The sequence below is a fragment of the Chionomys nivalis genome, chromosome 4 (assembly GCF_950005125.1).
Source record: "Chionomys nivalis chromosome 4, mChiNiv1.1, whole genome shotgun sequence".
In the NCBI taxonomy this organism is placed as follows: domain Eukaryota; kingdom Metazoa; phylum Chordata; class Mammalia; order Rodentia; family Cricetidae; genus Chionomys; species Chionomys nivalis.
Window position 1 is genome coordinate 115191811 of NC_080089.1, and position 121896 is coordinate 115313706.

Below are 121896 nucleotides of genomic sequence, written 5' to 3' on the forward strand. Positions count from 1 at the left end.
ATAAAATAATAAAACAACTTAAAAGCAAAGATACACCAAATGGATTGAGCTCATGATTTCAGCTCATTCCCTTTCAGTTCTGTGCCTTATGTGTGTAGTGTAGACTTGGAACCTGACAGTGAAGGGCCCAGCTGAAGGCTGGGGATAAAGGAACCTGAGAAATGGTACTAGGTGAAGGGTTTGTAGCAGACTCCTAGGTGCTTTAAGGCCATGAGGATTCAGGCTTGCTTCTGGGCTTTGGCTGAGTGAAATTACATAACAGTTCAGCACATGCAGTGGACAAGGCTTAGAGTAGATTCAGGGCAATCTGGAAGGTTCACTGGGCCTTAAAGATGCTGTTGTTTGCCAGGTGGGCAGAGCAGTTCTGTGCAATTATAAGTATTCTCCAAACTTCTGAGGGATAGTCAAGGTAAGAACCTGCTCTGAGGTGATGCCAGGGAGTCATGGAGAGGCCTGGAGTCTTCCAGGCCAGGCTGAGCTAGATCCAGTGGTTAGGAGTGTCCTTAAGGTAACCTAGTACCCCTGGGTAAGGGGGGGAGGGTGACAGAGTGAGGAGAATCCCAGAAAGGACAGACTCCCAGACATGGAAAGATTATAGTCCCATCTGAAAAAGTGAATGTTTCACTTTGGTTAAAACGCTGTCTCCAGAGGCTTCTAAAAAACGGATGTTTTTTTTTTCAAGTATGTGTGGGGCAGGGGAGTGAATGTTTAATCTGTGGGCTCAAGATCTAAAACCACAAACGTGATGAGAATGCAGAGATACCCTCACGAGCCTGCACCCTTGAGTTTCTAGACTCCCCACATGTGCTTCTTTGCTGGAAAAAAATTAAAAGACAGAGCTGGACACCGAGGACTCAGCATAGCAGCCTGGTTCCATGATCAGCTTCCTATACTTCCTGGGCTAAGTCATCGCCTCCAAAGATGCCTTAATCCCTCCATTCTGGAAATGAGAACAGCCTGACACAAGAGTACTTTCCAAGGGCCGGGGGATGCTGGAATAGCTGGAGAAGTTGGGTTTGTAAGAGAACAGAGATTATGAATCCTAGCAAACTTTCCGTCTTCTTTACTGTACCAGAGTTGGATTTGGCTCCCAGACATCATCTATTGCCTGTGACCAGTCTTCCTTTTGTTTTTCTTCTCTGATAAATATTTCCTCTTCTCTGTCAACAGTTTATAGGTACCTTGATGCCACCAGGCTCACAAAAGGACAGGAGAAAAATGAAACAGTGATAGACAACAAGTAAAGCAGGCAGAGAAAATCAGAGAGTGAGAGATGGGCCAACAGATAGAGGACAAACAGAAACACGGGCTGACGAGAAAAGGGGGGAACAGGCAACAGATGGCTACATACAAGCATAAAGGCAGAACCAGAGCAACAGAGGGCATCAAAGGCACAAGATCAGACAGAACGGACAGACCCCACACAAGACACACAGACAATAGGCAATCCTACCTCATTCTTTAGGGACTGAGGCCTGTTCTCAGGATACTCCCAGCCTGAGTCGCAGGCCTGTGTCTCATTGAAGCGATGGCTGAGGATGTCTTCCAGGCTGGCATTGTCAGGAGGTGGCCGGAACATGAGGCAGGACTCAGGTCTGCCCGCTGGGTCGTTGGGTATGCTTACTGCCAGCTGCTCTGCAGCACTTAGGTTGAGAGTGTGGTTCTTGACCCAGGGCACTGAGCAGTGGTGAGCCTCATCGAGGACCATGAAGACCTGACTAAACACGAAGAAGGCAGACAGAAAATTGGGGATGCCCATCAGGATGGTCACCTGTGCCTGGAAGCGACCAAAGTCGCCCACTTCAGCCATGACCTGCGCAAAGTGAGCCATGTCTGCAGCTCACTCCTTAGTCTAGGAGTACCAGACAGCTCTGTAACTTGGCTTTGGGACACCTGCTGCTCTGGGCTGTGGTGACAGCTGCATTAATATTTAATCCAGTCTTGCTGAGCTCTGCCTATTGTACCTCTTCTACTGGCTATAGCCTAAGATGCTATGGTGGTCTCATCTGTTGAGGGCTTGGTGTCCACCTGAGGGTACACTGAGAGGAAGTGCAACCTTTAGGGGGTGGGGCCTACTTGCTGGAAGAGAGTGATGTAAGGCATGCCTTTGGAGGAGATACTGCAGCCCCTGTATTTCCCCGTCCCTGTGCTTCCAGGATAGCACGAGGCTGGCAGCCTTGTCCCAGCACTCCCTTCTGTCATATTCTCTGGCTTCACTACAAAACCGTACAAAAACAGAGCCTGGTGACCAGGATGCCTCTGAAAACATGAACCAAAACAAACCTGTCGTCCTTTAAGTTACTGCTGTCAGGTATGTTGTCACAGACCAGAAAGCCGATGAGCACCAAAAGCCGACATTGAGAACCAGGAGAGTGGCTGCTACAGCATCTGATCAAGAGGCTTAGAAGTCTTTGCTGAGGATGGTGGGAAGGTTCAGGGATGCAAATGAGCAGTCTTTTTGTAAACATCTTTGTGGATCACTCTGGCAAGGGTACCAAAGACCAGTATGCCCATAGGAACAGAGAGGAAAGGCTGTGCTCATGGAGCTCCTGACGGGATAGAAGAATGAGGAACCAGACCAGAATCCATCCATGTCACATTCTGGAAAACAGGTACAAGCTTGTCCATATTTAATCTGTTCTGTGACTTTGTGATGTTGAATTAGCAGAGGAAATATGTCCTGTGAGCACATATTCGGGCAATAGCATTGGAATGTATTGCTGGCTGGCTGTTTTCAGGTGGGTTTATTGTGAGAATTAGGAATACAAGCTCAGGTATAAAGATTTGAAAAACTTTGACCAGTAAAAATCATTTAATGTTGGGCCACACTTTAAATGGTGTGGGTACTGAGAGATTAATGCCATTAAAGGAAGCCAAGTTCTTTTCATTGGGACGATGAGAAAAATGACTTGAGAGCTGCTTAAGAATTGGCCCCTCACACTCCAGGCTCAAGGGTATAAGTCTGTAAACTCATTTGAAAGGTTTTACTTCGAGAAGAGAGAGCTAGGATGCCCTCCGTATACAGAGCAACCTAAGGCAATACATTGGTGTGCTCGGACACTCAAGACCTGAAAGGTTACTTCGGCCATGGTCAGAGGAGGACCAATTACCTCTACAAGTGGTGGCAGACCTTGAAATAATCTATACGGCCCCGGCTTCGTAGTCATACAGAATTTGAAAGTTACCAGATCACGGGGGTCAAGGAAAGTCTGTGAGGCCAGGCTATGTGCATTAGTTAGGATTTCTATTGCTGTGAAGAGACACCATGACCACGGCAACTCTTATAAAGGAAAAGATTCAATAGGGGATGGTTTATAACTTCAGAGGTTTAGTCCATTATCATCATGGTAGGAAGCATAACAGCATGCAGGCAGACATGGTGCTAAAGAGGTAGCTGTGAATTCTACATCTTGCTCTGGAGGCAACTGGAAAGGAACTATCTCACACTGAGCGTGGCTTGAGCATATGAAGCCACAAAGCCTGCCCTCGCAGTGACACACCTACTCCAACAAGGCCACACCTATAGTGCCACTCCCAATGGGTCAAGCATTCAAACACATGACTCTTTGAGGACCATCCTCATTCAAACCTCCACACTCTACTCCCTGGCTCCCATGGGCTTGTAACCATAACATAATGCAAAATGCCTTTAGTTCATTATGTGTTTAATGGTTGAAGTCTGTACAGACAGCTGTTGGATAAGCAATAACTTAAGCCATGAGGATGATACCAAGGCTGTAATGGAGACCCCAGGAATTTAAAGATGGCTGGAGCATGAACTGTTAAGGAAAACCACATAGAGCAGTGGTCTGTTGGGACCAATTGAGTCCTGGCCTTCAGCTGCTCTTCCCTGTCTAGAGCCTTCTAATTGAAGTTACTAGAAGCTGTGCTTTGCCTAGAGGATCAGGGGATGGGGTTTTCACCTATTGGCCATTGACTGCAGGGTATTTAAGCCTCCATGGTGCTATTAAAGAGGGGCTTTTGTACCAGCGATTAGAGGTCCATGTGTTGGTCTGTCTCTGCGTGTGCTTTCTCAACCTGCAGCCCCTTGCCCGAAGCTTGCGAACTGGGTTCTTGCGCATAGAGCGCAGACGGGGGTCCGCGGTGCGCGGCAGTGGTCATGTGGGATGCAGACAGCAAGGCTGTTAAGGATGAAGCTGTCCAAATCCTTGGTGCTTACATCACACCATTGTGTGCCCAACACACTGAACACTGGCCCCTCCACATTGATCCCAGCAGTCGTGTGTAGAAAGGCTCCTTTTCCCACGTGACCACTAGCATTTGTTGTGGCTTGCTTTCTTGATGATAGTCATTCTAAGTGGATGAAGCATAAACCCAATATAGTTTTGATGGCTAAGGATATTGGATATTTCTTCATATATTTATATATTTTTTGAGAAATGTCTTTGAATTTATTTGTGCATCTAATGTTTGCCCTTTTGGAGAAAGGACGTGTCTTTACTTCTTTATATATTAGGAATAATCGTCCCCTGTCTGATATGCATACAGCACAAGGCTGTTTTCTTCCGGTTGATCATTTCCTTTGTTATGCAGGGGCTTTTAAAGGCCGAACAATCCCATTTGTCAACTCTTGTAATCTTTGCTTGTACTGGTGGAGTCCTTTTTGGAAATTCCTTGCCTATACTTCTCTCTTGAGGTGTTTGCTCTACATTTTCCTCTTGTCTTATCAGGCCTTCAGGACTTACAAGGTCTTTGAACCATTTTGAATTAATTTTCATACAGAGTGATGTAGGCAGAGTTTTGTAGCAAGAATAAAAACTCAGGGTCAGAAATTGGGGTTCAGCCTGAAGATCAGAAAAGCAAAGCAGCCAGCCACTGACTCTTACCTCAACCTCAGTCCGAAATGGCAAGCTGCCTCCAGGAATCTCAGGAGATTGCATCTGAGAGCTGTCTCACCCCATTTTATATTCCTCTCTAGGGCTGGGATTAAAGGCATGTACCACCCGATTGCTATGGCAACTAGTGTGGCTACTGAGATTACAGGTGTGTGTTACGGTAATCTGGTCTGTAAGGCTGACCTGTGGGACTGGTTTACTCTCAGCTCTTCAGGCAGTCTTTATTTATTAAAATACAATTGACATGCCACTAGAGTTTCTCTTGTGTCTCGGCAGCTGCTCCCAAATAACCACAAAGAGGTTTAATATTAATGAGAAATGCTTGGCTGGTAGCTCAAGCTTGTTACTAGCTAACTCTTATATTTTAAATTGACCCATATTTCTTATCTACCCTCTGCCATGTGGTGGTACCTTCTTTCGGCATGGCATGTTTATCACCTGCTTCCTGAGTCTCTCCTGCAACTCCTGACTCTGCCCTGAGAAGTTCTGCCTAGCTATCAGCCAATCAGCTTTTTATTAACAATGAGAGTGATACATTTTCACAATGTACCAAAGGGTTTTTCTGCAGCAGAGTGAGAAATAAGTACTTGGTTTATTAGTCTGCTTGTCAAACCCAGCTTTTCCAGCACTATCAGTTGAAGAGACTTTCTTTAATCTACATTTTCACACTGAAGTCAAGAACCATGTAGCTAAGGCTGCATGGTTACATCTGGGCTCTCTGCTCCATCACCTTAGTTTACACAATGACCCTTCCAACTTTGTTTTCTGCTCAGGGAGTATTAGCTAATCAGGGTCTTTTGTGCTTGCATATGAATGTTAGACTTTCAAAAATTCCGTGAAAAATGAAATAAACTATAAACTAAGTCCAGTGATATATCCATTTTCGAAATATCAATCCAGGAGCATTAGGCATCTTTCCATTTTCTGCTGTGTCCTTCCAGTTCTTCCTTCAATGCCTCAGACTTTTCATTACAGCAGTCCTGCAGTCTTTGCCAAGACTGTACATGTGTGCTTCCTTGATTTTCCTGTTCTCTCAGCATGTTTTATCCTGTAGAAAAGCTATGGAACTTTATTCTGCTGTAAGTATTCATCTTGAGAGAACTCAAGATCCACAGAACAGCAGGGCAGTGATCTTAATCTCTGGGTGGGAGGTTAGATTACTAGACCCTTTTGCTTTTAAACTTTAGTCAGGGCATCCAAGATCAGAACCCGAGAGGACATACAAAATCACCCATTACTGTGTGTTTGTATTGCTAGAAACAATGCCCAGGACCTTGTGCATGCTAGCTGTCTAAATCACTGTTCTATTATTATGAGGCGACATCATGGCCACCACTCTTACAAAAAAAAAAATTAATTGGGGGGCTGGCTTACAGTTCAGAAAATAAGTCCATTATCATCATGACAGGAAACATGGCAACAGACAGCCAGGCATAGGGATGAATGCTTACATCTTAATCTCCAGGTGTGTAGGGGGCGGGTAAGATACTGGGTCTGGCACGGGCTTTTGCAAACTCCAAGCCCACTCTAGTGACATACATCCTCCAACAAGGGCACACCTTCCTAATCCTTCTCAAACAATTCCATTCCCCCCACCCCACCCGTGACTAAGCACTCAAATATACGAGCCTATGGGAGTCACTCTTAGTCAAACCACTGCACTAGGTGAAATTGCCACTATAAAATAGTAAATCTGTCATCTGGATTGGGGAGACTCCTGCCCCTGTGTTTGAGTTCTGAATCCTGTACCAGCTTCAACAATGACAACCACAGCGGTCTTACTGCTACCATGTCTCGAATTTGGGACTATTTTCTCTTCAATGGCACCCTGCTGAGGACAGGTATGGCTTACCACATACCAGCCATGTCTTTCCCTATATAGCCCCTTCTGTTGTGCCAGTCAAGATACAGACAAGAACACACTATGGCATTACTTTCCTAGGGAGGGACAAGCAAACATCTGTTCACACTACAGACCACCACACCTAAAACAGAGAAAGAATCCACCCAAATCCACTTTGATAAACTAGTGAGTTATTTACTGAGCAGATTATGAATGAGGTGTTACAGGTGTGGATAACCTTCAACAGTTGCATACTGAAAAGTCCAATCCTAGATGAGCAATAAACAGAGTCCGCACTACATAAACTTTCATGAACCTTCACCCTTCTGCATACTCTAGCACTTCCCAAGGCCACATACACCAGGGACAGATTATGTAACACTAGTTGGAGGGAAGAGGCATGTGGCCACTGAAATCTCAGGTCCAGTAGGGCCTCTCTTGTCATGTCTCACACTGGGAATCCCAACTGCTTTGATGTGGCCATGTCATGCCTAGAGGACATGATCTACAACAAATTGGTATGACCCTCAATTAGCTACTGATAAAGACAGACCTTTACCCAGCAGCAGACCAAGACCAGGACACTTACAAGAACGCCCAATTGAGCTCCAGTGATGGCCTTGTGTGGCCCCACCCTCCACCCTGAACCTTCTCACTTGAGCTGCCTGTTCTCTCCTGTCTGATGCTTTCTTCACCCTCAGACATTTGTCGTGGTCCCTAAGAGCCTCCTTGGAGGGGATCCAAACATACTTGGCCTCAGAAGCTTTCTGGAACCTTTCTTAAAGCCTCCATGTCCCTTCACATCTGTATCTTCTGTGCTTACAGAACCTGTACCATGTATATGATGCTGCCAAGTCCTGCAGCCAGCTTAAGATGTAGCCTAGCCCCCTTGGATGAGAGGTATAATCTGCACTGACCTCTGCATGCTCACCCTTGGAGGAGCATTTATTTTGCAGTTTCTAAGCAGGAAACTCCTTCAGTGTCTTAGTGCAGGTTCTTCCTTTGAATGAACTTGTATTTTCACAAATCCCAGTCTTTCACAGGTGGGGGCTCAGCTCTAAGGTTACCTATCTTACTGTATCAGGGGAGAGATTGGGTTGCTCTTTAACAGTGCTAATTCTTCTAACATTTCATTGTGGTGCTTGGCCTACACTTTCCTTATCTGTGGCCTGAAATGGCTCACACCACGCTCCCAAAGGTCATGTTTCTTATCTTTCTGCTCACTCACACTGTAGATGTGAACATATGAGCAATAGCTACATTAAAGCCTGAGAGTGCACTGGCTGGAATCTCTGAAGAAAAAGAACGTGATTGCATTCAGTTTTGCTCAATCTCTTAGGGGAGAGAATGCAGCCAAATTCTTGGAGAGAATGTTATCATCACAGGCATCCAGCCAATTCACAGGGGAGTCTTTCTTTGCCTTTGAAACCTCTCTAGTTGAGAGAGGCTACCTGGTTTCTCTTGGCCTTTTTCTCTCACAAGCTCTGCTTATGGTATCTTAGGGTTCCTGTGGCACGAAGTCCCATACGCCTGTATTCCTCCTGTGAACTGTTTTCGAGGGCCTAAGAACTGCATGACCATTGCACTGAGAAACACTTCTCCTCAGACATGCAATCCCTAACAAATGGAAAAGATAATGTCTACAGAGACCCCAAAGGCAGGTCTGGGAATACAGCTCATACCACAAAACAACACAAACAAAAGCAACAGGAATACCCTTGTAATGTTGCTGTGTCAATAAAGGATCCCTTTAAGTCTTTTCCCAGGAATGAGAACCACTGCCAAGGGGGGAGCACATCACATCACATAGAGAAGCAAACAGCTTCAGCCTTAAACTGCACTCCTCCATTGTTGTAGGTTCTCTTTTTATTAAAGGGACATACAGCAGGAAACTCCGGATGGTGACGGTAGGAAGCTGAAGAACATGTTTGTCCACGATTACAAAAAAGGACAGTACGAACTATCCAGGACTGGCTGCACAGTGTACGGTACAGCCCTGCTCACGCCCACCTGACAAGAGACTGACCGAGCGTGAAGAGGGAGGTTTATCAACAATCTGAGACACGCTGGCAACAGTTTCGGAGTGTTCCCCAAGGGTTCTCATCCTGGACACTGGGTCCAGATGTGACAGTGTAAAAGCTGGTAGGACCAAGGGAGGGACGGCCACTGGCACTTCCCTGCGTCCTGTTTGTGCTGTGACATCTGACATCTGCATACACTTCTTCCTCTGTGACCCTACTCACCAAGACACGGCACAGACACCAAGAGGCAAAGACGAAGACACACAGTGACAAAGGACTGTAACTCAAACATGTAACTGGACCATAGAGCTAAGCAGGGAAGCTGGTATGATCAACAACAAGTTGGTCTTGTCCCTACCTCGAACAGACCCCAGGGATAGACAGACACTGTGTGATCTGTTGTTGTAAATAAACACACCCCTAACAACCATAATTAGAGGAAGAAGCACTGCCAAGGGTACTCATGGACACAGGATTTCTTCCTTCAGCTGCCATTTCTTTCTTAGGGGACTGTTTCACTGAGGATCTGCAAGGAGAAACAGCAATCAGTGGCAGTCTCGAGTGAACTCCTATGAGGAGTTCCCATCAACATCTGTAGGAGGACAGTGACCTACAATAAGAATATGTGGCATGAAGTGGGCACCATGTTGCACAGTAAGCAATTAGTAATCAATAAAGGGATAATGGTGATGGGGAAGCCTGGCCCTAATGAGGTCCAGGAAGTCAGTGCTCACCGCAGGGGGTGCCCCTTCTCCAGGTCCTGGATGGTGTCCTTCAGAGTCTGGCCCTTCGTCTCAGGCAGCAGAGCACACAGTAGGCCTGCCACGATGGGGAAGCTGCCAAAGACGACCATGGGGACAGCCCTGTGGTACTGTTCCAGAAGCATCACAAGCGGTGTGATGATGCCGGCAATCCTGGAGAAGATGCTCACCAGCCCCATGCCTGTTTGCCTGGGGAAAGCAGCACAAGCTGAGGCTCTGGTCGCTGGTCAGGCTACACCCACTCCAGAGATGCGAGGACCCAGGTCTCAGCCAATGTACCTACCTACTCTGCCTGTTTCCTGGACCAGCAAGCCCTCTCTGTTGCTCTCCTGTCAACTCTAGAGACCCAAATGCCTTTTCCACTTCTGAGTGCCCTCTCCTGGGCCACGCCTTCACTCTAACTTCTCTGCCACATTCTGGTCCAGAGACGACCAGGGCATGCCCATGTCTATCTGTCCTCCAGTGTCCTGCGGTGACTCGGTGAGTGGACCTACACTTCAGTGGCCTAGATCCATAGGCAGCTCACTGGCTGCCAGTGGCTGGTAGCAGAGCGTCAGAGGAATGGGTGGTATTAGATCCCCAGGGCAGTGCTTACCTGATGATGGTGGGGTACAGCTCAGCAGTGTACACATAGGATATGGTGAAGGCAGAAGATGACGCAAACTTCCCCACCACAGCCAACACAGTGACCACCGTGGGGAGATCTGGAGGAGAGCCAAGGTTAGCCACACAGGGGGAAGACACCATCACCTGAGGCCACGCACCTCCCTGTCACTCAAGTGTCTTACCCTCTATGCCCAAACTCTGGGGAACCCGTAGCGGTGTGGGAGCAATGGGGGTAGCCCTGATAGGGAGGAAGACAACCTGGTACCTGCTGGGATGAAGATGATAATGATGCACATAGTACCAGCCAGAGTCAGGGAACCTGACAGGCTCCACTTGCGACCCAGCTTCTCCATTATGGGGATGCTGGAAAAACGGGCGGGCACCTCCACTACTCCAAATATCAGCTGTGTCAGGTAGATGTTCAAGCCAAAGTCCCCCACTTGGAGACCAAGGCCATAGTACACCAGACTGTCCACAAACCTAAAAAGAACCCAAATATCCTTGTCACTGCTGGGTGTACATCAAGTCACACCCAAAGGAACAGCCTAACTTAATGAATTCACACCTGGGGAGAAACCACCATGTTCACAGAGCCTCTGTCCACCACTCCAGTGAAATACAGCAGAGCAAGAGAGGTCCTCTGACTCAGCCCTCACTGAGGGACAAGACCCTGGACACTTACCAGACAGCAATGAGAATCAGTGTCACCTTCCTGAGATAGGGGTGTCTGAACAGATCCAGCGCATTTCCCGAGGGACCTGTCTTCTCAGGGATCAGCTAGAAGAAGGGCACAGTGAGGGGCCGGGACACAGGCATAGAGATGCCTGAGGCAGGGGGGAGCCTGTGCCTGTTGACAGGTACCTGGCTCAGGAGTTCTGGAGAAAGGGACCGCCTGTTCACCGAGGCTGCCTTCTGGATCAGTTGTTTGGCCTCCTCTATCCTTCCTTTGGAGAGGAGCCACCGAGGAGATTCTGGCAAAACCCTGTCAACCACACATGGCTCTGATACTGGGGTCTTGAGCCCAGAGCAGCCACCCAGAATTCCAGTGCACGATGAGCCTCCCACCCAAGCCCCACGGGCTCCCTCTTCTGTGTCCTAAACCCCGCCACAGCACTCCCAACAAAGGGTGACCTATCACTGGCGAGGGCCTCCCTACCAGAAGTAGAAGACAAGCAGGAAGACTGGTGCGGTGCCTATGATCTGAAGCAGTCTCCAGTTGCGGACACCATAGGCCAGGCCTGCTAGCACCATCTGGCCAAGGGCAAAGTTGCTCTGGGACAGGACCATGGCTCGTGTTCTCCAGGACGGCCCCACCCATTCTGAAACTGAGAGCAAAGGCTGAGTCTGGGCTGGAATCTCCCCACTCATGCACTGCTGATGGCCAGATGGTATCTTGTCTAAGTGCTTTGCAGCTTCCCAGCAGAGGAAGCTCTGCCATGACCTCCTTAGGTACAGATGAGTGAAACTATCCCCACAGGCTGTTCAGGGGCTCTCAAGAGCTCAGAATTCAGACTGCACCTGAAGGCTGCGGGGCCCAGATACTCACTAAGGATCATGGTGCTCATCATGTATCCAGCGACAGCAGTAGCTGAGAGAAAGCAGAAAGTCATGTAGAGCTCAAAGCTGGGCACGAAGGCTGTGGCCACGCCTATGATGCCTGACATAAACAGCTGTACCAGAATGCAGGCTCTGCGGCCAATCCTGAGGTAACAGAGAGACAGGTTGTGAAGGGAGGAGGCCTGCCCAGGACTCAATCAAGGGAGACCCAGGCAGGCCTGTCCTCAGCTCTGTCAGAGGGGAGATGGGGTCTTCCATGGAGCCCCATTTGAAGGCAGGCATGAAGATTTATCTTGATGACTAACAAGTCTCCAGGGGGGTAACTGAGTCAGCACCAGGAGCTTAAAGCACCCTGTATCAGCTGCACTTACCAGTCACAGATGGGCCCAAAGACGAGGGCCCCAACGAGGAGGCCAGCCATGAACACCGACTGTGAAGTCCTCCTCAGGTTCCTCCGATCGCACACCAGGTCAAACTGAAATGGAAATAGGGTATGGGCATAGCAGCCAGGACCAACTTTATTGTCTAAACCCTGCGGTTTTCTCACTGTGTGCCAAGGCCAGCCTGGCACCATGGTGAATTCATTGAACACAGTATATTTAAAATTTTATGGAATATCATATGTTGACTTCTGACAGAGGCAAGCACGCATGTACAGAACTAAGTGCAAGTCTAAAAGCAGTAAAGCACCATGGGCATGCAGTTAGGTGGGTGAACAAACGTGAAGGGAGACAGCCTAAGTCAGGACAGACAGGAGGCCGTGGGGCAGATCTGATGAAATAAACAGAGAATAGCAGGTAGGGAAAAGAGTGTAGAAAATCCAGGCAGGCAGATGGACTGACAGAGAGACAAGAGAAAAGATACAGACAAGAGGACATGCAAAAAGAAAAAAAGGGGGGAGTGGGCAGCAGAGCATACAGAGAACCTGAGAATGGCGCATGCAATCAAGTGGCGTACAGAGCCCAAGGTTGGCACAAGGCTGTAGCCTGCCCTGTGATGCCCAGCAAGGACAATGGACCAAGATGACTGGCAAAGGAGAAAATTAGGTATACAACCCAAAAAGGTGCAAGGACAACAAGTATGGACCAAAGGCACAGGGTCAAAGGACTAGACAGACCTGTGAAAGACAGAGAACAGGCAATCCTACCTCATTCTTTAGGGACTGAGGCCTGTTCTCAGGATACTCCCAGCCTGAGTCGCAGGCCTGTGTCTCATTGAAGCGATGGCTGAGGATGTCTTCCAGGCTGGCATTGTCAGGAGGTGGCCGGAACATGAGGCAGGACTCAGGTCTGCCCGCTGGGTCGTTGGGTATGCTTACTGCCAGCTGCTCTGCAGCACTTAGGTTGAGAGTGTGGTTCTTGACCCAGGGCACTGAGCAGTGGTGAGCCTCATCGAGGACCATGAAGACCTGACTAAACACGAAGAAGGCAGACAGGAAATTGGGGATGCCCATCAGGATGGCCACCTTTACCTGGAAGCGGCCAAAGTCGCCCACTTCAGCCATGACCTGCGCAAAGTGAGCCATGTCTGCAGCTCACTCCTTAGTCTAGGAGCACCAGGCAGCTCTGAAACTTGGCTTTGGGACGCCTGCTGCTCTGGGCTGTGGTGATAGCTGCATTAATGTTTAACCCAGCTGTGAGCAGCTACAGCTGTCAGCTTATACCTTTACCTCCCTAGACTGTCAGGAAAGAATATGAGAAAGTGTAGCTGGATTCTTTTCTCTGTCCCACCCGGTCCCGCTGGACTAGTTTATCTCCCGCCCACTGGTCCCTACACCCTCTAATAAAGTAATCACTCAGAGGCTAATATTAATTATAATTGTTTGGCCAATGGCTCAGGCTTATTACTGGTTAGATCTTGCATATAAATTAACCCATTCCTATTAATCTGTGTAGTGCCACATGGCTGTGACGTTATCTTCGGTGTTCTGGCATCCTGTTCTATGGGTGGCTTGCTGGCATCTCTCCGAGTCTGCCTTTCTTTTCCTGTTTATCTGTTTGGATTTCCTGCCTAGATTTACTCTGTCTTGCCATAGGCCAAAGCAGCTTTATTTATCAACTAATGAAAACAACATATATTCACAGCATGCACATCCTACATAAGGAAAAAAACAAAACCACACTCACCTGAAAATATTTTATGGTTTTGACAGACATAGGCATCACAACAGTGAGGTAGAAACCTTTCTAGGCCAAAATCTTCAACAAGATGTAGCTGTCATCCTCATTGGCTCCAACCAGAACATCTTACACAGTTCACAGTCAACTCCAATACCTTCCCACCACTAAGAAGCCCATCTTTTCCAGGGACTGCACCTCCCCAGAAGTAGGGATACGACAGGTGCACAGTAAATCTCCCAGCACTCAACCACGCATGCTACAGTGCCAGGGAAAATGTGCCCGCTGTACAGTGTGGCGAGACTGTTGCAGGGTTAACCCAAACGTTCTCAGTGGAATTTGAGACCTGCCCCACGGAAGGACATTTATGCTTGGTGCTGTAAACATGATCAAATCACCTGGCTACTAAAGTCTTAGGCCCTAGGGAGAATTTATGAGTATTACTTTGTTAAAAAGACAAAATATGAAACTGCCTTCTAAATACTTGTGTTTTTGTATTCATGTATGTGTAATGGTCTCAGTCTTGGTCAAAGGAGCTTCTTGTAGAGGGCAGTAGTTAACTCTGAGACTTATTAGGTATTCATAAGTCTCTGTGAGTGTTCAGCCAGAGGGAACATCTACATCTACCTCCCAATGAGCTGTGGAACATACAGAAGAGAGCAGAAGGGGTGTAAAAGCTTCAGGCTGGTGTCGAGTGCATGTGGAATGCTGACTTCTAGACATGATATGGCTGTTATACACATCAACTCCCTGGAACTACAGTTAACTGCACATGGACCTATACAGTATGAAGTCACTTAAAAATGCCAGTTTTTAAGAAACAGAAACAGCCAAAGTGTCCATAAAAGAAATGTGTCATGTATATACAACAGACTATTATTCACCATAAAAAACAATGGAATGTAAAAACAGGACAGTTATTTTGAACAACAGTTGAGCAATTTACTTCAAAACTAAACATACTCTTAAGACCCAGCAATTATGCTCATTGGCCTTTTGTCAAATGGGCTGAAAGCACACATCCACACAGACCCCTGAGCAAAGATGATTTCAGCAGCTTGTTCTTAACTGTCCAAATTTGGAAGCACAAATGATGTCCTTCAGTGAGTGGGTGGTAAGCTGTGGTGGACACTCAATTAAGCGTAAAAAAAATTTAACTATAAAAAGACATGAAAGAACTTTAGATATTACTAAAGCAAAAGAAATCAATCTGAACACACTACATACTGTGTGATGCTAACTATACAAAGACCAATGGGTCATGTGGGGACGCAAATCAGTGGAAGACTGTCCAGCATGCATGAAGTGCTAGACTCAACCCCTTCATTAGTAGCAGGAAAGAAACAAAAAACAATCCACCACCAACAAAAACATTTGTTCCCAAGGGTCAGTGGGGAAAGAGATGGATAGGCAAGGCAGAACGTTTAGGGCCAGGAGACTATTCTATATAAAGCTGGTTCTACCACTATACATTTGTCAAAATCACAGACCACACAACACCAAGAATAAACCTTATTGTAAATTATGGGTTAAGGGTGATAACGCACGGATGTAGTTTATTAACTTTCTCAAAAGCATTATGCCAATGTGGAATGTAAGAGGCAGAGAAAGGTTGTTCAGGTGTGTAGGAAACACATTCTACTCAATTTTGCTGTGCAACTCCCACCACCCTAAAACTGAAAAATTGAAGTCTACTTTAAAACCCAGCATGGGACAGATGACCTGACCCAAAGGACAAAGCAGAACTAAAGGTCCAAGCTGGGACACGCACACCTGTTAGGACAGGTAAGCAGTTCACCTTAGCCTGGACCTGACCTAACCCCTTGCACGCAACATGGTTGTATTTGAGAACCTGGTCCATACTCCACGTACAACACTCACAGGTCACTTCTTTATGTTGCTGATCTCTTAAGTAAGCCTTCCTCAGCATCAAGCCCCACAGTTCTCTCACAGAAATGCCCGGACCTACAGCAGTCCTGTCACAGATTTCGGCGACTTCCATGGGGAAGGATAATGATCAGATAAGCATGCAAAGAACAGTTAGATGACAAGACATTGAGGAGCCTGGAACCTTCCACTAAGCCACACCATTTCAGGAGCTAAGCGCCACAGGAACAAGATCTGCACAGCTCTACATGTTCTGAAAGGAACCCCAATGGCTAGAATCTGGTGTCCTTCCCTGTCTAAAATCAAAGATTCAGAAAAGAAAAGAAGAAAAAAAAAAAAAAAGAAAAAGAAAAAAAAAAAAACAAGACATAAAAGAGATGGTTAAAAACCCATCATGTCCAGTTCCTTGGGCACTCTTCATTCTTTCTATTTGGGACATATGTTTCCCCAACTTCAGCACAACAGTTTTAAGCTGCTCTACTTTAAAAAAAAAAAAAATGTATGTTAGTATGCTCATCTTACTGTCTATATGCATCCTGGCTCCACGCCACTCCCATGAAAATGAAAAGTAGTGATTTCATGCCCTTGCTCCCCAGAGCTCATTGCCAGCAACCATTTAAAAAAAAAAAAAGTATTCACACATCACTAAAAACAATTTATTCTTTTATCTTTATTGATTAAAAATGAAGGAAACATGCAGTAAAATACAAAGTCAAGAGAAGAGGGGGAGGTAATATTTTACATCTTCCATCATGTAGCATATGTCATAAGGAGGAACTTACATTTACTGGTACATCATTATTCTATCCTCCAAATTATTTAACAGTCTCAGCTGGCTCTAAAATTTGGTTCGCAAAAAGAAAGAAAAAAGCAAACAACAACAAAAACAACAAAAAACTGATTCCTTTAATTATTTAGAAAGACCATACATTTCACAAACAGCATTGGCACATACTATCTTGTGCTACAGTTAGTCCCTGCTCCAGGGACAAGGGTATCTTGAGGACCTAGTGACAGAGGTCCCCTGAAGCACTGCTCCTGGGAAGGAGAGAGACGGCTCCTCGGTTCCACGCTGTCCCACCTCGGCAGTTTCCATTGACTGGTATCTCACATCACTGTAAGCCAGCAGAGGGATTCACCACACATCATGCAGAAGTAACACTGTCCTAGGTCTTGGTGCCTACTTTCTAATTTCCAGAAAAGCCAAGAATGAACTGAACGAGAAAGCCCAGGCCACTTTTACTGTCACGCCTGCCTCCCACAACAGGGCAACGGTGAAGATGGTCTGGGGGCGTGAACAGGAGAGGGCAGCTTCTTACTTCCAGTCTGGCACTGGATGGCCTCCAAGTCAAAAGCTACACAGAGTGAAGTTACACCTTCCTTCTGAGCTCTTAAGTGAATTAAGACAGGTTGCTGAAACCAAAACAGATTCTACAGAAAGCCATTAGTCTTGTGCCAAAGATGACACTGTTTGTTTCCTATACCTAAACCCCATCTCCCTGTCCTTGTTTCCTCATAAACCTACCTCTATTAAGGATTGGGAGGGAGGGAGAGAGGGGGAGGGAGGGAAAGGGGGAAGGAGAGAGAGAAAGAGGGAGAGGGAGAGAGGGGGAGAGGGAGAAGGAGAGAAGGAGGGACGGATGAAGGGAGGGACGGAGGGAGGGAGAAAAGGATTTTTCCAGCTAGCTGGTCATTTCTTGTTCCTACTTCCTGACTCAGCAGGTTCCTCCTTTTACCAATCACTCTACTGGGACCTTGGACTCTGGCATCTCATCTGTTCTCCTAACTTCCTTCTCAAACCCATCTTTTCCTCTCCAACATCCCTTTCCCAACATACCGTTGCACTCACTAACAGGTGAAAACGGTCCATGACTGAAACATAAGGTGACACGAGTCAGACACAGGGAAAGCTTTCCGCTGTGCTCCAAGGGACAACTCAGTAAGAGCTGTTTGCATGAGCAATGCTATGGTCTGACCCTCAGAACTAAGTGGGGCTGGGTGGGAACACATTAGGTACCTAATCTTGCTGATCAGAACAACAATGGCAGGTGCAGGGAATCCTACAAAAGGCAACTAACTACTCTCTTTCTAAGGCCCATGGCCCATCTCTGTGTGTCTCTTTAAGGCCAGGCTGACTATTCCATTCTTATACAAAATTTGATTAACTTGGTAGGCTTATAAGCAATTAGACAAATGCTATTAAACAGTAGGAAAAAAGAAAGACTAATCCCATTGATTATTCACATATTGCATTGAATGTTTTTTTAAAACTAAAGAATAATTTACATAATTTCTGTAGAAAATCAAATTAACACTGTGTACTCATAAAACCTAAAGGTCACGGCACGTGTGGTTTCATATTCCATCTTGGGAATGAAGACCCCCTCCAAGGAGTCAGTGCAGGAGAGGAGCAGAAGGCTCCTCTACCCCAGGCTGAGTCTCCTTTATTGCTGTGAAAATCTCAGCTGTATACACCCATTTCCTCATGACGTAGAGGCCAAGCAAATCCGTCTTCACAGGAGGATCAAGGATCAGTTTTTCTTCAGTTTAATTTTTTAAAAATTGAAAACACTTTCCCAGTGCTATAACTTATGAGTTCCTTTTCTTGTTCAAAAACTGCCTCTGGCAAGATAAGAGTTAAAAGCCATTGCTTGATGTTTTCTGTAAAAACAATCCACAGTTCCACTTTGAAGGAGCAGATGGCTGAAGTCTGACTGCTGTCAGATGTTTTGCACCAGCTGAAGTTAAGGCGAGCAACCCTTTCTGGAGGGAGCAATGAAGGGGGTGCCTGAGAACAGCTTCAGCAAAACACGCAGAGAGACACCATGAACACAACAGACAAGAGATTAGGCTGCCTCCATCTGAGGCTGTGCTTTTTCCTAACAAACGTTGCTAGAATTCTCATCAGGTAAAAAGAAAAAACACTAATTAAATTCTCTGGGCTCCAGCTGGAACAATCAACTTTTAATTGCTACTTCAGTGTTAAAGAGATATCCCAGATGCTCAAATCCCGGCAGGTATGGGAGAACAGGCAAGATGAGGATGCCCAATGCAGCTCTACTATCCACTTGGGCCATTGCTGTAGTAAGGCAAGAATGAGCTGAAAGATTTCCATCCTGGGCCCTGAGGCACGCTGGCTGCTTCTCAGATGGAGGAAGAGAGGGGACATGAGCATCGTATCTACTAACGGAACTCTCTGAGGAGATGCTGGCCACTGGTAATCCAACTTTCCTTTCCCAAGGGAAAAGAGGTGGGGAGGATGGCAAGAACATAAATAAAAAACTCTAAAGTTCCAAGCTGGGAAGTTTGTTGCTGGGTTCTTTGGCAGTTGTAGGTCCAGGCCAACAGAAGCAACAGATATGCATGTGTGGCACCTCCTTAGGCTGACTCTCCCAGGACTGTAGTTTAGCTGATGCTAAGCTGGGCAAATCCTATTAGTTTGCCATCATCAGGAATATCTGAACCTTCAACACCGGATGCCTGAGAATCAAACAAAATGACAAGGTGTGGCAATTTATAAATAAAATTTCAGATAGCAATAAAAATTGATAAGGATTACAGAAAGGAAGATAGTAGGTGAAAGGTCTCTGGGACATAAATAGAGGACTACTAAATAGAGAAATGATAGGGGCTGTTGGGACAACTAGAGTCAAACAGCTTTATAATTTTTCCTTAGAGAAGTTAAGAGGTCTGGGTTGTAGGCTTCTGAGAGGGAGAAAGTGAGGCCACTGAAATTCAGGCAGGGATCTTGGAAAGAGTAAAAGAGAGATCAGCATTTTCTAAGTCCTGGCATTCGGGGACCAGAAAGGCTAGTCTGCAGAGGGGTAAGGGGGGTGAGTACCAGTTTGAAAGTGACAGATCGATTTGACTGAGGCTAAGTCCTGGCATTCGGGGACCAGAAAGGCTAGTCCGCAGAGGGGTAAGGGGGATGAGTACCAGTTTGAAAGTGACAGATCGATTTGACTGAGGTTCTTCCACAATTTTCTGCAAATTAGCTGCCACTGTAATCATAAAAACAAAGAAAATGAATGAGCAGCTACATAAATACCTTTTAAATAATATTTTAAAATCTTAAAATGGTAGTTAAGAATCTTCAATGTGCAATCAAAATGGAAGAAAAAGGCCAGTCATTATCCAAATCAAAGCTATTATGGAACTCCAGACTAAATAAATAAATTCTGAATCATTGTTAAATTAACTGTCTTTAAATGTATTAGCTACCCCTTTTCAGACAGTTTATTAAAAGGTATGCCTTATGTTAACAGACCAGAAAGTCTATGACTAGGAACCAACCAAGTATAGCCTGCGACCTGTTTTTGTTCTATCTATAAATCAGAATAATTTTCAAATGACAGACTGTAAAACCCAACTGGGAAACGTACACCTGTCTGTCACTCTAGCACTGTGTTCCCTGTCTGCTCAAGTTACAGAGCAAGACCCTGTACCCCGGACAATGAAAAACCACACAGCTATACAAGGTTCACAAAGCCTAAACTACCCACTAGTTAGTGTTTCATAGCAAAAAGCTGGCAGCCGACTATCCTAGCAACTGTGACCTGTCTTCACTTTGTATTTCTAGGGTTCAATCTCGGTCCTCCCCACTTCTGTGTCCTACAAAGATTAGTTATGCCAACATATCAGAAATGAAGAACCATTAACTTACAAACTTGTGAGTTTCCTGTTGTTTCTACAAGTGTCCCAGAGACATCTACTGCTCTCAGGAGTCTGACGTAGGACAGGTTTTTGCTTTTTTGCTCTGGTATGGAACTGTTCTTGATATTGTAATTTTTAGTGAAGCCAAGACTATCTCAAGAAGCATCAGAGCAGCTCACTGGAAGCTGGGTTTCTAGGTACCATGTATACAAGATGACATGAGGCTAAGGGCAGAAAGTAATATGCTTACCTATTACTAAGTCCCTTCCATCGACAAGGCCAGCAGAAATGAGCTCTTGAGAGACACCCTCTGCTGTATCTGCAAGGACAAGGAACACGTGCTGTATTTCTCATGTACACATGTCACTGTAACTTTCTTTTTTGCTTTTGGTTTTTTGAGACAGGCTTTCTCTGTACCTTTGACTCTGTCCTAGAACTAGCTCTTGCAGACCAGGCTGGCCTCAAACTCACAGAGATCCTCCTGCCTTTACCTTCCAAGTGCTAGGATTAAAGGAGTGTGCCACCAGTGCCCAGCGTCACTGTAACTCTCACGGGTCAGCACTAGCTACTAAATCTGCAGAATAAAGAACGCAGGTGGGGGTTGTCCTTGATCCTTAAGTGAGAATTTACATAGGTTTGGCTAAGAAGCAGAATCCATATGAACTACATGGCAAATATCAACTCAAGGAAAAGATGAATTTCTAAACTGTATAATGTAGAGCTCACACCCATATCAGAAAAGCACCTACAGTGATGACCAAACATCCTATGCTGAATATAACTCTGGACTTGAGTTTCGGAGTTTTTAGACATAAAATTCGGTGCCAGCAATATGGAAATTTATTCTCAAAACTTAAAAAAATACTTTAGAATCTTTTCTGATAATCATAAAAGTTTATTAAAATTATTATCAGTATTCTGGCCATTTGTTTTCTTACCTACTCATGCAAGGTAATACAATGTAAGTGATAGGTATAACCAGAAACCAAGTAGATAAAGCAAAGTATCTCAATGTAATTTCATCGTTAGGCTGGGCATGCTGGCGTGAACCTTTAATCACATTGCCCTGGAGGCAGAGGGAGGCAGATCTCTATAAATTCAAGGATACACAAGACTACAACACTACACAATGAGGCCCTGTCTTAAATACGCAAACAAACCAACCAAATTCATCTTTAACTGATGAGATATTAAAATCTCGCTGAGGAACAAGAGAACCAATGCAGAGTCAGTGTGCACAAATTTATACAATGACTAACAATTACAATTTCTAGAACTATCCCTAAAACGTTAACACTCACCCTCTATGTATTTGCACTCATTCTCCTTAAAGGACCATTAACTGTGGAATCTAGCAACAGACATTTGCTGTCTGCTCCTAAACTCAGAAGCCTGAGTTAACAAGTCAAGAAAACAGAAGGCATGTTACAGAATGGAGTTCAGTTAGAAACAGTATTGTGACAAGGTTCAGCTTCTGCACGGGGAAAGAGAGCCTGGAAAATGTCTCTTGTTCACTATCAGAGAGAAGAAGCTTGAACAATGATAAGAGGAGGACTCTGGACTCTCAAAGAACTTAAACTAAATGAACTTCAACGCCTCTTTCTAGCGATAAACAAGTTATTCTGCCTTCTTTTAACCCTGGAGTTCATCCTCTGTTAAATGGGAATCATTTTTCCTTAGGTGGCTGTCTTAAGAACTGAAGGAAATAATGTTAAGGCCATGCATGACGAACAGTGATATTAACTCGTAGGTTTACGTTCCATTACTATACACCTTATTACACTCAGTTTCCACGTGAAAGAACTAGTAAACCCATGGAGTTTTTCTTCATGCATATTTCCCAAAACCTAAACCAGAAAATTTTACCATCATTTAAAAGCAAATCTAAATGACAAAAACTTTAGACTTAACTAAGTAGCAAATTATTAGTCATTGTGGTTCTTGACCATTTTTATTTAATAATACTCACCTCTCCCAGGAGTGAATTCAAATCGAATATCATTTAGTTCTTTTTTGGAATTTCTATGAAAGAAAAGAGAATAAAGAAAATAAGAATTTCTGGATTTATGCAAAATTTATTATAGTTTGCCAATATATATGTGTGTGTGTGCACACATGTATGCGTGTATATGTATGTACTGTGAGAGCCAAAGTTACATTTTAAGTTTTAATTAATATGCCTAAGAGATCCATGAAACAAAAAGCCTCTGATCTGTAGGCCTTTTCCCAAGGAGTAATAGTTCCTGAAATGCTGGAGGTACGTGGGCAGAAACTATGTCAGGATGTACCCCTGCCCTTGATTGGATTACAAGCAAGAGGTATGAAGGCAGGAAGTACGTTAGAATGTATGCTTGCATGTGATCGGAACTCACCTCATGGGAAATGCAGTGAATTATGGGTTTTGTCTTTTTAAGCCCCTGCAAAACGTGACTTGGGGCCATTTTCTGGGAAATCAGAAATGGACCTGGCCAGAGAGTCCCTCAACTTGGTCAGTATTTAATTAAAGCTTGTTTCAAATTTGACTCTAAACTGCGGTAGTGGCCTTATTCTCAACCAGTGGGATTAATGGTATGTGTCTTTATATGCATGCATGTATATGTATGGCTATATTCGTATTTGTATGTGAATGTATATGTATATACAGAAAGATTATTCTGTTCCCACAGATCATACACTTTGTCCTGATGTGCTCACTCTACAAGGCTCTGAGCTAACATTTAGCAGTATCATCAAATTACCTTCTATACCTTTGAGTTTATTAGCGGTCTACTGATGAACAGAAGAATCTCTTATCTGAGGCTACTCATGCCCATTCCTGCCCTTATTCCCAACTAAGATAATGCTATGATCTGAATTAGACCCATAAAGATATTGTGTTGGAACATTAATCCCTAATGCAGTATTGAGAGGCTATAGGCTAATTTAAGGATAGCTAGTTAGTTTTTTGTTTGTTTGGTTTGGTTTTTTTCAAGACAGGGTTTCTCTGTATAGCTTTGGAGTCTTTCTAGGAACTCCCACTCTGTAGACCAGGTTGGTCCCAAACTCACAGAGATCTGCCTGCCTCTGCCTCCTGAGTGCTGGGATTAAAGGCATAAGCCTTTGCTCGGCTCAAAGATAATTTTTAAACGGGACCTATATGGTCAGGATTTGAACAGGCAGAGAGGGCAGGGGAAGGAATTGGGGCCACCCTGGAAGCAGTTAATATGACTCAGAAACTCATGCGACTGGTGAAACACAGATGTTAACATTCAATGTGCTGAGAACTGAAACTATCCAGACTCCCTAGAAATCCTAGTTAAGGTAGAGAAATCAACACAATGTCTGTTGTGTACACATGACACTTCTCTGTTGGAAGCACAATCCTATGCAGTTACTCTTAGTCCCAACTATTATAGCATCTACAGAGTACTCAGAAAGCAGCAAGTGCCTACTGACCTTAATCTCAGCACAAGACTGATAGGGACCTTGGTGTCCTGGGAGCGGTCTCCTGAAGACTGAGCCTGAAATGCATTGACAATATAAAGTCGCATTCTATTGTCAGAGGAACATTAGCAAAGGGTCATCTATGACAGACACTAACTTTCTCTCTAGCCCAAATCCTTCTAGTCCCTAAGACATCCCCTGCTGTAGTAGGGCACCAACTCCAAATGAGCAATAAAAGGCAACTGTCAGCCATGTCAAACACAATCAGAAAGTTATTCCCAAGAAAAAGCCTAAACTAGATATCCCCCAAGACTCAATTTAACCCAAGTCCCAGGGTTTTTGTAAATAAAGTAAATCTTTCTGAAAACCTTATACTACCCTTTGCTTGCTGGAGGACATACACTCTATCTGTGTATGAAATTAACCCAGACTTTCTGTCAGTTTTCCTAAGACACCCATATTTTCCCCACATGACAGACAAAGGAAGGGCAGTTCTCAGAGCAGTGGTCTCCAGAGACTGCCCATGAGATGGTGATATACTCAAGCACAAAAGGGAACATCAGAACTCCCATGTCTTTTCTCACCTAGCATGGGGGGGGGGGGGCAATTCTAATAATTAATAAAGGAACTGACACTGAAACTCTTACTTCAGCCAAGTGGCAATAAGACTCCATGATACAGAGTATCAGAAGTTTCCAGAGAGGAGCCATAGTTACATAGCATACAGGGATTCCCAGTGAAGCCGCTATCACCCAAACACTTCTGCTATACTGCAATTTAAGGACAACTCTGTGTACTTAATTAACTTTTTACCAATTTTAACAAAATCAACTCACAAAATAGACAAATACCTTAAATAGAATAATTCTGAAAACAGAGTCTGAAAAAGAAGTATTAATGAGTGTAAGTGAACAAAAAGGAAAGATGGCTAACTCTCAAAGATCATCAATGAAGAACTGACAATATTAGCCAAATTTTTGTACTTTGTATGTTTTCATGATTAACTTATTTTGCTGCTTAAAAACCTGTGTAATTCTTATAGAACTCTTCTATCTGTACCTGTAAAACTATTAAGACAGAATTCTCCCTTGTTCTAAACCAAAATAACAACTTGAGAGTTCACAGGCTGCACTGATTTTTTTTTCATCTGCCCACAAAGTGACAGACCATGAACATATACCCCAGTATACCTGTGCTGCTTTTGCTGGCTCTGCAGGGGGCAGGAGAGAGACTTGATCAGGCTGTGTAGGCATCTGGTTAGCTGGCTGAGGTAGATGAGCAGAAATCTGTTCTGGAACTTGGAGCAAAGTACCCATGGGATCAGCTGCTGAGAAGAGCTGTGGCAAACACACGCAGGACTGTTAAGTAGCAAGAGGTGGTCTACAACATCTGGGTGGGCTCACAGACCCACACTCACACAGAGTCCTGTCTTCACACTGACTTATTACCATGTCTCTGCACCTTGTACTACATACAAGTCAGTATTGCTAAGCATTCTAAAATCTTTTTGGTTTGGGGTTTTTAGAAGAGGGTGCTTTGTTGCTTTATTAAACAGGCTGGTCTGGAACTTGCTAAGGTCAAGGCTTCCCAACGCTGGGATTATAGATGTGTGCCATCACACCTGGTCTAGCAATGGTCTGAAATATAACAGTAAAGCCTTTAGAAGATGAACCCCGTGGGAAGGGAGTGGGCTGTCTTAACGACAGTCTAGACTCTCTAGCTACGCCATCTCTTCTGCACGTTTCCACGTCATGCAACCTGTCATGTCATGGTACAGTCTGAGCCTCACAAGAGCCCAAGCAGAAGCAGCCACCACAACTATGAAATTTGGCTTCTAAAATTGTAACCCTAGAGAAGGAAAGAAAAAATGAGAGAAAAGACAACATCTTCCAGAGACAGTGCTGGGAAAGCTGGATCCCCATGTGCAGAAGAATGAAATGCGACCTGTATCTATCTCCCTGCACAAAAATTGGATGTAAGTGGATCAAAGACCTCGATTAAAAACCTGAAACACGGCTGGGCGGTGGTAGCATGTGCCTTCATGAAGCAGAGGCAGGTGGATCTCTGGGAGTTCGAGGCCAGCCTGGTCTACAAGAGCTAGTTCCAGGACAGGCTCCAAAGCTACAGAGAAACCCTGTCTTGAAAAACCAAAAACCAAAAAACAAAAAAACAAACAAACAAAAAAACTGAAACACTAAAATTTCAAGACAAAGAATCAAGGAAACAAATAACACAATTTAAAAAAGTAGTCTAAGGATCTAAATTGAGAATTTTCAACAGAAGAAATAAATAAAGATGGCCTAAAAACACCTCAAAATGTGTTCACCATCCTAAGCAATTAGAGAAACACAAATTAAAACACCCCAGCCAGAATGGCTTAGATCAACAAAACAACTGATAGGAAATATTGGCAAGGTCATGAAAAATGGTTGGTAGGAAACTAAAAGTAAATAAATCATGATTCAGCCATGCCACTCCTGAGATATGCCTGAAGGACTTGATAACCTATCCCACACACACTTGCTCAGCAGTGTTCATGGCTGCTCTGTTCACAATAGCCAGGAAATGAAAACAACTTACATGCACTGCGACAGATGAAAGGACAATGAAAATATGGATCACATACACCTCAGGGAACTTACTCAGTTGTAAAGAAAATGGAATCATGAACTTCGAAGGTAAAAGGAGAAACCTGAGAAAGATTATATTGAGGAAAGCCAGACCCAGAAAAACAAATGCTTCATGTTCTCTCATCTGAGGATCCTAGCTCCAAATCCTCAGATAAGTATACAACACTGAATAACCACAGAAGTGAAGAGAGGACCACAGATGTGGGCAGGGGAGAGGAACAGCAAGAAACAGGTGCTAGGAGGTAGGAAAGGTACTAGCAGGGAGGGGTTCCCACTGGGAGGGGAAAAGGAAGAGTAATACAGAAGAAGGAAGAACAAAAGAGAAAAAAGACCAGGGTTGTTTGACAAGGAATATTATTTTATATTTACCTAATATTGTACACATCACATATCAAAGGAAGGAGGGAAAGGCAATACGAAGCCAGACAGGCTACACAGTGAGATCTCATCTGAGGGGCAGAGGAGGATAGGAAGCTTTGTAACTAACAGATTTGCTTCAATCTGTATGCTTCAAATATTTAATACATTTTAAGTAGGTAATCTGGAAGGAAAACAAATCTTGATTATCAAGTAAGCTAAATATTTTAAATTAGCAATTGGGAAAAATATAAATGTAGCAGGCAATTTTAGTACTGAAAGAAAAGTCAACAGACAATGATAGAGGCCTATTTTTGACAGAAAATAATTGATAAATAGGTAGGCAAACAGACAGACAAGCAGGCAGACACATTCTCTCTCTCTCTCTCTCTCTGTCTCTGTCTCTGTCTCTCTCTCTCTCTCTCTCTCTCTCTCTCTCTCTCTCTCTCTCTCTCTCTCTAACATTGCATGTAAGTAAAATCAAGAAAATGGGCTGGAGAGATGACTCAGTGTTTGATAAGAAGGCTGCTGCTCTTACAGAGGACCAGAGTTCTTAGCACCCACATCAGACAGATAACAACTGCCTGTAACGTCAGTCCCAGGGATCTGATGCCATTCCCTGCCTTCGGTGAGCACCCACACACATGTGCTCCTACACACACAAAGATAGATAGATAGATAGATAGATAGATAGATAGATAGATAGATAGATAGATAGATAGATAGATAGATAGATGTAGGTAGGTAGGTAGGTAGGTAGACAGACAGACAGACAGACAGATACATACATACAAATTGAATGGTAAAAAGCTAGCATTGGTTTTAGATTTTGATAGAAAATTGGTGTAGGAGGTCCTTCTGTATTTGTGTTGCTTTCATTGGTTGAATAAAGAAACTGCCTTGGCCTTTTGATAGGGCAGAACTCAGGTAGGCAGGGAAGACAGAACAGAATTCTGGGAAGAAGAGCAGAGTCAGGCAGACGCCATGGTTCTCCTGCCAGAGACATATGTAGGTTAAAATCTTGCCAGTAAGCCACAATCATGTGGTGAAACACAGATTTAATAAAAATGGGTTAATCAAGATGTGAGAGTTAGCCAATAAGAGGCTAGAGATAATGGGCCAGGCAGTAATTTAATTAATACAATTTCTGTGTGATTAGTTTTGGGGTTAAGCTAGCCGGCCGTGACGGAACAAGGAGCCCGTGCTTCTTACAACAGAAAACAGAGTTTGAATTTTAGTTCTCAATAAGTTCATCTAACTATTAGTAGAATTCCAAAGTCAGCTTCCACATTATATGCAGATATGACTATTTAACTATAAAGACCAAAAGGACAGAGAAAAACAAAGAAGTAAAATAGGAAGGGATAGGATTGCAGCCCAACCTCGTATGCACAGAGCCCTAGGTTTGAATACTAACACTACATAAAACCAAACACGGTGGAACAAGCCTATATTGCTCTCCCTGAAGAGGTCAGCCACGGCTTCTAAGTGAGTTAGAAGCCACACTGGGCTATATGAGATCCTGTCATCAAAGCAAAGCAGGAATCATTAAAGTAATATGGAAAAAACCTGAAATCTCATTACACTATTGGTAGTAATTTTAAAAAAAAAAAAAAATGGTGGCATTACAGAAAAGAATACAGCTATTTGTCACAAACCTAAACAGCGCAGTGGCACAGACTTGTCATCCTAGGATGCTGAGGCAGTAGGACTGTGAGTCTGAAGCAGGCCTGGACTACAAGGTAATACCTTGCCTTAAACCAAACAAGTTGAAAATATAAACAGAATTACCAAAATTCAGCAATTCCACTTTTAGCTGTATGGTTCAGAGAACTGAGAACAGCTATTACACACGTTCGTTGCAGCATTTTCTCCAATTGCCAAAAGACAGCAGCACTTCAACTGTTGTTTGGCAGATGAACAAAGAAAACATACCACACCTACATATCATGTATGTAGGCTTAAAAATCAGGAAGACATTCTGAGATGCTACAACATGGACAAGCCTTAAAGACACTGTGAGAGAAAAGAACAAACAGTATGGCTCCACTAACAGGAAGTATCCGTAGAATAATCAAGTTCATAGAGAGAAAAAAATAGACATTGTCAGGAGCTAGAGGTGAGAGAAAATTCAACGAACAGAGATGTGGCAATGGTTGCACTGAAGAAAGAATGTACTCAATGTCACCAAACTGAAAATGACTGTAACTGTGAAATTTATATTAACTTTATCACAATTAAATTAAAAACAATGTAAACAGCATGAAAACACAGGTATAGAAGAACTCACATGGAGATGCTTTTAAGGAAAGAAAATGAGAAGACTAAACAGAAAAACTCGGGATAATCTGTTAATCTGTAAAAGATATTCTCATTTAATTTTTGAGAAGCTAATCAATGCAAGTTAAATCAGAAGCAAAAGCTCCAAACTTTCAGTAGCTGAAGGCAATTCAAGGTGTTTCTTCTATCCAGTTCAAGTCTACCTGAGCAGCACAAGCTATTAAGCGTGGTATCACTATTTACACAGAAATGCAGTTAATAGTGGCAGGGGTTAAAAATAAGGAGTTAAAAATAAGAGTGACCCCTCTTTCTGCTTTGTAAGAGGGTAAGTGCAGGACAGGTCTCATGTGTTCCAGGCTAGCTGTGGACACATAATGTGGCCAAGAATGACCTTGAACTTTTTTGTTGTGTTCAAGATAGGATTTCTCTGTGTAACAGTCCAATATGTCCCAGAACTTTCTCTGTAGACCAGGTTGGCCTTGAACTCACAGAGATCCACCTACTTCTGCCTCCTGAGTATTGGGGTTATAGGTATATGCTACCACCACCCGGTTGATCTTGAATTTCTCATTCTCCTACCTACTAAGAACTGGGATCCACACCAAGTTTTATGTTGCACCCTGATGGACCCCAAGGCTTCAGGTATGCTAGGGAAGCAATCTACCAACAAAGCCATAACCTCAGAGCCCTGCTAACTTTCCACTGGCCAAAAGAACTAACAGGGGCGCACATAATCTCAGGTCCAGGACGAAGAGCAATGAGGAATAGGAACAGGCAGCAGATACTAGTCTGCTGGTAATTAAGATACACACTATAGTTCTGTAAACCTAAGTCATGTACTCAGTAGTGCATGAAATCTGTATACTATGCAAACAAATTAAGAGCAAATGTATGTTTTTAAATCACATACTGTACCCAAAATTGAAGGCGCTACCAGGAGGAAGAGTATATACAACAGAACAGACCCATGAAATTACTTCTTTCAGATAGTAAGATAGAAAAGTCCACTTTACAGAATGCTGTTGGACTGAATTTCCTATCACACTGGTACAATTAAGTACAAAAAGCAAAAACAAAACAAAACAAAACACCCCAGGGTTTACTTGCTTTAAAAAAAAAAAAAAAGTCAAATGCAAGGACAACGATATGACAAGTTCCTAGACAGATCAAGGCAAAACAACTACCTTCCACTTCAAACAGTTCAAGTCTAAAAAAAACAGTTCAGCAAGCAAGAAACAGTCTGAGCTTTAAGCAACATCAGATCTGGCTGCTATTAATACCTCATTAGCCTGGTCTATAAGAGCTAGTTCCAGGACAGGAACCAAAAGCTACGGAGAAACCCTGTCTCGAAAAATCCAAGAAAACAAAAAGCAAAACAACAACAACAACAAAACAATTAAGCACAAAGCAATACACAGAGATAAAGACAGACGGAATGAACTGAACATTAAAACCAAAATTAAAAAGTCTATTTTAACAAGGATGTGACACCCCCATTACTTACCTCAGAGTTTGATGGTGAGTCCTTCACCCGGGGAGACTGAAAGACAAAGGAGAAGACTTGTTAACAAGCTCCAAACTGAGTTATCTGCAGTCAGGTTCAAGCAGCGAATTCCAGCGAACTGCAAAAAACACTAGTTACAGGTCGGCCATTCCATCTGACCCACAAACTGACTAAAGGCCAAATTTTTTTAAAGAAAGCAAGCTGTTTGATATTAGTTTTTGTTCAAGCAGCCCATAATGAACACATCAATATACTTGCTGCATTACAAGTTTACAGTTTATGGAAGGCATGGGGGACTCATGTATATAATCCCAGCACTCAGGAGGCAGAGGCAGGATCTCTGTGAGTTCCAGGCCAACCAGGGATACACAGTTGAGACATACCCCTACACACCCACTACAGCACTGGTCTCAAGCAAAATGGATGGAATACAACTGAGCCAAACAAAAAGAAAATTTAACAAAATCAGTTTTATAAGCAAACATCCATTCAGTGTATGTTCTCAGGTAGTAAAGGTCATACTCAAAAGCAAGTTTCTTTCCATTAATCATAAATATATAACTAATGTTTATGTTAATGATTACATGAACAAACATAATCATAAACATACTATATACCTATGATCATAGGCCAAATCTAACAATCCTTTAGGCTAGTTATTTGGCATATTTTCAAAGTCCTATTACAAATTTTCTTGAACATCCATATTCACAGCTATTATCCAGCTACATGTTTATTAACAGAAAACTGGACAAAATAAATGTGGTAAATATACAATGGAATTTTATTCAGTCACAAAAAATACAAAAGCATGGCATCTGTAGAAAGATGAGCGAAATCGGGAATCATTATGTAAGCAAACAAAGACAAACACATCAGGTGTGGTGCCTGGATTTAAACTTTCCTTTGTGTCAGCATGCTCAGTTAGTCTGGAGAGAGCTGCGAGAGCTGAAGATCTCATAAGGGGCATGGGGAGAAAACAATGGAATGAATGCACCTACAGGAGAACTGAACAGGGAGGTGAGAAGGGAGGAAAGAAACCAGCAAGGCAGGAGCTGGAAACAGGAAGGGGAATGGAGGGAGGACGAGAGTATTATCAAAACAATAAGAACAAAGCTGGGTATGGTGGCACACACGCCTGTAATCCCTGAGTTCGGGACCAGTTTGTCTACAGAGGAGTTCCAGGATAGCCAAAGGTACACAAGAAACCTGTCTTGAAAAACAAAACAAACAAAAAAGGGTTTAAGCCAGGTGGTGGTGGCACATGCCTTTAATCCCAGCACCTGGGAGGCAGAGGCAGGTGGATCTCTGTGAATTCAAGGCCAGCCTGCTCTGCAAGAGCTAGTTCCAGGACAGGCTCCAAAGCTACACAGAGAAACCCTGTCTCGAAAAACAAAAGAAACAGAAAGAAAAACAATAAGAACAAATAAACAGGAATGCCATAATGAAAGTCACTACTTTGGATATTAATTTTTAAATTACTTTTTAAAAATTCTCTAAATAAATAAACAAAAACAAAAAACTAAACCTAGAACTATGAACAGCCCAAACCTACCAGACCTGTGCATGTGCATGACAGAATTTAAGCCAGAGTCACAGAGATACATGTATGCTTCCAGGGTTAAAGCTGTGGTACTTACAATAGCCAAGACACAGAATGTTGGGGACTGCAGATCACCAGACCCTGAATTTCTTGTAAACAACTTATTTTCCTCTGCTCTGAGCAGCCTGCAGCTGCTCTGAACAGGAGACCCTGATAGCAGGGGTGTGGCCAGAGCCCTACATAAGCTGCCCCTGAGCACAATAAAGTGGGCATTCTTGGCATTCTTGCATGAAGGATGACTCGTGTCCCCGTGTCTCTGTCTGTCTGTCTGTCTGTGTGCATGTGTTTTTAAGGCTCCAGCTAAGTTCCTGGCTCGTATACTGTCCCATAGTGCAGGCGACATAGCAGAACCACTTCATTTTGAAGAAATGGATGAAACTACAGATACTGTTAATAAGCAAGACTCAGACAAATACATGACATTTATACATTTTCTGTTATGTGAAGACAAATACATATGACATGTATATGATCACACTTTCTGTTATATGAAGAATACTGGTTGGAAGGGAGGAGGTGGGGGGGGAGAACTAGAAGAGGGACACACACTACACAGCCCAATGAAGCAGATCAAGAGAAGTGGACGTGTGACATGAACACAGGAGAGACTTCTGGAAGAGGATGATGGAGGACGACAGCAGGGAAGATAAGAACAAAATTTACTGGTAGAAAGCACCGCTAGGAAACCTACTATAAGTTCACTCAAGTTTTCTAACTATAAAATCACAAAATGACTGCTGAGCAATAGGTAAAATTCACCTTGACTAGCACCTAATAAACGAGGCAGGAAAGCCCTCTTAATGCCAGTGTGAGCAGACACTGGAGCAGCCAGAACCACTGTGGACATCAGACTTACCAAAGAGACATTACAAATGGTGTCTTGTGCCTATATTAATTACACTGTAAAACTAAGCAGCAACATGAAAAAATAACTAAGAAACAACATATAAATGCCTGATATTAAACACACAGTTATGGGCAGACATGAAAACAAAGTAATAAACCACACCACTGCAATGCCTGACCCGAGACAGACTGCACAGAAAGACAGGATGTGCAGCAGATTTGAGAGAAATGGTTTCTACTGCTGTGGAGAGTCACCATGGCAACTCTTATAAAGGAAAACATTCCACTGGAGCTGTCTTATCATTTCAGATTTCAGGCATTTATCCACTGTTGTCATGGCAGGAAGTACAGTGGTGTGCAAGCAGACATGGTGTTGAAGAAGGAGCTGAGAGTTCTACATCTTGATCCACGGGCAACAGAAGCAACTGTTCCACTGGGCATGGCTTGAGCCCTCAAAGTCCACCACCACAGTGACACACTTCCTCCAGTAAAGCCACATCTAATAGTGCCACTTCCTATCACCAAGCATTCAAACACAAGAGTCTATGGGAAAAATAAATAAAAAGGAAAAAAAAAGGAAAAAAATTAAAAAAAAAAAAAAAGAGTCTATGGGAGTCATAGCTATTCAAACCACCACATTCCACTCCCTGGCTCCCACAGGCTTGTAATTAAATCCAACTTTTTTTTTGTTTGTTTTTTGTTTTGTTTTGTTTTTCGAGACAGGGTTTCTCTGTAGCTTTAGAGCCTGTCCTGGAACTAGCTCTTGTAGACCAGGCTGGCCTCGAACTCACAGAGATCCGCCTGCCTCTGCCTCCAGAGTGCTGGGATTAAAGGCATGTGCCACCCAGCCATTAAATCCAACTTTAAAAGTCCCCATAGTCTATTACAGTCTCAACAATGTTTAAAAGTTCAAAGTCTCTTCTGAGATTCATGCAATCTCTTAACTGTAATCCCCTATAAAAATCAAAAAGTAGATCACATACTTCCAACATATAATGGCACAGGATATACATTACTGTTGCAAAATATAGGGGAAGGAGCATAGTGAGGAAATACTGGACCAAAGCAAGACCCAAAACCAGCTGGGCAAACTTCAAACTCTGCATCTCCCAGTCTGCTATCAAACGCTCTTCAGATCTCCAACTCCTTCAGCTTTGTTGACTGCAACACACTTCTCTCTCTTGGGCTAGTTCCCCTCCCAGCTAGCAGCTTTCCTTAACACATAGACCTCTGCTCTGGCATCTCCAACATCCTGGGGTCTCTCCGGCAATCCAGCCTTCACTTTCACACCTTCACAAAATGACCTCTCTAGGCTTCATTCAGAGACACTCCTGCCATATGCCTGGCCTCAGTGGCTTTCTATAGTGGCGGAGGGAGCATCCATAACCCTTTTCTTCTATCCTCACCTCTGAAGCCAGAACCATGTGGCCAAAGCTACCAAGTTCTGCTGCTTTCAAGGCCGGGACATGGTTACTTCATTCAGTTACATCTTCATTAGCTGTTGCGGGAGGTCCTTCCGCTCCTCCAGCCAATAGTCGCTGAGATACTAGCCCATTGGGGCGTGGTCTCTCTCCCTTTAAAAAAGTGGCCACTTCCCTCCTCGCACTCTCCTACTTCCGGCACTGCTCTGCTTCCGGCAACTAGACTCCCTTCCTGATTGCGCAGAGGGCTGTTGTCAGTGACGTGATCTGTAAGTTTTTTCCCTCTTAAATAAATAACCATTTTATTAATCATAACTCCAAACTGGTGTTTGTGACTTACGCCTTCGCCTTCATCTGGCGCCCAATGTTTGGTTTTAGGACCCCATCTTTCCCGCTCGGCTGTCTGCCGCCAGGTCGGTCGCAACCTGTGCCTTGCGGCCTGTGCCTTGAGCGTGGAGCCAGCAGTTTAACAGAAATCATCATGCAGTGGCTTTTCTGGTGGTGCACACCTTTAATCCCAGCACTCGGGAGGCAGAGGCAGGCGAATCTCTGTGAGTCCAAGTCCAGCCTGGTCTACAAGAGCTAGTTCCAGGACAGGCTCCAAAACCACAGAGAAATCCTGTCTTGAAAAACCAAAAAAAAAAAAAAAAAAAAAAAGAAAGAAATCATCAGGCAGTGGCTTTTCTTGCTGCAGTTCTTTATATTTTCCCTTTAGACACCTCAGATTGACTTCAAGTCCCCACGCAGCATATCGTTTGCCTCCCCACGTGGATTTAAACTCCACAGGCCCACGTAGCCTCTGCCTGCGTGGTTTGCTCTTTTCTGAGTCAATTTTAAATCTCCCTTGCATGCACGGCGCTTGAGTGGCGGGAACCAGAGCACGCGGTTGCCGGTTGCCGAAAGCTGAAACCCCTCAGGACGACTCTGTCACGTGGAGGCAGACACAGCTTCCAGGTTACTCTTCTCTACCCCTGGATTCTGGATTTACAGTTCCGTGCACAGAATTGATTTAATTACATTTACTTTGTTGAGCAACTTGCATTTCCCAGTTTTTAACAAATACTAGGCGGACACTGAAACAGGACCCCGTTTTCGTCGCAACTTGGCAACAGCGCCACCTGCCGGATAATAGATAACATGGCAGTTTTCGTTTCCAACACGAATTTTACTGCTTTGGTTACCAACACAATGGGTTATATCATGCAAGGTTTATATGACTATGGGGATAACTTAATTTACTGGTTACTAGGTTTCAGTATTTGCTGGGAGCCGATTCGAGTGGCCGCCATTACAAGATGGCGCTTGGCCCCGGCCTCACTTGGTGAACAGCTCCATATTAGGCAATGCAGTGGAACCGTGCCTCTCGCATGTGCAGTGACGATGATGTGCTTAGGGCCAATCCCGTGGCCAGGAGCATCGGCAGGCGCGCATCAGCCAATCCAGGCACGACTCGTTCCCTTACCCCCTATATAAGCAGCCGCCGCTTGGCGCTCGGGGCCCCTCGCTTCCGCTCTCCCTTCAAACCAAGAGGCTCCAATAAAGCGTGATTTGGGAAGAATCCTCGTCTGGTGGTCGTCTTTTCCTGCTGGTCAGGGAGTTCGCCCCAAGTATTCTTTTGCATATTCTATCATTTAGGAAGAATATGGCACTCCTAAGAACCATACAATCTTTACTAGAAACTCATGCAGGTCAGGAGATTCAGGATTCAAAAGCTTTGGAATCACAGGTACAGAATGGGGACCGAAAAATTGATACCTCAGTGAAATCAGTAGAAACATATGCAGGTCAGGAGATTCAGGATTTAAGAGAAACAATAATAAAAAGACTTGAAATGATTGAAGAAATTATTGGAGCTGGTGAACAGCGTAAGAAGGCACAAGGACAGGATACAATGCCACCACCAGCTATTAGAACTGGCTTACCCAGGGTTTTAGCGACATACCCTATACTTAATTCTGACAAAGCGTCAACTTCTAAAGGCTCAAAGGGAGTCAAAGAAGCTAGATGGACGCCAATAGCAATGAATGATCTGAAAGAAATTAAGCAAGCTATTGTTGATTTTGGCTTGGACTCTGCAGATTTAAAGGAAATGGTAAGGACTTGGGCTTCTAATGCTAGAGCTACCCCCCACGATTTCTATCAGTTAGTGTCTGCAGTTTTAGATAATGGACATTCCTTGATGTTTGGAATTTATTTCAGAGAAGAATCCAAACATATGGAACAGCAAGGAAGAGCAAAAGGTGTGGAGGTTTCCTAAGATCAAATTCTTGGTGCAGGAAAATATGCTGATCCACAGGTCCAAGCTCTTTATGATGATGAAGTACTGTGTCTATGTCACCAAGAAGCTTTAAATGCTTGGAATAAGCTACAAGATCCAGCAAAAAGGGTTGAATCATATACCAGAATTAGGTGGGGACAGAGAGAACACTTTATTGACTTTTTGCAAAGATTAATTAAGGCTCTGGACATAGGGGTAACAGACCCAGAAGCTAGACGAATACTTCTTGAATCTCTAGCTTTTGAGAATGCAAACATAGAATGCAAAAAGATAATTGGGCCTTTAAAGTTTAGGTCAGCACCTATGGATGAATGGATTCAGCATACAATGAATGTTGAGACGTTGAGCTATAATGATGAATCTTTGGTAGGAGAAGCGATTTCCAAAGCAATGAGGAGACATCAACTGCCAGGTGTTTTAATTGTGGTAAATTAGGACATCTGAAAAGGGATTGCAGGCAAAGAATTTCTAGGAATAATATCGCTTCTGGGAATGACAAAAATAGGAGACCTCGGCCTTCAGGTATATGTAGGAGATGCGGTAAAGGCCGGCATTGGTCCAACGAATGCAAGTCAACAACAGACAGACAGGGCAACCCAATATCATCGGGAAACTCCTTGAGGGGCCTGTCGCAGGCCTCCAAGCCAACAGTGGCCCAGTCATTCCCAGTCACAGTGGAGAAAGTGCCTCACCAAGAAAATTAAAAGCTCTAATTTCTGCTATAAAAAGTAATACTGGTCTAAATGATGAATTACGTGTGGAGGATGAGTCAAAAAACCCAGTAGGACAGAGTAAACGTATATTTTGGCAAACTTCTATTAACGATCAAAGACCAAAGCTAAGAGTCTGTATAAATGGCACTTTTATTGAAGGCTTATTAGACACAGGTGCGGATGTAAGTATCATTACTCCAGAATCTTGGCATCCGAATTGGCCTCTTCAAGAAGTAGATGTTCAGTTCCTGGGAACTGGAACCCTATCTTGTGTAAAACAAAGCACAAGATGAGTTGAATGCATAGGGCCTGAAGGGCAAATAGGAAGACTAAGGCCATATATTGCCAATATTGCAATAAATTTATGGGGCCGTGACCTGCTACAGCAATGGAATACCCAGATTAACATTCCTGTAGTTCCAGGAACTCATAATTCTGGGAAGGATATGATGAGGTATTATGAAAAAAGGTCACCAGCCATTCAGGCTGTACAGGAACATACAGCAAATACCAAACCTTTAGAGGTACCAACAGCCCTACCTTTAAAATGGCTAACTGAGAAGCCAATATGGATCAAACAGTGGCCTCTAGCTGAAGATAAATTACAGGCATTGGAACAGCTGGTGCAAGAGCAACTAGATGCTCACCATATTGAAGAATCAACCAGCCCTTGGAATTCTCCTGTGTTTGTTGTAAAAAAGAAATCCGGTAAATGGAGAATGGTGACAGATTTAAGAGCTGTCAACAAGGTAATTCAACCTATGGGCCCACTACAATCTGGAATTCCTTTGCCTTCTCTATTACCAAAAGGATGGCCTCTTATAGTTATTGATTTGAAAGATTGCTTTTTCACTATACCGTTACAAGAAAAGGATAGAGAAAAATTTGCCTTCACAGTGCCTACTTATAATAATTCTCAGCCTAATAGGAGATATCAATGGACTATCCTCCCACAGGTTATGCTCAATAGTCCTACATTGTGCCAATATTTTGTAAGTAAGCCATTGGAAATAATTCGTAAACAATTCCCCAAGTACATAATTTATCATTACATGGATGACATCTTGTTATCTGATTCAAATAAAGATACTTTAGAAAGGATGTTTGAAGAAGAAAGTCTTGCCTAGGTGGGGATTACAAATTGCCCCTGAAAAGATTCAAAGAGGAAATTCTATTAATTACCTAGGTTACAGAATAGGGTTAGAGAAAATTAAAACGCAAAAGGCACAAATTAGGAGAGACCGGTTAAAGACTCTTAATGACTTCCAAAGATTGTTAGGAGACATTTCCAGTCTACGACCAGCTGTTGGGATAACACCTGATCTAATAGTTCATTTAAACAAAACCTTAGATGGTGATAAAGATTTGAATAGTCCAAGAAAACTGACAGCTGAAGCAGAAAAGGAACTGACAATGATTGAGGAAAAATTACAGGAGGCACATGTGGATAGGGTGAACCCAAATCTTACATGCATCGTAGTCATATTGCCTTCCAGAATTTCTCCTACAGGGATTCTAATGCAGAGGGAAGATATTATTTTAGAGTGGATATTCATACCTAATAAACCAAGTAAAAAATTAAAAACTTATGTGGAAAAAGTTTCTGAATTAATTATAAAAGGTAAGCTGAGACTTCGTCAACTAGCAAGTATAGACCCAGCAGAAATTATAGTGCCTTTTACTACTGAAGAAATAAAAAAGTTATGGGAAGACAATGAACCATGGCAAAGAGCTTGTGCTAATTTTTTGGGAGAAATTAATAGCAACTATCCCAAAAGTGGTAGACTTAACCTCATAAAGAGAACTTCTTGGATTCTTCCTAGAATTGTACATGATGCTCCAATAACTGGAGCCCGTATGTTCTATACTGATGCAAATAAATCAGGAAAAGCAGGTTATAAGTCAGATGAATTGAGTAAGGTGGAACAAAGCCCTTATAATTCTGTCCAGAAGGCAGAATTATATGCCATTCTTATGGTGCTAAGGGATTTTAAAGAACCTCTTAATATAGTTACAGATTCACAATATGCAGAAAGAGTTATCTTGCATATTGAAACTGCTAAATTTATACCAGATGACACAGAGTTGACTTCATTGTTTATCCAGGTACAAGACATAATCAGGAACAGACTTTGTCTGATGTACATAACACACATCCGGTCCCATACAGGTCTGCCTGGTCCTCTAGCACAAGGCAACGCTGAGATTGATCAATTATTGATTGGAAGCGTGTTGCAGGCCTCAGAATTTCATAAGAAGCATCATGTCAATAGTAAAGTTTGTCATTTATAACTAGACTAATCAGGTTCTTTAGATACATAGAGATTATACTCAGTATAGACAGATAATCTTCAACCTCTTCAAAGAGCTGTAGAAAATGGCCTTTAATCTAACTCAGAGTTTTGTGGTAGTGAGACACAATTGCTCCTGGCAACACCGCTCTATTCCCGAGAGAATGTTGAGCACCAAAGACACTCCACCTGGAGCCTTTCTTCTTGGCTGAACTGGCCTTTGGGCAAAGAAATGTCCATATCTCAACCACTGACAGAAATACAGAGTATCCGTGAATGGAAAAAACAGGACTGTCATATCCTGCCAAGGCAGGGTAAGATAGTTTTGACAAGTTTCTTGCCTTTAAAAATGGTATGTCAGTTATGTTAGGCCTTAGCCAAAGTTGGCTGCTTCAATGCTGCAAACGTGACCTTGGGTGATTGCCCAGGTAGAGCTAGTTGTCTCTGTGATTTGTTGCATGTTTTGGAAGTTGTTTGATTGCACTTCCTAATTACTCAGGTAACATTATTTCCCTTCTCAGATCTTCGATGGGGTTGAAGACTATATAAATGCAGTTACTTTCCACTCATGACTTGGCCAAGCTATTTATTATACAAGACTTAAGCTAGTTAGAATAGGATATTTGTACTTATTGTATATAATTTCATAGTAGATTTAGAACTCTCTTACTTAAACAAAAGAGGGAGGTGTTGCGGGAGGTCCTTCCACTCCTCCAGCCAATAGCCGCTGAGATACCAACCCATTGGGGCGTGGTCTCTCTCCCTTTAAAAAAGTGGCCACTTCCGTCCTCGCACTCTCTTACTTCCTGTTCCGCTTCCGGCGACTAGACTCCCTTCCTGACTGCACAGAGGGCTGTTGTCTGGGACGGTGATCTGTAAGTTTTTTCCCTTTTAAATAAATAAGCATTTTATTAATCATAATTCCAAACTGGTGTTTTGACTTAAGCCTTCGCCTTCAATTAGCTTTCTGTTTTCCACCTTAACTACCTAAGCTTAGCTGTTCTGAAACAGGTCCGAAGACCAGGCTAGCCTCAAACTCAGGGATGTGCTAGCCTCTGCCCTCTGAGTGCCTATATTAAAGGCATGCACCACCATACCCAGCTCTAAGTTTTTCTTTAATTCCTTCTCACAAATTGGAAATTAAGCTGGTGAGATCTTGCCCTGAGGTAGCCATTCCCATTAGTTCATTTCTTAATCTGTTTATCTCCTTGAACACAGGATTTCACTCCATTCCAATTCCCGAAGCTCCTTTTATCCGCAAATTGTATATTTTGTATTATTTGCTTGGCTTCTCCTTTTCATTATAAATCCTCATTAGAGTTTACGCTAATAACCACATGACAGAGTTTATTCTAGGTTAAGATTTCCTCTGCCAATGGAATTAATCCAATTCTCTTCACCTTAACCTCTGGCAGACTCTTTGAACAAGGGCAAAAAGCAGTCACATTATTCACCAAAAATAGCACAAGAATCTCTAGGCTACATACCAAAAATTTTCTCCTCTGAATCCATTTGTGTCAGGCCCCCATAGTTCAAAATCACCCTCAGCAGCATTTTAAGCATCCCAATAATACCCTACTCCCGGCACCAATTTCTTAGAATTTCTATTGCTATGAAGAGACACATGACCATAGCAACTTTTATAAAAGAAAATATTTAAGTGGGATTCCCTTACAGTTTCAAAGGTTTAGTCCATTATCTTCATAGCAGCATGCAGGCAGACATGGTACTGAGAGAAGGAGCTGAGAGCTCTACATCTTGATCCGCAGGCAGCAGAAGCAACTGTCTCACTGGGCATGTTGAGACCTCAAAGCCTGCCTCCATAGTGACACACTTCCTCCAACAAGGCCACCAAGTAGCACTTCCAACAGTGCTACTCTTTATAGTGAAGCATTCAAACACCTGAGTGTATGGGGGTCATACTTATTCAAACCACCATAGTAATCTTGAAGGACAGCACAGAAGCTATCCAAAATTAAAAGAAATAAATGTTTACCATTTGTATCTTTTGTAGGACTTTTCTAAGCTTGATGTTTAATAAATATTTGCCAATTTTCACTGGCAAGACCTTAAAAAACTTAGCTATACAAAAAATATATACTTAGAAAATCTATCAGGTAAGTAAAAACTCAATGATGATAAATTAAGAGTCCTACTGATAATGGGCATAGTGGTATAGAACTCTAAAATAACTCTAAAGCCATTTTCTGACAACTCTGAGGTCAATTTTGAGGCCTCTCAGCAGTAGTGTTCCCCCCACTCCCCGCCCGGGAACCAAGGACCTAACAGCTACACATGCACGTACTGAGATATAAAGAACTTTGCATCTCCTGAATAGGGGCAAGATAACCCCCTCTTGACTCAATTACTGATGTTTTGACTAAGTCCCTGGAAAGGGGGCAAAGTGACCCTCAGATGTTCTCCCTTACTTCATCTGATCTGACAACCGCTCTCCAGCCAATTATTGGTAATAGCCTTTTTGAATAAGCCAATCATAATAGTTAAAGAACAACCCCCAGCCACCCCCCTTGCTTCTGTGGCTTTTTCCTTTAAAAGTAGCCTATACCAGTCATTCGGAGTCTTTCTGGCTTTTCGAATACTGAAAGACCCTGTCACGACAGAATTAATAAAATCCTCATGCTTTCACATCAGCTGTGATGTGAGAGATGGTCTCTTGGGGCGATTCCTCCTTGGTGATTAGACTCTAGGGTCCAACAGTGGCACACATCTTTAATCCCAGCATTCGGGAGGCAGAGGCAGGAGGATCTCTATAAGTTCAAGGCCTGCTCTTTATAGAGATTGCCAGAACAACCAATCTACAGAGAAACCTCATCTCAAAATAAAATAAAATCAACAACTACAAAAATAGCCTTAAGAACTCCTGTGAGAGTAGACCCCACTAGGCAAAGATATAAACAAGCCCATTATTACCCCCCCCAAAGTACAAAGCAGGCAAGGATATAAAGCCCTTAAATACTTGGCATCCATCAAGACATATGTCTTTGCATAATTTGGGGTAAGAATGAAGAAGCAAAGGAAAAGGAAGGCCCTAAGACACACACACACAAACACAGCAGCAAACACGGGAAGAGATCCAGTGCACACCAACTAGAACAGTGCACTGCTCCTCTCCACAGAAAGGGAACAGGCTTCAGGGACTTGGTCTGATGCTGCAAGGTCTTCCAGTTCACAGTTCTTCTGCAGTGTCTAGCCATGAGTACCATCCAGGGACTTCCCACAGCAAGAAAGTTTTCACCTCTAGACATGGCCATTTTCATATATCCTACATGTCTTCAGATTGAGACATGCCTGTCAATTTGTTACATAGAACTACCTGGAAAACTTGTCAGTAGCATTTGTCTTCTTTGCATTAGCTCATCAGCTGTAACAAGAAGCACAGACAACTCCAGCTAAAGAATCTATCCAGTCCAATAAAACTCACCCTGAGTTGGGAAATTGCTGCTCTCCCTTCCTCACTTTCCTCATCAAATTCGTCATCACTCCACTCCCAGCCTCCATCTTCTGTCTTATGCAGACGGCCGCTGGAGCCAGGTACTCTCCGAACCTGAGCAAAAGGAAGGCATGGGAATTATGGTACTGTTTTGGATACATTGAACAGGAACCTCCATTCTATTTCCCATTCCTCTGTCACCTAAATAAAACAGTGACTAGATAATTATTATCCTGGTAAGTCAGCCCATAGGAATCCACACCCTCTAATCCTCAATCTGCTCTCTCCAGTACTTTAACCGCAACCGTCTTAACCAGTCTGTCTCAGTGATGCTAAGAGGACTCTGCTCTCTGGAAGGTAGACGTTTCCTTTTCTGTCAAGGCACACTGGCCTGGAACACTACGGGGTTCAAGGTGGCCTCCATCACTTTCCTCTTCAGCTGGTGGGTGTGAGAGTCATGGTGTTTATCAGCACAGCAGGCTTCCCCAATCTTTTTGCCTTGTTTATCCTGGGCTCCACAGTAATGTGCAGTAGTCTATGAGCTGGGTACTCTAGCTCCTCCCATCTGGAAGCTTCTGACCATCACTTAAGGACACTTTATTTGAATTACTTCAGCGATGCTCTCTCCTGGGATTCTCCATTTCTGAAACCCTTCAGTGCTGACCTTTCTGAACAGTTCTCTGCTTTCACCTTTTGTATGTCTTTCTAGTTGACCCTCCTTCCTGAAACACTTCCCTACCTTTATCCTACAAAGTTTGTGCCCATTTTTTAAAATTAATGTGTTTTCAATTTACCCCAATGGATAATCTCTTTTTAAAATAACTTCACTGAGATATAATTCACAAACCATACAATCTTTCCAATGAGAAAAGTTCTACTGACTAGTTTTTGGTTTATTTAGAATTTACTTTAAAGTATTACTACACTCAAATTGAGAACATTTTGATCGCCATCCTTCATACACATCATAGCCACCAAATGTCACTGCCCATTTCTCTCCACCTCCCCCCCAGTCCTGGGAAATTAGCCTACTTCATGTCTCTGTGCACTCTTGAACATTTCACATAGAATCATATACTATGTACTACTGAGTAACTGCTTTCTTTAACTTACACGTCTTAAAGGTTTATTTTATGTTACAGCATGAATTATAAATGCTCCTAAACTTCCAACTGGGATACATACTATATATATATATAATATAGACATATACACACACACACACACACACACACACACGTACACATGTGTGTGAAGTTGAAAATACATTTAATCCACCTACCCTAGCAAGCAGCACAGCTTACCAACAGTAAGCTCCAAGGAACGTAGCTGCCAGCCTCTCTAGAGAGCATGGACTGCATATTGCTGGCCCAGGAAATGTTTGTAGGGTGGTGGGTGTTCATCTCCTTCCCTCCCTATTCTACCCTTCTTTCCTTCTAGTTTTTTAGATGAGGTATCACTACATTGTCCAGTCTAGTCTCAAACCTCCTGATCTCAAGTGACCACATTGCCTCAAGCTCCAGGTTAGAAGCATGCTACTAACCCTGGCATCAAAGCAAGACTGCTACCAAACGTCTGCTGTTTTCTCACAAAATCATGAACTGATCCACTATCAGTAGAGCAGCATCTGTGCTTCATTCTTTATCAGCAAATAATGTTTCATTGCTGTGGATACAACATATGTTACACAACTGTTCATTGGCTATGGACACTTTTTACTTTGGGATTATTATGAATGCTGTACGTTTCTTGAACACTCTTCCAACATCCCTGAGTGTGCACAGGAGGTCACAGGGTGCCCTGTTCAGCCACTTCAGGAAGTATCAAGCAGTTTTCAAAGCAGCTGCATCATTTACATTCTAATCAGTAAGGTCAAAGGCTACAATTTCTACAGATCCTTACCAACAATTACTGTCTTGTTTATGATGAACATATTACTGGGTGTGAAAGATTAACTCCTTGTTACTTTAATTTGTATTTCTCTGGCTACAAATTAGAGTGGGCATCTTTTTTGCAAACTTACTGGTCATTTGTGCATATTCTTTGGAATATTTTATAGTCCACCTTTTACTCATAATAAAAATTGGGTTTGTTTGTTACTTACTGAGTTGTAGGAATTCTCAATCTTTTTATTAGCATTTATTTGGAGAAAGAGTGTGCATGTTCACAGAGGTCAGTTCCCTCTCTCTTTCTTCTGGAAGAGTTGGTTCTCTCCTACAATGTGGTTTCTGGAGGTCTTCTTTACCTGCTGAGCCATCTTACCAGACCTGTCCTTTGGTTAGATGGCATTCTTGCTCTTTCTGCAAAATAAACTTCTCATCTTCCAGTGTACAACATGGAATAAAAGGTAGGTAGAATCTAATTTTCAACTAACCCTCCTGCTTTTAGCCCAGCTTTCACTCTTATGGGTTTTGTTTTGTTTTTGAAGTACTGTGGATTGAATTCAAGACCTCAGACTTACTAGAAAAGTATTCTGCCATCAAATTATAGCTGTGACAGTGCATGTGTACATGCTTATGGAAGGTACATGTGAAGTTATGAATATATGTATGTGTTCATGAACAAGTAAGAACCCAAGATCATCATAACGGGTTATCTTTCCTCAATTGTCCTTCCATTTACATTTTTAAGTTTATTTATTCTACTTTATGTATGTTTTTCTTGGATGCATGTGTACCATGTGCATACTATGGTGCCCATGGAGACCAAAAGAGAGCATCAAAGTCCCCTATGAAGTGGAATTGCAGATGGTTGTGAGTGACCATGTGAGTGCTGAGAATAGGATCCAAGACCTCTGCAAGAGCAACAAGTGCTCTTACCCATGGTCCTCTCTCTCCAGCACCTCCCCTTTACTTTTTAAGATAGGATCCCTGAAAGAACTGGAAGTTCGTCAATTTGCCCAGGCTGCTGGGTAACTAGTGAGCTTCAGGGATCCATCTGTCTCCATGCTCTCAGTCCTCAGGCAGAGTTACAGGCTGCTCTCTCTCCCATGCCTGTCTTTTTCTGCAAGTTCTAGAGATGTGAACTCGTTTTCATGCATATGCAGCAGGTACTTTACCCAGTGAACCATCCCCCCATTCCCAACTCCAGAATTATGATGTGGGAGTCTTCTGTTTTGTGTTGATTTCATTGGTTAAATAAAGAAACTACCTTGGCCTTTTAATAGGACAGAAAATTAGGTAGGCGGAGTAAACAGAACAGAATGCTGGGAAAAAGAAGCCGAGTCAAGCAGTCGCCATGATTCTCCCACCCAACACAGACGCAGCTTAAGATCTTTCCTGGTAAGCCACACCTTGTGGTGCTACACAGATTATTAGAAATGGGTTAAAGCAAGATGTGAGAATTAGCCAATAAGAGGCTAGAATTAATGGGCCAGGCAGTGTTTAAAAGAATACAGTTTCCGTGTAATTATTTCGGGTAAAGCTAGCCGTGCAGGAGCTGGGTGGCAACGCAGCCCACTGCTCCTACTACAAATTTTGAGACAGCTTCTCACAACACTGCCCAGGTTAGCTTCACACTTACAATCCTTTTATTTCATCCTCCAAAATACTACAAGTGTTTTGTTACAGGGATATGCTTTGAAACTTGTCCTGTGCGGTCCTTTGAGGCCCACCGATCTTAAAGAAATTGCACCACAGACATTCAACAATTTCAGTGATTTACTGCAATTATAAACACAGAGATTTTAAACTGCATTCAAATTATTATTTCTGAATGTTACAGTGTACAAAGAACTGACCAAGGCCTACTAAAACAAAGCAATGAACATAAGCTTTTGTTCTAGTGGTGGAGAAAGGCTGTCATCACATGTTAGATAATGATGAGCTCTTCAAAAGCAGAACAGGAAGGAACAGAAAACTATGGGGCGGTCAGGAAGTGTGGTTGACAAAGTGCTACACTAATGCCTAAAGTGAGCAGGACAATGAACAGTGCTCCCCCATGTGGCCAGTCATGCAAAGGACCTTCCTGCTTCCTAGACATTCAACTTCAGTCATCTGTGATTAACTGTGCTCTAAAACCTCTGTGATTCTGATAAGTGACAGCAATTGATAAATACAAGGGGAAAATATATATCAGGAAAATGAATAGCAAGTGAAAATAGAAGGGAACCTTCCTAGAAGGGAAACAGTGTGATTTTAATATTGGAGAAGAAAAGGCTAGCTTCTTAGGAACAAAGTTTTCCAAGAAGAAAATGGAGACCTTTAGGCTAGTTTCCCTGCCTGCACTCACCTACCCCCCCCCCCCCAAACACACACAGGGCTTTCTCTGTGTAGCCCTGGCTGTCCTGGAACTCATACATTCACCTGCCTCTGCCGCCTAAGTGCTTGGATTAAAGGCATGCACCACCACTGCCTGGCTGATAACCTTTTTTCTTTAAAGCAAAACCTTCTGAATAATGGCAGACATCTCAAGTAGTAAATTGTAAGTTTCTACCAGAATGGTCCTAACCTCCCAGACAGGCCTTCTACTACCCCCCATCTACCAGAACGACCCTCATTTCCAGAGAGGCCTTCTACTATACCACATGGAACAGATAACCCTATTCTTCTCCCTTTTGCCCATCATCAACCAAAATCCATGGGGCAGCATTTCTTCACATGTGCTAAGTCTCTTTTTAAGGGGAGAGGAGTAAGGAAATGGGGGATTTTCTTCGTGGTGAGATGGCAAACATCAGTTTTTGCCCAAACTGGGACTTTACTAAGTTCTTTATGTTCAAATTATGACCAAAGTTCTTAGAAACAACACACACACACACACACACACAGTGCTTTGCTATAACATGTCTAAAGCTAGGAGATAATATGACTTACACCCCAAGCTTGAAGTGCTATGCAAGGTCCCCACCTCACTCAGGAAAGCTGGATACAGTCATCAACAGGGGTTAGAAATGACTCACAATGCCATCCAGCCCCTTGTTTTCTAAGAGACAGTGAAGTGACACCTAACCATGTAGTTGACAGGTATGTGCTGACTGAGCACATAAAATGCTTTTAAAGGGCTAAAAATGAAGACTCCTCATCCCTATGAACAGAATAGCACCCATGCTAAAAATGCAAAACAAACAACAAAAAAGCCCTGCAAATCTATTCTAAGAAACCTGAGAAAACTGAATTAAACCCACTCACCTTTTTAGATCTTTCAGAAATGGTAGGTGCTCTCTGTAATATTTTTTCTTGAAGAAACTCTTTATTCTAGAAAATAAAAGTCAGTCTCAGAAACTCAATTATCAGAACTTTTTATTGAACCACACACTGACACAGAAATGTCAATCACAATATATGATAAAGAACGTTTAGTGAAGAGATGAGGAGGGCTTTCATCTTTTCACTCTGAAGGCTTTTATACTGGATGTCCTTTGTTGACCCTGTATTTCCAAACGCACTAAGGCATTATGGTTGGGATATGGGGCATTTATCAGTTCAGGCACTAAGCCTTAAAAAGAGAGTTCAATTGTTCATGGATTGTTTTTACAACAGGAAAGAACTGTTCATGTGTATGCAGATGTATGTACATACATACGTCCACCTTGTTTGGTGGTGTATGCCTTTAATTCCAGTACTTAGGAGGCAGAGGCAGGCTGATCTCTGTGAGTTCAAGGCCAACCTGGTCTACAGAGCTAGTTCCAGAATAGTCGGAGATGCTAGAAATTCTGTCTTGAAAACCAAAAAAGGAAAGATAGGATCTCTCATTGAGACTTGAGGCTTACCAAATAGCCTAGTCTTACTAGCCAAAGAGCTCTGCCTGTTGTTGTGGCATGAATTGTATACTATGAATATGCATTACTCTCACTGGTTACTAAAACGCCTACAGGCCAGTAGCTGGGCAGAAAGTTAGGCAGGAAAGCCAACTGAGAATGACAAGAAGAAAGTGGGCAGTCAGGAGATACCAGAGTGTAGCTGAGCAAGCAGGAGATGTAGAAAAATGAGCTAGAATGCAGATTATTAGAAATGGGTTGATTTAAATGTAAGAGCTAATAAGTAATAAGCCTGAGCTATCAACCAAACATTTATAAGTGATATAAGCTTTTGTATGGTAATTTGAGACAAGACCACTCTGTCTGCACTCTGTCTCCACTTCCCCAATTCTGGAGGAATTATAAGCCAAGTCTCTACAACTAGCTTCTATTATGGGTCTGGGAATTATGGGCCCATATTTCGATTTGGCACAGAAGCCATTAGCCCGGTCTGAGCTGGTCACATAGCTCTGCAGACAAGCTGTCTCTGCCTTAACAAAAGCCAGGATGTGTTGGTCCTAGTTTCTTTTGTTAAAATGTAGAGTACCTAAAAAGAGATGTTGACCGAAGCTGATGACTTAATAGTTTAGAGGTTTGGTGCTTCCCTTCCTTTGTAATTTGGAGGATGTCTTATAGAGATGCTAATTCATGGCCTACTTGACTGCTAGATGTGGACTTGACCTAAGCCCAGGCACCTGGTTGCCTAGGAGATAGCCTAATGTGTTTCCCCCCCCCCCCCACTCAATTCAGGGGTTTATAAGATGTTTGGAGAATAAAGAGTGATTCTGGCTTTTTCCAGGATGATGGCGTAAGCTGTGTCAGTTTTATTCCTCGCAACTCTGTTCCAGCCAGGTTAGGGAATCTGTGTTGGACCTACATGGGCTCCGACAGGGGATCTAGTATGCTTCTTCATGCTTATGTGGAAAGCATTTCACTCCAGCTTCCCAAAGCAAGTTATCTTACTAACCAAAGACTGTATACATGATACCTTTAGTCATTATTTTGTCTATTTTACCTAATCTACTTATCTGTTATTTCTCCAAATATAATCATCTTAAAAAACGCAACTTATAAACAGTGGACAGACGATTATCATGTGAATGCATATATACTCAAAAGCTGGACTGCCTACCTTTGCTTTCTGGAAAAACTTGTGCCTCAATAGTTCTGCCGCTGTTGGCCTAAAGGAGAAAGGAGAGCTTTTAGTTTTCAAGCACAGTGTGAATTTCTATCTTCAAAATGAGAAACTTTTTCCTGAGCAGCAAACTAAAAGTTCCTTAGTAGAGTTCACTTTCCTCACCTGCTGAAAAACAAAAAGTAGGATAACCCTGGTACAGGATACTGAGTAGAACAAAAACTCAAATAGAAGTGTGCTAATGACAACTGCAGAATCTTTGGAAAGTCATCAGTAAAATACTGTTTCTAGAAGACAATTCTTAGGAACGTCCAATGTTTCCTACTTGGCACAATCATTTTCGGGGAGTTAGACAAGAACTACAAGTTTTAGCAAAGCATAAAAATGCATTTAAACTGGAAAAAGAAAAAACAAACATTTTGGTTCTTACTACATAGCAGCCCAATAGGTTTCAATTTAAGGCAACAACAGATTTTTAGACATTGCTCAATTTCCCTTTTAAAAAAATAGAAAAAGTATTAAGTATATTTTTAAAATTTAACCCAAAATCAGTTGAGTTCAGTTATAGATAATCTTGCTTGAAATAAATTCATTATCAACTTTACAAGCTTTTAAAAGAAGATCACTAAGAATAAAGAATTTACTCTTCAAAGACCACACCTAACATTACCACATACTTACCATGTAATGCTATACAATGCTTTTTTCAGAGGTATCTATCCAAATGCTAAGAGCAGCTTTTGTTCTGTCTTATTTTACCCCACTGCTGAGGATGGAAGCTTGAACAAGATGTTGTACAACTCCGGCAAGCATTTACCTCTGAATACCTCAGTCTTACCCAATGCTAGATACCAGAACATTGGGGAGGTGTTTTCAAATCCCCACACCAGGCTTTCTCTCACGAAATAAAGCATATCTGGGAGTGAGACCAAGGTAGGAGTAGTTCTTAAACCTTCCTAGGTAGTTCCAAAGTAAATTTTAATCTTGAAAACCAAAGCCTCAGATTAATGCAGACTGAGAACAAATGACAGATGCTATGTAAACTAAAATTACAGTGCCACTCTTCATTTGGGAAAGATTTCAATGTTTCAATGCCTCCTTTGTCACGGACTGACGGCATCTTAGTATTCATTTCTTTCTTGTAGGTCCATTTCCTTTTTCCTTAAGGACAACTTGTGGAAGAGTAAAATCAAAGGATGTGACTACAAGACTCAATTATTACCAAAAAAACAAAATAAAAACCCCTTAATTTCATGCTCAGTCTTGAATAAGAGAACCTGATTACCTGGGGAGCTGGTAGCTATTCTCCCTTGGTATTACTTCTCTATGTTTTGGCCACACTCACAAGACTGGAGGAGGGGGCCTGCAGTTCCTCAGTAGGGAATTACTGAAATTGCATACATAGATACACAGTGGGGAGAAGACATACGGTTTGGAATTTGGAGCAGGTGGTTCTTTAGCATGAGTATTCAAGGTTTCAGAACTAGAAAGTCTGCAGTCTTGTCTTTCCATTTTTTCTTAAGTCTCATGTAACCAAGGCTGCCCTCAAACTTGGCTGAACAGCAACAGATGACTGCTATATAACTTCTGCTCCTCCTAGTCCTACTCAAGTGCTAGGATGGTAAGTCTGTGCTGAAACAGGCTTATTTCAGTTGTTATTTAAATATTACTTCTCCTCCATTCTCACCAGTCTCTCCTTGATAAGTCCACAAAGTGCATACAAGTATTTGTGTAAATACAGACTGAACATCCCATTTATTACAGGTATGACTTTGCACAAAGCTAGTCAACCTCTGGTTTTTGTTTCTTCATTTGTAAAATAGAGAAATAAAAAGTACTGTCCTGGTAAAATTAATGTAAAAATTAAATGAGATGGAACTGGTGATTTAAATGCCTGGTACTTAATCAATCAATAGTTGTTTATTGTTTTCTTTCATTTCTTATGTTTAATGGATTTATAAAGGGTTACGTTTTATGTTATTTGATCTTAAACAACATTTAATTCTAATTTTCAAACTGGAATACATTTTCTATACTTCCCAGAGATTTTGATAAGATAGACAGACAGACAGACAGACAGACAGGGGGCCCTTTTGTGTCAAAGCACCTGTGGCATAGCCTGTCACATCTATTCTCCATGTCTAAGCAATGAGTTCTAATCAGTCATGCTTTTCAGTTTCTTCTTTGCTTAATAGTTTTGACAAATAAGGTCAGAGATTCTATGGCATATTTCTCAATTTGGAGCTCTCTGCTGCTTTCTCATTATAAACGGCAATTATGAACTGGGTGAAGAAGGCGTCACAGGCAGCGTGCCTTTCTCAATGGGTCACTTCTGGAGGTTCGTTATGCTGTTGCTGTTACCTTGATTGCTTGGTGGATCTTTCTTCACACTTTATTCGATCAGGAGCAAATTACAGTCCAGCCCATACAAGAGGAATCTACTGTTTTACATTTTTAATTGAATCTTTCCATTCTGAAGTTCTAAAGAGTCATAGACTTTTCCTATGATTTTGATTTAAGATTTTAATAAATTTAAAGATTTATAATCTTTTCAGCTACCACTGCATGATCCAAACTTCCTGAAGAGCCAATGCTACCGTGTCTGCCATGGTATAGTGTCACCTGATGTGTGCTTCGTTTGAATTCCATTGAGGGGAGTGTTGCTCCCAGGAGTCATGAGACTGGATTTGCAGATTTTCTGAGTGCACTTCTAAGACCCCTCAGCACAAGTGACTGCCTGACAACAGTGCTCCAAGGCTAAGCCCTACGAGGAGTGGAGTCTGCACTCAATGTGAGAGGACAAATTCAGACTCTAACCCTGCAGAAAGAAAAGTCCAACAATGAGGAGACACACTGCTGCCTCTTGGTAATGACAGTTTTTATTCTGCTTATCATCTCATTAAGAAGGGAAGGAGGGGGCTGGAGAGATGGCTCAGAGGTTAAGAGCATTGCCTGCTCTTCCAAAGGTCCTGAGTTCAATTCCCAGCAACCACATGGTGGCTCACAACCATCTGTAATGGGGTCTGGTGCGCTCTTCTGGCCTGCGGGCATACACACAGGCAGAATATTGTATATATAATAAATAAATATTAAAAAAAAAAGAAGGGAAGGAGGCTTCTTGTGTGTATATGGTGTACATACATAAATAGAGGCAAGCACGTGCACATGCACACACACAAATTAGAAATAAATAATTTATAAAAAAGGAGGAGGAAAATGTTTTCTGATGGTCCTGTCTCTAAATAGGAACTCAGCCGAAGATCTCCATCAGGTGGAATCAAAGTCCCAATTCCGAAAGTCAGCACCAGATTAAGAAATCCAACCTAGTAGGATCCTAGATCGAGTAGTGTTCCCCAGGTGGTGGCCACCAGATTAGTTCAGGATTCTTTGTAATTTATGGATTCTTCACTATTTCTGACACCTAAGAATCTTTAAGTTTGATGGATTTTTATCTGTTGCTTCTACATATTTGTAACAAAGGAATTTGTTCTTTTTGTCAGATAACTTGGTGGAAACAAAGGTATTCCCTATCAATTTTAGCCACTGCTGAGAAACAGAAACTTTGCTGCCTGTTTTTCTTACCCTTTCCAATATTTCCAACAGTAAATTCTGAACCCCCATTACATATACTAGACACATTATCAAGGATGTCAAAGTCGACCTTTAGAGAAAATGAAATTAAACAACTTTTAGTACTAAGAAACATAGTGGAATATACAGTAGTCTCGCGTATCCCAGGAGAACTGGTTCCAGAAAATTGTTTCCCTTTGCCAAAACTCTGATGCTCAATCCCTCTTATTTAAATGGAATAATACTTGCGTAGAACCCACAAAATCCTCCCACATTTTATACCACCCCTAGCTTAACTACAGTAGCTGCTATCATGCCAATGTTGCTCAGGGAATGAGGGCCAAGGAAAGGCTGATGATGCTGAGTACTGACATAATCTGATCAGAGTACTTGGATCCATGGGAGGATGTGAGAAGCTGATGTATACACACAAAACAGAAACTAAGACACAGTGGAGATGCGGCCCCAAATTACAAATGATGAGCTCAGACTCAAGTTCTACCTCTAAGATTAGCGATCTGAGTGACCCTAAAAATAGAAGGCTCCACTCAGTGATCTTGCCTACAAACGCTGTTGAAGAGCAACACACATACTAAATACTCTTATTTAGGAACCTGCTGCTTACCACTGACTATGTCTACAGCTGACAAGGAAACTATTTGAAATTTTGTTTACTGATAAAGTCTTTCCAACATGGAAAGTACAAATATTGAACTATAAATATAAATGTCATGAAATATAAATGTGTTATGTTGTAGTTCTTTTGTTATCAATTGTAAAATGGCAGTTATATTTTAAATGCAAGCTGAGAAAAGAAAAGAGAAGAGACCTGGGCAGTCGCCCTCATCAACTAAGACCATCCAACCCAATACAGACATGCCTATGCATGCTTCAGTAATGCCTAGGCATAAATTATATTTTTTTTTTTGAAAAAAGAAAAGCTTTTTCATTAACATGGCATTTTACTAATACAGAATTCATAATATATAATTTCATAGTTTTAAGACATATCTAGACAACTTAGATATACCATATAATTAAAAGAACACAGAAATCAACTCGGGCCCTTCCAATTTTGTATAAATGGCCTTAATAAATGTTTCCAAAGTTTGTATTTCATTCATTTTAAGAATACACACATAATCCCGTGTATATGCATGTAAAATTTAGGACTTCCCACAGTGTTTATGTATCAAACAAACATATCACATTTATCTAATATTTTACCTTTTTTCTGGATCCTTTTGAAGGCACAGTGAAATCATTTTTCTAAATGATTTTCCGTATTTTTTCAGCATTTCTTTATCTTGAACACCGGTTTCCAAAGAGGGAGGATCATTCTGGAGTGTCAGCATCAAAACCTAAAAATTTTCAATACAGTAAAAACATCTAAAGAATTTTCAATGTGGATAAAATTTCCCAACAGACAAGCATATTTTACTTGACATCTAGGGGCTGGAGATGGCTCATCTGGTAGAGCACTTACTGTTCATAAGAACATAAACTCAACCCTGCAGTGCTCACATAAAAAAGCTGGGTGCTGCTCACGCCTACAGTCCCAGTTAGGGGAGGGGAGGTCCCCTGGGGCTTGCTGGCCAACCAGTCCAGCCATACTGCCAAGATTCAGGTCCAGGGAGAAACAGAATACAAGGTGAAGAGTGGCTGAGGAGCAAACCTGACAATAACCTCTTGTCTCTCAAAGTGCATACACAGGTACAGACACACACAAGGAAATTAACATCTAGGAGGGATTTTAAGGGTTAGGGACATAGCTCGAGGAATTATATTAATTATATATGTATTATATGTACTTGCTGAGCAGGTGTGAGACCCTGAGCTCAACACCAAGTAGAACAAGAAATAGACTGGCTGTTTAGAACACAAGGTTTTCAAGTGTATTGGACATTAGTTAAGAGCTATAGATGATGGATTCCCAGCCAACCTGCCCACAAGTACCCACTATCAGCATTGCCATTATATCCTTTAGTTAAAATCCTTTATTTCTTCATGTCTCCAGCCCTGATTCTTCTACTGCCAACTTACTGTAAAAATAAAAACCTAACAGCAAATACATGTGTGGACTTGTTAGCACATCCATTACTTGGCCTGTTCTTCCTTGACTACATAGTGTGACCCCTTTTCTTCCAGAAATTTCTATTACAGAAATCACCAACTGTGCTTCAGTAACAAAGCTATAGACAATTAGTTCACATTCTTCCTGCCTCCCCTGCAGTCACTGACAGTCTTAGTTATTCTGTACCACAGACTATGAAAGGCAGATGAGCAGAGAAATCAACAGACACAAAAATGCAGTTCTTGTGTTCACAGTACAGCAAGACGATTGTAATTCACCAGCTCAGTATATATTTTATGAAGAACAAAATAAAAAGAGTTCAAAGGCTCTGAACTCAAAGAAAAAGGAGTTTGGAGAGACAGCTTGGCAGTTAGAAGGCAACACATCATGAACATGTCTGTAACTTAACTGCACATCCAAAAAGGTTTATGCTGGATCTGATCCCTACACAACACAGAGTAAAAATGGCTATGTTGGTATTTTATTGGAAAGATTATATTTTGCTACAACACACATATGAAAATAAATAACTATGGGTATGACTGGCAAACATAAAAGGCTCAGAAAAAGGGTTTGGAGAGACAGCTTGGCAGTTAGGAGCACTGACTGCTCTTTCAGAGGGCCAGGGTTCAATTCCCAGAACCGACATGGTGCCTCTAACTGTCTGTAACTTCAGTTCTAGGGAACCCAATGCCTTCACACAGACACACATGCAGGCAAAATACCAAAGCACATTTAACAGGGGAAAAAAAAGGCTCTGAAAAATGTTGGTGTACAAAAGAGTCCACACTAGCCCAGAATGGAGTATAGCAAAGGTTTATTTATCTAGAGGTAAATACACAGAAATAGTAGCGATCCGCAGTTCTCTGTGTGCACCGGGAACTGGAACAGAATCCAGCAGCCAAGAGCCCCACCCCCACGCTTTATGTCTGCATTTATAATACATGAGACCATGTCCAAAGTGGGGCAGTATCTTAAAGGCTATTGGCTGAAGGAGTTCCCACAGCACCTCCCCATTTTGTCTAAATAAAAGAGATCTAAGCCTAATACAAAACTATGCACAATAAGAAAAAAATATCAAGTATTGTCCAGGGAAAAGAAGAGGCAAAAACATATATAAAAATTAGAATTACAACCAGCATGAACAACACCAAGCAAGAAACATATGCTAAATATTTTAATAGTTATCCTACCCTAAGGAGTCTTATATGAAAAATGGCTTGGCTAAGTCATGAGAGGAAAAGTAACTATGAAAGTAACTATAGTCTTCAGAAAAGTAATTGAAAGTTGAGCCTCACCTTCATTGGTGGATATTTATGATAAGGAGCTGCACCTGTGGCAAGTTCAATCGCTGTGATTCCAAAACTCCAGATATCAGCTTTAAAATCATAGCCTCGAACCTGAAGGGGGGAGCAGAGAGAGAGGGAGAGAAATGTGCACTATTACTTTAACCAGACTGAAACACTTTTCCAAAGTTTCTAGTATGCCATGAAAAATTAAAGTAGTTTATACGTTTTGGCACTTTTTTTTTTGGGGGGGGGGGGGTTGAGAAGTCTCCCCGTGCAGCCCAGGTTAGCCTTGATTTCTGACTCTCCTGCCCCAGCCTAAGTCCCAGGATTATAGAGGTGCACTACCACAGCATGCCCATAGACTTGAAACCAGAAAACATTAACTACAGTAATACTTAAAAGGGTGTTATAGTTAATTATGAGCAGATATGGAAAATATTCATGATAAAACACAAAAATATGAAACTAACATTAAGTATGATATAATCAGAATGCATACTTGATTTATAAAACAAAAACTAAACAAAAAAGAAAAAACTGGAACCAAGATTTTACATAATCCTGTCTTTTATTTTCCAAGTGTTCTATAACATTATTTTATCTTCTTTTCCCCTCCTTGCCTTTCATTCCCTTTCTTTCCTATCTCTCTCCTTCTGGGGTTTTTCTTTTGTTTTGTTTTAAGACAAGATCTCATTAGGCAGGCCATCAATCTCCAGAGTGATGGGACTGGAGTAATGTGCTACAATGCCCAGGTATTTTTATCATTATTACTGCAATGAGAAAAAAAATTTGTAAGGAGATTGTGTATTTTTTTTATATCGTTAGTATGAACAGGCTGCCAAATTTCTCATTTATATTGCCACCATCAAAACTTAAATTCAGTGGTCAATATGTGTGCGGTCTAATGATGCAAAGAAAGGCAAGCTCTCTCCATGGACAATATTCCCTATTTCAACATGCTTCTCTACCAAACAGATCAAGGGAAGCCCCTGCCTAACTGAGAAGTAGGTTTAGCCCCTGCCATAGCCTACTCCTGTCCCCAGTCTTTCTCCACAGCCTGTGTTTGTTCATTCTGTTCCTGCGTACAGTCTCTTACAACCCTGTGTGCCTGCAGTGCCCTTCTACAGGCTGGGTAGTAATACATCTATGACATTCATGAAAAGCTTCCATACAGTGTTAAAGTTACCTGTAGTTTTAAGAAGCCTGGTTTGCATATAATTTAGGAATCTTTTATAGGTGCTAGTACTGGTAAGAACATCAAGTGAATAAATACACACACTCAAGAAGAGAAGAACCCAGAAAATGACCCTAGCAAACAATGCCATATTTTCTTTCAGACGTGTCCAGGAATAAAGCCCAGGCTAGCCACAACCTCATGATCCTCCAGTTTCGGCCTGCACTTGGATAACATGTATACTCTAGATCCTACTGGGAGACTCAGGAGGACAGAGAGCCAGGCCTGGCGGTGAACGCCTTTAGAGCAAGAAGATCTCTGAGTTTGAGGTCAGCCTGATCCACAAATCAAGTTCCAGGCCAGCCAGGGCTACACAGAGAAACTCTGACTTACACAAACAAAGGAATAGATGGCCTAGAGGCCAGAGGAACAGCCTGACAAGCAGAAGAAAAATGGAAAAGTAAATAGTTACAGCAGAAAGAAAAGAGGCATACTGAGAAATGAGCACTGGGTTTAGAGAGTCTGCTGTAATATGCTGAGACAGATGACAAGAGACTGCGGTGGGCTGTCTGATGTACAAATGGGAATTGGAGAAGAGCCCTAGCAAGGAAACTATAAGCTAAACAACTAGCTCATTTGGTCTGTACTAAGATACATTTTTAAAAATTATTTTATTCCTTTATTACTTGAATTATCTTTGGTATTGTCTTGAGTTTCTTGTGTCCTATGTAAAAATCTTTATTTTTTGCTTTGTACTGAGATACTACTATCTTTCCTTAGAGCTAGTCCTTAACCAATCAACAGAAACACACATTTCATGTAGCCAACCTTGTATATTGAATAAATATAAACACTATTGAGGCTTCCTAATAAAATCCTGAACCATTTCAAAAAGACGGAACTCATAGTACCTGCTCCATAACTTCAGGTGCCATCCAGCAAGGGGTGCCAACAAATGTTTTCCTCACTTTATTTCTGGTAATATCACCGCCAGTAGCTAAAAAAGCACTCACACCAAAATCTGGAACAGAACAAAAAGCATTTGTTATAGTTTAAAGAGGAAGTAGTTCCCACAGGCTCCGGAATTTAGGCTAGTTGTCAACTGATGGGCTTTGATAAGTGGTAACTCCTGAGAATTCTGTATAATCAATGGGTTGATTCCTGCAGAGTCAGAATATGACATCACTTGTGGAGATGGTGTGGATGATCCTTGAAGAGTCAGAACCCGACAGCACTTGGGGAGGGGGTGTAGGGTTGGGCCTACTGGGAGCACAGGGGGCCCTGCTCCAGAGAGATGGCTGTGGCAGGACCCTTCTTGCTGCTCTGGCTTCCTGATAGTCAAAAATAGCTTCCTCCTCTCACATCCTCTCACCATGCTGCTATTCTGCCTTGCCTCAGGGTTAGGGTTAGGAATTCAATCAATAGGTCTAGTCAGCCCTGGACTGAAACCCAGGAAACCACCAAATTCAAATAAAACCCACAGATTCAAAGAAAATATTTAAAACCAAAACTGCCAAAGTATTAATATCCAGAATATACACAGAATACCTACATCCCAGAACTAAGGAGTCAGAAGCCAATACAGGCTACAGTGAGATTTACAAAAATCGTATTAAAAAACAGGCAAAGGACTTCACCTAAGAAAAGCAAATGGACAATATGAACATGAAAAGACAATCAACATAGCTAATGATAGGCAAGTATAATCAAAACCAGGAGACAGACATTAGATGGTTAATAGAAAAATTAAAAAGATAAAAAAGAAAAACCTAGGCATGGTTTTAATCTCATCAGGGAAAGCTGATCTCTGTGGTAGAAGAATTCTAGGCCAACCTGGTCTACATAGTGAGTTCCAGGCTAGCCAGGGCTAGCTACATAGTAAAAATACCTGTCAACAAAAATAAAAATAGAATATTAGTATTGTTATGGCTATCAAGAAACTGAAATCTGTATGAAATGCAGACAGGAATAAAAAAAAGGGGACAATTATTATGTAAAACAGGACAATTGGTTTTTCTGAAAAGCTAATGTAAAATCACTGTATGCTCCACGTTTAGCTGGGGGCTTCACCCCAGCCCCCTGGCATCCATATATACAAGGAGTCTAAAATGTTTGGTGGAAGGTCAAGACCACTCCACAGGCTATTTACACTGCCCTCCCCACCCCAAGAATGAATACGTGGCCTCCCCTTTTTTCCTCTCCGTGTTTTCCTGGGGGCTGCCTGGGAGCACTGGCATTCATTAAACCTGGGCATCTTTTAATTTGGTCTGATTTGGCCTGATTGGGATTACTGCATCGGCAGAGAGGTTTGTCAGTATGAAAATACTTAACACCACCAATTCTTCTTATGGACATATACCCAAAAGAAATAGGCCAGACACGGTAACACGTGGCTACAGCGCAGCACAGAAGATGGGGGGAATCAGGAATTCAAGCTAGCCTGAGCTACATGAAACAAGAAGGGGGGGGGTGTAAACAGGAGTTGAGATATTTATCTACAGTTTATAGCAACATTATTCAAAATAAGCAATAAGACACAATTTGAATGTTCACTGACGAAACAATGCAAAAGCAAAATGTGATATATACGAATCTGTGGGCTATTATTTTTTTTAAATATTTATTTATTTACTGTGTATACAATATTCTGTCTGTATGCCTGAAGGCCAGAAGAGGGCGCCAGACCTCTTTACAGATGGTTATGAGCCACCATGTGGTTGCTGGGAATTGAACTCAGGACCTTTGGAAGAGCAGGCAATGCTCTTAACCACTGAGCCATCTCTCCAGCCCCTGGGCTATTATTTTTAGGTACAAAACATTTCTTACAGCCACAGAACTGTACACTTAAGAATGGTTAGTAATGGTAAATTTTCTATTTCACAAAACAATAAAAAACTAAAACAAAGCTGTTTTAAGTTATCTAGGGATACATCGTTGGTAAAGTTTGGAGACGGGATGGTATGGGAAAGGGGAGAAGGCAGCACAACTCTTCTCACTGGACAACAAGCAGGCAAAGGCACTCGTGTGCAGTCTATCACCCATTTTATAATTTCATGCTTCTGCATGATTCTGTAGGTGGCCATGGCTGAATCAACTTTCATCATGCTGGTGTATAAATGAACCACAATTTATTTATACCATCTGCTAGTGAAGGGCATCAGGAACACCTAAAACTTGTAATGACTAAGATCACCGTCACCCATAAAAGGGCCAGTTTCTTTAGTCTACACAACAGAAGATATTGCTTAAGGTCTGCCTACACATCCTCTACTGTACTAAAATCACCATCCCGGTTCACACTCCTCCCACCACAGTGTAAGGGTTTCTGTTCCTGCTTCACACCCAACAACTGGTTTTGTCAGATGTTTTGGTCAAGTCAATCACTTGGAACTTAATAACCAATTTGTGTTTGGACACTCATTATGACTTTGCTATGCATTCCTCCATATTCACGTATTTTGTGTGTTTGTGTGTGCGCACACACGTTTGTATAGAGACAGAAGGCAAATGTTAGGTATAGTCCTCAACTGCTATCTTAATTTTGTGTGTGTGTGTGTCCATCTTAATTTTTGAGACAATCTCTTGCTGAGCCTGAAGCTCATGGTTTAGAATAGATGAACTAGGTAGTGAGCCCTGAAAGTCTCTCAGGTTCCAGACACATGCCACTTCATGTAGCTTTCCCTTACCACTTCAGTATACATTCTAAGATTATTCATGCTGTGATTATCCTACTCTATGTATTGTCTTTAGTGAAAAGGTGCTTGTTACTCTTTTGACAAAAAGAAAGTTTACTAATGTTAATCAATAAAAGAATCAATTGTATGTTGGAGTTTTACTTGGCTTGGTTAAAACTGTCCCTTATTTAGGATATAAAGTTACTCGCCTAGATTATCTTTTAAAAATTGAAGATAATGTCTTAATTCATTTGACTATCATAGCAGTGTGAGACCAAACAAAAGAAAACTACTTGATCAGGACAGCCAAGTCTGGGAGGACATCAACTCCAACTTTACCCACCTGCTCTAAAACTGCCTAAACTATGCTCCCGCTTCACACACGCTGCTTCCTAAACGGCAGTGACTAAATGTCATCCTTGTGTCACCCTTCCTATTGCTGTGATTTGAAAGAAAGAAAAGTCACTCAAGAGGAAAGGGTTAATCGGCTTACAATTCTAGGTTACAGTTCACTGATACTTCAGAGAAGTCGAGGTGGCAGGCAATGAAGCAGCTATCATACTACATCAGTCAAGACCAGGAAGACATCATTCACAGAGGCATGCCGATGCTCAGCAGGCTCCCCCTCCATTCAGCCCAGCAGCTAGCACATGGGCCCATCCACCCACACTCAAAATGAGTCACACTACTTCAATTAATCTAGTTAAGACAATCCTTCACACATATTCATAGACCAATCTAATATACACAATTACTCACTGAAACCTCTTCCAAAGCTCTAGGTTGAGTCAAGTTGACAATTCAAACCAACCACCACAACCCTAGATAAAGGCAGCTTTCTATCACCTCTCAACAGAGGAGTTGTTCCTGAACGCAGACCATCTAACTGCTTCTCTTTTCAATGAAAGCACAGAATGCTGTGAGAATCTATCCCTGTCCGAAGATCCTAATGAAGGTGAGGAGTGGGAAAACCAAAAGGAAAACATCTGAATAGTGGTCGCCACCTTGAGAGGATAAAGAAAGATGTCCTTGGAACAGAATCAAACAAGAAAACATAGAAGACAACCAAGGTGGTTCTGCTGGCTATTATTTGAAATTAAAAAGAAATTCTGTGGATCTGGAAGGTGGTCCAATGGGTAAAATCCTCTGTACACAAGCATGAAGACCTGAGTCTGGACCCCCAGCACCCACACAAATGCTAGGCAGGCATGGTAAACACTTATAGAAGTACTCAGGATGCAGGGACAAAGGTCTCTGAGGCAAAGTAGTAACCAATGGGAAAACACACACATGCATGCATGCTTGGCACACACTGCACAAAAGGACAGTGAGTCTGGTGAGGTTTACCTGCGATCTGCACCGAGCCGTCCTCTCCTAGAAGAATGTTTCCAGCTTTCACATCTCTTCAAGGAAAAAGACACCATCAGAATTTGCTTTTTAAATAGCACAATTTAAGCAACTGCTTATTTTATTTACAAGACATTAACAATATTCAAATATTTTGTTTTATATTAAAGATTATTAAAGCCAAAAGTGATTTTTTAAAGTTTTAGCCATTTATACTTTAACACAAACATTAAAAAGAAAACATTAAAACATTAAACATTAAAAAGGAACATAACTTTTTATGGTATCTAGAAAACCCTAGCTCATTAGATATTCTTGACTGGGACCCTCATCTACGCTCACCCAATTCTTACTGCTGAAATGTAACTTCTGACTATACAGACTGCATGCTAAAGAATAAGAGCTCCTTCTCTTCCTCAGCCTCCATTCTCACTTTCTGCCTGATCACATAATGAGTATATGGCTGGAAACAGACACTATTGTGCACTTACACAACACAGCACAACTACTCAGAACTGGGTCTACTCTCACTGTTACCTAACACTAACTAGTAAATCAGGAACACGTGCTCATTATCTAAAAAACTAAGCAACGCCAAGTGTATATGGACATAGCTTAAATTCCAGCACTTCAGATCCAGAGGCACAAGGATTTGAGACTAGTCTGGTCTACATAGAGCATTCCAGACCAGTTAGACCCCATCTCAAAGAAAAATCAAAGCAAAATATTGATGTTGCACAAAGGAACAGACAGAGAAAGCAACTCAGCAAGGCAATTCTTTTTGTAAAAAGCAGTGCACCAAAACCCAAAACAGGCTAGCAAGTACATTCAGTCAAGATGCCTTCCATCTTTTATCCCTGACATAAGCAATGTGTATGGGGTTTTGTCTAAATGTATGCATGTGAACCAAATGTTTGCCCAGTACACAGGAAGGCTGAAAGAGAGCGATAGAACTCATAGAACTAAAGTCAAAGATGGTTGTAACTCTCCATACAGGTGTTGGAAGCTGAACCTGTGTCCTCTACAAGTATAGCCAGTGCTCTTGACCACTAAGCTGATTCTCCAGCCCTTCTTGTTTTTGTTTGGGTTTGAAGAGTTTTGCTCTTGTTTTTGTTTGGGTTTGAAGAGTTTTGCTACATAACCCAGGCTGGTCTTTACTTCATCATCCTGCTGCCTCAGCAACACAAGTATGTGGAATTAGAGATGTGCTTTAAATAGATTTTGAAGAGGGAAGAAAAAAGGCTTCATATAATGTAACTCTTTTGCTTAAAAAACAGAATAGGTACTAGGCGTTGGTGGCACATGCCTTTAATCCAGACCACCCTGGTCTACAAAGTGAATTCTAGGACAGTCAGGGCTACACAGAGAAAGCCTGTCTTGGAAAAACCAAGGGAGAGAAAAACAGAATAGGCGATATTATATAGCTATACACACACACACACACACACACACGCATGTATATTGGCATAAAATACTTCTCAAAGGAATCATAAGAAAATGGCAACAAGTTATATTCTTTGAACCAGACTACACTAACTAATCCCAGAGCATTGGGATTTTAAATGCTTTACATAAAAATTGAAAAGAAAATACAGGAGTTTCCACACATTCATTATTAACATTTTATATCAGTGTGATATTTTTGTTAAAATTAATGAACCCAGATTAAGACAACATCAGCTAAAGCTCACAGTGCTAGGTCTCAGGCGGTGTGTATGATCAGAAATAAACTAAAGCTGGACTACTGAAGAATTTCTGGTGGCTAGACAAAAGCCAGCATTCCTGAGGAACTTGTGAAATGGGTTCAGATCCACCAAAATGAGTCATTTTGCTTACCTCTGGCAGAAGGGCTATATAAGGCTTTCCGCTGACATACACCTGTAGTTGCACATCAAAGCCCATGCTGGCCTGCAGACTCCCTCAGTCCCTTTTCGCACAAAGTTTACACACATCTCAAAGCCCCCACGCTAGACTCTGGCCCTTCTCGCCTCCCTGATTCCTTCTGCACTAAGCCAGTCCAGACCCCTGCTCTCACAAGTGTCACTCTTGCTATTCTCCTTCCCTTGAGGAGACTCCTGGCCGCTCTCTGTCTCTCTGTTGTTCTCTGTTACCAACAGTAACCAGCCCCCAGCCATGGAGTGGACATGAAGATTTCTTTACTGTACCCTTCATGTGCACACCATCTATTCAGAGTCCCTTAGGTTTTATCCGACGTTCCTTTCTACCCCAAGATCCCACTCTGTGCTGATATTTTGTTTCTGCTCTAACGAATAAAGCTTGTTTGGAGATCAGAGTGCAAACTAAGCCACTAGTTAGCCATAGAGAACAGGCAGTGGTGGCACACACCTTTAGTCCCAGCACCTGGGAAGAGGAAACAGGAAATTATATGGCTGAGCAGAGAGAGGAGCCTGGCTCCTTTTTGGCTGAGAGGTTGGCAAGGTCTGAGGTGACTGTGACTTGCTCCTTCGTCACTCTGATCTTTCAGCATTTACTCCGATATCTGACTCTGGGTTTTTATCATTAAGACCAATTAGAATTCGTGCTATGCCACCCAGAAGAGCAAATTATGTTTAGCTGCCAGGTCTCCTTAGGCTCTTGACAGTGACAGTTTCTGACTATCCTTGCTTTTAGTGACCTTGGCAGTTTGAAGGGTAACAGCCAAGTGTTCTCTATGATACACTTCTAATGGAATGGCATTTCTCACATCATAGAAAAGCCACTCTCATCTTACCATATCAAAGGGAAATACACAGTGTCAACAGTCTGCTGTAATTGAAAAGATTATAGTTTTATTTCTCTCTACCATTTTAAGCTGTTTGAATGCAAAAGTCATACATAGGTATTACCCATTTAAATAATACTGCTTTTGTATTTCGTAAGGCACTTTTACAACTAAATAGTTTCAGTTCTCTGAAAGGAGCAAACAGGTATTTCTCCCAACAGAGGACCATTTTCAACAAATTACATTCAGGAAGGAGGGAAAGATACACAAACAAGGCCTGAGCCGGCCCCAGAATGTCTCAAGGACAGTTACTGCAACCCTCTTGAAACTTACCCAAGTATGTTCAAAAATAAAAGCCAATTAAAATTATACTAATATAATTGAGGCTTGCTTAACCAATTATGTTTGAGATGACCTAACTGTTCTGGGGGAAGCTCCACTTCAGTCCCTAGCATCCATACACCCAAAGAGTCTGGGATGTTCTGGTGGAAACTCGACCTCAATTCCCCTTCCCCACCTCTCTCTCCCCAAACCCTGTCTCAGTCCACCAAACATGGCTCCTCTCCCGGAGATGCTCAAGATCACTCCCACAGAGTATTTAAACTGCCTCCCAGAAAAGAGTTTGTTTTTTAGCCTCTCTTCCCTTCTCGGGGGAGTGAGGGGGAATAATCTGGGAGTGTTTTACCCATTGAACTGGGCTTTTTCTAATTCGGTTTGATTTGGATTGCTGCACTGACAGAGAGGCTTATGGGGTGCAGAAACTTCTCACTAACGGTCCCTGAAATTTACCCAGCTATGCTTAAGAAGAGCCTGCACGATCCTCTGGCGGGCGTTGCCATTCTGTACAGTGAACAGCCCCGCATACGCTGGCTGTTTCTGCAGAAATGTTCTTCGCTCTTGCATACTGCTTGAGTCTGGGTCATCTTTGAGCATTTTCTCAGACCTCACAAATCCATCTTCCAGCAGAGTCTTATGTTAAGTGACTATTTTTCTTGATTAACTTGCCAGATAGTCAATCTCTGTTTCTCTTTCAAACTATAAGCATACTCTGTAGAACAAGCTTCAGGTTTAAAAGCAAAGGAATAAAGTAATGCCATGGCTCCCTGAGTACTCTGAAACACTAGGCTGTCTTCATGCAACAAGGGATCTTTCAAGGAAGAAATCAGCAGCCAGATATCCATCCAGATACCAATATAGTTCTCAGGTTGAAAAAACAAGGGGGGAGGGGGGCTAGAGAGATGGCTCAGCAGTTAAGAGCACTGGCTGCTCTTCCAGAGGTCCTGAGTTCAATTCCCAGCAACCACATGGTGGCTCACAGCCATCTATAATGAGATCAGGTGCCCTCTTCTGGCCTGCAGGCACACATGGAAGGAATGTTGTATACATAATAAATAAATAAATCTTTAAAAAAAAGAAAGGAAGGAAGGAAGGAAGGAAGGAAGGAAGGAAGGAAGGAAGGAAGGAAGGAAGGAAGGAAGGAAGGAAAACTTCTTTGTTTTTCAAGACAAGGTTTCTTTGTGTAGCCCTGGCTGTCCTAGAACTTGCTCTGTAGACTAAGCTGGCCTGGAACTCAAAGATCTGCCTGCCTCTGCCTCCTGAATGTTGGTAATAAAGATGTGAGCCACCACTGGGCTTACTCTGTCCCAAACTATCCCAAGCAATCCCGCAGCCCTGGGGGCTGCACGGCAGGCACACTGAATTGTTTTCACAGAATACTGCCATTCCTCATATGCCACTGTTATCCAAAGTTACAAGTTCCTACTAAAACTTAAAGGAAATCAAAAGACATACTTGGCTTTTTCCATAGCAAAGAACACAAGTCTATGGGAAACTTGAAAAGGGATTAATAGAAGCAATGAATCACAACCAAAGCTAGAAATATCCTACATTAGGCATCTTAAAGACATCCAAAACTTCTGTTAAGCTAACCTCTTTGCAGGGAAAACTACTGGGGCATATTGAGAAAAAAGATAAAATCAGCAACATGTCCGTCCGAATCAGAATCTCTGAAGTCAACTCTAGTCAACTGCGGTGGTTTGAACAGGAATGGCCCCATAGACTCATGCATGTGAATGCTTGACCCATGGGGAGTGGATTATTCGGAGGTGTGGTCTTATTGGAGGGAAGTGTCACTGTGGGATAGGCTTTGAGGTCTCAGATGATAAAACTACACAGAGAATCAACTTCACTTCTGCTGCCCATGGATCAAGATGCAGAACTCTATTTCTTCTCCATCACCATGTCTGCCTGCATGCCCCCATGGGTTCCACCTGGCAATAACTGACTAAACCTCTGAAACTGTAAGTTAGCACCAATTAACTGTCTCCCTTTATTAGAGCTGCCATGATCATGGTGTCTCTTCACAGCATTAGAAATCCTAGCCGGGCGGTGGTGGCGCACGCCTTCAATCCCAGCACTTGGGAAGCAGAGGTAGGCGGATCTCTGTGAGTTTGAGACCAGCCTGGTCTACAAGAGCTAGTTCCAGGACAGGCTCCAAAGCCACAGAGAAACCCTGTCTCGAAAAACCAAAAAAAAAAAAAAAAAGAAATCCTGCCACATTCCAGAACCAGTGACTCAGTTACAACTAATGACCAATGTCATGCGTTTCCACTGCAGCCACTGTATTTTCCCCATAAGCATGCTCATATCCCCTGGAAAGCCCACCATCAGGACCTGGTTTGCCTCTGCTCTCCAGCCCCACTCAGAGGCAGCCATTTTGTGCCCACTCCTTCCCCAATAAATGTCTTGCCTGACATCTCTTGCACGGTATGATTTTTGTGGCATTCCTTTGACCTGATCACCAAAATGTTCTTTAGCCACAAAACCCTTTCGTCAGCCTGAACATGGGGGTACAAATCTTTGATCCAAGTCATCAGGAAGTAAAGGCAGGTAGATCTCTATGAGTTCAAAAGCTAGCCTGCTCTATATAACAAGCTCGAGGCCAGTCAGGGCTGCATACTGGCACCCTGTCTCAATGCAAAAAAAAAAAAAAAAATTCCTCAAATGTAACACAAGGGGTCTGCTTGTTGGGGTTTCTGTCCCACCCGGTACCCTACAGCCGGCAAGTCCCAAAGAAAATCACACAGAGATCTCTATAAGTTATAAAGCTGATTGGCCCATTAGCTCAGGCTACTTATATTAGCTCTTGGAGCTTATTTTTGCCATATGGCTCAGTACGTTTTTCAGCTGGCAGGTCACATCCTGCTGTGATCACCTACCTGATATTTCCAGTGTCTTGATTTATGACCTCCTTTGTTTCTATGAAATTGCTGCCTCACTGGAACATGGAATTTGAAGTGACCTATTTCTGTGTTCCCGGGCCATGGACACTTACATTTAGCTCCAGTAAAATAAACAGTTTCTTAGCCTCTTTGGAGCAAGAACCACTTTGTGTGGTCTACATCACATTGAGCAACACACCTCCAGCCAGAGATATTCAGCCCCATCTGATTAGAAGTGATGGGCAGCTCCTACACACAGTGACACTATTAACAGAAGCCACCTTCTGAGAGGGCTGGCCATCAGGAAAGGATAAGCACTGACTCTACCACCTGTGGTTGCAGTCCAACTTTAAAAAATAGACACTGAAGACACACACTTGCTCAATGGACACAAAGTCTAGACCTTGGCTGTGCTACACTCCTGCCAACTGGGCAAAGGAGGCTTGGTCAGAAAGTGCTGGCCTGCGCCACAGGCTCTGAAAAGATGCATTCTAGCATCCACAGGAAGCAGAGAAGCCCCAGAGGCTACTGCCACTTGAGTATGACCTCCAGCCATTCATCAGACTTCAAATAAAAAGAATGTAAGCACACCTGAAGAAAGGTAAGGAGAGAAGGAAGGGAGGTAAGTATAAGAGGGCAGGCAAGTGAAGGGGGAAACGAGGGAGAAAAGAAGGAAGGATTACTGAATATTCTACCAGAAGGCTTCATTTTACTAGAAGCAGATTTATGATGCCAGATCATAAATTTCAAGACAGAACTATCAGTCTAAAGGAAAGATAAGAAAAATCAGTAGTGCCTTCAGAAATCTGAGAAAAAAGCATTTCAACAAACATGAAATGACAGCCAATAGAAGGAAATAGAAAAGGAAAAAAGTTAATCTACATATTCAAAACAGAAGGAAGAAATCACACATAGAAAATGATGTGTATCTCCAACAGCAATACAGTAAAACTGTTAAAACTCAAACCCAAAGGAGGAGAATATGCTGAAAGCAGCAAGAAAAAAATAACTCATGCAGGGGCATAGGAGTTACACAGCTAACATTGCCTTAACACTGGCACAACGGTGGCCTCAGGTTAATGAGACACACTGAAAGTACTAAATTAAAAAAGCAAAAAACGAACAAAAAATTGTAATCCAAGAATTCTATAGTATGCAGAACAGTTTTCAACAATGAAGACAAAGGCCTGGAGAGATGACTCAATGGGTAAGAGTCATCTTCCTGCTCTTGGCAGAAGGCCCAAGTGTGATCACTAACACCCACAATCAAGTACTTATAACTCAGTTCCAGGGAATATGACACTCTCTTCATATACCAGGCAGGCGCACAGTGTACAAACATAGTGCAGACGCTCATACATACACGTAAAATAAAAATAAATCTTTTAAACACCCTACTGTTGAAGACGTTACACACTTTGATTGCAGGACATAGAGTAACCAAGCTGGACCAGAGGGGAAGCCACAGAACTGCAGGCTGCTGAGAATGGCACGGTTGGCTTCAGGAGTCAACCTGACACAAACTAAAGTCAACTGAAAAAGGACCTCAACCCCAGAATGGCCTGGCCATGTCTGTGAGGAATTTATTTTATGACTTGCTAACTGATATAGTATAGGAGGGCCCATCGGTAGGCATGTGGCTGAGCTGTATAGAAATGCCAGTAAGTAGTGTTCTCCCACTATTTAAAATTTCTGCATTGACCTGTAAGTCAAATAAACCCCACCACGCTCTGAGCTGCTTTTGGTCACAGTATTTATCATTGTAACAGAAAGCAAACTAAAACACAGAAAAAATAAATAAAAAACAACAGCATTACTAAGCTATGAACTCTTTCAGCTCCAATACCAACCTGCCAGGCAAAGATACGTCAACTGGTCAATAATGGCATACCTGCAGTGAGAGTAACCAGACACTATCTGACTGGAATTGATATCCTCTCCACGGCAGGAATTCATGCCTGGTACCATAAACCTGGTCAAAAGCTCATGGTTCAGTCATAGTCCCTAAATAGGAATCTTACTTTCTTATATGGGCACACTATCAAACTGCCTTCTAAATGTTTCTATTTATACCCACAGATTGGTGCTGGTCAGAGCAGCTTCTGGCTACAGTGGATTACTGTTATAATACAGAGACTCCTAAGTGGTCAGAAGGCTGAGAATCAATGGCGAAGTTCAGCCCTAAAGGGGATGTCCATATCATCATCTCCAAGACTCAGGGAAGAGTCAAGAAGAGGAGGCAGAAAGGGTAAGAGCCAGAGTGCTGTCAGACAAAGTCCCCCATCAACAACATTCCATCAAGGTAGCAGAGGGGCTGATAAGGCCTCACTCCTCCCAGAAGGGCTATAAGCAATTAATGATTCCAGGGAGAGGAGCATTCCTGAGTGGTATAGCCACTGGTAACTGCCCTCCCAGAAGTAAATAACCCTGTAACTGCTCAAGCAAGCAAGACTAATTAAATGTGCACACTCAAAACAGACATGGAAGCAGGAGGGGGGCTTGTGGGGGGAAAAGCAGTCAAGTGGAAGGGAGGGAGAGGATAATGGAGCAGGAATAGTATCAAAGCAGTATCACATACATGGATAAAACTATAATAAACTAAACAAAAACAAAAGACTGATTTTTCCAAATGATCTCAACTGTTCCAAAATGGTAAAATATCTTGTTTTTTACTATTTCTGATGCTTTTCTCTGATATCTGAATTCAAGATGGCTGGATATTCCCTGATACAAATTAGGAAACACATAGCATTTATGATTACAAAGTTATTTACTTAAACACACACATATATTCCAATAAAATTATGACTTTATCTATTAATTTACTCTGAGGAAGATAAAAATTATACAAAAACAGGAGGAAACTTCAAAAAGCATCTTTTTTTTTGGGGGGGGGGGGTGTTCAAGACAGGATTTCTCTGTAGTTTTTGGTGCCTGTCCTGAAATTAGCTCTTGTAGACCAGGCTGGCCTCGAACTCACAGAGATCCGCCTGCCTCTGCCTCTAGAGTGGTGGGATTAAAGACATGCACCACCACCACCCGGCAAGAAGCATCTTTTATACAAATCCTCAATGTGCTACCTCAAAATTCCAATCCTCCACAGGACCCAAAGGAGTCAACTCCCTATACAGCTGCAAAAGATAGCTTAAGGAAAAAGCATTTCCTGTGGCAATAGCAACTCCACTGGACCAGATGGCAGCCCCTACAAGGAGTCTGGAAAGGGGGCTTACACAAATATATGTCTACATACAGTGTCTATCACTCAGTTCTCAGGTGGCAGTACTAGGTCCAGACTGCTGATTATGGAAAAAGGAAAAGCTTAAAGCTCTAATTAAAAAGTAGTATTTAACAAAGAACTTTGCTGGGGTTGGTGAGATGGCTCAGCAGTTAGGAGCATTGCCTGCTCTTCCAAACATCCTGAGTTCAATTCCTAGCAACCACATGGTGGCTCACAACCATCTGCATAATAAATAAATAAATAAATAAATAAATAAATAAATAAATAAATAAATAAATAAATAAATATTAAAGAAAAGAACTTTGCAGTAATTTAGAAAACCAATTAAGATATAAAATAAAATAAAAGCAATAGACAGTGTGGACATAGTGGCATATACCAATAATCCCAGGGCTTGGAAGGGTGAGGCAAGAGGATTAGGAATTAAAGGCAGCCTAGGCTTTTATTTGGTTGTTGTTGTTGTTTTAATTTATTTTTTTTTAACTTTATTTAATGTACATGGGTGTGAAGGTATCAGAACCCTGGAACTGGAGTCACAGACAATTGTGAGTTGCCATGTGTGTACTGGGAACTGAACCCAGGTCCTCTGGAAGAGCAGCCAGTGCTCTTAACTGCTAAGCCATCTCTCCAGCCCCCATGTTAGCAAGACTTTTAAAAGCTGATGTTTTGTTGTTATTTTGATTTTTAAAGGTTAGGAATATATAGCTGTGTGGTAGAACATTGTCTAGCATGCACAAGAGCCTCAATTCAATCCCTAGCACCCCAAAAATGAGAGACAAAATTATATAAGTACCATTACCTTAAGTACTTTAGGAAACAGAAAAGAAAATGGAAGGAAATATTCCAAATATTACCAGTGATTATCTTCTCGGAAAAAATAAAACTGATCTGTGTTTTTATTTACCAATTTTACTAAAACACTTTCCACATTTGTTTGCTTACCATGCAACCCTGGTTGCCCCCAAGTCTGCTATGGAGCATCAAGCCTGCCTCTGCTTCCTGAGAGCGGGTATTAAAGGCATGCACCACCATGCAGGGGTTACATTTTGTTTTTCGTTTTATTAAATTTATTACTTTTTTATTACTTATGTGTTGTATAATTCAAACTATAATCAGCAAAACAAACTGAAACTATTAATACATAAAGCACAGGGCTCAGAAATAAAACAAATTCATAAAGTAAAGATACTGTCTCTCAAAGAGGCACAAGTACAGTCAACACACCCTGGGAAGGAGACAGGTGTAGCCCTGCACAAACCTGTGAATCTGCCCATTCTTATGCAGGTATTCCAATCCCTCCAGGACTTCTCGAAGGATTGTAGCAATGGTTGGCTCATCTAGGACTCCACTTTTATGCTCCCCTTTTGCCACAATATGCTTAATAATATCCAGAACAGAACCTGAAAACAGGAAACATAATCCAGTAAAAATTTTAACTCATCCCATTATTCAGATCTAGTTTAGAATCAAAGCACATTAGAACATTTACATAAGTTATGTGAAAAAGGATAAAGCAGCAAATACGAGGAAATACAGATGCTTCAAATTCTAAATTGCAACCTAAAACAGAAAGTAATTAATACCCAAGTGGTGTGTTACACCAGTGTGTCCTTAAGCTCTCTCAGACACTTAGAAGGGTTAATGCAGGATTCTGATCAACTCTGAAGAAGGCCTGGGGAAACCAAATCAATCAATAACACTCTAATATAAGATACCACAAACCAAAACAGTTGTCAACCCAGACTAGACTGTGCAGTATTTTACAACTAAAAATGTAAAAATACAACTGAACTATGGGTCTAATCAATAAAGACATATGTGGAAAGTAAAAATCACATTTGTCACTGTGATGTTAGTCTTGGTTGTCAACTTGACTATATCTAGAATTAACTAAAATCAAAAAATGCAGGGGTACACTTGTAAGGGATTTTGCTTAATTTGAAGTAGGAAGAACTACTTCTAATCCAGCTCTTTGAGTTCGGAAGACACATTCTAACCTGGGCCACACCTTCTGCTGGAAACCTATTAAGGACATGGAAGAAGGAAGTTTCACTTTGTCTGCTTGTACTTGCCACTGTTAGCAAACCCATTTCTTCACTAGCATCAAAGCCTACTTTGGAACTCTGGCATATACTGAGGACCAGCTGAGACATCCAGTTTTGTGGACTGAACAACTACTACTGTATTCTAGGATCTTCTGTTCATAGGCAGCCATTGTTGGATTACCTAGACCACAGTCTGTTGCAGAGAGAGGACCCGCTTGTTCATCCCGGCTGCCCGGCTAGCTTAACCCCAAAATAACCATACAGAAATTGTATTAATTAAAACACTGCTTGGCCCATTATCTCTAGCCTCTTATCAGCTAACTCTCACATCTTGATTTAACCCATTTCTATTAATCTGTATATCACCACAAGTTCATGGCCTACCAGGAAAGATTTGGCATGTCTGTCTCTGGTGGCTCCATGACGTCCCTCGCCTCCTCTGCCTCTCTTCCTCCCAGCATTCAGTTCTGTCTTCCCCACATACCTAAGTTCTGCCCTATCAACTAGGCCAAGGCAGTTTCTTTATTCATTAACCAATGAAAGCAACACACAAACAGAAGGACCTCCTACACCAACAGCCTGTAACTTATTCTAATAAATCCCCTTTTTATAGAGAGATTCATTCTCTTAAGAGTCTGTTGCTCTAGATAACCCAGACTAATACAGTAATCAAGTTAACTTAAAGGCTTAATTCTAGGATAACAAATACATAAATAAAACAGATAAGGCAAAGATAAACATGGTAATAACGCAGTATCAGTTTTCCCTTAGCCCAAATGTCTCATCAATCCAGTTCCTCTCAGCATGCAAGATGCTGCACCTACCAAACAAGGGGGCAAGAGGAATGAACTCTTACACATCAGTTAAAACCACAGAACACTGAAAATCAAAACTACTCATACCCAAAAACTTTTGACAGAGACTCACAAAAATGCATGGAGCTGACTCTGCCGCCCTCTCTACATGCACTGTTTACCACTTACACTCTCTTTTTTCAAGAAAATAAAACCACTCAGTCCACTGAAAATACTGCAGACTCTTAATTGACTTACTTGAGAAAGTTAATTCCAAAATCATAAGAAATGGTAGTCTAGGAGGCTGGAGGTACACCTCAGAGGCAGAGTACCCTAGCCTCAATTCCCTCTCCCCCCCCCAAAAAAAACAGCACTGATGTGGGATTCCCCTTCTGCATGCTGTGAATATCACTGATTAATAAAGAAACTGCTTTGGACCTATAGCAGAGCAGAACTTAGCTAGGCAGGGAACACTAAACTGAATGCTGGGAGAAAGGAGGCAAAAGAGGGAGAAGCCATGTAGCCATGTAGCCTTGCCAGAGACACTGAAACTTTAGCCAGTAAACCACTGCCACATGGTGATAAGCAGATTAATACAAGTGGGTTAAATTAATATGTAAGAGTTAGGCAATAAGAAGCTAGAGCTAATGGGCCAAGCAGTGATTTAATTAATACAGTTTCTGTGTGATTATTTCAGGGCTAAGCAGCCAAGAACTAGCTAGCAGCCTCCTTACAACGCAATTCAACACAAGCTTCTTTTAGCTCCCATTTAAGAGCCAATGACTTAAATCAGGTGAGGTATATATTTATATAAATACTAGCACTTGCAAAATGAAAGCAGAAGGATTGGGAGTTGAAGGTCATTCTCAATTACACAGAACACTCAAGGCCAGCCTGGACTGCCATTAAACACAACCTCAAACCCTCCAAAATAATTCAATGACTCAATAAGCTTGATCTAATAGTAATAATAACAATAACAACAATAATAGAGCCCAAGTGCCTAAGGAAAGAACTGACAGCCATATCCTGTGTTACAGAACTGCTGGAAGGCTTTAAAGCCTCAAGAATAGCCCACAGACGCCATTGTGATAGAACAGCTTGTGCAGAATCAAGTCTGGCCCAGCAGTGGCAACTGACTAAGAAAGACACCTTAAGCCTAAATAAGGAAAAACATAAGAGAGAACAGAAGATGGTAATGATATTCTCAAAAGAAAGCACACTACAAAAATCTGAACTTCACTGCCTACAGAAGAGATACAGAAGTTATTCCCCAACTGTCTTCAGAGGCAGAGACAGGTGAATCACTGAGTTTGAGGTCTACACAGTGAGTTCCAGGTCAGAGCAACAAAGTGTGAGCCAGCCTTGAAAGAAAAAATAAAATCCCTACTTGGAGTTCCAGCACCAATACCATACAAGGAGAAGAGAAGGGAGAGAGAAGAAAGGGATGAAGACAAGAGAACTGCCTGCAAGGACGAGTCTCTTAACTCTCCCCCTGGAAGCCAGTCCACCACCACTCAGGAGACAGGCATTTTATTCTCTTGAGCTAAGGAGCTAGAAAGGTTCCTAACTCACGCAATACTCACACACATTACAGGATTTTGCCTTCCTTGATATTGGGATTTACAAACTTGTAATCGAGATGGCCTAGGGAGAAGTTCAGTTCTGACGAGTTTATCAGTCATATATAAAGCTCTGAAGAAAAGTGACTGAATCAATGAGACCACATGTTCACTCTTAGGAAAAAGGCCACAAGAACTATTTAGTGAGAAAATAAAATGCCATGTTTAAAGCTTTAAGAATTTTAAAAATTTTAAAGACTGGAAATGGGGGAGAGGGATCTAATAGAACTTTAAATCAACAGAATTTGTTCATTTAACAAATATGCCCAAGCTGCATTTCTATCACTCAAGGGCTCAGGTAGGACTGTCCTAAGGTCAAGGCCAGACTGAACTATACACTGAGTTCCAGCTCAACCCAGCCAATGAGATTCTTTCTCAAAACATCAAACAACAAAAGAAAAATTAAATGAAACTAAAATTAAATCCTATTACATTGACATCTAGAAATTATTACAAAATAAGATATAAGCCAGGAATGATGGCACATGTCTTTAATACCAGCACTTGGGAGGCAGAGGAAGACAGATCTTTGTGAGTTCAAGCAGGCCAGCCTGGTCTACAAGAGCTCCAAGACAGCCAGAGCTACATACAACGCACGCACACACACACACACACAGAGAGAGAGAGAGAGAGACAGAGACAGAGACAGACAGAGAGAGAGACAGAGAAAGAGAAAGAGAGAGAGAGAGACAGAGAGAGAGACAGAGAGAGAGAGAGAGAGAGAGAGAGAGAGAGAGAGAGAGAGAGAGAGAGAGAGAGAGAGAGAGAGAGAGAGAACATGTTTGCTGAAGGAACTACTTCTGGGTTAGGGTTTCTACTGCTGTGCTAAACACTGACAACTTGGGCAGGAAAGGGTATTTCAGCTTACAACTTCCAAGTCACAGCCACAGCTGTGGAAGTCAGGGCAGATCTCAAACGGGAGAAAGCTGGAGGCAGGAGCTGATACAGAGGCCGTGGAGGGTGCCTTCTCATAGTACCCACAGAAGCAGCACCACCCACATGAGCTGGACCCTATCACAGCAATCATTAATCAGGGAAATGCAGCACAGACTTGCCGGCAGGGCAGTCCTATGGAAGCATTTTCTGGATTAAGATTCCTTTCTACCAGATGATGCTATCTTGTATCCGGCTGACATGAAAACTCACAAGCACATACACAACAGAGAGCTCAGCCACTTGATTTACTCAACACTGTAGCGTTTAATTCAGTGGTAATGCTTAGAATCTTCTCAAACATTGAAGTTACATAGAAATTTTCATGTCAACTAAAAGAAAGGTGAAGGTAAAACATTCTAAGCAGAAAGAGACTAATGATTATCACTGGACAGCCCAATTAACCCAGTTTACTAAAGAAAAATACGGATTTTGGAGACAGTTGCAGGAGTGTATACTGTATTATGTCCTTAACCACAGTCTGCAAGAAATACTGTACAGGGAAAACTCAGTTTTTGAATTTTAAAATGTGAGCTAGCAAAGAAAGGGAGGGAGGAAGGAAGGGAGGGAGGGAGGGAAAAGTGGACACCCCCAGAACCTATAAACTATCATTACATAACTATGAGCCCAAGAAGCTGTATTTTAGACATTTACCAATCTACTACTTCGAGGACAGGTGCTATCAAATCCCAGGCACTACAGGCTGGGGCGCAGCTCAGCTGACAAAGTGCTCATCTAGCAGGCGAGGCTGGCTTTGATTCCCAGCACTGCATAAACCAATATGGTGATCCCTGCAACCCTAGTATTCAGGAGGTACAGACTAAACGAATAGGGTTCAAGGTCATCCTCAATACACAGCAAGTTTTGAAGAGGCCAGCCTTATACTATATGAAAACCTGTCTCCAAAAGAAATTTTAAAAGAAAAAAAATAAATAAAATTCAAGCATTTTCTAGAATAAAGTAAATAAAATACTGAAAAATGAGATTATAGTACAAATTTTATAACAAAGCAAAAAGTTAAAAACATAGTTCTTCTATTCCCCCAAAATAATCTCTGTACCATCAGTCTGGACACAGAATGATATATACCAAACAGCGGTGTGTTATGGAATAGTAGTCTAAAACGTGTTAGATTCGTTTATGCTGCATTTATTTAACTCTGTAAACCTGTGTTACTTTGCCTGCCTCTAATAAAGAGCAGAATGGCCAATAGCTACTAGGCAGGAGAAAGGAGAGGCCCGGCTGGCATTATGAGAGAAAAGAAGAAATCTAGAAGAGGAGGAGGAAGAGCGAGAAAAAGAAGAAGAGGACGCCAGGGGCCGGCCACACAGCCAGCCATGGAATAAGGAGGAAAGAAAGATACATAGAAAGGTAAAAGCCCACAGGCAAAAGGTACACGGGATAACCGAAGAAAAGCTGGCTAGAAATATGCCAAGCTAAGGTCAGGCATTCATAAATAAGAATAAGTCTCCCTGTATTTATTTGGAGCTGGGTGGTGGGCCCCCAAAGAGTAAAAAATAAATTAAAAAAAAAAACCCTACAGCAATGCAAAACCCTAATCATCTAAGAAAATCACTGCTAGTTATGAAAACGATGTTGACAAGAGATGGCTCAGTAGCCAAGAAGCCCTGTTGCTCTGGCAAAGAACCTCACTTCAGTTCCCAGCACCCACATGCTGGTTCACAGCTGTCCTTAACTCTAGTGCCAGGGGCTCTCATGCCCTCTTCTGACTTCTGTGGGCACCGCATACTCATAGTATACAACATACACATAAATACATCTAATAAAAATAAAAAATTTTAAAGATATGTAAAAAAATAATTATATGGGCAAAGTAAAGCAACTGCTAATTTAAGAGTCCTGTTAATTAATCAAATGAATTGATTTATGTTACTTTCCTAACTTTGCTTTTATGAAAAGATTCTTTTAAAAAACAAGAATAAGTTTACATAAAAATTTAGCTATTATTCATTCTCTTTTTCTTACAGGGTTGAGGACTGAGTCAGGGCCTTACCCATGCTAGAGAAGCATTCCAACACTGAACTGTGTCCCCAAGCCTTAATGACTACTGCCACTAATAACATTTTTCTGAGCCATTGAGGTTTCAGAGGGCCCAAATTTTGTTTAGTTCATTATTCCATTATAAGCTAATAGATGCCAAAAAAAAAAAAAAAAAAAAAAAAAAAAAAAACCTAAAAATTCACTACTACTGATTAAACTTGCAAAGCTCATCACTACTAAATAGATATTCTGCTGGGTCCTGCTTAGCTCAAGGGATTATCCATATTTTTCTCTCTTAGAATATGACAAAGATGAGAATGGTTCTAAAATACATCTTGAAAGGTGGTTGGTGTTAGTGACTATCACAAGAAGCGGGCCTTTAACAAAGCAATCCGTGTCTCCAGTGTGTCACGGTGGATTAACACAAAGGGGTGACTCTGGCTACACTGGAAGCCCCAGGTAGCAAGGGAAGACTCCTACACAACTGAGCTCGCTCTGTGCACCTCCTACATGAGAGACGGAGGCAGGTGCTTCTCTTGTGTGATCTGTGTCACCTCATCAACACCCTGGAACGCAGAAAGGCATTCTCATCTCATTCAGCAAGCAGGTACAGTTCAGAGTGGACACTCTTTCCTAGTGACATGCAACGACTACAGAGAAAGGTGCATTTTATTCTACAGTCTGTCTCTCTGAGGAAGCATTACTGCACACTAAATAAATGTGCATTGTTCCTTCTCTAACTGTACACTATAAAATGGGCAATCACACTTCCTTACAAAAAGCAAATGCACACAGAAACCAAGCAACATAGAACAGAAAGGCTGAGTGGCTCCATCACTCACAAGTCCTATCAATCTTGCTACACATTCAAACCGAAGCCTTACCAAAAAGGGAAGAGGAGATGTATTACTATATATATCATGTGTCTTCAGATAACCATAAAAATGTTCAATCAGCCAGGCAGTTGTAATCCCAGGACTCAGGAAACAGAGGTAGGTGGATCTGAGTTCAAAGAGAGCCTGGTCTACAGAGCGAGTTTCAGGACAACCAGGGCCTCACAGAGAAACCCTGTCTCGAAAAGAAAAAAAAAATAAATCCACACATGCCAAATGTCCATGTATTTGTGTATATTATATATAGGTTACAAGAAAAATATATAATTATTCTAATATTAAAATTAAAATATTCTGTGCAAGAGAAAACAGATTCAAGTATATAATACTTTAATAGTTTTATAGGGGTGGGAGTCGATAAAAAAAGCTTTATAAATTTATATTATGTTCAAACAAGAAATACTGATGTGAAATTAAGATTTACTTGTAACATATAATATTGCAAGTTGTAAAAGCACTGAGGCCACAGCAATGGACAAGCCACATATCTAAGTTATGCTTTATAATGCCAGTCTTCACTCATTAGAAGACTGGCTGACTCTAGATATGGGAAGAAAAGAATACAGCTGGGGAGACAGCTCAGTCGGTAAAAATCAAGCAGTAAGACCTAAGTTCAGTTCCCAGAAACCATCTGGGGGGCAAAAAGCTGTATGTGGTGACTTGGTCTTGTGACCCCAGCACTGGATAGATGGATATAAACAGAACCCTGGGGTGTGCTGACCAGCCATCTTAGATCACTTGGCAAAGACCAGGGCACTGAAAGACCCTGTCTCAAACCAAGGAAAGTGGAGAACATCTAAGGAATAAAAATTAAAATTGTCTTCTTGCCTACACATGCACTCAACTGCACACATATGAACAAAACACACAAAAACAAACATGCCTGTGTGTATCGGCGTAAATGAAGGCAGACAGGAATTATAAGAATATTTTTAGCTTTAATTAGGGAAATACTCACAGAACGCGTGGTTTCAGCGGAGAACAGGAAAGCAGAAGGGCCGGGGGAGAGCACACCAGCAATATTTATTAGTAAAAAATATCCTCAGGCAACCCCGCCCTTTAAGCAAGGTGATTGGCTGGGGCTACCCCTACATCTCCCCCTTTTGTCTAAATAAGATACAGCCAAACCAAATACAACTATATACAATAGGAACAAATAATAAATACACTAAACATTTTATTTTAAGGAGTCTAAATAATGTAGAGAGTAACTACAATTATCTAATCTTTAACTCTGTTAAAGATCTGAGAAGGGAATTAATATTATTTAACAAACGAGAGATATCCAAAATGTGCAACAAATGACAGAGACAACTGACTACCTGGGCAATCACCCAAAGTCTCGTTTGTAATGTTGAGTCAACCAACTTTGGCTAAGGCCTAACATAACTGACATACCATTTTTAAAGGCAAGAAACTTTTTTAGAACTATCCTACCCTGTCTTGGCAAGATAAGACCATCCTGTTTTATCCACTTAAGGATACTTTGTATCTTTGTCAGTAGTTGAGGTATGGGCTTTTTTTACTCAAAGGCCAGTTTTGCCAAGAAGATAAACTCCCAGTGTAGTGTCTTTGGTGTTTAACGTTTTTTGGGGAGTAGAGTGGTGTTGTCAGGAGTGATTGTGTCTTGTTGGCACGGAATTTTAGGTTAGATTAAAGGCCATTTTTTTACAGCTCTTTGAAGAGGCTGAAGATTATACTATCTATACTAAATATAATCTCTATGTATCTAAAAAACCTGATTAACCTAAAAATAAATATGACAAACATATAATTTTTAATACCTATCTAACTTGAAGACTGAGAGAATAAACAACTGTGCAATATAAAAAGATAAGGCGACCCCACCCTTTAAGCAAGGTGATTGGCTAGGGCTACCCCTACACCTGTGCGTATACAAATACACATTCGAACACACATGCATGAATGCACACACATAGGAAAAAAATCTAGAATCAAACAGCAAGGAACCAGCTATATACAGTCTAAACTGGCCCCCAAACTTGCAATCTTCCTGCCTTAGCCTCCTATGTGCTGGGATTATAGGCCTGATATAGGATTATATTCAGCTCAACAATAAATTTTTTAAAATTAATTCAGATTTATTTTATGTGTATGAGTACTTTGAGCGCATATATTTATATATGCGTGCCATGTATGTGCCCAGTACCCCCAGAGATCAGAAAGCATCAGATTCTGGGGAACTGGAGTTACAGATGATTATAAGCCATTCTGTGGGTACAGGAAATGGAAATCAGTCCTTTGCAAGAACAACAATTTTCTTAACTACTAACTAATCTTTCTCCAGGCCAACAATCAATTTTGTTGTTTTTTGCTTGTTTGTTTGTTTTGTTTTGGAGTGGGTTTTTTGGTTTTTGTTTTTCAAGACGATTTCTCTGTGTAGCCCGAGATATCTTAAAACTAGCTCTGTAGACCAGGCTGGCCTCAAATTCACAAAGATCCATCTGCTTCTGCCTCCAGAGTGCTGGGATTAAAGGTGTGCGCCACCCTCACCCAGCTCAATCCTTTATATGTATTTCAATGTGCATTTGTTACTGGGGCAAGCACGAGTTCTCCAGCGCACATGTGCTCAGAGGACGGCCGTGGGGAGCAGTCCTCCTGTCCTACTGTCACATGGGTCCCAGAGTCGAGCAGGCACGAGGCTTGCCCTTTACAGAAAGTGGTTCTTTTTGTTTTGTTTTTTGTTTTTTGGTCAGATGGGCCATCTCACCTGCCCTCAGACTTTTTAATGGAAACTACAATACAGATTAAAGAGCCCCAGTTAATAGGGCAAGATTCCTCTTATTTTATATTTAACAAAAGAAATGATGTCAGCCAGGGATATACAGAGAAATCCTGTCTCTAAGAATAAAACAAAAAAAGAAACAATGCAATAATAATAATAATAAAACTTTCTAATGAATTAACTCATTTAAACATGGACTGATTGCTAAATATATAAAATATATGACCTATGGGGACCTCGATAATAGTGGCAAAGTTTCATCTCACAGATTCCCTGCTAGCTACAAGGGAAAATCCTTCTCATATAGAGAACTGGGCTGTAACAACCTTAGGCAAACAAAACAAACATTACTATTAAAGATACATTCACACGGATGTGATACAATATGGAATGTACAATGTCACAGACATAAAAATCTTAGCCTAAATTCCATCCAGTTGAATTTCAATCTAATACTCAGGATGCTAGAAAATAGATATACAGATTAGGCATGACACCAAAAAGAAAGAATCAAATAAATCTAGATAAACAGACAAAATTAGATGATGCCCTGGGAGGAAGGGAGGAAACTATACTAAGATAACAGAGATGCTGGAACAGCCAAACAGAAGGTGTGAAGCCTACCGCAACTACACACTAGCATCTGTTTAGTTGAACTACAGTCTCAGTACCCTCAAATGTAAAATGTCAACAAAACCCTATCAGAGTAAGAAGAATTTTATTTATTTTTAGACAAGATCTCACTAAGTAACTCTGGCTGGCCTTGATCTCAGAGATCCGCCTGCCTCTGCTCCTGAGTGCTGGGAAATTTGCATTAAATTTTTAACCCATGGACTTAGCATTCCACTACAGTATACTCACCTCCACTTAGCAGCTTCATGACTAGCCACAGCTCATCTTTTACCACAAAAGACGTGTAGTAAGACACAATATTAGGATGATGGCACTGACTCATAGCTTGAATTTCTTTCTACAAAGAAGAAAATACAAGGTTACTAATTAAATTCCAGCTTAAAGAAACCCTATAAATTAGCCAATCCATATTTGGTTATACCAGGACTATAGTACAATCTTCTCTGGGGTTTCAAAGTACTAAATTCTTCATAAAGACCTTCAGGCCAGGCTGGGACACCTCTAATCCTGGCACTTGAGAGGAATGAAGGCTGAGAGTTAGAGGGCAGTCTGACCAGGATACACAGGGGAGATCCCCATCTAAAAAGGCTGAACAAGGAAATGATGGAGTGCCCCCTCAGTCAGCTTTGACTCTCCTCCTTCTAGACTCTGTATTAGGAATTTCTGAAAGAGAAAATATGCACTGTTTATCACAGCCTGGTCTCGTACCTCAGAAACCTCCAATGGGACACATACTTTTACTCCAAAGACTATCTTGGGAAGTCTGGCCCACAGAGAATAATTTACTAATGATACAGAACGTAAGATCTTTTGTCTGTCTGTCTTGGGAGGGGGGATATTTAGTCTTAGTAAAGTATCAGTTCACTTAATTTTTCTGAAATGATTAACCATTTTCACACCAAAGAGAAGTAAGCTGAAATGTACAAAGTTATCAACTAAATCCAGAGTAGTGAGACCTGTGCCAAAGCCTAACTCTATCTCAGTTTATAAAATTGAAATTAACAAAGAAGGAAAAATGTTTTGAGGAATCCTGAGTGACACCAGGGACCCTCTGGTCTTATTCTTCCCTCCTGACCCCACCCCTGCGGTGCAGTCTCACAAAACAACTCGCTGCTTCTATCTCTGCACCACACGTGTCCCCATAGAACCCTAACTTAGCAATCTGACGGCAGTGGAGGTAGTGGATGTTTTCCCAAAGCATCCAGGTTCCCCAAGGCTGCTGCTCCTCCTTTTTTTTCCCCTCTTTCTTTCTTCCTTCCTTCCTTCCTTCCTTCCTTCCTTCCTTTCTTTCTTTCTTTCTTTCTTTCTTTCTCTCATAAAAAGGCAAAATAACAACTTTATTTTTCCAGATATGAGAGGCCTTAGGCTGGAAGTCCAAGAACCCCTTAACTTCTAAGCACCTGTGCACCTTCTCCCATTATGGCATGTAAATACTACACAGGACATATGAGCTTACTTGTCTGGCTCTGCTAGACTGAGGGCTACATGAAGGCCAGGACTTAGAACCGGGTTCCCACATGTGATGGCACATGCACGCAGTCCTAGCACCTGGGAGGGGAAGGCAAGAGGAATAAAGGTCTAAGGACAGATTCAGCTATACAGAGGGTTTTCAAATCTTATTTATTTATTTGCTTTCTGTGTCTGAGTATTTTTCCTGCATGTATGTCTGTACACCATATGTGTGCCTGGTGCTTATGGAGGTCAGGAGAGGTGTCAGACCCTGGAGCAGGACTATGGATGGTTGCACACCATGTGAGTTGAGGGAACTGAACCAGGGCCCTCTGCAAGAGCAGCCAGAGCTCTTAAACACTGAGCCATTCCTTTCACTCCCTAGTTTTTAAGGCCACCCTGGGCTACATAAACACCCTATCTCATAAAATAACAATTATTAAATTCTGTTTTCCCAGCCATAATGGAGCAGTAAACTTAGTAGTGGAGTTTTTGACTAGCAAGTATGAGGGCCTTAGTTCAATCTTGTGTGCGCACGCACACACATGCTTAAAACAGAACTCACGCTATTTTCTTCATTATTCTTATTTGAGGCATGTGTGCATCCGTACATCCATGAAGGTCAGAAGAGGGCACTAGATAACTTGGAGCTGTTAAAGTTACAGGCAGTTGTGAGTCACCTAAGTTGGCTCCTAAGAACTTAACTCAGGTCCTCTGCAAGGGCAACAAAAGCTCAGAACCACTAAGCCACCTCTTTAGCTCCTAAACTTATTGCCTCATTATTTCCTGCACCCCCCAACACACACACACACATACATACACACACACACACACACATACATACACACACACACACACATGTACTAATATGAGCGGCAGGGCTGCGTCCCCGGCACCCGGCCGCCTGCATGGCTTATGCCCCAAAATAATTACACGGAAACTGTATTCTTTTGAACACTGCCTAGCCCATTAGTTTCAGCCTCTTATTGGCTAGCTCTTACATATTGATCTAACCCATTTCTAATATTCTGTGTAGCACCATAAGCTGGCTTACCAGGAAAGATCTTAACCTGCGTCTGTCTGGAGTGGGAGAATCATGGCGACTCCCCGACTCAGCTTCTTTCTCCCAGCATTCTGTTCTGTCTATTCCACCCACCTAAGGGTTGGCCTATCAAATGGGCCTAGGCAGTTTCTTTATTAATTAACCAATGAAAGCAACAGATTAATACAAAACGCACACACACACACACACACACACACACACACACACCTGTAAGCTCAATGGAAACTAAGAGTATTCTTTGCATCTAACAGTGTGGCTGGCACACGCACCCCTCTAGTAAGTATTTGTTGGATGAAGAGCTCCTAGTGTTTTACACAGCTTTTCATTTATTCATGCACATGCTTTATATCCTTGGTATAGAAAGTTTTTTAATTCCTTACAAATGATAAATGAAGTACTTGATAAATGCTATTTTTTCATCTTTTCTACTTAAATGCAAATTTATTTACAGCAAAGACCTTGTTGTCCATTTTTTGCAAGCCCTAAAGTCACCAGCAGGGGCCTTTTCAAGGCTTCTTAACTTCTAAAACAAACTCAGGAAAAAGGAAAGAAAAGGAAGAAAAAACTAAGTAAGCAGCTGCCTATTAGCAGCTACCCTGGACTGGAATAGAGAAGATATGAGCATAAAAGGAGCAGGTGCATCAGCACGTACAGGGCAAAGTAGCAAGGATGTTAAATGTTACAAGAGTCAACAGGAAAAAATAGCTAAGACAGCAAGTGTGATCAAAGAAGTCTTTTTAGAGAAGATGTACTTCGTTTTAGCACTAGAGCCTGTGAGGAAATAGAAGCAGTATGAAAGGAAGGCCAAGTGGCCTCCCACCTCAGTATTATGAAATTAAACCAGATCTCTGAGCCACATTCCAAGTCCCATAGGAATATTTAAATATGATAAAATATGTGAGATATATTTAAGGCATAATTGTTACACTGCCCCAATGGCCTCACTGAATTCCTACACTGCCAAAAACTCTTTATTTCTGAGGACTAGACACTGGTAAGTGAAAAGGTATTCTTCAGGTGGTTTTATCAAAGCTGGTTAAAACTCAGGTGGTTAACAGAAAGGCCACAAGATAACCTCTTACATAACATATATATATATATAAAATATATAAATATATAATATATATAATATATATAAAATTACATTTACATATATTATATTACATATAATCCCATCTGAGTGTTAAATGGCAACCCACAGCCCAGCTCAGTGACAACCACTGGGAAAGAAAAGGAAGGGGGAAAAAAAAGACCCATCTCTCCCTTTTCTTAGATAACTTTCTTCTATGTATTCTACAACCAGCTACAAGCTCCCAGTCCCCAACAACTGGAGCAGTTGATTTGCAAGTCTATCTCCTATTAAGGGGTCTTCTTAAGGTAACACATCCTCAAGAGGAAAATGGAGCCAGTTTGGGATAACAAATTGGTAGCAAAGGGATTGGAAAGAGTGCTCATCAGGTAAGAATGTATACTGACTGCTCTCGCAGAAGACCTGCGTCTGTTCCCAGTATCTACACTGGGCAGCTCACAACGGCCTTAACTCCAGTTCTAGGGGAACTGATGCCTCTCCTCTGCAGGGACCCACATGCAACATATACCTACTCACACAGGAACACAAATACACACATAACTTAAAAATATTAACTCAGGGGCTGGAGAGATGGCTCAGCGGTTAAGAGCATTGCCTGGTCTTCCAAAGGTCCTGAGTTCAATTCCAAGCAACCACATGGTGGCTCACCAACCATCTGCAATGAGGTCTGGTGCCCTCTCCTGGCCCGCAGGCATACATACAGACAGAACATTGTATACATAATAAATAAATAAATATTTAAAAAAATATATATTAACTCTTGTTGAGCAAAGGTAGTGGTGCAGGCCTTTAATCCCAGCACTCAGGTACCAGAGACAGGTGGATCTCTGAGTTCGAGGCCAGTCTGGTCTACAGAGCGAATTCCAGGACTGGCTCCTTAGCTACCGAGAAACCCTGTCTCAAAAATAAATAAATAAAATCTTTTTTAGAAATTGGTATCTGGCCTAGTATGATGGCACGTGCCTTTAACCACAGCATCAGAAGGTAGGCACAGGGAGAGCTGTTGAGTTCAAGGCCAGCTTGGTCTACATAGAAAGAGGTCCAGGCCAGCCAGGGCTACATGAATCCCTTGGCTGAAAAGTAAATAAGCAAATGGCAACACAGTGAATAAAGCTGTTTGGTTGAGTAGGTCACACCAAACACGGGTATTTAATAAGTGTCTATTATACCAACTATGTCAGACCCAACTGCTGACCATGATAAACCCTCTTAAAACTGACAGTCTGGTAAAGAAGTTAAACAAATACCCTGACAAAACAATAATAAATCAGGAAAAGTTATTGATGGAGGAAGGTTATTGGTTAATTAAAAAAAAACTGCTTGGCCTCATAGGTTAGAACATAGGTGGGTGGAGTAAACAGAACAGAATGCTGGGAGGAAGAGGAAGTGAGCTCAGATGCAGGGCAGCTCCTCTCAGAAGCAGACGCGATGAAGCTCCGACTCAGGATGGATGTAGGCTAGAATCTTCCCGGTAAGTGCACCTTGGGGTGCTACACACATTAATAGAAATGGGCCAAGCAGTGTTTAAAAGAATAGTTTGTGTGTTGTTATTTTGGGGCATAAGCTAGCCAGGCAGCCGGGAGCCAGGCGGGTATGCTGCCCGCAGCTCCCTACAACAAGTTATTAGACATCAAAGGCGTCCACCAGAGACACAAAAATTAGAAGTGACAGTCAAAAAGGTTTTGAAGATCAGTAAAATAAGTTCAACTGTTTAATCACCTGGAACCATATCATAAATAAAGGACTTTTTGAGTATATTAAAAGTTTAGCCTTTATCCCAACAGCTAGGGAAAGACACAGGTTTAACTGTGATCATTTTCACAAAGACTGGCTGCAGAATAAATGAAGACCAGAGGCAACTCTTCTAGACGACTACTACCATCTGAATAAAAGACAATGGAGAAATGACAAATGTTCATTCTTAGGTGTGGCAATTATACTATGGTTACATTCCTATTAGAGGAAGCTGAGAGAGCAGCAGGTCTCCTGCAATCTGAAAGTTTACATATGCAGGCGAGCAGCAGCGGAGCAGCAGCACTTGCTCAGCATGTGTCAGGCCAAAGTTCCACTACCAGTTTAGAGATGAAAAGTGAGGAGCCAAAAGATCGGGAGGAACTGCAACTACAGGACTTGGTAACGGCACGAGAAAACAAACTGCATAGCAGAGTGACAGCTGGGGTGAAGGCCTGGGACCAACTGTAGGCCTTACACGCTAGGCTCAAAGTTTTAGCCTGAGAAACTATTATTTCTAAGTGTTCTAGCGGGAAACTAAAAGAACAATAAGGAGTGAGTCTCCAGAAACAACCGTCCTCCCCTAAAGGGTGAGAATCTCCCCTGCGTAACACCTGCTCAGTTATGCGTCCCTCTTCCTGATACACACAAATGCTATACAAGAGTGGTGCATCCATTCTGACTCAAATGTCCCGGCATAAAGTCACACTTAGTAATGAAGCTGCTTCTTCAAAGTTCTTTACAATCAGTTAATGCCTTTTACCTTTTTCTTTCTTTTAGATGGGGTCTTGTTATGTAGATCACGCTGGCCTGGAACTTAGCCAGATCCACCTGCCTTTAACCTCCTGCGTACTGAGATCAAAGGCATGTACCACTACCCTGGCACAATTTTCTTATTATTTCTTATTTATTTCCTGGCTAGGATTGAACTTAAGAGTCTCACATGCTAGACAGACACTGTGACACTGTGTTGTGTCTCTAGCTCTTAAAATTGTTTCCTTTCCTTTGTGTGTGTGTGTGTGTGTGTGTGTGTGTGTGTGTATAACCTTGGCTGTCCTGGAACTCAACACTCTGTGGACCAGGCTGGCCTCAAACTCAAGAGATCTGCCTGGCTCTGCCTCCCAAGTGCTGGGACAAAGGCATGTACCACCACTGCCTGGTTAAATTTCTTTTTCAATGATGACTTTTCTTTGCTTATGAATCTCACCTTGATTTCTACCATTTACTTGACAGTTTTTAATTCAAACATATGCGTGTTTCTTCCATTCATACAGTTCAATTAGTTCTTCATCCACACAGAATAAACCATGCCCTCATGGAGGCCTTATTCCAGTACTAAAATATTTTCCACTTACGATGTGGGATGTCCTTTTGTATATGTGTTGCTTTTATTGGTTGATTAAAAAAAAAAAGCTGTTTCGGCTAGTAGCTAAGTGGAGTAAAGCCAGATGGGAAATCTGAACAGAGAGAGAGAGAGACAGAGACAGAGAGAGACAGAGACAGAGAGAGACAGAGAGAGACAGACAGAGAGAGAAAGAACGGGGAGTCAAAAAGACACCATCTAGATGCTGAAGAAGAAAGATGCCAGAACATTACTGGTAAGCCACAGCCTTGTGGCGATACATAGATTAATAAAAATGTGTTAATTTAAGATATAAGAGCTAGCTAGGAATATGCCTGAGCCATTGGCCAAACAGTGTTGTAATAGTTTATTTGGGTCTGGGCAGCAGGGAAATGAAAGCAATCTCCATTTATACACTTATGAAATCTTGAGACTTTTATTCTGCTGTCACCATCACCTTCTAAATGTAGGGATCTAATACATACTTAAGTATAGAGTCTAATGAACATCACACTGTGAGCTGTAAATTATTTATAGGTCCCCCTCAAAAAATACAAAGGTTGCACTTAAAAAAAAGTAGCCAGGCAAGGTGGCACACACCTTTAATCCCAGTACTTGTGAGGCAGAAGCAGGTGGATTTCTGTGAGTTTGAGGCCAGCTTGGCCAGGTCTATACATTGAAACCCTGTTGCTGTGGGAGCTCCTTCCACTCCTTCAGTCAAGAGTCTTTAAGATGCCAGCACACTTAGGCATGGTCTCTTATACTGTAAATTGGTACAGGAGAATTGTCTGTATTCTGTCAATTATATTTTAAATAAACGCTGATTGGCCAGGCAGGAAATATAGCCGGAAAACCCAGACTGGAAGTACAAATGATGTAATGAGAACAGGAGAATTCTGGGAAGGAGGAAGTTGATTCCTCCCACTCCTGCCCAGACCACCAAAGCAGCAGGATGTGATCTGCCCCACTGAAAAAAGGTACTGAGCCACATGGCTAACATAGATCAGAAAAATGGGTTAATCAAGATGTGAGAGTTAGCCAGTGAGAGGCTAGAGCTAATGGGTCAATCAGCTTATAATTTATGGAGACCTATGTGTGATTTTCTTTGGGGCTAAACAGTTGTGGGGGACCTGGTGGGAGGACAAAAACCCCAACAACAAACAAGCCAGGCCCGTCCATGTTACAGTAAATGCAGCTGTAAAGCTTGTGCTCGCTCTCTTGCTTCCAGCTCTTGCTTCTGGCTGCTAGACTGTTCCTGTTCCCCATTTGTGCAGAGACTGTTATCTAGGACAGTGATCAGTAAGTTTCCCCTAAATAACCCTTTATTATTCATAATTCTGAACTGATAGGCTTCCGCCTCCACCCTGCCTTCAAAAAAACTGAAAAAATAAAATAAAAAAATAAAAGCAGACCTAAGTTGACTCCTAGAACTTAGCTAAGGCTTGGTGACACGAACCCGTAACCGAGTGCTGAGAAGAGACAGTGGATCTCTAAAGCCCACATCCAATTAGCCTCCCCACAACGGCAAGCCCTATGTCAGTGACAGATTCTGCCTCAACAGCAATGTTTAGAGCACAAGTTGCTCTTCCAGAGGACCTGGGTTTGAGTCCCAGCACCTCTAGCCCCAGGGGATCCAATAACCTCTTCTAGGCTCTGTACACAAGCACATATGCAGAACAGACATACACACAAATGAAAAACTTGATCTTAATTTTAAAAGACTGGGATCTCTAATTCAAAAACAAAAGCCACTGCTGACAACTCCCAAGGAATGATGCCTGAGAATGACTTCTGACTTTCCCATACATAAAGAAAATGTGAGGATCCATACATCTATGCCCCGCTTAAACCTTTTTTGTTTTGTCTTTGCTTTTGTTTTTCGAGACAGGGTTTCTCTGTAGCTTTGGAGCCTGTCCTGGAACTAGCTCTTGCAGACCAGGCTGGCCTCGAACTCACAGAGATCCACCTGCCTCTGCCTCCCAAGTGCTGAGATTAAAGGCATGCGCCACCACCACCTGGCTTAAACCTTTTTTTGTTTGTTTTTCAAGACAGGTTTCTTGTGTAGCTTTGGCTGTCCTGGAACTCACTCTGTAGACCAGGCTGGCCTTGAACTCACAGAGATCCATCTCTTTTTGCCTCCTGAGTGCTGGGACTAAAGGAGTGCACCCACCGCCAGGCTCTTGCTTAAGTCTTTCTACTCCCATATTTTCCTTCTCTACTGTTACCTGTGTTCTGTTCTCCCTCCCAGTCTCCTGGTTTCTACAGGCACTCCAACTCGAACACAAAATTAGAGATGTGAAGCTGGGATTCACACATGAAGTAAGACATAAAGCATTTGCTTTTCTGTACCTGGTTTGCCTCATTTGATGTAATTATTTTAGTTCCATCCATTTACATGCAAATTTCACACCAAGATCAAACCCAGACCTTTATGCATTCCATACTAACTTAGAATGGTAAACATTTTACCAATCGAGTGCAGGCGTAGACAGGAGGGGAAGCTGCTGGTGTATGGGACATGGGAGATACACGGGTGTCGTGAGGAGTTGATTAAAACAAAAAAGTTTGAACAAGTCATATGGAAACTTACCCTCTCGTAACCAAGATCTAAAAACATTTTTAAAAGAGAAACTACTTGTTTTCAATGGAACCCATCACATCAAATAAAAACCGATCTAAAATTTTGAAAATAAAACTAATAAATATGTTTTGGGAGTGTGATGGTTTGAATAATGGTCACAGCAGCCAGGCGGTGGGTGGCGCATGCCTTTAATGCCAGCACAGGCGGATCTCTGTGAGTTCGAGGCCAGTCTGGTCTACAGAGAGAGTTCAAGGACAGTCAGAGTTACACAGAGAACCCCTGTCTCTAAAATACAACCAAACAACAACAACAACAAAGAATGGCTCCCACAGACTCAATGGATTTGAATGCTTGGTCCCAAGGGAGTGGCACTGATGTGGGAGGGTCTTCTGTTTTGTGTTGATTTCATTGGTTAATAAAGAAACTGCCTTGGCTACACAGATTATTAAAAAATGGGTTAGTCAAGATGTGAAAATTAGCCATTAAGAGGCTGGAACTATTGGGCCAGGCAGTGTTTAAAAGAATACAATTTGTGTGTTGTTATTTCCGGGCATAAGCTAGTCAGGTAGCAGGGAGCTGGGAGGTGGAAGCAGCCCGCAGCTCCTTCTACAAATGGCGCCCAGACGTGGATAACTGAATCCACAGAAAGCCTGAGAAGGCTTGGGAAAGAATAAAGCATGTTTTCTTGGTAGCAGCAATTTCTTGGGTCTGCTCTGCTTGCTAGAGGCAAGCAAGTGTTCTCATCTAAGAGAGGCTTCCTGACTCAGCTTTAGCTGCAAAACCCTGCAGCTCTTTTAAGAGGTCCTGCCACGAAACACTTAAACGGTGTTGATGAAAAGCTGAACGCATGCTTTTCGGTTTTAGGCCACAGCAGGAAAAAAGCTGCACTGTGTTGATGTGCCGGCTTTCTGGGCAGTCCTGCTAGGGCAAACTCTGACTCTTTCAGGCAGGCAGTCTGACTGAGTGTGGTCTGTGAGCAGAATGCTGCAGCTTGCTTGCTGGCAAGGACCTTGAAATGCCATAGAGTTGTGGCAATAAAAATGGCTACAGCTGGTTCCTCAGCCAAGAGGTTGGAAATCTAAGGAATGGGCTGGATCCAGTCTTCAAAGCCACAGCTTTAATCCTCTCTTTAAAGACTCATGTAGTCAGAAAAAGAGAGATATACAGTAAAGAGAGATTAAAAAAAAACTCTAAATATGCAACCTAAAAGCTAAAGTTCTTAAAGTAAAAAAAAAAAAAAAAAAAAAAAAGAGAGTAGTTGGGTGTGGTAGTACATACCTTTAATCCCAACACTTGAGAGGCAGAGGTAGATTGACCTCTGTGACTTCAAGGTGTGGTAGCACATGCCTTTAATCCCAATGCCTGGGAGGCAGAGACCAGCGGTTCTCTGTGAGTTCAAGGACAGCCTGGTCTACAGAGTTATTCCAGGATAAAGATATACAAAGAACCTGTCTCAAAAAGTAAAAATAAACAAAATAGAGGTTAAAATAAAGCCACACAAAGATGGAAAATACACAGAGAATCTTGATACTGTATGCTATTATGCTCTCTTTGAATTGTTTAAATGCTGAGGAAGGAGCAACAGCTGTTAAAAGATATCTGTTTATAAATGCTGCTGAACTAATCCAACATAGATATTTTGAAAATACCTTGACTTCAAAATTTGGATCTAAGGATATGATGCTTTGGAAAAGTCCTTCTGTCTTCACACAGGATGAGACCCTGTGGATTGCTTCTATCCCAAAATGGTATGATGGACCATGCCCTCCTAAAAGGTTGCTGTGAACACCTTCAAAAAATACTTTACTCAACTGCTGACTGAGATGAATCTAGCACATAGGTTAAACCAGGAAAGACCTGAATAGCAGCGCCCCCATTCAGCATGAAGCAGTTTGGAGAGAAATAACTGCGCCCATATTCCCAAATATTGTTTATAAATGTTCTTTTATATTTAAAGGGGGATATGATATAGATATGAATAATTTGCATTGGTATGGATTTGACTTTATTGATATAAATTTAAGGTCAATTTTGTTATATGTATACATATTTCTAATCTTGATTAAGGTATTGTGATTGTGTAGTTCATTTAAAAATGTAATGTATATAGGTTGTTAATGGATAATCATCAATGATAATCAAGTTTGTAGTCATGTTAGTTTTCTAGATATATAGAGATATATTTCAGTTAGATAGGCATTCTTCATATCTTTCAAAGACTACAGAATATGGCATTTTTAATGTTTTAATAACTTAGGACTTTTCATGACAATGAGACACATCTGCTCCTGGCAGCACCAATCTACTTCAAGAGGAAGATGGGCATCAAAGAGGCTCCTTATGGAGTTTGATAGCCATTTGGGCAAGAAACTGCTCGACTGAACTGTTGCATAAACTCGACGGAGAACCCGCAGAAAGAGGACTGCTGAACTTGCCTAAAGGTGAGATGGTCTTTCGGGGTTCCTGATTCACGAAAGAGTCTGCAAGACATTCTGCAGTAATGCAGGACACAGCAGAAAGTTACTGAACTGTCTTTGAAATTTCCTGCTTCATGGAAATGTCTGCTGGATACTATGGGCCTGTAGGCTGAAGATGGATGCCCCAATGGTACAAAAGAACTTTGGGTGACTGTCCAGGTAGCGAGATGTCTCTGTCATTTCTAGAGTTTGGAAGTTGCTTATTTCTTGTTTAATTAGGTAATATTATATCCTTCTGGAATCTTTGATGGAGTTGAAGAATAGATAGATGGTTATAGTTTTCCATTGTTATGATAAAGATAAAATAGATATAAATATTGTAACTGTAATTCTTGCTTGATAACTGTTTTGTTATATGTAATTTTACTATGTTAAAGTGAAAGCCTTTTTTGTTTAAACAAAAAAAGGAGGGTCTTCTGTTTTGTGTTGATTTCACTGGTTAATAAAGAAATTGCCTTGGCCATTTGATAGGCCAGCCCTTAGGTGGGTGGAGTAGACAACAGAATGCTGGGAGGAAGAGGAAGTGAGCTCAGACTCCATAGCTCTCCTCTCTGGGGCAGATGCCATGGAGCCAGCCACCAGGTCAGACATCCTGAATCTTTCCCAGTAAGACACCACTTCGTGGTGCGACACAGATTATTAAAAATGGGTTAATCAAGATGTGAGAATTAGCCATTAAGAGGCTGGAACTATTGGGCCATGCAGTGTTTAAAAGAATACAGTTTGTGTGTTGTTATTTCGGGTGTAAAGCTAACCATGCAGGAGCTGAGACGAAAAGCAGGCCTGCTTGCCTTCTCACTACATGGCACTATTAAGAAGTGTGGCCTTGTAGTAGGTGTGGCTCTTTCAGAGGAAGTGTGTTGCTAAGGATGGACTTTTTTAGATTTCAGAAGCTCAAGCCAGGTTCAAGGACTCACTCTCTTCTTTCTGCCTGCAGATCCAGATGAGGAACTGTCAGCTCTCTCTATAGCACCATGTCTGCCTGCATGTCGCCGTGATTCCCACCATACTTTACAACATAACAATAATAAACTAGCCAGACCCAAAAAGAGGAACAGGGGATGTACTCACTCATATTTGGTTTCTAGCCATAAGTAAAGGACATTGAGCCTATAATACGCGATCCTGGAGAGGCCGAATAGGAAGGTGAACCCAAAGAAAAACATATAGGCATCCTCCTGAATATTAACCTTCATCAGGCGATGAAAGGAGACAGAGACAGAGACCCACACTGGAGCACCGGACTGAAATCTCAAGGTCCAAGTCAGGAGCAGAAGGAGAGAGAGCACGAGCAAGGAACTCAGGACCGCGAGGGGTGCACCCACACACTGAGACAATGGGGATGTTCTATCGGGAACTCACCAAGGCCAGCTGGCCTGGGTCTGAAAAAGCATGGGATAAAACCAGACTCGCTGAACATAAAGGACAATGAGGACTACTGAGAACTCAAGAACAATGGCAATGGGTTTTTGATCCTACTGCAGGTACTGGCTTTGTGGGAGCCTAGGCAGTTTGGATGCTCACCTTACTAGACCTGGATGGAGGTGGGTGGTCCTTGGACTTCCCACAGGGCAGGGAACCCTGATTGCTCTTAGGGATGACGAGGCAGGGAGACTTGATCGGGGGAGAGGGAGGGAAATAGGAGGCGGTGGTGGGGAGAAGGTAGAAATCTTTAATAAAGAAAGAAAGAAAAAAAACAATAATAAACTAAACCTCTGAACCTGTAAACCAGCCCCAATTAAATGTTTTCCTTTGTAAGAGTTGCTGTGGTCATGGTGTCTCTTCAAAGCAATGAAAACCATACTTAAGATGGGACCAGCAGCTCATGTATCCACAGTAGCCTTAGCTTACAAAGTAGCTGAGTATGACCTTGAATTCCTAATCCTCAGCTCCTACCTCCCAAGCACTGAGAGTACAAACTGTACCCAGTCCTGCCACATACGCCAAAAGAGCAAATGTAGATAGACGGTGGTATTCTTGTTTTTCATGTATATATCAGTGCACCACATGTGAGCCTGGTGCCCTCAGAGGCCAAGAGAGCATAAGCTCCCCTGGAGCTGCAGTTCAGAGTTACAGAGGGTTGTGTGCTACTATGTTAGTTACTAAGAACTGAACCCAGGTCCTCTGGAACAGCAGTCAATGCTCCTAACTGCTAAGCCAGCTCTCCCACAACCCAGCCCCCATTGGAATTCTTAAAATCCAGTTTTACTATGGGGGTTTGTTTTTATTTTAACAGAATTAACTCAAAATACACAAACTGCTCTTATCATCATTGCTGTCCCAAAGCTGGAATGGTGCTCTAAGGTACTAGTAGCAACATACCCCAAGATCTTGAAGTAGGAAAGCCTCTATTCCAAGTCTATGTTCTCACACCAGAGACTTCAGATCACGTCCATGTATATGTTGTCAACTCCAGTTGACATGTACTTGTCTCATCTGCCTCTGGTTCAATACAAAATTCCACTATTATATTTTCTTTCATTTCAATTAGTCCCCAATATTCAGTATGGCTAACACCAGTAACGCAATTCACCCTGTCTGGCAGGCGAGACCTGGGTTTACTCCCTGGTACCATAAATAAAATCGGTGAGGGTAGAATAACTTATAGATAGGCAGGAAATCTCATCAGTCCTAATCCCTGCCTTGTCTTATCATTGCTTGATTACATTTATTGAGAGAGAGAAAGAGAGAGAATATGAGTGCATGCATGCATATATCTATGGATGCTGCCATGGTGTGTATGCAGACATACCCCAGAGGACAATTTTTGGGAATTGGTTCTTTACTTTCACCTGTGGGTTCTAAGAATTAAACTCAGGTCATCAAGTTTAGCAGTAAATGCCTTTAAAGTCCATTTCTGACTTTTCTATCACTAGCTGTATATACCTTTTTAAAAAAAATATTCTTTTAGATTTATTTTATTCATGCCTATCTGTATGTATGAGCACCGCGTGCACGCTTAGTGTTGGTGAAGTCAGAAGAAGACGTGACCCTACCTACTGCTGGAGTTACCTATGGCTGTAAGTCGCCATGCGGGCTGGGCAGGTTCTATGGGAGAGCAACAAGTGACCTTAATTACTGAGCCAACTCTCCAGCTCCACTGTAGATAATCTTAGAAAAAAATTATAAAAATATCAAGACATCGAGTATGGTAGCTTACAGCTTTAAAAAACTGTATTATTTAGGAAGGCCCCTAAAGAGGCTATTATATTTCCTATAAGCAAAATAAACAAACAAAATATAAAAACTCACTACGATTTAAAACATGAACTGGAAATATAACTCAGTAGAGTAGCATTTACCTAGCACATATACAACCTTAGATTTGATTGCTAACTCTGCAAAAATGAAAAAAAAAAAGTATTAAATGAGCCAGGCATGAAGGCACATGCCTTTTAATCCCAGTATTCAGGAGGTATAGGCAGGAGGATTTCCTATAAATTCAAGGTCAGGCCAGTCTACATACAGGACAGCCAGAGTTATATAAAGAGACACCCTGTCTCAAAAACCAAAAAATAAATAAATGTAGGAGAACACGAATAAAGTAATCCCATACTAGATCAGAACTAAGCATAATAAGGGGTTCTTTATTTAGGGGAGACTCACAGATCACAGTCCTCTGCAGGAATGGGGAACAGGAACCAAATCCAGAAGCCAGGCAAGAAAGGAGAGGGCAGGTGAGGTGCACAAGCAGGCACTTTTTGGTACCCAAGGCCACGCCCAACCTGGTCTAGCCTCTCAAAGTCCATTGGCTGAATGAGGTTCCTCTGCACCTCCCCTTTTTGCCTAAATAAGAGTTTCAAACCCAATAGAACACTATATACAATAAGAACAGATATCAAGTATAAAAAAGTAGAATTACAACCACCATAAACAATATTAAGCAAGAAACGTATGTTAAATGTTTCAGTAATTTTTTTTTTTTTTTTATCCAAAGGAGTCTAAGTCTTATATTAGAAATGGCTTGGCTAAGTCATATGAGGAAGGTACCTAACTATGTCTATCTAGTCTTCAACTCCATCGAAGACTTGAGAAGGGAGATAATATTACCTGAGTAGGCAGGAAGTGCAATTAAGTAGCTTCCAAAATGTGCAGTAAATGACAGCAAAAAAAATCACAAAACTGCTAATAAATTTAAATATTCAGTCTAAAAAAGTATGTATCAAATGCTACCTGAGAGTAGTATGATTGTAATTTTTTAACTTACTTTGATTTTATAATTTTTATAATAATCATTTACTAATGAAAATTAGTCATTTTTTCAAAAGAAACTAAAACATCCTTTAACATAAACTACAAAGAGCATGTCTCTCCAATCAAGAAATATGAGCTATGGGGCAGAAGAGATGGCCCAGCAGTTAAAATACTGGCTGCTCTTCCAGAGGACGCAAGTTCAAATGTTGGCACCCACATGGCAGCTCACAACTGTCTTTAACTCTGGTTCCAGAGAATCCAACACCCTCATACAGACATACATGTTGGCCAAATACCAATGCACATAAAAATAAATAATTCTTAAAGAGAAAGACAGAAATATGAGCTGTGCATACCAGGAGTTCATCCATGCTAGTCTGACACTTCTCGAGGTTTATCCGTTTGATGGCCACTCTCTCCTTTTTGGGGGCACAGTAAGCAGCTTGAACCACGGCAGTTGCTCCACTCCCTGAAAACAAACACACGAACAATAACCACACATGTAAAGCATGACCTTTCAAATCCCAAACACATAAATAAATACACATTTAAGCATGACATTTCAAATCCTCACTTTAAACAGTGAAGACTAAGCCTATCTTACCCCACAGTGGACAACAGAAGAGGAGAAACGCCATAGAGAGCTGGTGAATACAACCTTAAGAACCTCAGGGCCGGCAAGGTGGCTCAGTGGGTAAAGGTTTCACCTGCCACCAAGCCTGACAGCCTGAGTTCAAATCCAAGGCCCACAAATGACTCCAAAAAGATGCCCTCTGACCTCCACACTCATACCACAGCATCTGTGCACCACCACACACACATACTAGATAAATGAAAATGTATCTTAGAATTAAAAAAAAAAAACAAAAAAAAACACCCTCGGCTATTTCATGTCTGTAGCCAAAAAATAACAGTGAAAAAAAAAAAAATCAAAAATCGTTATGATTTAGTTCCAAAGTACGATAGCATAGGCCCCATACTCTGTTCTCCAAATATAACTATATACCATAAAAACTGAAAAATAATCACCAACAGGCTTTGGAAGATATAAAAAGGAGGTAGAGCACCTAGAGACCTGGGGGCCAGGAAAGCCTATGGTGAGCTCACAGCATTTCCCTTTTCTCGCCCTGTTGGGAATATTATTTTAAGATGTGTTACTTTTGTTTATGTTGCATTTGTTTAACTCTGTGAAGCTGTGATACTTTGCCTGTATCAAATACCTGACCGGCTAATAAAGATCTGAATGGCCAATAGCGCAGCAGGAGAAAGGAAGGCGGGGCTAGCAGATGGAGAGACTATATTGAAGGAGAAAACTGGGAGAAGGGGTTCAGAAAAGTTGCCCGAGAAAGACATCAGGGGCCAGCCACCCAGCTACACAGCAATCCATGGAATAAGAGTAAGATTTAAAGAAGAAAACAAGAAAAATCAGAGGCCAAAGGGTAGAGAGGACAATATAAGTTAAGAAAAGCAGGCAGCCGGGCGGTGGTGGCGCACGCCTTTAATCCCAGCACTTGGGAGGCAGAGGCAGGCGGATCTCTGTGAGTTCGAGACCAGCCTGGTCTACAAGAGCTAGTTCCAGGACAGGCTCCAAAACCACAGAGAAACCCTGTCTCGAAAAACCAAAAAGAAAAGCAGGCAAGAAACAAGACAAGCTAAAGATGTTTATAAAAAAGATTCTGTGGGATTCATTTGGGAGCTGGCTGGCGGGCCCCCAAAAGAGTCCAAAGAACATAACACCATAATACTACATCTGTTTCAGGCTACACAACAGAGAGGTCTGCACTTCAGAGCCATCAAGATAGACAGATGCATGGACAAGTCAACAAACTAGAAAAGACTGCCCTCTGGCTAAAGATCTGTGAAAAAGGCAGCTCAGCACAGACAGACCTAGAAGGTCAAAATATTCCCCAGTCCTCACCCAGGACAGGACTGGCCCAAAGGACCCCAGCACCAGCATGACCATAGTCCTCTACACATTACAAGAGCCCTGAAAACTGAACTGTCAAGGGTATTACAACTCCCAAAAGTAGGATAAAGTTATACACCAAACCAAAGTAGAACAACTGCTTGCCAAAATATAAGAGTAAAATAGAATTAAGAGTCGGCCAACATAATAACCCAAATGTCCAAGATGACATCAAAATGCGTAACACTGGATGTGGTAGTATCCCACCCCTGTAAGTCCAGTCCCAAGTCGCCTTTGACTACACGACAAGTTGGGGGTCAGCCTGAGAATGTCAAAAAGCTAACAAAAAATTTATATTGTCAATGAAGAAACTACTGGGGGGAGGGAGGAGTGCTGAGCCTGTAAAGACACTTGCTACCAAGCCTGACCTGAGTTCCAGCCACAGGACCCACATAAAAGAGGGAAGTGAATCCCAGAAACTGTCCTCTGACCTCTACATAGGTACAGCGTGGGTATACACATACACACATGCTCACACGCACGCACGTACGCTCCTGTAACTTAGGAATATGTATAAGGGGCTGTGCTAGAGGCTGCTGAGCACTACTAGCTCCACCGACACAGCCTGTCCTCAGCCCCAGATTCTTGCTTCTTTCAGTCTTGGCACTTGTCTGAAGGAGACGAACAGCAGTGGCTGTCACACTGTGGATTTATCTACAAAGGTTTGTTCAGCACACCAAAAACATCTTTTCTCTTGATGTGAAGAAAAAACAATAAAATGTGCACCCAGAAGTTATTTTTCAAGGACCGAATGGAACTGTACAAATAAGATATATACTGACTGAGAAAAGGCATTTGCTAGGAGCTCAGTGGTGTATAGATCACACAGACAAAATCTGTGAACTCAGAGACAAGATAAAGAGTTTATCCAAACAACAAAGAAAACACTCTGAGGACTAAGCCTTAGGAGCAGCAGGGTCAACAGTGAGCGATCTGTACTCCATGCAGTACCTGAAATAATGCTCCCACCCCCAAGATGTAAGTGTTCTATCTCAAAAAACTTAAAGACATATTACCCTATATGGCAAAATAATAATAATAAATGTTAGAGTTGGAGAGATGGCTCATGTTAAAGAACTTGCATCTCTTGTATCTTCCAACATACACTTGGTAGTTGGTACACAGCCACCTCTAACTCCAGTTCCAAGGGATCCAATGCCCTCTTCTGGCCTCCACAGGTACCAACCATGAATAGACATACATGTAGGAAAAACATCCACACATCAAATAAAAATACTTTTTTAGAAATACTTGTTAAATATTGCCAACCTAAAGATCTGAAGCTAAGCAAGGTGGCTCATAACCATAACCCCAGCATTCAAGGAGCAGAAGCAAAAGGTTCAGAGTCTAAGGACAGATTGGGCTGTAGAGTCAGTTCCAGGTCTCACTACATGAGACCCAGTCCCAAAAAATAAAAAAGAAGGAAAGTGCAAATCTTAGGATGGGAAGGTGATGTTGAATTATCTGGACGGGCTCGATGTAACTAAAAGGATCCATGTTAGTCAAAGAGGGAGGCAGCAGTTCCTCAGGAAGGATAATGGAAGCCAAGGCCAGAAGTGCTGTAGCCATGAGCCAAGAAATGAATACTGACACACACTACAGCATGGGTAAACCTAAAAAAAGAAAAAGAATAGGCTAAGAGAGGGAAGTCAAGCATCTAAGACACATATTACCAGATTTCCTCTATGTAAAATGTTCGGAATACGCAAATCCAGAGACAAAATAGTGGCTGCGAGGAGTTGAGAATGAGGAGTGGAAGTGACTACATCATAAAGTAGGTTCACTCTTTCCCTGAGTGACAGTTACAAAATATCCTACATGCAAAAATTTTAATCAAGCAGACATCCTAAAACAGTAACTTCTAGCCAAGTATAGTGGCACACACCTTTAATCCCAGATCACAGGAGGCAGAGGCAGTAAAATCTGTTAGGCCAGCCTGGTCTCAAGAGACCGTTCAGCTCCGCCAGGACTACAAAGAGAAACTGTCTCGAAAAACTGAATAAAACAAACAAGGAACACTATAACCGTTACCTCCTAATCCAAGAATTTTGAAAAGAGCATGGAGCAATGCTTCAAAAGCAGCCAAAACCCAGCCCCAGTGCAGAAGTGAATGGGTAATCTAAAATGCTTTTGTTGGTTGATGTCCCCTTCTGCCCTGCCCCTATTCCCAAAAACAAGGTTCAGGGGATTATCAAGCCCTTTAAGGTTGTGGAAGTTGTCTCACTCACATTCTCTTCAGCCATCCAGTCTCCCTCCCTCTCCTCTCTGGCCCAGCACGGGCCTTCCTGACTGCACTATTCTTAAACCGCATCTAGGTGGAACCCTCCCTCCACCAAGACTGAAGTGTGCACCTGTAAGTCACTCCTCAGACCTCCAGATTACAAGGCCTACTGCACACTGCATTAAGTGTCCATTTTTCATGGACCTAATGCAATTTAGCACCTTCATGCAAGTAAGGTGTCTTTCTATATATTAACCCGCACAATGTTCTCCTTTCAATGCCTGACTCAAAATTCACCTATTTCCAAGAACTTCTATTGAAAGGACTGAAATTTACACCACAGTTCCACCAATGATAGAATAAATTTCCATTTCCCAACCATATGCCTGACAGAGAAATACTCAATTAATGATTGCTATTACTCACTTATTTACTCATTATGCAATTTTCAGTTATTTAACTATTCAAACACATGTGTTTATCAAGTATTATTTGGTCTAGGGTGAGCTTATTAAGATTCAAAAGTACTTTCCTAAAACACAGAAGGGCAAATTACCCCTACCAGCTCTCCATCCTTCATACATTTTACCGAAATTGCATGGGATCCACACCCCCAACGTCTTAATCACTTGTATGACTGTACACTAAACGTTCTCTTGTACAGTAAGACCCAGATGGAAAAACATTAAACACTACAGGGAAAGTGCTCATTAATTCTCTTCCTCCTTCTCTAGACTCTCATCTTCCTCGCAAACATAAAAGCAATCTCAAGAAAATGTTGGCAAGTGAGGGGGAAAATGGTTTGTGCATTGCACAGTCTAACTGCACTAATCAACACAGTCCTCGGCAGACTGCTGGGCTCAAAACCCAGATGTCTGCACTACTCTGAGGCAAAGATACCCACTCCCTTATAACAAGCATTTACTTTCAGTAACTTCGACTTTAATAAGATTGCCAATCAACCTGTAAAATGGTTTGGGGAGACAGCTCCATTCATAAAGTGCTTGCCACACAAGCATGAGACCCTGAGATCAGAGACCCAGAACCCAGGTAAAAGCTTGGCATGGCAGCACATGCCTGTGGTCACAGTGCTGAGGAAACAGGAGGCAGGAGGGTCCCTTGGAACCCACTGGACAGCTAGTCTCATTGGAACAGTGAGCCCCAGGTCCAGTAAGTGACAGGGTCTCAAATAGAAGAACTTCAGAAGTGACCCTACACAGACAACTGCCATCCTGTTCTGACGTCAGTCCTCAGCCCCCTACACTCTACCCCAACAGTCACATCTGCCTTGGCAATACATCTGCAAGTTCCATTGCCTTGACCATGGTCCAGATGAATTAGCCAAAATAATTAAAGTAAACTAATAACTAATAAAAATAAGTAAAAAAAAATTGTTTTTTTAATTTATTTATTTATTATGTGTACAACATTCTGCTTCTCACACACCAGAAGAGGGCGCCAGATCTCATTACAGATGTTGCGAGCCATCATGTGGTTGCTGGGAATTGAACTCAGGACCTCTGGAAGAGTAGTCAGTGCTTTTAACCTCTGAGCCATCTCTCCAACCCCCCAAAAAAATAATTGTTATGTGTGAGTTCAAGGCCAGCCTGGTGTACAAGGCTAGTTCGAGGACAGCCAGGACTACAGAGAAACCTTGTCTTGAAAAACTTTTAAAAAAAAATGTGATATTATAACTGAAGTATTACTATGCTCTGCCAGAAATAAACATTTAAAGGCCAATTTTACCCCACATTAACTTAAATGTATATTATAGTCTTTGTGGGCTTTGTCTTTTAAAATACTGCACCCTGACCTTGGTCTCCAGAGGCTTTTCAGAGGCACAAGCTTTGTCTGCCCATTAATGGAAAAAAGTGTTAAGTGATTTAATCAGTATGGTTGTCAGTAATTGTTCCAGTGATCATTTCATTACAGGTCTACAATCAGAATGTGCATCAGGATAAAACAGGAGCATCACTGAGTTCCAGACCAACCCAGGCTCAGGGAGTTCAAGGTTAACAAAGGTTATAGTGTAAAACCCCATCTGAGAAACAAAACAAAACCCTAAATATCTAAAGTGGGGAGGGGTATCAGGAAAAAAGCATTGAGCAAAACGCTAAATAAAAGGATACATATTTTCTACAAGTACAAGAAACAAGTAGTTAACACAGCACCTGATGTGATGGCCTGGTGTGCAAACATGGGACTAACCAAATCCACTTAAAAGCCTGAGAGAGCTTGGAAAGTTATTCTAGATAGAAAAGAATAGAGTTAAGCACGGCTTCTTGATAGCAGCACTTTCTCGGGCGGGCTCTGCTTGCTAGAGGCAAGTGCTCTCATTTAAGAGAGGCTTCCTGACTCAGCTTTAGCTGCAAAACATTGCAGCTCTTTTGAGTGGTCCTGCCACGAAAAATTTAAATAGTGTTGATGAAAAGCTGACTGCAAGCTTTTTGATGGTGGCAGGGACCTTGAAATGCCATAGAAGTTGTGGCAATAAATATGGCTCTGGCCAGTACCTCTGCCATGAGGCTAGACTCTCAGAAAAAAGCTAAGGAATGGGCTGGATCCAGCCATCAAAGCCACGGCTTTAATCCTGGCCATATCGCTTAGCAAATTAAGGACTCATGTGGTCAGGAAAAGAGAGATATACAGTAAAGATAGATGCAAAAACAAAGAAAACCTCTAAATGGTTTACTGTGTGTTTAAAAATATATGTAGGTAAAAATAAATAAAAATAAAAATATATGTAGGCTTAGAAGAAAAAAGAGGATAAAATCCCTTTTTTTAAAAAAAAAAAAAGAAAAAGATAAAAGAGAGTAGTTGGGTGTGGTGGCACACACCTTTAATCCCAGCACTTGGGAGGCAGAGGCAGGTAGATCTCTGTGAATTCAAGGACAGCCTGGTCTACAGAGTGAATTCCAGGACAGCCAAAGATACACAGAGAAACCCTGTCTCAAAAAGCCAAAACTTAAAAATAAAAGAAATAGAGGTTAAAATAAAGCCATGTAAAGATGAAAAATACAAGGGAAACTGGATACTGTATGTTATTGTGTTGTCTTTAAACTGTTTGATAACTGAGGAAGGAGCAAAAGCTGCTAAAAGACATTTGATTATAAATACTCCTGAATTAATCATATATATATATATATATATATTGAAAATGTATTGACTTCAAAATTGAAGTCAAAAGATATGTTACTTTGGAGAAGAGGTTTTGCTTTTGTTTCCATAGGAAATGAGGGACTGTGGATTCATTCTACGTTGAGAAAAATCAGGTTTGACCAAAGAAGACCCTGAGAAATCTCCAATAGGAAGAATGGCCCAGATGTCTGAGTTCTACATCCAGAACAGTTCAAAGACTGCTATCTGAGATGATCAAGCCTCACAAGATAGTCCAGTCAGGACTTGATCATAATTCTAAATTTTCTTTAGGTCCCCATAAGATTATCAGGGCCCCCAATCAGCAAGAAGTAGCCTGGAAAAACAATGTCCACATTCCCAAAAAATGGATTATGGATGTTTGCCTTTGTTTAGAATGTTCATTATAAGTTGCTATGGATAATGGTCAGTAGAAAGCTAAACAAAGGAGATTTGATTCAGAGTTCTTGTTTAAAAACTGGGGGGGGGTTACTTTGGGACAATGGTCTGTACCCTGTCACTTGTATTTTAAATAAACACTGATTGGCCAGTAGCCAGGCAGGAAGTATGAATGGAGCGACCAGGCAGGAAATAGAGGCAGGTCAAAGAGAATTTTGGAAAGAGGGAAGTTTCAGTCTGCAGTCGTCACCCAGACAGAGAGGAAGCCAGACACAAAGCAAGCAAGTTGTGACTGCCTAGCCAAAAAAGGTACCACATAGCAAACACAGACAAGAATTATGAGCTAATAAAAATTCTAAGAGTTAATAATAAGCCTGAGATACTATGAGATACTAGGCCAATCAATTTATAATTAACATAGACCTCTGTGTGATTTCTTTGGGACTTAATGACTGCGGGAACCAGGCAGGACAAAAACGTCAGTCAACAGTGGCCCACACCTTTAATCCCAGCACTTAGAAGGTAGAAGCAGGGAGATCTCTGAGTTCCAGGCCAGCTTGGTATACATAAGGAACTCCAGGCTAGCCAAGGCTACATAATGAGTGCCTGCCTTTAAAAAAAAAAAAAAAAAAAAAACAGCTGGGCATAGTGGTGTACGCCTTTGATCCCAGCACTCAGGAGGCAGAGGCAGGCAGATCTCTGTGAGTTCCATTTCGGCCGGGTCTACAGAGCTAGTTCTAGGACAGCCAGGGCTACACAGAGAAACCCTGTCAAATACAGATAGATTAGATAGATGGACGGACGGATGATAGAGACGGATGGATGGATGATGGATGGATGGTGGATAGATAGCAGAAAAACAAACAAAAAAGGTCCTCGTTTGTAATGTACAAACTGACTCGCTCTATAGACCTATAGACCAGGCTGGTCTTGAACTCAGAAATTCGCCTGCCTTTGTCTCTTGAGTGTTGTTGTCTATAGGTTTTAATGAGGACGTATGACATTATTTCTCTCAACTTACATGATGTATGTTTTATTCATAAGAAGAAAAGATTTCTATTATATTGGAATGAAATAATCAATTCTAGAGTGCTGGGTTGTCTCAGCTTGGGTTTCTATTGCTAAGAAAGACTCCATGGCCAGGGCAACTCTGATAAAGAAAACATTTAATTGGAGTGGATCATTTACAGTTTCAGAGGTTCATCCATTATCATCATGCTGGCATGCAGACAGATAAGGTGCTAGAGTTGAGAGTGCTACATCCTGCAGACAACAGGAAGTCAACTATCTGAATCTGGCCCCACAGTGACACACTTTCTCCAACAAGGCCACACCTTGTAACAGTGCAAGTCCAAGGCCCTGGCTTGGGGGAGCGGAGATCTGAGGACATACATGGAGGTAGAATGCTTGTCTAGGATAAATATGGCACTAGGTTCAATTCCCAGGACAGCACAGACAACATCTAAGAGTAGTTGCTAGGAGGGCTGAGATGGAAAAATGAGTTCAAAGCCAGGCTGGGAAACATCAAATGATCCTACCTCAGAAAATAAAGTGTCAATAGGAAAATATATATAAAATATTGGAATATTCCTGCATTGTTAGTAGGATTACAAAATGGCACAGCCACTTCAGAAAATCTGGAGATCTCAAAATGTTAGGTTCCATATGCCCTACCATCCCAACAAAAAAGATTTACTCTACAATTCAGAAGACTAAGCTGTCATCTTCAGTTATCTGAAGTCAACAGGACACACCTGATTTCCATACCTTCCTCAGCGGAAACAATTATCAGATGTACTTGTGTTGCCTTCTCTTTAGTGGTTTGTCTTTATCTGCCCATTTGTCTAATAAAATACAAAATGAAATAAAACTATCCCAACAGACTACCACTGAAGTACTCAGCAATTAGCTTTTTAAAAGGCTGAGCATCTTTTATGAGGCCCTTGAGTACAGAGTTAAGCAAAGTGACAGTGACTTAGACTCGCTTCTACGTACAAAACCATCAGAAGACTCAACCCTCTGCGCTCTCAGTGAGAAGCCAATACGTGAGTCCTGGAAACAGATAATTGAAGGAAGCTAACTGTGGGGAGAAGAATTTTCAAATCACAAAGACACAATGAGTCTCCTACATAGTCACTGTGTCTAATTAAACAATCTCACATCTGTATCATGTGCTACTAGTGATCAAGTTAATTTTCCAAGAGTATTCTCTAGTGGTATTATTCTAATCTATCTCTAGATAATTTAAACTAACTGTAAACAAAACCTGAAATGTTAGTCTGAACTATGTTAATGTTATGTCTACATAAGCAAAACATGATGGGGCTGAAAAGCCCAGCTACAGCTGCCACTGATGGAGAATGCCTTCCAACCCTCCCGGAAGATGCCTGCAACCAGGGAATAATACTGAACTCTACAAAGATTTTTTTTTTCACAATTATAATAAAGTTTAATCTCAAAATTAGGCACAATAAGAAGCAAAAAAGTGACAAATTCAAACAATAATTACAATGATATATAATTTCCTGATTTACAATTTTATAGATGCAGGATCCACTCTCATCACATACCTTAGCAACCCCAATTACCATGTTTGTTTGAAACAGTCTCTTACAGCCTAGGCTAGCTTTGAACTCTCTGTAAAAGAGGATGACCTTGAACTCCTAATCCTCCTGCCTCTATCTCTCCAGTACTATATGATTACAGACAGGAGTTACCATGATCAGCTCATTTTTTTCTTTTGAATATTAAGACCTTTCACCTTGGAGCTGGGTGGTACACCCCACCTCTAATTATAGCCTTTGAGAGGCAGAAGAATGTGAATTCAAGGTCAGCCTATCATTCATATATGTATATGTGTGTGTGAATGCAAAAATAAAAAACAAAAAACAAAAGCTGCAAATGCAGCTTGTATGTTTTGTTGTCAGGGAAATCCTCTATGGCTTCTCTTTGTCATGTATGTGAGAACTGCCAGCACCTCTATGTCTTGCATTGGGGCCATCACTAAGGGCTAGTTAACACCGACTGAGTCCAATACCACATGGTTTAGTCAGGGAACACCTGCTGACAGAGACGGCAGCATGGACATCCTGGACTCCATGTCCAGCAGTGAGAACTGTAGCCAGTCTCACTGTGTTACTCAAAAGAGTCACAATTTAAAGCTCAGGAGCTATTTCTGGAATTTTCCATTTAAAATTTTCAGATCTCAGTCAGGTGTGGTGGCACTTGATCACAACACTTGGGAGAAAGAGGCTGAGTGATCTATGTGAGTTCAAGGCCAACCTGTTCTTTCTGCAAAACAAGTTCCAGGACAGCCAGAGCTACACGAAAAAAACCCTGTCTCAAAAACAAACAAACAAACAAATAAATAAAAATGTCAGGTCTCAGGTGATAATAGGTAACTAAAAACCTGAGAAATAAAAGGCATAGATATGGGATTACTAGAGATGGCTCAGCAGTTAAGAGCACTGCCTGCTCTTCCATAGGTCCTGAGTTCAATTCCCAGCAACCACATGGTGGCTCACAACTATCTGTAGTGAGAGCTGGTGCCCTCTTGAGGAAGAGACCACATCAATCATCCTCATCAACTTAGATCATGAAAATCAATATGCACAAGTTCAACAGAACCGCCATATTCGGGCTGCCCACGCACACTTCAGCACTGCCAGGGTACACATTTCACTCTTCACTACATATACAACAAAATGGTTTTAACTTAGTTCTTATTTCCTCAACACACAACTTAGTTAATGAACTATCAATGAAATAGCAAATCAAAACATCAGTCATAATTGTTCATCTAGATCACATCTTAGTGTGCATGTAGAAGTCAAAGGACAACTTAGAAGAGTTAGTTCTCTGCTTTCATCGAGTAGATTTTGGGGCTCAAACTCAGGCTGTGTGGATAAAAATGTCTGAAAAGAACTATGTCTGCAAAGCGGGGGGGGGGGGGTTGGAAGATAAGGTTGGGAAGCATAGTGGTGGTTTAATGAGAACGGCTCCACAGGCTCATGTATTTGAAAACTTGATGCCCAGTTGGTGGAACTGTTTGGGAAGGATTAGGAGGTATGGCCTTATTAGAGGAGGTGTGCCACTGGGTGTGGGCTTTGAGGTTTCAATACACACAGACAGCATCTCAGCTTGGAAGTTGTCAAGATACAAACTCTCAGCTACTGAAACCAGCACCATGCCTGCCTGCTGCCAAACTCCCTGCCATGATGGTTATGGCCTCTAATCCTCTGGAACTGTGAGCCCCCAAATTAAATGCCTTTTTGTTTGTTTTTGTTTCCTGAATTACGACTTCTCTGTGTGACCCTGGCTATCCTGGAACCCACTCTGTAGACCAGGCTGGCCTCAAACTCAGAGATCCACCCTCCTCTGCCTCCCAAGTACTGGGATTAAAGGTGTGCACCACCACAGCGCGGCTTAAATGCTTCCTTTTGTAAGCTGCATTGGTTATAGTCTTTTGACACAGCAAAATGTAATTTCATATATATAAAAAATGCCATAAAAAACCTAGTCATAGCCGGGAGGTGGTAGCACCTGCCTTTAATCCACCATTCAGGAAGCATAGGCAGGAGGATCTCTGTGAATTTGAGGCCAGTCTGGTCTACAGAGTAAATTTCAGGACAGTCAGAGCTACACAGAAAAATCCTGACTCAAAACACATAAGAGATACATGGTCTAGAGATTGTAAGGCATTTCTTAGTGAGGCTTTGCATTTACTAAAGAAACAAGCTAAGTCAGACTGTTAACATAAAAGGTAAGGTCTTTGTTACGATTTTTATTGCTGTGAAGAGACACCATGACCACAGCAACTCCTATAAAGGAAAACAGTTAATTTGGGCTGATTTATTGTTCAGTGGTTTAGTCCATTATTGTCATGGTGGGAAGAAGCATGGCCTCATGCAGGCAGACATGGTACTGAGAGGCAGCTAAGAGTTCTACATCTGGATCCACAGGCAACAGGAAGAGACTGTTATACACTAGCCTACTTTGAACTTTTTTAGACCTCAAAGTCCACTCCCTAGTGACTCACTTCCTCCAAAGAAGCCACACCTACTACAGCAAGGCCACACCTAACAGTGCCACTCCCTATGTGCCTATTCAAACCACTACTATGACAAAGACACCAGGCAGTGGTAGAGCACACCTTTAATCCCAGCACCTGAGATGCTAAGGCAGACCAGCCTACTTTACTAAATATATGAACCTACGGGGGCCTTTCTCATTCAAACCAGCACAGTGGAATAAGAACTAGTTGACAAGGCCGGGCGGTGGTGGCGCACGCCTTTAATTCCAGCACTCGGGAGGCAGAGGCAGGCGGATCTCTGCGAGTTCGAGACCAGCCCGGTCTACAAGAGCTACTTCCAGGACAGGCTCCAAAACCACAGAGAAACCCTGTCTCGAAAAACCAAAAAAAAAAAGAAAAGAAAAGAAAAAAAAAAGAAAAAAAGAACTAGTTGACACAACCTGTGCTCTGACATCGATATGCATGCCTATGCCCACACAAATAAACAATGTTAAGTTCCCTGAAGGACTTAAATTCTGATCAAGGCTTGCATCCCTACCACACTATCTTTTGAACCTCTTCACCCGCGAGCATTATTTCACTGCTCTTGCCACCCATACCTACTCCTCTCCTCAGTTCCTCTTGGATCAAACTCTCTATGATAAGCACACAATTACTGCTACACCTCCTTCAGGTCGTCCCTCAATGTCGCACAGGTGAGGCTTTCCTTAGCCTATTTAAAACTGCACACCACATCTATCTCTGCCAACCTACAATCCTTCCCCTTTTCACCTACGCAGAACCATGGACTCCAGGACAGGAAAGACTTCTGAATTCGCTTCCCTGCTTCACTTCTGCACCTAGACCCGGATATAACAGGTGCATAATAAATACTTGAATGAATTAATCAAATAGTGGAATATTCTTCAAGGAAAAGAAATTCCTTGCTTAAGACAGAATACAAAAATAACCCATTCTTTGTATATTGCTTCGCCACTGTTATCATGAATGGTGACATTAACTGACAATTTAGTATGCTGAGCAAACTCTTAAATATCTGTTTTTCACCTAATCATTACAATAACCCAACAATTAGCTGGCCTCACAAAAAAAATGCAAATAAAACAGTGCAAACAAAATTAGGATTCAGGTCAGGAACTGGAGAGATGGTTCAGCGGTTAAGAGCACTGCTTTTCCAGAGGACCCAGGTTCAACTCCCAGCACCCACATGGCATAAACTGTAACTCCAAGATCTGACACCCTCAGACATACATGCAGGCAAAACACCAATACACATAAAATAAATAAAATTATAATCGTTTGTATCTTTATCAAGAGAACCTTGGGTATGAGTCACCTAGTTTTGACAAAACAAAGCAGCAGCTTTATTCACAGCTTTCTACTCTATTGAAGTAATAATGTACGACCCAGCTAAAAAGCTTCAATCCCCAATCTCCCTTGCAATGCCCAAGTTACATAGTTCAAACCAATAAATAAATAGAAGTCAATGATTAAAGCATCCAGGAAGAAAAAGCCCCTTAAAAGGGTACTAACTCAGCTGCCATCTCTTTGTCTTTCTGTCCCATTCTTCTGGACCAGATGTGAGCTGGAGATGAAACAAATACCACACCGTCATGAATATGGGCATCACAGGCTAGCTTGTGATGGTATGAAACCAAGGGCCTCAGACGTCTGGACTACTAGCCCCCTCATCTTCTATAGCGGAGAAGTACTGTATTAAGCCACTGTTACTTGTTTGATGTTACAAGCAGACAAATGCAATTTCTGAATTTGCCCTATGAAGCTGAGGAGCTATGACAGCTCTCCTAACTACGCAGAAAACATATCACTACAGGCAGAACTCAAGTCTTTCACGATTATGGAGGGATGGTTGAGAATCTACATCTGAAATCATGATTTTAAAAATTCAAATGTGTAGCTAATAAAACTGATAAATATTAAAATGAGGGAAAAGTAAAGAATAAAGCTATCGAATTGCCTTTGTCAAAGCAGGGTGAGTATCAACCAAAATCCAATCTCAAACTAGTCTAAAGTGTTCCAGTTTTAAACTTAGTCTGAAGTAACCAGTCACACTGAGACTTTCAGATGACAACAAAAGCCACATAGAACAGCCCTTCCTTGCCAAGGTCGTTGTCTCTGTCACCATAATGTAGCTTTACAATACCACAGTGGCAGAGTCTTATACAGATATATTACCATGTCTAATCCACCAAAACTTGAATGAAACCTGGAAGGGAAGGGGGAATGCAGAGATGTTCCAGTAAGTTTATAACAGATATGGGCAGAACACTGTATAGATAATAAATCAGTATTTTTTTTATTTTTTTATTTTTATTTATTTATTTATTTTTGGTTTTTCGAGACAGGGTTTCTCTGTGGTTTTGGAGCCTGTCCTGGAACTAGCTCTTGTAGACCAGGCTGGTCTCGATCCGCCTGCCTCTGCCTCCCGAGTACTGGGATTAAAGGCGTGCGCCACCACTGCCCGGCCAGTATTTTTTTAAAGAGATTTCAATTCAAATCATGAGACTGAATTGAAAAATGGCTCAGGGGTAAAATGACTAACAACATGGAGACCTGAGTTCGGATACTAGTCCTGTGTAAACGCTGAGTAACAAACATGGAGACCTGAGTTCGGATACTAGTCCTGTGTAAAAGTTGAGTAACATGGAGACCTGAGTTCGGATACTAGTCCTGTGTAAAAGTTGAGTAACATGGAAACCTGAGTTCGAATACTAGTCCTGTGTAAAAGTTGAGTAACCAGCAGAGGATGGAGTGCAGGGATGCAGAGACAAGACAAAATGGGGACACACAGAAGACACCCATGTCCACTTCTGGCCTCCACACAAGGGGTACACATAAAACATACACACACGTACATAGACCACCAAGACTCTCCCACACACAAATTTTTTAAAGATTTCAAATCACATAGAATTTCATGTTTCATAGCAGTATCAGAATCTGAGAAATATAAGGCAAAGGGGTCAGGCATGGTGGTGCAAGCCTTTTAACACAGCACTGGGAGGCAAAGGCAGGTGGATTTCTGTAAGTTTGCAGCTATCCTGGTCTATATAGTAAGTTCCAGGATAGACAAGACTATGCAAGACCCTGTCACAGAAAAAGACAAATAGAAGGAAAGAAAACAGACAATAACAAGTACTTCATGGTTAGGAGCACTGGCTGCTCTTCAAGAAGACCCGGGTTCAATTCCCAGCACCCACAAGGCAGCTCACAACTGTCTATAACTCCAGTTCCGGGGAATCTGATATCCTCACAGACATACATGCAGACAAAACACCAATATTTATTTAAAACAAAAACAAAAAAGGGGGGTGGGCTAAAGAGATGGCTCAGAGGTTAAGAGCACTGGCTGATCTTTCAGAGGTCTAAGTTCAATTCCCAGCAAGCACATGGTGGCTCACAACCATCTGTAATGAGATCTGGTGCCCTCTTCTGGCCGGTAACTACACACAGGCAGAACACTGTATACATAATATATAAATCTTTAAAAAAAAAAAAAAAAAACTGCACAAAATGTGGCCACAATTGCAAAGCTATTGAGTGGTAAGGACAAGGTTAGACAGTCTACCCCCAAATCCTTCTTTAAAACTCTCCACACATATCAAATATAGTATGACCATGCTGAAATTCTTTTTTTAAACATTCTATTTTTATTTGTGTGCACACACTGAGAGAGACCAGAATAAGGTGTCAGATCCCCTGTAGCTGGAGTTACAGGCAGTTGTGAGCTATCAAACATGGGTTCTGGGACTTGAACCCTGGTCATCTGGAATAACAGCACGTGCTCTGAACCACGGAGCCATCCTCCAGCTGTAATATGCTAAAAATTTCTAATGTAAGACTAGACTAGACATGAGTTCAAAGTTACTAAAAGGATGAATGATTAACTGTGAGGGAATCAACTCCTTCTGCAAATAGGAAACGTTAAAACTTGTCAAAACGTCTTTACAGTGATAAAGTTCTTTAAAAGAAAGTCTTCTGAATTCCAACTCGTATGTTTAACATGTTCCCAGGGCAGGGTTTTTGCTGTTTTACCATAAAGGAGAACAAGGGGCCAGTGGATTGCTCAAAGGGTAGAGAGGCCTGAGGACCTGAATCCAATCCCCAGAACACAGGAGAAGCAGAGAAGACTCAAGAAAGCTCTTCTCTGCTCTTCTATGTCTCAACGTCTTTAAACAAAACCAGGTATTAACCTTATCTCTCACCATATAAAAACCTCAAAATGTATCCGAGATTTAATACATAACAGCTACAGTTACAATGTTTAAAGAAAATAGAAAAAAAAACTCTATAATGTTGGGTAAAGATGTCCTAGGTATATATACACCAAAGGCAAAAAGAAACCAATAAAATGTAAAAGTTTAGCCAGGTGTGGTGGCTCAAGCCTATGAATCAAAATCCTCAGGAGGCAGAGGCAGAAGGATTACCTCAAGTTCAGGCCAGCCAGAACAACATAGCTAGACCCTGTCTCAACCCTATCTCAATATAAATTAATAAAAAAAAAAATTTAAGCAAAATTTCTAGAGCCAAGCAGTGGCATACCTTTAACTCCAACACACTTGGAAGGCAGAGGCAGTAAGATCTCTGTGAGTTCGAGGACAGCCAGGTCTACATAGGGAGTTCCAGGCCAAAGCTGTCTGGTGATAACTTGTCTTAGGAAAAAAAGAAAGAGAGGGAGGGAGAGAGAGGGGAAGGGGGAAAGGCCCCCAATCCAAGACCAGTCTGGGCTCCAGAGAAGAGCCTTGCCTCAAAAAAAGTTCCAAAGAACACCCCAAAAGCAAGAATTAAAGATACGCGTGTGCACGTCTAATAAGCAAACATCAACAGACCTCCACCAGCATCGGTCCTCAGAGAGATGCAGCAGACACCGCTTCCCATCCACTAGAACGGATGGAGTTCAGCAGCCAGCACACGTTTAACACGTGTGAGGCTCTGGGCTTGCTCCCTTCAACACACATAAACATTCACATATATAAAAAAAAGACAAATTGCAAACTGCTAAGTTGTAGAGAAATGGGAATTCTCCCACAGTAGAATATAAAATGGTAGGAGTACTTTACAGAACCATTTGGCAATTTATGGAGAGAAGTTAAACTTACTATTATGGCCTTGCAATTCTACTCCTGAGCTTGTGCAAGAAAAATAAAACATTCCCAATTAGACTTAATGTAAATACTAATAGCTTTATTCCAAACAGCCAAGGAGCAGAAATAATCCAACATTAATCAACTGGTGTCCAATGAGAAGGAAATGTTACTTGGTGCTATTGGATGGCAAAGTGCCCAAAGTAAGAGATGACAAAGATCAAGGACTACACATTGGAGGATTACTCTCCTATGAAATGTCCAGAGGGCAAACCCACACAGACACAGACAGAAAGCAAAGTTCTGGTTGCCTGGGGCTGGGGTGGAACAGGGAGTTACTGCAAATGGGTGTGAGGCATCATTTTGGAATGAGAGAAATGCTCTAAAACTGGGTGGTGGAGATGACCAAACTCACTAAAGTGTCACTGAGCTGGACACTTTGATCAGGCTGATGTTAAGGGATGTAAATTATACTTTCACAAATGTTTTTAGCAAAGTAAAAATAGTGTACTATCTGACAGACATCAAACAGCAGAGGTCACATTATTATATGAGCCCATTTAAGTGAAAAATCCATAAACAACAAACCTATAGACAAAAATAAATTTGTGGTTGCCTGAGACTGGGGGCAGGAAGTACAAAGGAATCTCACAGGGATGATGGGAATGCCTAAAACTGGATGATGTGATGGTTTAAAGTAAATTTACCCCCACCAAAAAAAAAAGTCGCTAAATGTTGTAATGACTGAAACTTATGGTATTAAACTATACTTAATACAGTTTGTTTTTATTTTTTATCTAAGAGTGTGTGTGTGTGTGTGTGTGTGTGTGTGTGTGTGTGTGTATTCAAATGGCATGTATGTGCGGGTGGATGTCTGAGACCAGAAGAGGTCATCAGATCTCCTGGAGCTTCCATTACAGGTAGCTGTGAGCACCTGATACAGGTGCCAGGATCCAAGCTCAGGTCCTCAGGAGAGCAGTAGGTGTTCTTAACCACTAACCCATCTGTCTCTCCAGCCGTCAATGACCAAATCACACTGGTATTCTCAACCTTCTGATGAAGCTTGGACCACTCTGTGGCCGGAGTGAAAATCCACTCTTAGAAAACTAAGGCTCCCCTTCCTATCACCCACTCAGACATTCTGTTCTATAGTTCTGACTATACGGAATTAATGTCACTAAATCTCTACTGCCCTTGTAACTCTGAAAGTTTGCAGCTCAACTGCAAAAGCATCAAGAATGATCACAACGGCCCCTACAGTTAGGCTGTGGAAATTAGGAAGGATGAAGGATGTACACACCACCAGAAAGAAAAGCAATGCTATTCTTCCAGAACAATAACAGGGACTCTTTATTTTTCTGACATCATTCTGGAATCTCCCACTTAAATATGGGAGATTCCTTCAATATGAAATTTAAAGTCCCAAGCAACTGAGAAGTAGCAGCTAGCTCAAGCAGTACACGTTAAAGACCCAATATGCAGCAAAGACAGAGCTATGAAATGACCTAAAGATCAGACATACTTTACGTTTTATTACACTTCTTTTAGGAGAGCGGTGGCAGACGATCAGGCTTGGCAGGTGTACCCTTTACCTATTGAACCATCTTATTAGGCAGCTGCTATTTTTTAGCTAAAACTTGGCGCATGTTGTTGGAAAACAGGGGACCAATAAAGTATAAAAATGTATTTAGAGAAATGGAGGCAGCAGGATAAAGAATTCAAGACCAATCTCAGCTATATGGCAAATTTGCGGTCAGGCTGAGCTACCTGAGAGCTCCCCTTAAAAGGGGAGTGGGGCAGAGATCTGGGGAGACAGCTCAGTGTAAAGGGCCTGCTGAGTTTGGATCCCCAGCACCCAGATCCGTAAAGAGCCTGTAATCCAGCGCTGGAGGCAGAGACAGGAGGTCTCTGGAGTCTCACTAACCAGTCAGTCAAATGGTGCGTTCTAGGTCAACTAATGAGACTCGTCAAAAAATACAGTGGGGCGCAAACAAGAAAGTCTATCCTCTACTGCCCGCCCGCAGGTGCACACACACAGAAATTTGGTGCGTAGCCTCCCCTCCTCCCCCAGAACAGGGTTTCTCTGTGTATCCGCTCTGGCTGTCCTGGAACTCACTCTGTAGACCAGGCTGGCCTCTAACTCAGAGAGAGCCTCTTGCCTCTGCCTCCCAAGTGCTAGGATGGGCATGTGCCACCACCGCAGGGCAGGTTGTTTCTTTTTCTTTCTTTCTTTCTTTCTTTCTTTCTTTTTTTTTAAAAAAAAAACACAAGCAGTGCAATAAAAACGTGCACCTTTAAGGACGCTATGGGATCTTCCGGCTGGTCTCTGTTATAGAACTACTTCTAAGGTAAGATGCTGGCCGTGTAGACAATCTTTCACACTCGGAGGTCTGCTCACGTCAGCTGATTGAGCCTTTGTTTAACTAAACCCAACCCCTTCTGATGTCTATGGTCACTGTGTCATACAATGCTACAAATCTTCCCTTAATCCCAGGCCCCTAAACATCTCCTCAAGCACTATGCGCCTCTGCGAAAGAAAATCCTTGGTTGGTGACAGTCAACCAGCATTCCCAGACCCTATTCAGGTACACTCAACACACGGTAACGAGAGTTAGGGATCACTCCATGGTTCAACCAAGGACATATAAAACTCCCAGATCCTTATCATGGCCTCAAAGGTCCCTGAGATCCAAGTGTGCCCTCTTTCTGGTCCCAAAACTTAGCAAGCACTTTCTCCCCGGGATCTTCCCATCTCCTCACCCCTCAATGGGGGGCCGGGAGCAAGCTTCCCTCAACTCACTTAAAAACTCAACAAGTCTTCACCTCAGAAAAACAATTTTCCTTGAAATCAGCTGCCTGGTCCAAGCCATTCCTTATCAGAACTCCTCTCGCCCGTTTCCTCCCTGCAAGGCCGGTTACAGCTTTTCTACTTAGTTAACGCCGAGGAGCCCGCTGTAAGGAGTCAGAGCCGGGTCTATGCAGCTTGGCACCGGCTACCTGGAGCCTCCCTCAGCCCCACCCCTGCAGCCGAGCACTTCGGGTACACTTGAAGGAGTCGCCGCGCGGAGGCAGGAATGGATCAAGTGCCCACAGCCCACAAGCCCGGGGACACACAGCTCTCGACCAGGCCTGCCGCCCATCCACACGCCTTTCGACACAGGACACGTCTGTCCCAGGTACGCCTCTCCCCGCGGAGGGAGCCCCACCCCAGGCGCACGCCTCGCACCGGTGCCCCGCAAGGCTTGGGCCCTCGGCTCTCACCGATCACCTCCTGCAGCTCGTAGTCGTCCCTGTTGATGGACCAGGGCAGGGCGCTCGAGTCTTCAGACATGACGGCCGCTGGCAGCGCCTGGCTCGGCGCTCCCTCACGCACGGGGCTCTCGGGGTCAACTCGCCGCACGCCTCCCCCACGCCCAGCCGCCGCCCCCAACAAGCCGCCTGGCCCAGCCTTGGGGCGCACTACGCCGGGGCGCGCGGGTCGAGCGCGGTCCCGAGGCGGGGACGCGCGGCTGCGGCCGACGTCGCCTCCTGCGGCTCCGCGTCCCGCGGTCCCTAGCCCGGCCCACGAGCCGGCTTCAGCCTCCGCGGCACCGCGACACGAGCTTCTCCCCGGCCCTGCCCCTCCGTCCCGCCCTCCACCCGAACCCCAAGCACGGGCCAAACTTTCCCTTCTCCCTCCACCTGCCGGCACGCTGCGCGCTGACGTCACCACGCTGAGGCAGCCTTGGACCGAACAGCCGCCATCTTAGGTGTGGCGATGCAAGCGGCGAGCTAGGGAGGAGCCGGAGAAGGGGAAGTCGACAGTCGGAGGGAAGAAATGCTCATGAAGGAGTTCTTTGAGGGCGTCCGAAAGCCAAGAGACAGCCAACAGCCTCGGAACGGGGAGCCACACTAAGCATGGCGGCCACTGAGCGCCCAGCGAAGGGGGCGGGGCTTCCTGTAGCGTCTGAGGGACGTTGCGGTCTTCACGTCTCACTTATTGGTTGGTTTGAGGAAGCGTGAAAAGGGCAACTGGTGGGAGTGGACATCAGTCATACGTTAGTCCCGCCTCCAGGCGCTTGCCTCGCTGTTCGGCCGCCAGCGCTAAGACCTTTCAGGACTCTGGTCTCTGGGTGACGTCACGGCGTCATCGTCACACCCTGGCAACGTGCAAACCGCTCCCCAGGGT

General features: G+C 42.1%; 3 protein-coding genes across 3 annotated transcripts in view; all 3 read right to left on the reverse strand.

The window, feature by feature from the left end:
* Positions 1-1831, reverse strand: part of LOC130873853 (solute carrier family 22 member 13-like) — a 13197-nt gene extending 11366 nt beyond the window's left edge. Inside the window, exon 1 of the mRNA XM_057768846.1 lies at positions 1454-1831. Coding sequence (XP_057624829.1) covers positions 1454-1831 — 378 coding nt within the window. The remainder of the gene's footprint in view (positions 1-1453) is intronic.
* Positions 1832-9450: 7619 nt separating this feature from the next.
* Slc22a13 (solute carrier family 22 member 13) lies at positions 9451-13169 on the reverse strand. Its single transcript, XM_057768428.1, has 9 exons — positions 12792-13169; positions 12016-12119; positions 11634-11788; positions 11244-11412; positions 10949-11069; positions 10770-10864; positions 10353-10567; positions 10077-10185; positions 9451-9670 (listed from the first exon to the last, which is right to left on the reverse strand). The coding sequence occupies exons 1-9, from the start codon at positions 13167-13169 to the stop codon at positions 9451-9453; spliced, it is 1566 nt and encodes a 521-aa protein (XP_057624411.1).
* A 3142-nt stretch (positions 13170-16311) lies between these two features.
* On the reverse strand, positions 16312-121362 carry Oxsr1 (oxidative stress responsive kinase 1). The gene is made up of 18 exons (XM_057767492.1): positions 120990-121362; positions 100227-100339; positions 84172-84280; positions 73535-73676; positions 63096-63151; positions 58986-59095; positions 56910-57011; positions 54765-54898; positions 49965-50013; positions 48225-48290; positions 43090-43212; positions 30496-30531; positions 24915-25061; positions 23737-23801; positions 22271-22323; positions 20552-20620; positions 19585-19649; positions 16312-19128 (listed from the first exon to the last, which is right to left on the reverse strand). The coding sequence occupies exons 1-18, from the start codon at positions 121057-121059 to the stop codon at positions 19054-19056; spliced, it is 1584 nt and encodes a 527-aa protein (XP_057623475.1). The 5' UTR covers positions 121060-121362; the 3' UTR covers positions 16312-19053.
* Between the last annotated feature and the right edge of the window lie 534 nt (positions 121363-121896).

Coding starts and splice junctions, on each gene's coding strand:
- Oxsr1 (XM_057767492.1), bottom strand. CDS start 121,059: ATGTCTGAAGACTCGAGCGCCCTGCCCTGGTCCATCAACAGGGACGAC. Junction 50,014..54,764: donor CAAAAGGATCCAGAAAAAAG/GTAAAATATTAG, acceptor TTTCTCCTTTAG/GCCAACAGCGGCAGAACTAT. Junction 48,291..49,964: donor AGTTTTTCCAGAAAGCAAAG/GTAGGCAGTCCA, acceptor TTTATTTTCTAG/AATAAAGAGTTTCTTCAAGA.
- Slc22a13 (XM_057768428.1), bottom strand. CDS start 13,169: ATGGCTCACTTTGCGCAGGTCATGGCTGAAGTGGGCGACTTTGGCCGC. Junction 11,413..11,633: donor GATGAGCACCATGATCCTTA/GTGAGTATCTGG, acceptor CTTTGCTCTCAG/TTTCAGAATGGGTGGGGCCG. Junction 11,070..11,243: donor CTGCTTGTCTTCTACTTCTG/GTAGGGAGGCCC, acceptor TGTGGTTGACAG/GGTTTTGCCAGAATCTCCTC.